Source organism: Aulonocara sp. 'chitande type north' Nkhata Bay, linkage group LG3 (assembly GCF_057382095.1).
Source record: "Aulonocara sp. 'chitande type north' Nkhata Bay isolate Kocher_YH1m ecotype deep benthic linkage group LG3, A_spYH_male_GT1.1, whole genome shotgun sequence".
NCBI lineage: Eukaryota > Metazoa > Chordata > Actinopteri > Cichliformes > Cichlidae > Aulonocara > Aulonocara sp. 'chitande type north' Nkhata Bay.
The window spans coordinates 29775386-29919564 of NC_141346.1; the positions used below are offsets into that span (position 1 = coordinate 29775386).

The 144179-nt window shown below is 38.8% G+C and overlaps 5 protein-coding genes and 1 pseudogene across 11 annotated transcripts; 3 read left to right on the forward strand and 3 right to left on the reverse strand.

Annotated features, from left to right (window-relative positions):
* Nucleotides 1-5677: 5677 nt before the first annotated feature.
* Nucleotides 5678-18645, reverse strand: LOC147335073 (type I phosphatidylinositol 4,5-bisphosphate 4-phosphatase-B-like). Its single transcript, XM_086275863.1, has 7 exons — nt 18351-18645; nt 14398-14579; nt 12868-12974; nt 10544-10655; nt 10315-10367; nt 10117-10207; nt 5678-8630 (listed from the first exon to the last, which is right to left on the reverse strand). The coding sequence occupies exons 1-7, from the start codon at nt 18415-18417 to the stop codon at nt 8487-8489; spliced, it is 756 nt and encodes a 251-aa protein (XP_086131989.1). The 5' UTR covers nt 18418-18645; the 3' UTR covers nt 5678-8486.
* A 2583-nt stretch (nt 18646-21228) lies between these two features.
* On the reverse strand, nt 21229-70014 carry LOC147335074 (uncharacterized). 5 transcript variants are annotated; one of them, XM_086275780.1, is made up of 35 exons: nt 69883-70014; nt 62650-64741; nt 57904-57965; nt 57170-57208; nt 56779-57045; nt 56039-56322; nt 55426-55640; nt 55009-55143; nt 52493-52591; nt 52270-52331; nt 49908-52180; nt 49349-49540; nt 49213-49247; nt 48686-48817; nt 48357-48485; nt 47571-47609; nt 47325-47450; nt 47093-47219; nt 46188-46358; nt 46060-46091; nt 45362-45526; nt 45090-45224; nt 39429-39467; nt 39195-39335; nt 37210-37298; nt 37072-37095; nt 36128-36653; nt 35961-36023; nt 29021-34738; nt 28807-28915; nt 27378-27476; nt 24059-24328; nt 22525-22626; nt 22317-22438; nt 21229-21994 (listed from the first exon to the last, which is right to left on the reverse strand). In XM_086275780.1, the coding sequence occupies exons 2-35, from the start codon at nt 64369-64371 to the stop codon at nt 21911-21913; spliced, it is 13827 nt and encodes a 4608-aa protein (XP_086131906.1). In that variant the 5' UTR covers nt 64372-64741; nt 69883-70014; the 3' UTR covers nt 21229-21910. The 5 variants fall into 5 exon arrangements, with proteins under 5 accessions (XP_086131906.1, XP_086131897.1, XP_086131915.1 ...); XM_086275771.1 differs by having other exon boundaries at nt 29021-34735; nt 47325-47453; XM_086275789.1 differs by having other exon boundaries at nt 28822-28915; nt 47325-47453.
* Nucleotides 70015-76649: 6635 nt separating this feature from the next.
* LOC147335075 (uncharacterized) lies at nt 76650-85020 on the forward strand. The gene is made up of 4 exons (XM_086275859.1): nt 76650-77043; nt 79659-79957; nt 80072-80240; nt 84412-85020. The coding sequence occupies exons 1-4, from the start codon at nt 76778-76780 to the stop codon at nt 84536-84538; spliced, it is 861 nt and encodes a 286-aa protein (XP_086131985.1). The 5' UTR covers nt 76650-76777; the 3' UTR covers nt 84539-85020.
* Nucleotides 85021-86238: 1218 nt separating this feature from the next.
* LOC147335076 (uncharacterized) lies at nt 86239-124526 on the reverse strand. 3 transcript variants are annotated; one of them, XM_086275847.1, is made up of 31 exons: nt 124447-124526; nt 110920-112828; nt 107685-107746; nt 106936-107199; nt 106628-106815; nt 106135-106334; nt 105757-105891; nt 104911-105009; nt 104751-104812; nt 103231-103891; nt 101659-101808; nt 100949-101077; nt 100269-100307; nt 99746-99871; nt 99535-99661; nt 98610-98780; nt 98498-98532; nt 95261-95416; nt 95030-95164; nt 94569-94607; nt 94331-94471; nt 93511-93599; nt 93374-93397; nt 92563-92695; nt 90272-92407; nt 90123-90183; nt 89359-89472; nt 88998-89276; nt 88553-88669; nt 88330-88451; nt 86239-88245 (listed from the first exon to the last, which is right to left on the reverse strand). In XM_086275847.1, the coding sequence occupies exons 2-31, from the start codon at nt 112435-112437 to the stop codon at nt 88171-88173; spliced, it is 7587 nt and encodes a 2528-aa protein (XP_086131973.1). In that variant the 5' UTR covers nt 112438-112828; nt 124447-124526; the 3' UTR covers nt 86239-88170. The 3 variants fall into 3 exon arrangements, with proteins under 3 accessions (XP_086131973.1, XP_086131972.1, XP_086131974.1); XM_086275846.1 differs by having other exon boundaries at nt 99746-99874; XM_086275848.1 differs by lacking the exon at nt 100269-100307 and having other exon boundaries at nt 99746-99874.
* A 7146-nt stretch (nt 124527-131672) lies between these two features.
* LOC147335077 (uncharacterized) lies at nt 131673-140789 on the forward strand. The gene is made up of 11 exons (XM_086287447.1): nt 131673-132060; nt 132150-132322; nt 132442-132582; nt 132945-133083; nt 134765-134945; nt 135455-135596; nt 136107-136250; nt 137525-137571; nt 137654-137686; nt 138993-139069; nt 140190-140789. Exons 1-11 carry the CDS (start codon nt 131947-131949, stop codon nt 140298-140300), a joined length of 1302 nt encoding a protein of 433 aa, XP_086143573.1. The 5' UTR covers nt 131673-131946; the 3' UTR covers nt 140301-140789.
* A 2160-nt stretch (nt 140790-142949) lies between these two features.
* Nucleotides 142950-144179, forward strand: part of LOC147335078 (uncharacterized) — a 2264-nt pseudogene continuing 1034 nt past the window's right edge.

The following is a 144179-nucleotide window of genomic DNA, read 5'->3' on the forward strand; positions in this document are numbered from 1 at the left end:
AGGCTCTCTCAGATAAATAAGAGATTATGTATCTGGGCTGGCTGGCGATGTCACCTTGAAAGAGATGAAGGCGGCAATCTGGGAGACAGACTGAAGCTCTGTTTAGACTGCCTAGGACTCATATAAATGGAAGAAGATGGATGGATGGATGGATGGATGGATGGATGACTCTATTCTTTAAAAGTCTAGATAAAACAGTACAGTACTTCAAGCTTGAATGTTTTATAGATCTTACATAAATGTAAAACTTATGGATTATGGGTGAATGAGTGAATACATGAATTAACAGATGAATGACCAAATGAGTGGGTTTGATTCATGGAAATAAAAGGCTGCAAACTGCAGTGAATGAGTGAATGGGTGAATAATGAATGAAACACTGAGAAAAGAGATGGCGATACAAATGAAAGGTAAAGACATTGTGATCTGACCATTAATGGATCCAGTTAAAAGTCAAACTGTCAAACAGCTGCTATGGTAACAATGAAGATACCATAGGTGGTTACAATTAACAACTTCTATCCAAACATCTTGAGTTGCCCACAGTTTCTTCACACCAAGCAAAGGAACATCTTCACCAAGTTGGCTATTCTGAGCCAGATTTTGGAGCAACATCAACGTCTTGTTCTAATATAGCAAACGAATCTGGAATCTTCCACTGCAGTTAATCTTAAGACTCACATAAACATCTCTCAGACATGCCTGTAGCAGCAAGTAGGACTAGCATATACAGCCTCAACATTTTGTTAGGCCACTTCACTGAATAACTACAGAGCTTTATTCTCTTTGCCCTCTTTACTTTGCAGTGATATCAGCTGGGTATTAGATGTTTACATTCATCTCCTCCTACCTGGATTTGATTGAAATGGGAATCGAAATCGAGGGAATTCATTGTTGTCATCAACTAAAGAACATATGTTTGGTGGTACCATGCATGTACACACATGAATAAAACTTTTAAATACTTGGATCTAGACAGATGGGACATCCACATATACATGCATAGCCCTGTCACATGCAGTTGTTGTCTTCCTTTAGCTGTAAGAGCTGTTTGGGCCAGGGTTAATACCAAAGGACTATTTCCAACTTGCTAATTGTTCCATATGCACACGTGACATACAAGAATATAGTCGCGACTGTGGATAAAAGTCTTCACCAACATTTAGCAGGATTTTAAGGTTGACTGTTTCTCAACATTCATCATTAGTACTGTTATTCTTTGTATTTGTACCCCCTGAAAAAAGTCACACAATAAAAAATGTTTTAAAAAGACAAAGGTAGTTTTTTTTAAATCTTGATTTTACATTATATTTGGTTAGAAATGTTATTTCTAACAAAAGAAATAACATTTCTTTTTTTTAGCAAAATGTTTTTTAACATTTATCCAGGTTGTGATTGTATGACTTTTTAAAACTTTTTTTGTTGCATATTCACATTTTCTCCACACATATGAAAGGTAAAGGCATTATTAATACAAAATGCACACATGCATTGCATTTGTCACTTGCAGACAGAAAAAGAAATGAAACACAAAGATTTTCCTCTCTCACCCGTGTGCAGGTTTGAAGGTGTTGCCGCTGTTTGAGATATACTTGGTTTTACCCAATGTCGAGTGACAGGTGTTGCCGCTGTTGATCTTTGATGGTTTGTTCTGTTTTGGAGAACCTTGGTCCTTCTTTTCCTCTAACATGGCTATAAACATCCATACACATTTATGCACACAAACAGAGGCACAAGCAGCTCACACTTCCTTACTTAATCCTGTGTGTAACCACATTCATACACACCTGCACAATTTTTATTTAAGATAGAAAGTTTTGAGTCCTTAAGACTTGATCCATCCAACAATCCCAACATTAAGAGAGAAAAAGGGGAATTTTTGTGAATTCCAGGTTTACAAATAAAAATGTAATGCTTTCTTAATAAATCCAGTGCTCGTATTTCTTTTGTGATGAAATCCTGAAGAAGCAGATCCACATTTACAAGTATTTTATGTTACCGGAGAACATCACCAGCCCAATCTGCTACATGATAAATACTTAAAAAAAAAAAAAAAATCCCCCAGAAAAAATAGCCAGTAAATCGTTGCAGCTTTCTATAAAGTATATTTTCCAGTTGTCCTTGATTTCAGATTTCCAGCTATCCCAGGGGTAGGGTGATCCAGGATTCAAGCATTTCAGATTTTTTGAGGCTTAAGCCATTAGTGGCCTCAGCGGTATTTGAGCCGCGAGAGACTGAAAGACAATCCGGGAAGAACGCGGCACTAAACTACACCCATCCCACTGAGGCAGCAGCTGGAGAGGGGGAGAAGGGATAGAGACTGAAGAGGAAGGAGTGAGATTCTTTGGAGAGACAGATGCAAGCAAAGTATAAGTTATGATATACATAGAAGATCAAAACGTCTCATCTGTTAACCCTGGCACAATTAATTTTTGAAGTGTTACTGAAGCATGTTTTTTTTCTTGATCTTTTTTGACTGCTACAGACACAAACATTGTACAGGAAGCCGCTTCAAAGTATTTAGTCAAGCTTCTGTAAAACTACAATATTACCCAATGAGATAAAGTGGGTTACAGTTATACAAACATTTAACTTAAACAGAACTGAGCATGTGCATACATCCAAATACAGACGTGTGCTGTTCTATGGCAGCCGCCCCCAACCTTTTTTGTGCCACGGACTGGTTTATGCCCGACAATATTTTCACGGACCGGCCTTTACATACAACAAAATAAAACTAGTACCGGTACCGAAAAAAAGAAGATTTATTCATAACATACGTGAAAAGACCCAGGAAAACAGAGTTAACGATAAAAACGATAACAAAATAACACTGAAAACCCTGAAAACCATACATTTCACACCTGAGCCTCAACTCTCGTGGCCCGGTACCAAACGACTCACGGACCGGTTCCGGTCCGAGGCCCGGGGGTTGGGGACTGCTGTTCTATGGTATGGTATTTCATAGTCTGGCTTCGATGATGGAGTTGAGTAGATAGCTGCAAAAAAAAGGGGGTGGGGGAAAAAATTTTTTGAGTCAATGTCTGTCCGACTTTGAAGAAAATCAATTCAAATCAATTTTAGCAGTAATGAGACTCACAGTGAAGATAACTACTTGTATATGCAAGTTAAGATGAATAATAACTGCTATAAATAGAAATAAATAGACTCACATATTACATTATTTATAGCTTGTCTATAAGTGTAGCTGGATCACTGTATAGTATTATTGTATTATACAAAGTTTTGGCATCATCAAATATACTAAGGACTTCTACGTTTATCACAGGCTGGGTTTTTGTTTAGTGTTTTTAGAAATAACACAAGCAAGAATCACCATATATCTGTATGTCTACAAATGGACTTCTTATCATGATCAGTACGCCATTATTTTATACCTCTCTGACCATCTAAGACCATCTCTGAATCGAGGAGGGGGCCTAAGGGTACATCTTTCGCCGTCTTACAATGCTGCGATTGCAGCCATTCCCCAACTCTCTGTGAATGGTACTCAAGGTACTCATGGCCATTGATCAGTGGGTTTTGGTCAGTGGTTGCTGATCAATAGTCATGAGAATCTGCATTATTAAGATTAAGGAACTGACCTCCCAGCCCATTGTTCCTTCAGTGGGCTGGTTTCAGTCATTATGCAAATGTACTGTTTATAAGATTTGGAGAAACCTGCAGTCAGCTGAGACTGAAGAAGTCACTTGGATGAGTGACGAAACGTTTCTCCCACTGAAAACACTACGTCCAGATGAACAGAATGAACCTTTGGGGTAACTATGATGTAGAATATCAGACAAACCAATGGCAACCAATATTTCCAGGCAATACATTTCTTTTTTAACACACACTCCAGGTAATGCTTTAAAGACAGCAGATTTAACTTAAAGATACTGCTCTTCTGACCTCTTGTGGCGTTCTGTGTTAAATACATAACATGGTCTTATTATTTGTATGCATTGAACAAGTTTTGTTTTTTAGCATACCTTTCATAAATATCCATTCATCTATCCGTCTGTTTAATGTAGGCTTTTAATTTAAGTTAATAGAAGCAATTGTTCGATTCATTCTCGAAGGTTGCTTATCAAACAATTTTCGAACTGGTTCTGCATAGAGAATAAAGTTCGAATGTGCATAAAGTTTTGTCAAAGTCCAAGAGTTTATTACTTCAATAAAACTAACCAATAAAACGAATACATTTATTACTGACATGAAACTGTTGCTGTGTTTCTAGACTACTGTCAGCTGATGCTTGACTTTTTTTGTTCTCTTATACTGATGAAAACTGGTGTATCAATATTAACAATCAGCTGAAGCATCAAATATTTTATTCTGGCCATTAATCTGCTCCTGTATAATTTAACTGTCTCATTATCCAATCACATAATGATATGACGATCTTCTTAAGTTCACGTCAAGCATCAGAACAGGGAAGAAAGGTGAATGAAGTTACTCTAAACACAAAGTGGTCTAAAATTGCTGAGGAACATCGCCAGATTGAGTCAATTGGAAGGCAAAAGAAACTCAAATAAGCACTAATTACAAGTAAAGTATGCAGAATAGCATCTCTTCAGGCAAAACTTAAAGCAGGTGGACTAGAGCAGCAGAAGACCACACCAGGTGTCGCTTCTGTGAGCCAGAACATGAAGAGCAGGAAACTGATGCTACTACAGTGGGTGGCTGTAGCTCAGGTGACAGAGCAGGTCAGCCACTAATCAGAAGGTTGGTGGTTTGATCCCAGGCTGCCTCCTGGCTGCATGCCAAATATCCTTGGGCAAGATACTAACCCCATGTTTGCCTACTGGTGGTGGTCAGAGGGCCCGGTGGCGCCAGTGTCCGGCAGCCTCGCCTCTGTCAGTGCGCCCCAGGGCAGCTGTGGCTATAATGTAGCTTGCCATCGCCAGTGTGTGAATGGGTGAATGACTGAATGTAGTGTGAAGCGCTTTGGGGTCCTTAGGGACTAGAAAAGCGCTATACAAATGCAGGCCATTTACTTCTATTCACAGGAGCTCAACAAACCTGGACACAGATAATAGTAGGGTCAGAATTTGGTACCAGTGAGCTTTGTTTAAACACCCCAGCCTCCTTGATGGCTAACCATGTCCATGCCTTCATGACCACAGTGTATCCATCTTCTGCTGGCTGGTTGGAACTCAAAGTGGTTTCTTGAGCATGACAGTGAGTTTATGGTACTCAAGTCTCCTCCGGTCACCAGATCTCAACCCAACAGAGCACCTTCGGGAGATTCCCATCGTGGATGTATGTCTGAGAAATCTGTAGCAATTGTGTGATGATGTCATGTCAACGTGGACCAAAGATTTTTGAGGAATGTTTCTAGCACCTTGTTGAATCTACGTCATCAAGAATTGAGGCAGTTCTGAAATTTGACTGAGTGGCCAGTATGACTACAAAACCACAAAATACATATACAGTGTAAACCAGGAATGGGCATGCAAATCAGATTCAACTGTAAATGCTGTGGTGTGGCATTCGGTTCATAAGCCATATGCCCCCATAAAAAGAAACTAACATAAACTATAAAAGTTTCACGGGTATTTAAGACATTACGATGCATCCTAAATACTCTGATAACTTTCTGTGACAAAGAGAGACACATATTATTAATAGCTGATATATGTAAATAAATAAGAGGCACATTGGAGTCAGAGGAAGTTGTTAAAAGTATTACTTAGTTTTGCATCCCCCCCCCCCACCCAAAAACAAAACAACTCCATCCACCAGGATAACATTGAAACAAAGATACAGGAGTTGCTCATCTGTACAATGTAGTGCAACATGTTTCACAGTCAGCAGGTACTTACATTAATCAGCCATGAGGGGGAAGAGACAGCTTTGACAATTCTGTACAGTCTAAAATAATCAACATCCACTGGATATATTTGCACTTCCACGGAGAAACGGACACTCTAACAGGTTCTACTAGAATGTCAGAGAAAGTAGTTTGATTCAAATAAAACAGATAAATAAATAAAATAACCTGCGTGTGGATCAAGTGTTTTAAACCTGTGATTCAAAGACAACTTTGAAGAATATGAACAGTACACACATATCAAAGCTCTGTCACTAAATTCAAACATGCCATCCTTTCATCAAACAAAAACTTTGAGTTTCTCTGACATGAATCATTACAAAATAAAGCTGGTGTTAAAACAAATACAGAAAAAAAATAAATCACATCAAATGCCCCAAACACCCTGTCTAAGATCTGATAAGAATGCTGATGTGCTACTACACAACATGACAAAAAAATAAAAGGAAACATGTGCTATTTAATCTCAGGTTAATGCCCCTCCATAATCATTTCCTCATGTGAAGCCTTTATTAGCTACAACTTAACTTCCCTCATCATATCAGTCTCCACTGGTTTGCTTGTTCCATAATTTCATTTGTATGCATTAAAAGCACTTTTTACATACAATTTTAACTCACACCATAATTTGTCCCTCAGCAAACACATTTAAAAGTTTAAATTTAATGATTAATCCACATGGTTCCTTCGGATGCCATCTGCCTTTATGTTGTAATTAAGGTCCTTTAAGTACTTCTCATAGTTTGGTCGTGGATTTGTTATTAAACATTGAAACATTATAAAAAACTGTTTGCTTTGAGACTTTCATTCATTGTGCATAATTCATCTTTAATTTGTTTAGGCCTCTGTCACATAGGCCTACAGACCAGTCTGTCACCCCCCCGGCAACCTCCTGTCCTGGAGGTGCTGGGTGAAATCAGTCGCAAACAGGCTGCTGGACCAAAAATCTCCTAGTGGCTACTAACAGATCACTGCAGTTTCCTCTAGTATACCCGGGAGAGATTGACTTCCGCAAAATCTCATAAACTACTTGACAAGCATTCGTGAACCATGCGAACGTATGACACCCCAAAAACAGAGACCTTTCCCCTTCAAAGTAAAAGCTTAGCACTGAAACAAATATGTTTCAAAACCCACAACTTCTATTTTGACAGTGCAAGGCCTCTTTCTGGAGTGTGTTGCACTTTTGCAAGTTCCACTAACACTAGTGGAGTAGATAACACAGCATAAATTTCACTAAGCAACCTCCAGCAACCACTTGCCAACTCCTTTTGGGCCAGTCATTGCCAGGTGGCTGCCAACTGGTGTGCCATCCTGTGTGACTGGGGCCTTAAACAGAATAATTTGCTGTTGATCGATGCCAGTCTCCTGTCAGTGCTTCAAATAAAGAAAAAAAAATAGCTTGGCTAGCTCTAGCTTAGCATAAAGAGAGGAAACACACGCAAACAGCTAGCTCGGCTATATGCAAGGCTACCAAAAAAATGATAGTAAACAAATAATCCTACACTTAATACCCTGCACAACATCAACTTTTAATTTAATCTTTTTCAGCATTTCATTTACATTTACACAAAGCTATGCTACGGTAAAGTAAGATATGCTCATTGTAAATTCTTGAAATTCTTATTTATCACACAGACATGAGCAATATCAGTCTTCTTGCCCAATTTTCAAAGTGCACAGTCTCACTTAAAATATCACACTAGTCCTTTAATAAGAGAAGCGTCTACTGGTTCTGCTCCATTTTGGATCAATTTAAAAGCAAATTTGGGAACGTAGGCTCCTCTGGTTGCTGGCAAAAAAAGTTAACTACTAAATTATTCTGCCTGATCTACCCAGTCTGATTACTACTATTCTTATAATTAAAACACCCCCTTCAGTCCACATTGTATTTTAGGTTTTTTTTTCTCTTGCATAGAGGATCTTTTTGGCTACCATCCACAAGCGTTTTAGGCAAATAGAATATTCTCTTTAACCAGATCGGTTATTTGGGGTTTCATTTACTTGAGACATTTTAGTCAGGAATAACAAAGTGAATACATTTTTGATTTCCATAATCATGCTTATGGTCTTGGCAAACAATGAAGGACCTCTTCAGTGGAAAACATGGTAATCTGCGCAAAAGTTCAGCCTCATGTTTGAATTAATGCCTAGATGTTCTAGAAGTCTTTTTTTTTTAACAGAGATCGTCATTGCTGTTGGCAGAGCAGTACAGGATTGGCAAAAGAAGGAACCTTTAAAACTTTACATTACTTTTATTTTTAAACTCCAAGATAAAGTATTGCCCTTGGTGGAGTACTGCACTCTAGGAGTGTCCTTATCTACTGTTGCTTAAAATGTACGGATCTCTCAAAAATCACAGTCACAATCACATGCAGCTCTGCAATTTAACTGAATTATGTGAATTTTGCCTCTGTATGTTTATATTTTCTAACCCAATTTTGTAGGAACTTGATGTTTTTAACATGTTAAAAAACCTTTTCTTCTTTAACCTTCCTTCTTTATATCTACTGTTCCCCCATCTTTTCTTCCCTCGTTGATGTCAGGACTTACTGTTTTCCTCACTTGAGATCTAACGCTTTACTTTCTTATTTTAAATGTCTCCTCCTCATACACCAGCCTCCTCACCTTCCTCACCCTCTTTCTCCCTCTATGTGACATTGGATAAGGGTTCGCTAATTTTTAGACACTTCCAGTAGATTGTTCTGGCCATGGTGAACAAAGTGAGCAGGAGCAGGAGCACCCATGACACGTAGATCCCTTTTGAGCTCTTGGCGGGCTTCCAGGTACCGACCTGAACACAGAAGTAAACAGAAGACGTTTTTAAAAAATTTTTCAATGATTTTGGTCATATAAAATTCTCAATTTATGTTTTATTTTGAAAGTGGCAACTTGTGATTCCAGTTAGCAATTGCACCTCACAAATAATTATTTACTGTAGTGAACATTCAATGAAGCCACAAAATCAGCAAAATAAAATACATATTAACCACACGCCACCACGACTATATATGTGGATTCAATCTAATCTACACCATGTTTAAATTGTCAGCTTTTCGAAGGGAATACTTAATGAAAGCTCATGCTGACTAAAGGACACATGAAGGGATAACATGCAACATCACTGCTGCTTTGCAACTTTGGGTATAAATTGAACACAATTATGAACAATTACAATGATATTATTGCTTATTGTGCTAGTGCTGCGCCTCTTTTCTCTTTTGTGACCTTTTGTATGATGTTTCGCTTTGTGTGACTTGAAAAATGTCATCCAAATTACCTAAAAATTGTTGAGAATTAAGGCTTTTCTGAAGCCATCTGAGCAGTGTGTGATCTACTTTAAGTTATTTCTCTTTGAAATGAATAACAATCATGTTTCTTTCTTAATGTAACTGCTGGTGGTGTAAATAAAGACAGAGTAAACAGTTTTTTTGTTGTCACTTATATAAAGGTGAACAAAAAGAGCATCTGTGAATCTGCCTTTTGTGCAAAAGTAGAGTTTACAATTAGGTTATATAAAATATTAAAGTACAGCAATAACAGTTAATTTATTAATTATTAACAGTAATAGTTACAATGAATAAAAGGTGATAACCAAAATTAAATGGTGAGAGGCAAATATCTAATCAGCCAATCACATGGCAGCAGAGCACTGCATTTAGGCATGTAGACATAGTTACGATAATCTGCTGAAATTTAAACTGAGAACCAGAATGAGGAAGAAAGGTGATGACAGTGACTTTGAATGTGTCATGGTTGTTGAAGAACTGCTGGTCTACTGGGATTTTCCCACATGGCCATCTCTGGTTTACAGAGAATGATGTGAAAAAGAGGAAATATCCAGTTTGCTTAAGGTCTGTGGAAGAAAACGCTTCTTTGTCAGAGGTCAGAGAATGGCCAGACTGTTTTGAGTAGTCAGGAAGGGAACAGAAACCCAGATAATCACTCGTTAAGTATATAAATGAGCACCTCTGAGCACACAACATGTTGAACCTTGAAGCAGATAGAAGTGTTTTTAACTGATAGCTTGTTAAATCTATGTTATGAAGAGTTAAGGCCGCTTTGAAGGCTAAAGAGTATTACATAATAAGTTTATGTTTACATAATAAAATGGCTATTGAGTTTATTTTCGCCTAAAATTTCCAGCAGTAGGACGTCTGCTGGTTAAACGATTTGGCTTTTGGCATCCTAATCATCATCTTTAAAAAAAGGATACAATTTGATCGACCAACAGTTTAAAAGTTAACATCACTCCAACATCTTCGCCCACAAATACACACCAAAAGTCCTGCTGTGGAGACGGCGAGGATTAAAAACAGCAGGAAGCATAGCAGGCTCCTCCTTCTGGGGTACCGCCAACCAATAGAAGAGCTGGAAATCAAACCGAGAGACAGTCAAAAAATAATAATTCAAATTATAAATGCAAAACACTTATTTACCTTCCTCACACACAGAAAGTGAACATCTGACATACTCACACTTTTCGGCAGTGGGGACATCGAGCTAAAGTGCGGGCTGAAAACTCTGTCCACTAAGAGAGAGGAAATGAAAAGGTCAGTGTGTGCATATATTACAGTTCTCTATCAGGGGGTAAAGCAGAAGAGTACATTGGCAAATAATTCTGTAGATGTCAGTAAATAAATGCATAAAGAAGTAAAACTGGCACTGTCAGCTGTAATATAAGCCATGTGAGTGTGTGACTTTTACCAGGAATGTGTTGGAGCAGTGTCCACAGATGACTCTGATGCCAACAGGCTGACGCCGCGGTTCAGGACTGTCCCCTCCAATGTGGACTGGACCTAGGTTGATGATGCGTTTACTGCCGGGGAACAGAAAACACTGATTTAACATAAACCCATGTGAACAGCCTTTACTGCTTATTTCAAAGTTTGTCCAAAAAGCACCTTTTTAGCTTTTTAAAAAAGGGTGTGAACCTAAAGTTGAAAAATTTAAAGCCAGCTCTGTGTACTATGAAGGTGTGTGACTTGGAAAAACTGTAACTGGAAGTGATTATAGTAAATAAACAAATGAGGAAATATACTAAAGTTACTGTACAAAAAGTCCCCAGCTGATTAAGAGTGTCAGGCGGGAATTTCACTTGGACTTAATCTGGAATGACCAATAAAAAAATTAAAAAAAAAACATAAAATCTCGGTGAGACAACCTAGAAAAGGAATGTAAAGTTCATTTCACATTATAGGTGACATAAAGCCCTCTGTATGTGATCTTAAGAGGGCTGGACTGAGGAAACTTGCATTTTATCCAGTGCAAAGAGGTGTAGCTACACATTTAATCACTTTTTCACCAGTACCTCTCAGGTTTTCGCAGGATAAAGAGATGTTTCTGTAGCAAAGAACAACTCTTTCAGCTTGAACTGTAATAAATAAATGTTTAGGGTTTTTTTTGTTTTCTAATTGTTCGGTAGTTCATTACTCAGACTGACCTATATTTTATTTACCTATATATATTTAGTTTTTGTTAATTCACAATAGTACCAGTTTTTAACTGCAGACCCACTGTCCAAATCAAAAATTTCATTATAGACAGAAATAGTGGGGAACAAACACAAAACCAAAAACCAAACAGGAACTTTTTTGTTATTTAAGCGATATTAATGAATAGTATGTATGGCCATGGGGGAGGTCTTTATGAGTAGGAAAAGCTGTAAAACTGTAAAACCCCAAATTTTATGTCCTCCTTCACTTTCTCCAGCAGAATTCTGGCCCCCCAGACCTTATGTTTGACATCCCTGGATCATGATTTGTTAGTTGGTTTAAAAATGAGACACCAAGAGCCAATTTTAAACTAAAACACTGAAAATCAAAATATGAAGAAGAGGTCCACCTTCATGACTTTCGGCTCAACACACCTAACTAACTCATTAATCTCTGTTTGTTCTCTCAGAGCTGACACCAAAAGCCTTTAGAGCAGCTTACACTGAAAAAGTACTGGATACAGACTTAATCAGCAGTAATGGAAGATGACAGCAGCAGGAAATATTCCAGTCTGACCGATGTCAGGTCGTCATTCTGCTAAACCTTAGTGGATGAAGACGCGAGACGAGGAAGACCAGGAGGCTCGTTCAGCCATGAGCCTGAGATTTCTGAACATTATGTTGCCGTCAGGGCAAAAATCAAGACTTCAAGATGGAAAGATTTACGGTTTACCTATGTGGAGTAAACTTGCTTCTCTTTTCGGAGTAGTTTCATACTTCAAGCCTGCTTATAGAACAAAATGACCACGTCTGCATCAGAGGTTAGTGAGGTTGATTTCTGTATAAACAGCTTATTAGAGCTACCTTTGGAAAAACCCAGACGCTATTATAATAGTCATCAAACCACATCTTTTACCAATTTTTATACTGAAGGGTCAAAACACGCCATTAAGTGTACTGGGGAGGTCATGTCCTGGTTTTTGTATGTGCTGTGAGTGTTACAGAAACAAATAAAATGCTGGGAATACTGAAGCTATAATTATCGTTCCTTATATTGAGATGATAAGTGTTATAAACTCACTGATTGATTTAAAAACTGCGGCTAAAAAGTAGCTGGAAATGCGCAGGAGAACTCAATGGTATTGAAAAGACCAATAATAACAGCTTTGGGCTGCACCTCATTTACAGGTAGGTGCACACCGGCTTACATCATAGGGCTTCAGAGAGGTTTTTGGTTATAATGTAGCCCAGCATAGATATCCACTTGAAGCATAAATCGCCAGTAATGCCAGGCTGTTTCCAGAACTGTTTTATAAAATCTGGTCTGTTCTATTCTTTTTTAAACATATTTAATTTTGTTTCAGGCTTTAATATAAAAACGTTTGTTAATAAAAGTGTCATATAACTAGAGTTTATAATTTTTGCTTTTATTATTATAACTTTTCAAAAGCTGAAATTTTGCAAAAAGGGGGTACCTTCAACAGTCTCTTAACACCACGTAATGGTTGCTTTTGTTGAACGGCTGGAAAAGGTGGTGTGATTACGTGTTAAAGCTGAGATGGATTAAAAACAGCCTCTGTTTCTTTTCCTGACTCACCAGTACGGTCTTGGACAGGCGATCTTCTGCGACGTCACTTTGCAGATCAGCAGACAGTTGCAAGGACAGCGGACATACTTCTTTCCAACAGGAGCATTCTTAATGGGCTGAAACCAGAGAGGTGAAGACACAGATAGAAGAATAAGAAACTTCAAACATTTGCTGTTGGCTTTTCCAAATGTGAGGTTCTTAAATTGTTTTACTTTTGATTTCATCAGACAAAAGGAGAAGTGAACGACAATCCAACACGCCGATATTTTGTGGTTTACCAATGCAACTTTCCAACAAATACTGACGCAAGTACAGATTTCTATTATGTTAAAAAGCTATTAACTATTTTTTGGTATACAAAGTCTGGTTTCAATTACTCTTGTCAAATGTTTTTCTGGATTAATAGATCATTTTCTTCATTTTTCAAGCAGATAACAGTCTGTCTTTTTTTTTTTTTTTGAATGAAAAGAGTCAGGCACATCTAAAAGTGTGCCACAAGTCAGAGTTTTAAGTCACAGAATATAAAAATTGGGAATGACTTGATCTTACAGGGTCACCATTTGCAAGACAACAACTAAATTCCTTTTGAGATTATTTCCCATCATGCTCCAGGTGGAAATTTACAAGAAGCAAAAACTGCCCTAAGCATCAAGACCAGAAACAAAGTGATGTAAGCAGTAAGCAAAGTAAAAGTTGGGCCTTACTGCTGAAATTTTACTTTGAATGTCAATGTCATCAGTTTCACTACCACTTAGCAAGTACTTATCTGCAGACAAGTTGGTGACATCAATGCAAATTAAGAGACACTATGGCAGTCTCCTAGTGACTGAGGCAATTACAAAGAAGCAAATTACAACCCATAGTCAGTTTATAGATGGGCCTCCAATAATGATGGAACAATTAACAGCCAGTCTTATTTAACATAAAAAAAAAGCTTCAAACTGTTCAGTTACTTAATATCAATAAGTCATTTTACACATATAAAACGATAAAGATGCTTAAAAACGAACAGGTAAAGTTGTTTTATCTGTGCAGCTTTTCTCCATTCACTTCCATCAAGTCCTTACTAATTCTAACTAATTAATTATAGTTATTATAATTACCAGTTATAACTACAATGAGTAAGATCTTCATTTTCCATTTGTTGTGTTTGACTCATTAATGTAGACCCACTTTGCTTTATTGAGTTTTAAATACTGTGTAGGTGGTGTTTAGCATTGAATGCTTCGCAATAAAAGCCCCATTAAGAAAGGGTTTACCGTTTTATTCTACTGCAATGCCAGATGACTTTTATTTTGAAATGTGTACAGAAGCACTGAGTTCTTGTAGCACCAGCAAAATACAGCAACTTAACAAGGCAGCAACATAGGATCTCAAATAAGGCTACAATAAAAATAAGAGTCCCTGCAGAGGAAAATGGACTTCTGTGTTAAATATACTTAACATTTATTATAATCTAAGCTTGTAGGAAATAAATGTTGTTTGTTTCTGTAGTTGAGGTACATCAAGACTATATAGTTCTCTGTATCTGCCTCTTACCGTAGCTTCATTGCAGATGTTGCACTTCACCACATGCTGGTGCGTCTTGCCCTCCACAGATATGGAGGTCTGACAAACCCGGCAGCTGATGACCGGAGCACTGCTGCTGTCTGGGCTGCCTTGTGGGGAGTACGGGGGTGGAGGCTCGCCTGGTGCCACTGAGCTGGGGAACGGAGCAAAACCTGATGAAGACGAAGAAGAGGTTTTATTAATACTGTATTTATTAACACTAATAAAACAACTTCTTTTGTTTATCATAAAAAATACAGAAAATATATAGCCTGAAGTACTGCTTCACCTACACATTACATCTACAGCTGCTCAGCCATGAGAACACATGCCATGAAGCTCCCAGCGCATAGTTTCTGTGCTGATATTAATGCACTGATGAGATTTGGAGCACTGCAGTTCATGAGTCAGCAGAGCCTTCTATGCACCTTAGCACTTGGTGACCCCGCCCTGTTTCTTTACATCGGTCTGACATTTTGAGGCTGAGCTGCCGTGGCTCCTAAACTCTTCCACTTTGGTATTATACTGCTAAGCCCTAATGAAAGCAAGAAATGTAATGAATTTGTTGCAGTAGTAGAGTCCTACTCTGTGAGCTCTTTAAAAGGACCCATTCCCAAACCAAATATTTGTAAAGGCAGACTGCTTGGTTCGGCGCTTTTAGAAACATGTGAGACAAAAACACTAGAATTCAAAGATTAAAATCTGTGGTCTGGTACTTTTGTCTATGTGGTGTATATATAAAATCTTTAACTATAACTTGATGAGACTGATCAGGAAACTAGTGGCTTAATAGATCAGTGTAACTGCTTCTCCCTTTTGTGTGGGGTATTTCTAAGAGCCATCTATTTTCTGATGGTAAATTTCTGCATTTTCACTCTTCAAATCTGTTGTATAATGGTACAGCACTGCAATTCAGTAAACACCGTTATCATTAACAAGTATTGGCTCACAATATCACCACTTTTGTGCTTGGTCAAGACAAACAGTAGGTGCACAAACAGAATTTAGATGTGTATCTGTTTGTTTATACTGACTCATGTGTGGGTCAGCAAATTGTATGTTTAATTATATTGATTAACATAATGTTATCTATGTGTGACACCGTTAAGGGTCAAAACTCCGTGAGTGTAATACAGGAAGCACAGAAAGCAAGTGACTGTCACAGTTACAAGGAAGCAACCAGAGAAGTGAGAGAGAGAAATTGGAGTCACAGCAGAGATAAGAGCAATGAAAAAAGACAAACAAGCCAGACATGTGATGTCTGACATGATCACACAGAAAAGTAGAACAATTTTAGCTTACAAGTTAAAAAAACAAAACAAAACCAAAAAACGTTTCATTTAAATCCCAGAAACTGAGATACTATTTCTGCAAGTTATTATATGGAGTTGCTTCTCGGCAATTAATCATAGTTATACTTCAATGACGATTTTTTTTCCTTCCGGTGACTATTAAAATCAACTAATTTCACATAAAAAAAATAAATTGCATTCTGCTTTGCAGTAGTTCTCTGGTTTTTGTCCTTCAGCACAATCATTTTCCTTAACTTCAAACCATAAAATTTCCTTGCCTTACAGGTTGTGACAGGCTTAGCTAAAGTATTTATATTAATTTCATTTAGTCAACTGACATATAAAGTTCACGATCGTGGCTCAAGAGTTGGGAGTTCGCCTTGTAATCGGAAGTCTTGGTCGTTGTGTCCTTGGGCAAGACACTTCACCCGTTGCCTACTGGTGGTGGTCAGAGGGCCCGGTGGCGCCAGTGTCCGGCAGCCTCGCCTCTATCAGTGCGCCCCAGGGTGGCTGTGGCTACAATGTAGCTGCCATCACCAGTGTGTGAACGTGTGTGTGAATGGGTGGAGGACAGGTTGTGTAAACCGCTTTAGGGTCCTTAGGGACTAAAAAAATGCTATACAAATACAGGCCATTTACCATTCACGGAAATCTACTTGATTGAAATAAAAAGGTTTAATAATGTATGTTTAATACTGTATAATGTAAATAAAATGTATATATATTTGCATTTATTTGTATATTTTGTAAACATTTATTTACAAAATACACACTGGAGTAATTTTGCAAAATAATTTTGATTTCTACATTATTTTGCAGTAATAAGAGTCCTTATTTGTTTTGAATCAGTTCCCTTTTACAAGCAGTGGATATGACATTTAGGAGTTTTATTATGTAAAAAAAACAAAAAAAACCAGATGTAGTTATGAAAAACAAATTAGGCCAAAGATACTTTGACACGGAGACTACAGGAGGTGGAGATTAAACCTGACAGATGACCTGCTCTACCTCCTGAACCACAGCCGCCCCTAAAGCTTGCAGTTTCCAAGAAATCTCCCATCTGCGTACTAACCAGGCCCCGACCCTGCTTAGCTTCCAAGTTCAGACGAGATCGGGCATGCACAGAACAGTCATCTTGTTCCTTGTTTATCATTTTACTGCTCAATAAGAATTCAGTAAATCTAAATTCTTGTTTATTTGTCACATTTTATTTTCTAAAGTTAGCAAAGCAAGGCAGCAAGGCAAGCCTGATCTTGTCATACACATAAAAAAAATAATATCCAGTTTCTTCACTCACATTGTGGATTACAACTTATTGGCATTTTGCTGGTAACGGATTAGTACTCCGTATTGGTATCGATACTGTATAGGAAATGAAAAGAAATGGTTGATTGTTATTGGTTTTCAGATTATCTCACACCAGAAATGGGAGCGTCGCCCAATCTGAAAAAAAGGTAATGTTTATACACCATTAGTTTTGAGGTATTTACAGGTGGGAAATAGTATCAGTCCATCCACCTGATACCAGACATCATGTGGTTTCTCTCCATTTCAGTCACTAAATTACTTTTGCATGTTCCTGAGAATACACAGCAATGCCAAAATACTGGTTCTACCAGGTTTCAGAGGTAGAGTGGTGCGAAGGAAGAAAAAAACCCAACATGCTCCCACATTTGTCATTCAGCAGACTGAAGATGCTGAAGCAAAACATGTTTAAAACATGTATAAAAATCCCTGTGGCAAAGCACAGACTGAAAACACATGAGCACGACACAGTCATTAATCGGAAGCAGGCTGTGGTGATCACTAGACCGACTTGCAGGTTTTTTCCCCTAACTGAGAAACAATTGTTTCATGACACAATGCCAGATAAATCAGTGAAACCGCTGAAGCGGAACAACTCAAAGGTTTGGGAAATTTGTGTGATTTTTAATATTTTCCTGGTACAAGAAAAAAAAGTACATAACCCACAACAATAGTGAAATAATGACACAACAAAAATGGTCTGGTCACATTGTTATTTGTAATCTCTAGTATTGGTCGAGAATTTTACAATTAAGATATCCCTAAAAGTCCAAAACGAAGTTTTTAAATTACTTTACTTTATGCCTGTTTCATCAGAACTCAATGTTCAATACCATGCACTAAAGAAAAGCAGCAAATCCTTACATGAGAACAATCAGAACCTGCTGATTTTTGCTGTTCAGGCTTGATAAATGACTAACCACAGAGCGTTGTTACAGTGATCTGACAGCCGGGAGCTCTGACCCCTTATCATAATGCAAATCACCAAATCAAACTCACCCACATGAAAAGCCTTTCAAACACCCGGTTTTTCATGCCTAACATCTGTTATAGACCGCTGACAGCTCAAAGGTGCTCATTAGCTTTGGTAAATCACCCTAAAATCGGTTTTCAATTAATTTTTGTGTGGGTTGAATCCCCTGTAGTTGTGTGATAATGTCTCTATTTACGGCTAACGTTAGCCTGAAAGCTAACACTTGTTTACAACACGACACCTTTAAAGGTAAAAACAAACTACAATACCACGCTGTTGAAGCCTATTAATGACTGCTCGTATTCTGAATGGTGATGTGAAAAGGACACAGAGGTTACTCTGAGGTTTCGGTAGATATCCGTGCGAGCTTGTACCGGGAGAGAAGCCGTTGGTCCCGTCGTGCTGATCGGGCAGCAGCGGTGACCGTTCCCCGTCTGCCATCGCTCCCTCCGGACCCAAGCCTTTCTTCCAACAACGCCCTGCGGGAAGTGTATCTGCGGCGTCTGGGAGACTCCTCGGACCTCCGGTAAAGATTTGTTTGGAGGAGTCGGTGTGAGGCTTTCAACTCCTGACCCTGCTAGAGGTTTGGGTTACTGACAGCCACATGACGCGGCGAAAACATTCACTAAACGCGGAAACGATACAACAAAAACATCTGTCACATGATTCAAGGAGTCAGGAAGTGACGGACAACGGGCTAGACCAATGAACGAGCCGTGTTTGAATGGGCGGGTCCTTCTGCTTTTGTTGACTAACAACAATTATAAACTGTAAGGCGATGATTGCATTACAATTACTGCTGGTATATGTGCACATAATAGAATAGGTTAGACTTTGTCATTATAAAAATGCAATGACATTTAGTCTGGCATCTCTCCTCTACCCTATCAGAAAACAACAAATAATAATAATAATAATAATAATAATAATAATAATAATAATAATAAAAAACAGCTAAGTTTGTGTCTCTTCTCACAGTTCAAAGACATGTATGGCAGGTTGGTTAAAGCTAACTCTCTATGACTACGGTTAGCATGGCAGCCTGTCCAGGGTGTATCCCACCTTTTAGAGCTGGCAGGTTCCAGCCCATAGTGGAAGAGGGACGGTTGGATTTATGAGATTATTTATTGTCAAAGGAGCTTGCAAAGAAAAGCGTCTGGACTTCTTTAAGTTGCTTGAAGACGTTTCACCTCTCATCCGAGAAGCTTCTTCAGTTCTAAGGTCAAATGGTGGAGAGTCCCAGATTTAAACCTAGTGGGAGTATCCCCCCACAGAGGGACAAAAGGACCCCCTGATGATCCTCTAATCGCCTGAGCCAAGGTGTGAAACTGTGCGTGGGTCCCAATCAGCCAGCGTTTCGGGTGTGTTCATTGTGAAACCTGGCCCCACCTTATCATGCGAATTCCTGAGGTCAGATGGCCCAGGATGTGAGTGGGCGTTAAGGCGTTTGGGAAGGGATCTCAAAACTGGATTATAGATGGCAGAGAGTTGGTGTCGTAAACCCCCGCCTCTGTTCAAAGATGGTCGCTCACAGTGGACATAGATGGCTTCTTTCACTCCTCTTTCAAACCATCTGTCCTCTCTGTCCAAAATGTGAACATTGGCATCCTCGAAGCACTCAAAACGTGCGGCTATCCTAAATGGGCGTTCTTAAAGTCAGCAAAGAGGCACAGAAAAGAAGACCAGACACCAGCGAGGGAGGATAAGAAGGACAGACGCAACAACATTGTCATCCCCTATGTAGCCGGTGTATCAGAGAAACTCAGGAGAGTTTTCTCCAAGCATGACATCCCAGTGCATTTCAGACCCAGCAACACGCTCAGACAGAAACTGGTTCACCCGAAAGACAAAACTCCAAGACACAAACTTAACAATGTGGTGTATGCTGTACAGTGCAGCGAGGAATGCTCAGACCTCTACATTGGAGAGACCAAACAGCCACTTCACAAGCGCATGGCACAACATAGAAGAGCCACCTCCACAGGACAAGACTCAGCAGTCCATCTGCATCTTAAGGATAAAGGTCACTCTTTCGAGGATGCCAATGTTCACATTTTGGACAGAGAGGACAGATGGTTTGAAAGAGGAGTGAAAGAAGCCATCTATGTCCACTGTAAACGACCATCTTTGAACAGAGGCGGGGGTTTACGACACCAACTCTCTGCCATCTATAATCCAGTTTTGAGATCCCTTCCCAGACGCCTTAACGCCCACTCACACCCTGGGCCATCTGACCTCAGGAATTCGCATGATAAGGTGGGGCCAGGTTTCACAATGAACTCACCCGAAACTCTGGCTGATTGGGACCCACGCCCAGTTTCATACCTTGGCTCAGGCGACTAGAGGATCATCAGGGGGTCCTTTTGTCCCTCTGTGGGGGGATACTCCCACTAGGTTTATATCTGGGACTCTCCACCATTTGACCTTAGAACTGAAGAAGCTTCTCGGATGAGAGGTGAAACGTCTTCAAGCAACTTAAAGAAGTCCAGACGCTTTTCTTTGCAAGCTCCTTTGACTACGATGACCTGGATGACTGAGAACCTTCACAGAGATTATTTATTGCATCTTCTGTAATGTGTGCAGTTCTAAAACAGTCAAATACAAGAGTCATGTGGTAAAAGCAATTAATATGTGAGCTTCTCCTTGTACAGCAGGAGCTTTAGACGCAGGGCAAGTTAGATGGTAAATGGGTCGACTGGTGCATACATAGCACCTTTTTTCTATACCCAAGCACCTCATCTAACACTCTCCACCTCAGGCTTCAGTATCTTGCCAAACTGGAGTAAGTGGGGAACCGGTCTACCAACCATACAGGTAGGCAACTCAATTTATCTACTGAGCTGCAGTCACCTCTGTGATCCAAGGGTCACCAGACTGAGCTAAGAGGCAGAAATCATAAATTTGGTCTTTATAAAAGAGTAAATAAAAAAGTGGATGTATACTCAAGAGATTACATCAGAGACTAGATTTTTTCTAGTAACTGATTGGGATGAAACAAGAGCTAAAAAGAAGACGTGAAGTGAAAATAAAATGGTTGCATTTGATTGTGTGTTTAATGATATTAAATTCAGATGTAATACAGTATTAATACAATTAAAAGTTAAGATAAATATTTATGGCTACACAAATCCTATATACTATTTTAATAACTACTACAGTATTTAAGAATTCATTCATGTATACAATATCTTTGTGAAAAACATTTAACAATATAAGGAGCAGAATCGAATAAATGACAGAAATGTCTAAAGCTGAAAAAACAGGAAGTGTTTTATTTTCCCCAAGGTTACACAGGAAATGTGTACAGATATTTCTGTAGTGACTTGCAGGGAGAAAATGTTGCATTTAAACATCACTGATGTGCATAAAGATTTACAGGGTTACCATAACATAGTTAACAGCTTTTACATACAGCAAACCAATCATAAAAAAAAAAAATATAGTTATACTCTCTCTCACTGAAAGAGGAAAAAAGTATATTAGCTTTGCATAAATCTACACAACATGCTTCTCTCTAACAGCAGCAAAGTACATGAAGCTGAAAACTGACATCCTTTCTGTTTCACATGACTTAAACAAGTGGAGCACACAACTGTAAACGTGCATCCGGTTAGCTAAAGAGTGAAATGTGGGTAATCCTATCTCCCTCTTAAAAATAACCAACATTTATTAAACAAAAGTTATGTTTTTGTTAGAATTACCTGAAACAAGCAGACTTCCTACCAACTTCTATACAACTAAAACCCTTCTGCAACCAGAGGAAAGAAAGCTCTTAGTTTTTTTTCTTATAAGAATATGTTCATGAGTGCTAATTACTCACATGAAAGTTTACATTTTAAACGTGTCCACGAACTTGAGTCACTCGCCACCAAATCTCAACGACACGTGGTTTTGTTTGCACCTCTCATAAAAAAGGGAAAGAACACAAAAAAATCTAGTTATATTCATCCTTAACAGAGCCTTGAGAATTTCTGAGCGACATTCTCGAAGGCCTCCGTCGAAGATTCTGTTGATGTTTCTGGAAATAAAAGAAAGGGGAAAAAGGTGAGACCACTTGTATGTTTTTGTGCAGTCACTCGATTACAAAGCCTCAATAAGAAAGACCTTTAATCACTCATCTGCCTGCTTTCCTTAGTGTTCAGGCTCCCACTCTTTCCTTTACATCACTTCCTCTCTCTCACGCAGTAACTCAATGCTAACATCCTGGCTTCTGTCCAATCGCGTCCTTGACCACCTTCTATGAGCCAATCAGCCGCCCCTCTGCCTACTTTAAGTATCTAAATAAATCACATTCAGTTCCTTCAGATGATCTTTCCTTATTGAATTGAGTTTGTGGGTACCTTCAGGTTCTCCTGGTGTTTCTGGCTTCTGCAGTGGAGGTCCTTAGCATTTTGCTCATCCAGGTAGAAAATGGAGCAGAGGTTACAGAAAAGCCCCATTTTTTGGACAACATGCTCATCACCTAAGAAGACCAGAAGCATACAAAATAACTTAAGAGAGAAAAGAAAGACTTGAAATTGACGTCATTATTTTATGTTTCGTTCTCACCAAGGGACGCGTCAGCATCCAAGTTGTCTGTGATGCGAGGAGACTGAGAACAAGATCGCTTTGCTTTGGGTTCAATAAGTGCTCTCCTTCGTTTACGGACAGCTAAAGAAAAGGAAAACAACTAATAAATGATAAATGATGACTGAAAACTAAACTGTACCTACTCCAATAACAAGTTTATATTTTTACTTCTCTAGTTACAGCTGCTCGAATGTCTTGAATTGTCGATCAATCAAAGTTTTATTCGTCACATGCAGGTTGCCCTGCAGTGAAATAGGACCCCCCCCCGACCTTACACATATAGCATAAACATTACATGGGGATACAGGTCGGAGATTGGTAGAATCAGAGAAAAAAAAACATTGAAATGTACACTACAGTGGGGAAAGTACAAGAGGAAAAAAAGAGACCCCTACTCATGCTGTGCTTCCATGGTAGGACAGCATGAGAACAGGAAACAAAAAAACTCCTCTGCACAAAGAGCACATAAATGTCCACAGCACAACATTATGAAGACATGACAAGCTACGTTGGAGAGCCGCGAGCCTCCCCATGATGGTATCAAACTTCTGTTCCGTGGTGTTGTCATTCTTTTGATTCTGAGACCCCACAACTGCAGTGAGCCGTTCTGCAATGTGATCCAACTTTCGCTCAAGGGTGTCAATATGAGCAGGCCCCTCTCTGATGTATCCCATCATACGCTCAGTGGTGTTAGTTTGAGCCTTCACGGCAGCTGTAAGCGTCTCCAAGGTGTTAACCATACTGCGTTCGGTGTGAGAGGTCGCGCCTCGACCCATCGCTTCAATTCCAGCGGTCAGCCTTGGGGGGGTTTGAACAGCTGGTTCCGCTCTCTTATTTCTCCGATAAGTCAGGGCCAAGCCAGCTCCGATCAGCAAGAACCCTGTTATCATGGTTCCGAATAGGTAGATATCTTCAGCGTCCTCGATAGACAGTCCCGCCAGGCACAAGATCCTCCAGGTCTGCCACCCGTCCATCGTGTATCCGGCAGGGAAAGTCCCTCCAGGGCACTCAGGCTCTCCCGAGCCCAGGCTTCTCGTTGAGAAAAGGGTGTCAATAGCATTCAGAGACCAGTTGATCAAATCCATAATTCTCTTTTAGGTTTTAGAGAATGACAGTGAGAGACTGTTCGAGGGAAAAGTAATGCACACAAGACAAGACAAGGACACAAGAGGCTAAGCAGGGAAGATAAGGGTGAGGAGGAGAGGAGAAAAAGTGCGACCGCCTTCACTGAGAGCCAAGAGAAGAAGAATATGTTGTAATATGTAATATGTAATATGATTAGTGACTTTTGATGGACAAACTTTAACTTCACAAGTTCCAGATTACAAATTGTGGCTGTCTTCTGACAGAGTGTGTTAGGAAAACCACAATATAGACACTGACTTGGATGCAGTTTTGCTCTATTGTAACAAATTCTAAGTGGAAAACAACCATCATCCACTTTAGTGAATCATATTGAAACATTTTGTTGGTTTAAAATCAGCACATTTTGAGGTAAAACAGCTTCTCGTACCTTTAACGTCACTACTGCTCGGTCCTTCCTGTGTCTGATTATCAAGACACTCAGGCTGTTGCTGTTGCCCAGCAGAGGCAGCATCAACATCGGGCTGGCTCTCTGGTTTCTCCTCTGTTTTTTGGCTGTCTGGTTTGTCGTCACTTGACAGTACAGATATGTTTTTGTCCAGTGACGAGGACTCGAGTGAAGCGGCAGACAGTGATTCTGTTTCTGCATCTTCTCTCTCGTGTGTTGCGACCCCTTTTTTCCCTCTAACAGATTTTCTCACTGCAGGAAAAGAAAAAGAAATACTTGAGATTTACAATTTAGTCCTCTGACCAGATTGTACAGTTTTGTGCACATTCTTAGTGGCAGCAGTCTTCAGGAACAGTTCTCCAGGCTTCTTGATGAACATTCAAAGCTCTTCTTCAGATCTGGACTGCCTTTAGATCAGGGGTGTCAAACATAAGGCTGAAGGCCCAGAATCTTTTTTTTTTTTTTTTTTAAATAAAACTGTGACTTGTATTATGTGTCTGTGGTCTGGGAGAGAGTCCTGTAACTGTCTCCCTGCAAAATACAGTATATAATGACCAATGTTGGGCAATTAATTATACAGTTACTTCTTCAAAAAAGTTACTGAGTTTTGCAAACAACAATGTTTTTTGCAGCTGTTTACCTAAAAATGCAGCCAATGCGGTTTTTTAAACAAACCTTTCAAACAATTTACAGAACAATCAGCTGTTCTGCATCTAATTTAATGCCACACAAATTATTTGTGCCACTCCAAAAAATAATTTCTGTCCACTATGAGATAAAGGAGAACAAGCCTGATACCTGCAGGCCTGGCAACAGGAGATGTATCACTCCTGTAACATCGCATTGTTCTGACACACACAACAAAACTTTTGACTACACTACACACTAACTACACAAGATTTGCGCTAAACGCTGCAAATCTCTCACATCTCAAAACACCGCCGTCACTCCTAAAACTTCCTCCCGTTTCTTAACAACTAAATGCCATGTTTTGATTGGTCGACATGGTACATTTTTTGACCAATGGGAAAGGGTGGGGTGTTTTGGTTTTGTTTTAGCTCACAGGCTTTCGAGCGTTTTCCTTATAAAACGCAGTTTTTACCGTTTCTTCCCGCAGTAAATCTAAACAACGGTAGTATTCAGGAAGAAAACCAAACATTGCAGATTTTTTTTATCATAACTCTGGTTTTACGTGGCCTATCAACACAATTTAAAAACTGTCCACACTTTTTCCGTCAATTGTTCCGTCTCTCCTGCTCACATCTCCAATGTTTGTACACGTTGTCATTAACGTGGCTTCACTCCACATCAGCCACGCCGCTTTGCTAGCTAAAACACCGGTGTCGGCACATATTTAATTTAATTTCAATTCAGGTTAGAATTTTTTTTGTGTGTGCGCAACGCAGATTTTCTCTGCGCAGAGACACGTGCGCAGCTTAGAGGGAACATTGCTTTTAACTGTATTTAAATAGGTTTCACAGAGTCTCCTGCTGATAAAGACTCCCTCACAGTCATTCATACTACACAAAAGTAATTAACTAAGAGATAAATAATTAAATGACAGAAAAGTCTTGTAAAAGCTAAGATATCCACCGTCACTCTGTAGGAGCTTCTGACTCTGAAGTAGACTTCCTGTTTCCCCCACTGTGTTCCTGTCAGTTATTTTCAGGTTTTACTCTTCCCTCTATAACTGACGTATCTAATCATATTTAACTAACACAGTGGGAAGAGGGTCAAGTTGACAGGTGGATAATTTAGATTTTTTTTTTTTTTTAAAGCCTGTCTTCCCTCGTTAGCTCCTCTCATAACCAGTATTATCCGTTCCTCCCTTAAAATTGGAATGGTCCCTTCATGTCAGAAAAAGGCTTCTGTTATTCCAACTCTCAAAAAGCCTGGTGCAGACCCCAAAAACTTTGATAGTCTTCGCCCTATATCAAATCTCCCCTTTATTTCAAAAATTCTTGAAAAAGTTGTCGCCTCCCAGCTTCACTTACATTTCAATGACCATAATCTCTATGAACAATTTCAATCTGGTTTCCACCCCAATCATAGCACAGAAACTGCTTTGTTAAGGTCAACCAATGACCTTCTGATGGCAGCTGATTCTGGTCTACTATCCATCCTCATTCTTCTTGATCTTAGTATGATACCATTTCTCACAATATCCCCCTGAACCGGTTAGCATCCATTGTCATTCGTCATACCCATTTGCTTGGTTTGCCTCATATCTTTCAGACCGCACTCAGTTATATCCAATTTAAATCCCACTCTTCAAGTCTCTATCCTGTTTCTGCTGGTGTGCCCCAGGGTTTAGTATTAGAGCCTCTTTTATTCATTATTTACATGCTCCCCTCCTGATCATATATTGCGAAAATATAATATAAATTACATATAAATATAAACAGAGCTTTCAGTCGCTCTGCTCCACGGCTCTGGAACTCTCTTCATCAAGCCATAAGAAATATAGACTCTCCTCCCGTATTTAAGTCACAGCTCAAAACACATCTGTTCAAACTGGCTTATTCGCTTTAGTAGTGATTTTATCTGTTGTCAAGTTCTGTTTTGCAATTTTAACTTATTTTATGTATTTTATGACTATTGCTCCTTTTAATTTTGTTCTTTTGTAAGGCGCCCTCAAATAAGATGCAGTATTATTATTATTAATACAAGGTCCAGTTTTTCCAAAGACTACAATAGAAATGTTATCCACGGTACATTTTCTGTGAATTACACATCTATCATGTAGTTTCATGGGTCCAGCCCACTTAACATCAAAGTGAGCTGTATGTGCCCCATGATGAAAAAGGAGTTTGACACCCACGCTTTAGATGATCCCACATTCCATTAAAGCTTGAGTTCTGGTGAAGCCAATCCGTGACTGATAGTGTTCCACCATGTGTTTTTCTACCCAGGTATGATTTTACTGCCGTGTGTCTGTAACCATTGTCATGCTGTCGTGAAGCTGTTTCCAATTTGTTGATTGACAGCACTACATGGCATTAGATTACAACTGGCTCATCACATGACTAAGGTTCCTTTTTTTGTCCTTGAATGATTCATAAGTCAGTGTTAAGTGGCTTAACAAACAAACAACAACAAAAACATTCCTCTGAAAATGCTCAGGTATAAAGACTGGACTGAAAATCAGTGAATAAAAGCAGCTGAAGTCAAAAGAAAAACTTTGAAAGACTAGGGAACATTTCCTCAAGATTATTTAACAAAGTAACAAAGTATGAAGAAATGAGAAGTGGCTCAATATTTCTGCACAATTATGTAAACCAGAAAGCTGTGCTTGTGTTACCAGGGATCTGTCTAGTCCTCTTCCTGGCTTGGCCACTTGTCCTGGTTCTAATGGCTTTCTTGTCCTTGTCTTCATCTCTTTTCAAGTTCACATTCTCCTCTAATATGAGATACAAAAACAAAGACTCACATTAATGCAAAACAGTTTGCCATTTTCTTTCTTAGTAAATTTAGGAGTAAACTTTACAAGATTCACACAACAGACTAGTACACAATGCTTTCCATTTAAAAAAAAAAAATCTATAGTGATAATAATCTGCCAATCAAAACACACCAAAATCAAACTGTCTTGGCTAACAAAGCATGTAACGGGTGATAGATTTGTCTTTAATAGTGTGTCTTACCTTTAATTTTAAATTTCTGTTAGGCTGTAAGCAGATGTCAGTTTATTTGCACCTTAAAATAATTAGTAATTTAGCTTTTATGGTTAGAGTTCCATTATACTGGAAACCTTTAGCTGTTAACACAATCCATTTCACCTGGTTTATGTCTTATCTGCTTTAAGATGTGCTGCTCCTTCTATCAATGAAGGCACCACTGTTTATGCCTGCTTATCATACCTACCATGTACAAACAGTCATGTGAAACGAAGTTTACACGAGACTTTGTGCTGTCCTTTGAAAAACTATGGTAAATGGCCTGTATTTGTATAGCACTTAGTCCCCAAGGACCCCAAAGCGCATTACACTACATTCAGTCATCCACTCATTCACAAACACTGGTGATGGCCAGCTACATTGTAGCCACAGCTGCCCTGGGGTGCACTGACAGAGGCAAGTCTGCAGAACACTGGCACCACCGGGCCCTCTGACAACCACCAGTAGGCAACAGGTGAAGTCTGTCGGAGCTGGGGCTCGAACCCGGCAACCTTACACAATCAAACTGCCAACTGCCACGATCACCCTATGTACAGTCCATGTTTCAATCGCTTCTATAACCAGCTTTAGCTAAACTGAAGGAATCATTTTCTTTGTGACTTCATCAGTCTCTCACATCGTTGTGGGAAAAATTTGGCCCACACCTCTGTTGCTTCAGTTTATTGAGGTTGGGGATACACATTTACGCACAGCATTCTTAAGGTCCCAAACCAGCATTCCAATCAGGTTGAGGTCTCGACAGGACTGGGCAATTTCAACACCTTGATTCTTTTCTTTGTCAGACATACAGAGGAGTTCATGGTTGACTCTGGGAATGCAATGTGCCCAAGGTTTATAAAAGAAACCCAAAGGTGTTTAAAGGACATTATTCCACAGGTTTGTATGGCTTCTTCAGATGTAACTTGACCATGCACCAGAGCAGCAAACTAAACTTTAGTAAAGGAGGTCACGCCTGCTGATGATTAATTAATCAACTGACTCTAATTAGAAACCTGTTGCCTGCTGCTAATTTATGACATTTTTTATGGAAGCAGTAAGAAGACTAACACAAACCTGCATTGTCATCACCTTTGCGTTTATTAGATCTTGAGATTTTCTGAGCCTCCTTTTTGACACCCTTCTCATTCTCATCATGCACTGCTTCATTCACATTTGACAAAGTCTAAAAAGAGAAAACCAAAATGTTTGGCATCAAGATTTATGTTATCAGAACAAAGATTTCTCGAAGAAAGAAAAATGTTTGCAACAGTTTAAATGCTAACATTACCTCTTGGTTTAAGGACTTCACTGACTGGCTATCTGGGTTGAGTTGGCAGACCTCATGTCCCTCCTCCTCTTCTTCACCAATCTCATCCAATGTGACAAACTCCTGCAGCTCATCCTCTGTAATCTCCCTATTCCACTCTTCTCCCTCCAAAAAACCTTTGTCTCCACCCTCATCTGCCCCCACCTCATCCAGAGTCACTAGCTCAGATGTGTCATCCAAAAAAGTTTTCTCAATATATTTCCTTGGTCTTTCCAACGTTGTGTTTTCTGAAGTTGCAGGTCGATTATTCCTATCATCATCTTCCACAGGGTGTATTTCATAGGTAGAGTCTTCCCTTAAGTCTTTTATCAAGGCATCACTCTTTGTTGTTGGTGTCTTCTCGGTCGGTGGCGTTGTCTCCTCATTTTCTGTATTTTTCTCAGGATCCTGTTTCTGGGAATGTACAGCCCATGTGGTTCTCCTTCTTGCTGTAGTCTTGTCTTTTGTTGGGACTTCTTTAGCCGTTCTTTCCTTTCTCCCACTGGTAGATTGTTCTGTAATGGCTGAATTGCTGTTGTCAGTCTCTACCGCTTCTGGCTTTTTAGATTGTTCTGTGTATGTCAGTTTGTCCTTTTTGTATCCTCTAGCAGACCTTCTACTATCAGACCTTTCTGCAGTAAAAGCATCTTGAATTGGTTCATCTTTATCAAAGTTTACTTTCCCATGAATGATCTTTTCAGTGTCCTTGAGAATATTTCTGTCTTTTTCTGTATTGCTTTTCTTTGTCTCATATTTTTTCTCCATCTTGTCCTCTTTTATTGGTAATTTCCCCTCCTCTTCACTTTTAGATGTTCTGGACCTTGATCCAGTCCTCCTTGTTGGTCTATCATCTCTTTTAGGTTCATTGGATTTATCTGTTCTTTTTTCCTTGTTGTCTGCCTCCAATTTGGTCTCTGTGGTTGCTGGCTCATCTTCCACAGAATCAATTACCTGGTAAGCTTCTTCCTCTTCTTCTGTGGCTTCTTTAGATACTTGGGTGCCGAGGGTTTCAAATTTTTGGTTATCATCTTCTATTTCAGTCAGATCATCAACTGAATCCAGTATCTCAAATGCTTCAGTAGCATCTGTTGAAGTTTTTTGGATGTCTTGACATTCAATGTACTGTTTTATTTCATTTCGGATTGTGGATTTTATATCGTCTAAAATCTGATAACCTTCCCCATGCAATGTGTGGCTTTGTTTAGGTCCTGAATACTTGGTTTTAGCACAGCCATCTTGATTTCCATCGTCATCCAGCTGTTCTTCTGTTTGATCATCAACTGAATCAATGACTTGGTAAGTTTCACCATCTTCCTCCTCCTCCTCAATACATTTTCCGACATAATCCCCTGCCGCAATGCCCTCTCCTGACACGTTGTGGTCAGACTTTGCTGTTGCACACTCTGTGTTTTTTTTCTCTGATTCATTAGAATATTGAATCTTTACAGATGCCTCAATATCTGATGTTGATGCCATCTCTGACAAATGGGTCTTGTGGCCTGAGGATACAGTGTGTGGTCTTCTGGCTGAGGATTCTGTCTTGTGTGGCTGTGCTCTGCGAAAAGGCGATGCATGAATTTCGACAGGCAGCGAAGAAGAGAATAAAGGGGTCTTAGTGGCCTGAGCAGATTGCATAGATGTGGTATTGAATTTGGTTGGTTCAGATGAGCCTTTTTGTTTTTTTGGTGAGTCAGTGGTCAAGCCTAAAGACAGGGTGCTTTTCTCTGAAGCTTCAGTGGGCTTGGATTCAGAAGATAAAGCAGCTGAGTTCTTAGACTGTTTCAAGGATCTTGTTGAGATCTTCTTGGCAGAAGATGAAACATCTGAGTTTTGTCTTTTTCTTTTCTTTCTGGAGATCTGCTCAGATGAGAAGGTGCCTTGGTTGTCATCCACATCCTCAACAATTTCATCAACAGTGACAAAACTCTCAAAATTCTGCTCATCAAAAAGCTGAGCGTCTGAAGAAATAGAATAATCATTATAACTATCAGTTGAATCCAGTATCTCAAAGGTTTGTTGTTCAGTACCCTCTTTTACAGTGTTGTCTCCCTCTTCAAGAGGCTGTTTTTTACCTTCTGCAATTAAGCCAGCATCTTTGGAGGCTTTGGATGATTCCTTCAAAAGCGTTATTTCATCTTTCCCCTTGATTCCATCTCCCCTGCTCTCTGCTTCATTTTTGTCACAAATGTCCACTACCAGAATCAAATCTTCAGACAGCTGCTTTACTGTAAAACTTTCATTTTTGGCCAAAGGATTGGACTCTTGAACTGTAGTTATTTGGTGTCTGATATCATTGTCTAGCACTTTGCGAGAAGCATCCAATTCAATTTCACTGCACTCTTTTAAACATGCGTCATCATCATTAACACTGTCCAAGACCTGAAAGCCTCCTTCATGTAATTCTTGGCCTTGCTCAGGTCCAGGTGTCTGACTTATCTCCGACTCAATAGTTTCCCCAGCAATGCCTTTTATTGAAACTTTGTGGTTTGAGATCGTTTTGACATTAGAAGACAACCTGCTTTTCAAAGTGGATTTCCTTGTCTTAGATGAGGAAGGTGACAAAGAAATCTTGAAGCCTTTCAAGGATTTTAATGAGGTTTGTTCGGCAGAGGATAACACATCTGTGCTTTGGTCCTCCCCCGAGTCATCGAAAATCTCATCAACAGTGACAAAATTCTCCAAGTTAAAATTTTGCTCATCAAAAAGGGTGGTATCTGAAAAGACTTGGTCATCGATGCGATCATTAGCCGAGTCCAGTGCCTCAAAGCCTTCTTCTTCAGTACTATCTGGTGAAGCTTCTTTGATGCTTTGATGTTTAACATTTGTCATTTGGCCAGAGTCTTTGCAGGTTTCTCCTGAAAGCATCTGTTGTTCTTTTTCTTTCCCCCACCTTCCATCGCCCCTGCTCCTTGAAGCTTGATTCTTACTTTTGTCCAGCACTTCGTTTCTCTCAGCCAAATCTTCAGCAACAGATTTATCAGAATTATCTACTTGAATCACATGCTCCTCGGACAGCTGCATCAATGTGGAACCTTCATCTTTAACTGTTTGAGTGGCCTCTTGGACTGTTGCTGTTCGGTCTTCAGTTACACCGTCTAGTGCTTTGAAAGGCACATCTATTTCCATTTCACCAAACTCCTCAGGACTTTCATCTTCAATACTGTCCAAGACCTTATAGCCACCTCCAAAGAATTTCTGGCCTTGCTCAAGAGCAGATGACTGGCTTGACTTTGACTCAACAATTTTCAAAGCAATGCCATTGGCTGAAAGTTTGTGGTCAGATGTTACCACTAAACTCTCTGTTGGTTTTGCTTGTTCTTCATTTGGCTGACAAGTCTCAACTCCACTTAGAGCTGCTTTTGATGCACAGGTCCTAAAACCTGAATACAAAACTTGCAATGCTCTGGCTGGAGATTTTGGGTTACTTGATGCTGCTTTTTCCACAGAGGAGGCAGGAGTTTCCATAGCCATACATAAACTGCTCCTCGCAGTGGCTTTCATTGACTTGGATAAGGAATGTGAGAAAGAAGAATAAGTTGCTGAGCTCTTGGAGTCTTTCAGGGATCTTGTAGAAGTCTGCTTTACAGGAGATGAAACATTTGAACCTTGCCTTTCACTTTTCATTCTAGAGTTCTGTTTAGATGAAGCCGTGCTTGGGTGGTCTAAGGCCATATCTTCCACATCATCAACAATTTCATCAACAATTTCATCAACAGTGACAAAGTCCTCCAAGTTGAAATTTGGCTCATCAAAAAGATTGGTGTTTGATGAAGCATGGTCATCAGTATGATCATCAGTTGAATCTAATATCTCAAAGGTTTCATGATCAGTACTATCTGATGAATTGTCTTTCATGTCTCTGTTGTCAGCATCTTTGGACGCTTTGCAGGATTCTTCTGAAAACATTTCTTCCTTTTCTTTTCTTCTTCTATCTTCTGTTTGGCCTCTCGGGTTTTGGTTGCTACTTGTAATTGACATTTCAATTTTATCAGCTGCATCTAGAACTGTAGATTTATCAGAATTTTCCATTATCTGAATCTTGTTTTCCTCAACCTCTCTTTTCTCTGCTGAGTCTTCATTTTCAACCAGACGATCATCCTCTTGATTGGTAGCTACTTGGTGTTTAGAAACCCCATGTAATAGTTGGACAGAAGCATCCAATCCAATTTCACTCCATTCCTTTGAACAGGTTTTGACTGCATCTGTATCGCTCTCCATGACTTGACTGTCCAACTTATGCAGTCTATGGCCTTTCTCAGGTCCAGGTGACTGCCTTGACTCTGACTCAACAGAACTTGTTTCTTTGTGCAGCTTATATGTGTCAACCGATGTCTCAGCTTCTGCTGCTGATGCCATCTTTAATGAATGCGCCCTGCAATCTGAGGATGAAGTATGCAGTGCTCTGGCTGGGGACTTTAACTTGCTTGGGTGTGTTTTCCTACAAGTTTCAAAAGACTGAGAAGATGAGGAGGTAGAGGTCTTAAAGACATTAGAAGACAAATTTCCTTTCACTGTGATGTGAGTTGGCACGGGTGAGGAAGAAGAGGAGGCAATGTGAGAGCTCTGCCTTTCTCTTTTCCTTTCAGAGTTCTGCTTATGAGAAGAGCGGCTTTGGTGGCTGAAGGCTGCTTCTCCCGTGTTGTCACCAATTTCATCAACAGTGACAAAGTCCTCTAAACTGAAATTTAGCTCATCAAAAATATGTGTTTCTGAAGAAACATGGTCATCAGTGTCATCATCAATTGAATCCAATATCTCAAAGGTTTCTTGTTTAGCACAATCTGCATCGCATGACATGTCTTTGTTGACTTGTTCTTCAACATTTAGGATTTGGCCCAAATTTTCGAGGGCTTTAAAAGACCTCTGCATTTCTCCTTGTGTTTGTATGGTTGTTCGAGCTCCCTTGATCCTTGGACTTTGGTTCGTTCTTGAATCTAACACATCCTTATCAGTGGCATCTTCTTGAGAGTCCTCTTTAACTACAGATGCTTGGTCCTCGGTAACACTATCTATCACCTGGTAAGAGTTTCCTTGCTCTTGTACACACCCAGATAAATTGGTTTCAGTGCCATCTTGGCTTCCGTCTTCATTCATCTGTTCATCCAATTGATCCTCAATCGAGTCCAGGATTTGGTAATCTTCAAAGTCCTCCTCCTCAGGATACTTGCCAGAATAATAATTTCTGCATTCTTCTTCCGTCCTCTCCTTCGACTCTTTGAGTATGCCATTGTTAAAATCAATTTCTAGATTCGGTTTTTGGCTTGTCAACTCTAACCCCTGACTATGTGCAGCTGAATGTATAGCTAATGATGTTTCTGTTCTATTTGTCTCTGTAGTAATGCCCTCTGCTAACACTTTACCCGACTTCCCTACTGCACTTTCTTTGGGTTTTGCTTCTTCGTCTCTATGAAGCTGATATGTCTCTACTGTCACATCTGCTGCTGCTGCTGTTGATGAAGAAGGCTTACAGCTAACGGATGGAGAATGCAAGGCTATCTCTGGAGACTCTGGATTTTCTGGCTGTGCTGTTTGGCAAGGGAAGGGAGGAGTTTCAATAGATTGTAGAGAAGAAGAGACAGAGGTCTGGCTGACACTAGGAGATGAGCTGCTCGTCGAGTCGTTCAAGGGCCTTGTTGAGATCTGTTTTGTAGTGGTCGACACAACCAGGCTTTGGTTTTCTATTTCCACTCCGCAGGTCTGCTTAACCAGTTAAAGAGATGAGTTATTTTCAATTACATAACTGAGCTATTTAAAAAAAAAAAAAAAAAAAAAAAAAAAAACTAATAAAAGGGACCACAGAAGACTGTCACTAATAAACTCTAAGATATATTATCATATCTAGGGATGGGTATGGTTTAGGTTTTATCCGATACCAGTACCAAACCGGTACTTTTGAAATGGTGCCAGTGCTTAAACGGTGCTCGAACCGGTGCTTAAAGAATGGAGAACACAAAATTGGTCCAAAAACCTCTCATGTTCAGCTGTTTTTTGTAAAAAGATAACAATGCCTTTTCAGCAGCTATAGGGGATTTATGGCATCACTCTTGGCTGGAAGCAGTGCTTAAACAATGGAAAAAACAAACTTTGTCCAAAAACCTCTCATGTTTAGCTGTTTTCCACTTTTTCTTTGGTCATTTTAGCCTTTTTGGCCAGGGTGAAGGGAGTATCTGCCATCAAACAAGAAGACAGCCGCATGTAGCTATGATGATGTTTGCTAGTTCACCTTACATGCATTAATGTAATAACGTGGTTAGCCTACTCAACGTAAATTACACACGAACTACATTAAGCTACTCACGCAGGGAAGAACTGCTGTGTCTGCCATCATCATCCGTCATCATTTCTGCTACACTGGCAGGGCTAGAGGGCAGGACTCTAATCTTCGGGTTTTTGGGGGATGTTGCTAACCCCGGGTCCGATAACAGGCACCACACCCGCAGTAGATGTGCACGGTCTCGCGGCAAGCTATCAAATACGGCGCATTTCTCGGCTTTTAACAAAATGCTATACGTCGCCATGTGTTTCATCAGATTTGAGGAGTTACCTCCGTTGCACAGTATCACCTTAAAGCACTTGTTGCAGGCTGCTGAGTTTACATCTTTTGCTGTGAAGTACAGCCAGACTTTGACCGCTTCGCTTTGGGCATTTTTAATCTTTAGCTCTGCTCTAAAAGAACGTATGTACCTGGGCCCACCTACTACGCTCGCAAAGGTAAAATGATTGGCTGGAATCCAAAGTGTATGACATCTCAGGAAAAGAAAAAAGCACCGCAATGTGCGCTGCTTTTCGGTCTGGTTACTACCGGTGCCATTACCGGTACCCATCCCTAATCATATCATAGTTTAGTGGGTTTGATTCTATATACACTGTATGTTTATGCATATATGCAGACCAAATTTGAAGGTAGAAGTAAGGAACTCACCTTTTCTTCCATTTTCTCTTTACCCAAGTCACTTCTAGAGGTTGTTTCTCTCTTGCTGGGGCTCTAAAAAGATAAAGATTGCTTACTACTTTACTTCACAAAAATATGGCAGGTCATAGTTAGAACATTTTTGGCACTTTGCAAATACACTTTTTGCCAGATATTACCATTTTATCCACAGTCTGTGTCTTGGTTCCCTGAATCAATATGGGCTCGTCAGCATTAATATAAGGAAGTTCTTTGATCATTTCCTTAGACTTTGTCAGACTTCTGACTTGAGGAGCAGGGGTAGAAGCAGCTGAAAAAGTTCTTCCATCAGCAGAGGTGACTGAAATTACTGGTGACCCTTCTTCCCCTACCCTCCCTTCTGCCTTCTCTACATCCTGACTCGCCTGAAGAGCAACGGTGGATGTTATAATCTCAGTTCCTGGTTTATCACTGGCTTCTTCCATTTCTTGGTCACTTGTTGCACTTTGTCCTGCTGTGAGAGACTTAGAAATGTTCGAACTAACTGATACTGCTGGTTGAGCAGAACCAGAGGTACTTGTTTGCTGAAGAGTTTGCTCCCCTTTATCAGAAAGAGAAGACTGTGCTCCACTTATCACAGTCGGGAACTTAACATCTGTGGTGTCCAGTTCAAGATTTACTTTAATCTCACTGGAGTCTTGCAGACGCTGTTTTAGGCTCTTCAAACTAAAATCAAAAGCAGAAAATCTTTGTTAGTTGTCCACAAAAAACAAGTTTGTTTTCACAAAAATGGTTACACATAACATATTACAAAACAGAGAAAGAAACAAATATCATTTCCAATTTTTTGTTCAGCAGTTATTAGCTTAAGACACATTTACATAAACTGCCTGTTTTGTTTCTCCACATCTTTTAGAGCCAGTTCATTATAAAAATTAGAGAAAAAACAAAAAACAACGCACCCCCCCCCCAAAAAAAACCCAACAGGAAACCATACTTTGGCAAAATAATATGAGCCTATTATTTTTTCGTCAAACCAAGAATCCGAAAACCCAAAATGTTTAGTATTAGAACTGTTTTAACTTCTACAGGAGAAGCTGCACCCAGATTCAGGAATTGTCATATTAGAAAGAGAAATACTCACGTTTCAATGCGACGAACTTTTTTCCTGTATAGAGGATAAAAAAGGAGACGGTCTAAGGGTCTATTTTCATAACAAATAAATACGTAATTTATTCTAATAATTTATTCATCTCTTCCCCTATTTTAGTGAAAGTCATACCAAATTACATTCGTAGATAAATGTTCATTTGAAGCAATCTTCTCCAACACCTCTGTTACAAGACTAGATTCTGCCATCTCAATGTAAATCTGAGAATAGAAATAGTCATAAGAAAAGCCCAAAGACAAAAAGGAAAACGTTTCTTAAAAAGTGATAATAGACATTAACAATTCTTATTTTTTTAAACTCGTTCATGCTTTAGTTTACCCAAGCAAAGGTGCAGTATGAACTACAATATGACTGAACATGAAACGCATACATAGATGGGAACATAGATGCAAAATTTATGCTATAGCGATCCTGACTGAAATACAGTGGGATGCAAAAGTTTGGACAACCTTGTTAATAGTCATTATTTTCCTGTATAAATCGTTGGTTGTTACAATAAAAAATGTCAGTTAAATATATCATATAGGAGACACACACAGTGATATTTAGGAAGTGAAATGAAGTTTATTGGATTTACAGAAAGTGTGCAATAATTGTTTAAACAAAATCAGGCAGGAGCATAAATTTGGGCACTGTTGTCATTTTATTGATTCCAAAACCTTTAGAACTAATCATTGGAACTCAAATTGGCTTGGTAAGCTCAGTGACCCCTGACCAAAATACACAGGTGAATCCAATAATAAGAAAGAGTATTTAAGGGGGTCAATTGTAAGTTTCCCTCTTTTAATTTTCTCTGATGAGTAGCAACATGGAGGTCTAAAAACAACTCTCAAATGACCTGAAGACAAAGATTGTTCACCATCATGGTTTAAGGGAAGGATACAAAAATGTCTCAGAGATTTAAGCTGTCTGTTTCCACTGTTAGGAACATATTGAGAAAATGGACGACCACAGGCTCAGTTCAAGTTAAGGCTCGAAGTGGCAGACCAAGAAAAATCTCAGATAGACAGAAGCGACGAACAGTGAGAACAGTCAGAGTCAACCCACAGACCAGCACCAAAGACCTACAACATCATCTTGCAGCAGATGGAGTCACTGTGCATCGTTCAACCATTCAGCACACTTTACACAAGGAGATGCTGTATGCGAGAGTGATGCAGAGGAAGTCTTTTCTCTGCCCACAGCACAAACAGAGCCGCTTGAGGTTTGCTAAAGCACATTTGGAATAAGGTGCTGTGGACTGATGAAAGTAAAATTTAGTTATTAGGGCATAACAAGGGGCGTTATGCATGGAGGAAAAAGAACACAGCATTCCAAGAAAAACACCTGCTACCTACAGTAAAATATGGTGGTGGCTCCATCATGCTGTGGGGCTGTGTGGCCAGTGCAGGGACTGGGAATCTTGTGAAAGTTGAGGGACACATGGATTCCACTCAGTATCAGCAGATTCTGGAGACCAATGTCCAGGAATCCGTGGCAAAGCTGAAGCTGCGCCAGGGCTGGATTTTTCAACAAGAAACACTACTCAAAACCCACAAAGGCATTCATGCAGAGGAACAAGTACAACGTTCTGGAACGGCCATCTCAGTCCCCAGACCTGAATATTACTGAAAATCTGTCTTGAGTTAAAGAGAGCTGTCCATGCTCAGAAGCCATCAAACCTGAATGAACTAGAGATGTTTTGTAAAGAGGAATGGTCCAAAATACCTTCAACCACACATTGGAACCTACAGGAAGCGTTTAGAGGCTGTAATTTCTGCAAAAGGCGGATCTACTAAATATTGATTTCATTTCTTATTTTGTGGTGCCCAAATTTATGCACCTGCCTGATTTAGTTTAAACAATTTTTGCACGCTTTCTGTAAATACAATAAACTTCATTTCACTTCTCAAATATCACTGTGTGTGTCTTCTATATGATATATTTAACTGACATTTTTTATTGTAACAATCAACGATTTATACAGGAAAATAATGACTATTAACAAGGTTGCCCAAACTTTTGCATCCCACTGTAAGTAAAACCGTTAATGCAGTCATGCAACTGAAAACACAGGGAGGAGGGGGGGGGGGGGGGGGTGTAGGTGTGTGTCGTACCCTGTTAGCAAGTGGCAAGAATCTGACAAAAGAACCACTGAATACCACCACTTGCATGACCATCATGATGAGGTCCACAGATGTCTCAGAGATCTCCACACAGATCAGCCGCTCCTCCAGAGGCTCTGAATCTGGAACATGCTGAAAAACAATGAAAAGCTGCTGTTAAGGAGCAGGAAATAGAAAAACTTTTTTTGGATGACTACAGATATAATTAAGTGATAGCTTACTTACAATATTGCTCCATTTCATCAGATTTCTGTACATGACCTCCTACAAAAAGATGTTAAAAGATATTGTCACACACATTGCTATTCTGTAAATTCAATTATCCAACTCATAAACTGTATGCAGTAAACAGCATACAGTTTTAGAAAATGTATAAATTATGTAACTATATCAAACATTTTGAAAAATTATCCAACCAAAATTGTAAAACACATCCCTATCCCAAAGGTATAATTAAATTTTATTTATATAGTGCCAAATCACAACAGCTGCCTCAAGGTGCTGTAAGGTACATTGCATTACATTTTAAGGTATTTTTTAAGTCATAAATCAAAACATAACATCAAACAGCTTCACAATAGTACCGCAATGTGGGTAAAATTCGGGGCAGAGCATAACGAGTAAATGCACCGGATGAAAGTCAAACTAATTTGCGTCAAACGCCAAATTGAACAAGTGGGTTTTAGGTGCGATTTAAACAATTGAATAGACTCAGACGTAAGGACATCAACTGGGAGATTGTTCCAGAGTCCCCTTTGGGTGGAGCAATGTTTGGCACAGTGTGTTTTGGGGTTTAAAAGCCACAGAAACACGGTATCAAGAAAAAAAAAAAGTGTCTCAACTGTTCCGATACTCCTGACACACACCAGATCAACTAAAGGTTTTCGCTTAGGCAGCGGTTGTCCTTCTCTCCTGGATTGGCTGGAGCTTCCGAGCTTTGACAAAAGTCCAGATAGGATAACCACATTTACTCAGGGCCTTCTTAATGTGATGTTCTTCTGCTTTCCTGGCTGCTTTGTCTGTGGGGATGGTGTTCGCTCTGTGTTGTAGCGTCCCAATGACACCTAATTAATCCTTGGTCCACCCCAAGGATCAGGTCCCCCGACACAAACAGAGTAACATAGTGTACGCTGTCAAGTGCCAGGAGGAGTGCCAGGATTTATAAATCGGGGAAACCATACAACCTCTGGCAAAGCGGATGACACCACACAGAAGAGCTACCTCTTCTGTGTGGTGTCATCTGCAGTTTATTTACACCTATAGGCCAGTGGACACTCTTTCAATGACGAGGATGTACACATCCTGGACAGGGAGGAACGCTGGTTTGAGCGCGGAGTCAAGGAGGCCATTTACGTGAAAAGGGAAAGACCATCTCTGAATCGAGGAGGGGGCCTAAGGGTACATCTTTCACCATCTTACAATGCTGTGATTGCAGCTACTCCCCAACTCTCTGTGAATGGTACTCATGGCCATTGATCAGTGGGCTTTGATCAGTGGTTGTTGATCAATGGTCATGAGAATTTGCATAATAATGATGAAGGAACCATTGTTCCTTCAGTGTATGGAACGCCAGGACTGCCATAATGAATTAATTAAATACACCATTAAATGATTAATTAAATGTGACAATAATTAATTAAAATTGGAATTAATTAAATAAATAGTTATGACACATGTAATTAATTAATTATTGACACATTTAATTCATTATTTATGTATTTCACATTTTAATTAATTATTGACACATTTAATTATTTAATGATATATTTATTTATTTCATTTTGGCAGTCCTGGCGCCTGGCTCTCATCTTGAAATCATTTTATCTGTCAGCCTCACCCATCAAACTTAGGGGGCGGGGTTAACGCTGCCCATGCAGCTTCTCTAACATTTGATTGGTTGCCGTGCAAAGTAAGTCAAAACAGGTCGATCCTAGATAATCGATTGCTTGTGTAGACTTGGGGCAGCCAGTTATCCCAGAATGCAGATCAAATCACAAGCAGCAATGGTGGTGGTGTAGTTTTAAAATACCCCGTTTTTCTGTCACCAGCTACACTTTTAACAGTGTTTTAGCCGCGAATGTCGCGACGTATGTCTGGTCAGGTTGTCAACATAGAACATGTTTGCAAAAGTGCTCAGATGTTTTCAGAGATTTCACTAGCTCTGCTAACAGTTAGCATGCAGAGTGCACCGAGGGGGTTACGTTAACCGGTTTGTTTACATATTCCACTCTCCGTGTTCCACATGTTGCATTCGCAGATTCTCATTTTCACCGAACGATCGTCTCTTTCCGCCTGGTCTTGTGTCTCTGTGCTTCTGTAACATAAAGAACGAGCTGACATTTTTCTCACGAAGCCTGCGACCAGCTCAACAGACCCTCAGTTTACCTGCATGCATCCTCCTCCTCATCTGTCAGCTGTTTAACACCTGCTGCTAATTCAAGAAACACGCCTACGTTACCTGGTGATAGTCACAGTTTAACTGGGCAGCCGGTGCTCGATATAACGCAATGTCAGCGCATTTTTCTGCACAAGATAAGTAAATATAGTGTTTTCCCCGAGCGCAGAGCTGCTGGAGTTTGTTTCCTTACAGAGCACTTTATAGGCGAACCAGCGTCATCAGCGGCTGATGTCCAATCACCGGCACACAGCTTTGAAACCTCAGCTGAGTTTTAGCTCTCAGTGGTTAAACGCTGGACTTCATTCACTCAGGTTCTGTCTGTCGGGTCACGTTTACTTCGCTGTTTTATTTACAACTGAGCAAATCGGTTTGGCTGAGGTTAAAGTTACGTTTCACAACTGCATAGTTTCACAGACGTTTAATGGTTCACTGGCACATGTGTTAGACTGAACTATTCGCTTTTCTTTATCTGGTGTGTTTTGGATTTAACAGTGAATTTTGAGATTAAACTGACTTTTAAAATGTTTTTATACAAAGAGGAAAGAGAAGGCGCATTTCCACCGAGAGGAGCAGGGTTTGCAACAGCATGTTCAACATGAAGTCTGCAACCTGGACAGAAATATTATATCATCTGTTTTTTAATAGTTATTCAACTGTATTCTAAGCACCAGCTGTCTGTTAGAATGTGATTTTTTCTCTCTCTCTGTTGGCAGACGTATAAAAATGCGCAGGAAAATCTGACGTGCATGGCGAACTTCACCGACGATATTTAGGGAGGAATAAACACACATCAAACATAAATGAACCATTTGCCTGTCTCCATAATTGAGAGCATTTTCTCTTCTTATGTCAACACTCTCTCTCTCTCTCTCTCTTTTTTTTTTTTTTTTTGCTGTTTCGGTCATGTTAGGTTTACCTGTCAAAGGCTTGTTACAAACTATGAAACACATCGTGCAGACTTCTGGATGTTAGAAGAAAACTAATACTGCTCATGAATGAGACTAAAGGCAGGAAGGTGTCCTTTAAAACTAAACATGTTAATAGGACCTCCCTATTTATATCATAGTTTATGATATAGCACGTGTATTTCAGTAATAGCCTGCTGATTTCAGTGTAGTGGTGAACAGTCACACAGCTCACGTAGGCGTTATCTGTGATTCTCCTTAACTATAATTTATCCAAGTTAACTTCAGTTAACCATTCAGACAGTTCTTTTGCAATGAAAAACATAAACACTCATGCTGCCGGTAGGTTTCCTCAGTGCCAGCTGTTAACATTATAGCTGCTTATGCAGTAACCATGGTAACGACGGACTGAGCGGCTGGATCGACGGAGGTCAGACAACAATTTTACATGTATGATCTTAAAACAGGACACAGCCACTATACGTGCTGGCCTCATGTCAAATGTGAAGGCAGACTGAGTCTATGTTTGACGTTTGCTTTATATCTAATCTTCCTTTTCAAACATTTAAACAGCAGCGAGTCTGCAGCTGAGGGAATACAAACTCAAATTGTCGGAACAGGTTTGCTCGTTTCTTGGATTCATTTGGTGATTTATTAAATCTATAACTGTTATTCTAATCTGCTGCTGAGTCTCTTACACTTTTCTTTATGCTGTATATTTTCACGTCTCTGGAATAGTTGGCAGTTAGATAGTCAGCTGGGAAACTTTGTGTTAACTCATGCAGCTGAGGATATCGTGGATATGCTGACCTCGCTGCGTGGTGTACAGGGCCGTTTACCCTCATGATTAATATTCACAATAAAAATATTAGCCGAACATCATGAAGTCTGTATGTGTTTCATAGTGTCGAACAACCTTTGTGCAGCTAAAGCCAGCAGTTACTACATGATGGAAACACCAACGTTATCTCTTTTACGCGTTTATACACAGGTCACGCTGATTACTGAACAAAAACCCAAAGATCAGATGTTAAACCGATTTATTTGCTCTCTCGCCTCCTTAAACATGTTTTTAATGTTAGTTATAATTCAGAATTGGCGACTGAAACACGTAGGACACATAAGAACATCAGGAAATAAAACACCGATAAATATAACCGCAGTAAAAGAAGTCAGCGGGGGTTACTACAGCTGTGTACCGGGGCCTGCGCTTTGTCGGTGGGATTGCTTGCGAGGCAAGAGGGTCTATCCCATGCTGTGCCGTGAGACTGGGCAGACATCTCCGAAATCATCGAAGCACTTTTGCAAAGAGGCTGTATCTTGACAAACCGACCAGACACATGAAGATTAAACCACTACATTCTCGGCTAAAAAAATATTAAAACGGTATTTGGTGACACACAAACAGGGTTTTTCAAAGTTCAGTTCTGTTAGCTTCTACATGCAGGTTGTTGTGTGCTAGAAACAATGGCCACCAGGCCAAAGCAATGGTTTTGACTCGATCAGCGTTAACCCCGCCCCCTGAGTTTGATGGGTGAGGCTGACAGATACAATTATTTCAAGATGAGAGCCAGGCGCCAGGACTGCCAAAATGAAATAAATAAATATATCATTAAATAATTAATTAAATGTGTCAATAATTAATTAAAATGTGAAATACATAATTAATTAAATGTGTCAATAATTAATTAAATGTGTCAATAATTAATTAAATGTGTCAATAATTAATTAAAATGTGAAATACATAAATAATTAATTAAATGTGTCAATAATTAATTAATTACATGTGTCATAACTATTTATTTAATTAATTAATTCCAATTTTAATTAATTATTGCCACATTTAATTAATTATTTAATGGTGTATTTAATTAATTCATTATGGCAGTCCTGGCGTTCCATATCAGTGGGCTGGTTTCAGTCATTATGCAAATGTACTGTTTATAAGATTGGGGAAACCTGCAGTCAGCTGAGACTGAAGAAGTCACTTGGATGAGTGACGAAACGTTTCTCCCACTGAAAACGCTACGTCCAGATGAACAGAATCAACTTTTGGAGATGGTTGTCAACTGGTTGCATTCAGGTTATAGTCCCATATAAAGGCAAAGTTATCAAGCATGTATGTTATTTTGTAGTTAAATTGAAATCCTGCAGGAACAAGATAAAAATTTATTTCAGATTCTAGCTGGACTCTAAAGTTAAGAAATTGAGGTGAATTTGTATGTTTATACTACGTAACAGTTAATCAGTGTATTATCATGAACAGACTGCATGTAATTGCTAACTTAAACCCATTAATTCACAAAATGATTCACTGACTCTGCCTTATAGTTTGTTTTTTTTGTCGCAGTCTTGATACGCCAAAGATGGTAACTGACTGCGCGTGGCCACAGCCCTGGTCCCCACCTTTGAATAAACTACATCAAAGGCAACAAGACTGCAAGTTCATTGTACAAAGTCGCAATGGTTTTGGTTGTGCCAGTCTCCAACTATCATCCAACCATCTTCCCTATGATTTGATCATAGTTCAGCAAAATAACAGACCGAATAACACATCAAAGTTTTGGACGGAGCTTTCCATACCTCAGTGGATCCAGGATGCATGTCCTGTAACACGAAGTGGATATTGAGTATCTGACCTCCGACAGAAATAGGATTTTTCCTGTGCAGCTGAACAAAACTGGTACAGGCATTCCAGTCACTGAAGTACACGAAGGCCTGTAGGTTAGGATAGAAAAAGCCTCAGATAAAAATAAAAGTTTTCAATAAAGCTTTGTTTGATTTAAAAAAACAAAAACAAATGAGGAATATTAAAATGTCTGTGCTTGTGTCAGTCTTCAGCATCTATTCCTCACCCTCCTCTGCAGTGATAAAACGATGATCTTGTAGTACAGAGTATGAAGATTATGAACAGGGAAATGGTGCCACACCAGCTTGGCGACATCCTCGTGTCGGTAGTTCCCTTCTGGCAAACCGGTCAGCATAATGTGGGGGAAAACAGAGCCTGGAGGACGGTTTTTCTATAGGACACAAAGTTAATTCAAAGAGGGGGGAAAAAAAGCAGAGGCAACACCTGCACATTGTGCTTCCTTTGATAAAGTCATTAACTATTTTATGCTATTTGATACTGAAAACAGTTCATGACATTTTACATAATTAAGCACAGATTTTCAGAATGTAATGAACATGGGATAAAAATGCAGATTTCATATATATTCATATCAAAATGAGGAGCATGGAGCTTAGAACTGGAGATCAGGGGTGATTGGACGATTGACTCAAAAGCATTACAACATTATTTCTTTAGCAATTAAGAAGAAAATGACAAAAGTTGGTTCAAAGAGAAGCATTTGCAGATTAAGATTCAGCCAGTTTCTCCAAACTTCCAAGGGTGGTTATGCAAACAATTTTCAAACCACTTTCTTAGCCAAATGTTATATCTAGTTGGTAAACAATATCTTATCACAAGTAATTAAAATTACAATTTTCTTGTTACTTGACCAGATTGGAGAATTTATATAAAAAAAAAAAATGTAAAAAAAAAAGTGCTTACCTGTTTTTTTGTCAGCTGGACCGTCACAAAATCTATAAGTCAAAAATAAACAGAGTCACATGTAAGAGCCACTTATTTCCTACATTTTGAATCTGGAGTTAAGTTCTAGTTTAATTTGTTTTTCTCACCTGGGATGACAAACCAAGGAGATGTGGTAGGGAACAAAAAGGGATACGTTTTCATTGTAACCCAAAATGGTGAAATGCTTCCCTGAGGAACGCCAAAATTTGCTGTTGGGATTGTTGCCCCTTCAGTGACAACCTTGCTGTCCGGCAAAGCTTTCGCTGCCAGTCTAGGTGCTGCACAAACAAAACGAAAAAAAAAAAAAAAGAGAGCTTTATTTTAATTTATTAAATGCTTTGATTTTGACATTTCCTATTTACCATCATATCATTCCAATTATTTTAAGATATTTAACATATAAAAAAAAAAAATAGTGACTAGCTGCTGAGGCAGTTTGTTTTTGTTTTCAATGTAGCAGGCAACAGAATTTTAAGTCAAGGTTAATTCTGTTGTATGAATGTATGGCACACGGTTGGTGTGGTCGTGATAATTTTGTGAGGCCACATAAAGGCTCAGATGAGCTTGCCAAAGTTCTACAAGTTGTCCCTCCATCGCTTGTGTCCAGATCACACGCTACACTGCCGTGCTGCTCTTTTCATCTTCATTTCTGTGTTTGCGTGTGCACAGTGTGAGAGGCTGCGTTGACACCCTCACGACGGCCGACAGGATTTCAAACAGGTTTGATTTTCTTATGACCAAAAGATTGATGCTTGGGAGCTGGTCGAGGTCGCTTCTCGTTACCCCATGTATACTACACAATGCACGACATACGATTAAGGTGAAAATCGGGCCGATCCCCAAAACTGTTGCACGACGGAAAAATCGACTCTAAATGGGCCAAAAATCACTCAGTGTATGCCCAGCATAAGGGTTACCAGTTACCCTTAAGGATATTTTTAGCTACCTATTATGTAACTCCCCATACATCTACATCTCATCTGCTTTATTTTATCCAAAAACAAAGACTTACGTCTTGCTGTGGATTCATTTCTTGGTATCTTAATCCTGTAGACATTATGGGCAAAGCCCTGTTTCAGGAGGCTGTACCAAACTCCGAGTCGATCAGCATCGTAAATGGACTCAAATTCAATAAACACCTAGAACAGACATGCATAAACATGAAAGATAAGAGAAGATAAGACAACAATGTCTTTTTTGTTTAAATCCTCGTAATCAAATGTATGAACAGGTGTGTTTTTAACCTTGTTGAGGAGAGGCAGGTAGTTTTTGACAGAACCGATTTTTTCCAAAGCTTCCCTGAGATCATTGGTCTCACTTGGTGAGATATTCTTGATGTAGATTACTGTTGATCCATCATCAGTTGTCTGCTGCTTTAAGAAGAGCCAGCAAACGTTCAAACAAATACAAAGAGTTTATTTTTGTTTGTTCATTTGATGTTATATTTACAAATCTATGTATAATTCAGGGGAGAAAAAAAAGTTACTTACATAATTCACCAGATTCATCAGGGTGCTATAAAACCCAAGCTGAAACATGAATGTAAGAGAACACAGCGTTAAAGGCACTACGCTCTACGGCAAGACATTTCTTACTCTCTTATTTAATTTTGGGTAGTATCATTTCAAACATTTATTGTATGTAAGGTGGTATTTATAAGGCACTTCAGTCTGGAGGGTTTTCTTTTTTCCTTGATACAAATTTAGCAATTTGTGGCGCAGCACAGCAAAAGGCAGCGAAAGATTAATTTATCTAGTTGCATCATCAATAAATCATAATAATTATTCAAAGAACAGACAGTTTGATATTTTCAAGTTAAAAACTTGTAGCAAGGAAATCAAGATAGATAAAAGCTTTTTGCTAATGTTAACCAAGAAGCTTTGAAGTTTGAGGCAACATAAAATATTTTTAAAAAAGAAAATTTTAAGGCCTTAGTATGGTATTTACATGCTCTATTACATTTAAATAATCTAAAAATTCAATTGATAAAAAACCTACTTTAAACAATATTTTAAAGTTATTTAGTTAATTACCATCCTCTCAGTGCCTTATTTACTAATCTACAGGGATTGATTGATTGATTGAATCTTTATTTTGAACATGTTGAAAAAGTATATATATATAAAAAAAAAATAGAATTAAAAGAGACAAATGAACAAAGCAAACAAAAGGAAAACGAGCAACCACAACTCCAAATCAACAAGATTGTGCACTAGAAGCATGGCAATTTTTTCCAAACATGCCACAATATACAGTATTTTTGTATTAGTACGTACCGGATTCATTGGAAAGGAGTGGATTAAAAAATCCAAACAAAGTGTGGACCCATTGAGAATAATACTCTTCTCTTTTGACGCTTGAAAAAGCTTTTTTGCCTTCATCAGACTTGGTGCAATGGCAAAAGCCTAGAAGGAAAAGTCACATTTGTTATTATTCCAATTATTCACTGTGCACTGTATACTGTACTTGTGTGTATTTGTGTACTGTGTTGGTGTACACAAATACAAGAAAATGTAGGCTGACCTCACATAAAGAAACCAAAGAGAGACCTAGAAATATACCTGTGAGATCACTGAGTAATGCAGATTTATAACTTGGTACCTACCATACGCATTTGAGGAATAACATAGATGTCATCTTCTAGATATCCAAATTCAAATAGGGTGAGCTGATTGGCAACGTCCGCCTCTGTGTAGCAGCTATTTTCATATTCTGGCAGGTTTGTGATCAACATCACCTTCATTTTAAACAGGAGGGGAAAAGGAGAAATTAGAAGTTAAGATTCAGGAAAGTGAACTTACCCAAACTATTAAGCAGAATGCAACACAGGAGACAAAAGCATGATGACTATCTTGTAAAAAGAAATGTGAAATGCCAAAAGCACCATTTCTGAAAAACAACAACAACAAAAAACACGTTTTGTTGTCACGTTTGTTGACTAAATTTCCAAATTATCTTTACCAAAGTGGAAAAACATTTGTAATTTTTAAAGACATACAGATAACACTATTACTTTTGCTAAACATTGATAAAGGATATTTTACTAGATTTTTATTATTCTTTTCGCTACAACTAAAACTGAGAGATAGGTTATTCACACCTTTAAGAAAAAGAAGAAGAAAAAAAACTTACCTTTGACGGCAATGTTTTATTATTTTTGAAACAATCTGCGAGGTAGAGTGAACATAAAAACAGTTAAATAAATGGGAGTTTTGATCCAAAAAAACCCCAAATAATGACCCACATACAGGCTTCTGTCATTACTTACTCAGGCGATTTCTATCCATGAGCTTTTCCATCTTCTCCCCAAAAGTCAGGTTGCTAAAACTTTGCTGTTGCTTGCCTGCTGTTGCAGCTGTTGGCTCAGTTTTGGAAGATGCAGCTACTGCAGTCGACACTGCTAAAACATTGCTGACAGTTTTTGACAGGTCCTTTTGACTTGTCACAGCAATCAAAAGATCTTAAAAAGGAGGAGAAGTTTTATTCAGATAGATTGCAGTATTTTGAAAAAGAATTTTAGAAGCAAACCTCATGAACATGTCCACAGGCAGACATAAACTAAAGAAATGGCAGCAAACTCAGTAGGAATGTGTTCATAGAAATGCATTGAGTCCTGTGAAAACTATTTTTCAACATGAGTGTATGTTTTTTCATTATCAGTAACAAAGACACAACCTGTATTTTGTGTCTCCAACAACACTGTCCTACATATTCCATGCAATACTAAAGTCACAACTAATAATGCTAATAATGGTGCCTAACTGTTACCTTACTTATTCCTAAAATATAGAGTTTCAGTTTCACAAGCTTAATGGTATCAAACATACCTTTTTGCTGTGCGACTGTGTTCACACTCTGAACCGTCTGCTTTGCCTCCAGGGCAGCTTCAGTTGAACTTCCTGACATTTGCAGGATTTTTTGTCCTAGTGCAGTTGTGGACTCTGGATCTGGCATCACACTCTGTCGGATCTGTGATGAGGATGGCATTTTTATAGTTGTCTGTGGTGTCTTTAGTGGTGTCTTTAATGGGGTCGAAGGTTTGGGTAGAGATGCATCTAGTATGGTGTCAGCTGTATCAATTGAAGGTTGATTCTCCTTGAATTTGGTTGCTAGGGCCTTTTTACATGCTCCAATCTCCAGTGATTCAGCACGTTTGGTATCTTTTGCATCTACATCAACACTGGTAGATTCTACTGGGTGCTTTGTTTCAGAAGCTGCGAGATTTCTTGTTTCAAGAACCTTGGTTGTGTTTTCAAGCACTGTTGCAGATTTTTGAATCTCCAAAGTTTCTGTGTTTTTGACAATGGTCTGTGTCGTATCAGTAGAGCTTTCAACTTCCATGGACTCTGTCTCTTTTGTTTTTCCAGATTCTAGTGATTCACTGTGTTTGGCCTCTTTTGTCTCAGCTCTGGTCTGCAGTCTCTGAGGGTGATCAATTGTTGGTGTGGTCTTGGTTGTACTGGCTGGTGTCTGACCCTCACTCGATTTGGCTAGTAAGGCCTTTTTCTCAGCAAAATGTTCGACTTCCATTGCCTCGTCCACATCATTTTTGGCAGATCCAGGATCTTGAACCTTTGTATCCTCAAAGCAATCCTCAGTGTGTTTGGGCTCTTTTGTCTCAACTTTCAACAATTTTGCCTGCTGCTGTGTTTCAGAAACTGATACATTTTTTGTCTCAGGAATCTTGGTTTTCTTTTCGTGAACTATTCCAGATTCTTGAACCTCTGAATTCTTGTAGGATTCCGTTTTTTTTATGGTAGTCTGTGTTCTATGAGGTGTATGAATCGGATATTTTGTTGGAGATACATCAAGTGTAATCTGAGTTGTGCTGGTTGGTGTCTGATCCTTATTGGATTCGGTTAGTTCAGTTGTTCTGTCAGTAAAATGTTCTGTGGGCTGTGTCACTTTTTTATTCCCAGAATCAAGTGGTTCAGTATGGCTGGCCTCTTTTGTCTCAGCTTTGGCTAATTCTGTCTGCTGCTTCATTTCAGAAGCAGATGCATTTCTTGCTCTGTCTTCCGGCATAACTGCAGATTCTTGAACATTTACATCACTTTTGGGAGTCTTGAAGGTCTCATCAGGCTTATTTTCTGAAGCTTTAGGTTTGGGTGGAACATTTGTGGCATGAACTGTGTCCAACATGCCTTTTTGCTCCTCTTGACCCTTTTCGATCCTTTCAGGTGTCTGCTTTGTATCCAAAGCAGCTTGAGCTGAGCTCCCTAAAGTCTGTAGTGGTGTTTGTCCTATTTCAGAGGACTCTGGTTCTCGTAAGCATTTGCTACCGGAAAAACTTTCAATTTCCATGGGCTCTACGACTTTTGTATTCACAGACTCTAATAGTTGAGTGTGTTTGACCTCTTTTTCCTTCTGATTAACTTTTTCATCAGCCTGGTTCTTTGTTTCAGAAGCTGTTGCATTTCTTGTTTCAAGTACCTTGGTTGTCTCCTCACTCACCACTGTTGGCTGCTGAAACTTCATTTCCATTTCTGGTGGCTTTAAAGTCTCTACACCAGGCTTATCTTCTGAAGTTTTAGATTGAACATTAGTGCCCTTTACAGTAATTTCTTCCACATTTAATGTTGTTGAAGTTCCTGTTGCAGCCAATTGTTGTAATTGACTTTGAGGTTTGTCGATAGTTGAGGCCGTTTGTGCTTGGGCAACTAAGACCTTTGCACGAGTGACAATTGCAGTTCCTTTAATTGGATTCACAGTCTTTTTTGACAATTGGACCACCTTGACTGTATCTTTAGATGCAACTACAGAGCTTTTACCATTGCTTTCAGATCTTTTGAGGGCAGGTCTTTGTTTTGAGACGGCATCACCCTGCTGCTTTCCTGAACTTTTGGAATCATTACAACCTTTAAGATTTGAAGCATCTTTCTTCTCTTGAACAACATTTACAGCTCCTTTTGCAGCTACTTTGCCTTGCTTTAAGGTTTTGGAAATCGGTTTTGTTGAGACACTTTTTGCTTTGGAAACCAAGACTTTTGCTTTAGTAACAAGTTTGCCTGTTGTATTTTTTTTGTCTCCAGATGACAAAGACAACGGCTTTTTAAAAGAATTTCCAGTTGAAGCAGATTTAGTTGACTTGACGATTTTTCTGTGAAGAAAAGATTTTAATAAGTGCAAATGACAGGAACAAAGAGAATCTCAATCGAGATGAAGGTCTGAATGTCAAGCATATCTTACTTCGGTGGAAGCTTCTGTTGTTTTTTGGAAAAGGTTGGAAGAGGCTTCTTTGTAACAGTATTCTGTAAACAGATTTAGTTTGAATAAACATGAAAAAGTATAATATATTAAATTACATAATAAAATTAGTAAAAGAAATACAGTATAATGATGCTACAGCAATACATTCCAAGTTTTGACAGTTTGACCATAATTAAAAAACAACTCAGAAAAGGTACAATACCTGTTCTCTGACAACAGTGACTGGTATTCCTTTTATGTCGATGCTCTTTAACTTTTTCAGTTTTTGAGCATCCTCTTCTTTCATGAAATTCACTTTTGCCTACATGTGCAAATAAACACACAAAGTGAAATCATTGTGATTATTTCAACCATCTAGACTATGTCCCCACTATATTCACAAACTAAAGGTCAGATTTACCATGTGGGGCAAATTAGCCAGAGACCACATTCACATTCAGTACCAAGACCAGCACAAAACAGTGGTTCAAAAACAAGCAGACATAACAGCAATCAACTAAACTAAACTTTAATTAGGTATAGGTTGTTTTTTTGTTTTGTTTTTTTAAATCTTCTCTTCTAAAACAGCACTTCAAATCATGTAATGGCATGTTTTTTTACACAAGCCTGAACTGTCAAATATTGCTCATAAAAAGAGATTTTTTGGGATGAAAAGCATGTTTTGCTGCTTGGATAATCCCCAACCAAACAGCAAAGCAATAACCAAAAACAGAACAAGGGCACTTCTATACATGTTTATGTAACTCAGAGTTATGTTAGGTTATTGTAAAACTTTCAGTCATGTAAAAGAGAAAGAGCAGGTTGATATGGGCTCAAATTATGGTCATAAATATTTTGTACTTGTAAATCAGGATTTGTATGTGTAAAAAGAATTTGTGTGTGCGTAAAAAAGATTTGTGTGTTAAAAGAATTTGCGTGTGTGTGCAAAAAAGATTTGTGTGTGGACTTAGCCAAAAAACTACGTGAGAAAGTCTGCACTCAAGTTTCAAGTTACAAGTACGGATTTTGACCCTATTTTTCTTCCTTTGATCTGATTGGCCAATGTCATGTCAATCACAAATTTAACTATCCAATCTGAGAACAGATGGGTTTGGCTGTCGAAGGGGTGCTTTTTTGAACTGCACGTCCTTGAAGGGTAATAGTTTGAAGCTAGAAGATCTCTATATAAATATCTGGTAGAAGCTAGGTCCCCTAACTTTCAGCAGCTGAAAGGATAAAGTTGTGGTATATCAGTGGTTAGAAATACCATTATTACTTTAGGATTAGTTTAACACAACGTCAGGGCTGACCCGGGACCATTGCTGTGAGTCACAGTGCGCAGCATAAAGGTCCTTTCACATCGGACGCAGCATGTGCTGCTAATGCTAACTGCTAACTAAAAGCCAGGGATCCAGAATTTGTTGCGCTGGCTGCTGGGCTCTGTGGGTTGTTGCAGCAGCTCTACCTGTACTAGATGCACCTGCTCCTTGTCGTTTCTATCTCTAATTTTTTTTCTTTTCAAGAGTTTTTTTTTTTGCTGGTTCTTCAAATGTTCAATAAAAACATGTATGCTCATTCATAACGAAGGACAGCTTTGTAATTATCCCCACTAGTGAAGACTGTCATTTTCACAACACTGCCCCCCCCCCCCCCCGCCGGAGGTTCGCAGCGCTGTTGAAAAGGTTCAGGAGATCCCTGTATTAAGCATGTAAACCTGTGACACAAAAATCACAAAACTCAGACCACCACAGACTGTTTTCCTGGTGATGAAGGAAAACCTGGGCTGGCATGTAAAAGGGCATTTATTCCGTTCAAGGACCTGCAGTTCAAAAAAGCACCCCTCAAACAGCCAAACCCATCTGTTCTCTGATTGGATAGTTAAATTTGTGATTGACATGACATTGGCCAATCAGATCAAAGGAAGAAAAATAGGGTCAAAATCCGTACTTGTAACTTGAGTGCAGACTTTCTCACGTAGTTTTTTGCCTAAGTCCATACACAAATCTTTGTTACACACACACACACACACACACACACACACACACACACACAAATCTTTGTTACACACACACACACACACACACACACACACACACAAATCTTTGTTACACACACACACACACACACACACACACACACACAAATCTTTGTTACACACACACACACACACACACACACACACACACAAATCTTTGTTACACACACACACACACAAATCTTTGTTACACACACAAATTCTTTTTACACATACAAATCCTGATTTACAAGTACACAATATTTATGACCACAATTTGAGCCCATACATTGAGGTCAAGGGCATATGTACCACCTTCATAAGGTCCAATTAAAGCATTTCAGTCAGGTTGAGGTCTGGACTTTTACTATTGCACGGTCTAACTGTGGGGTGAATTTACTAGAACGTCCACTCCTGAGAAGATTGCCTTTGAATATTTTCCACTTGTGAAGAATCTTTCTAACTTTAGAATGGTGGACTACAAATAGTGGTATAAATAGCCTAAAAATACAGATTGACTGATAATAATAACTGACTATCTAAGATCATTGCTTATGTCTTTCCTCCTTGGCATTGTGTTAACACACACCTAAATAGTCCATATGCTCACACTTCCTTAGAAACCTTAGAAATGACAAAGGGTGTACTTCCTTTTTCACATGACTCCATGTACCACATACCTTTATAGCAAAAACATATCAGCTGATTACTCCCACTATACATACCTCTAGCTTGGACCTGTACAGTACAATGGACTCTGTTTTTCCAAAATGTTCCACAGCAGCAACCACGTCTTCATGAGAAAAAGTTTCGACAATCCCATGTAATTTGACCATTGTTGAAGTAAAAGATTTACTAGCCTGTGCAAACAGACAAAAAAAAAAAAAATCAGTAACTAACTATAGACTTGACTGTGAATGATTGAAACTAGTTCCGTTTATAATTTGTTTGGTGTAGACAAACACATCCTTGTCTGTCGACGAGTCCTGTTAGTCATAAGGAAAACTTTTCTTTTAATTGTTTCTTTCTTTTCCCTTTATCACAGATCAAAACATTTTCTCAGTGCCTTAGACCCAAAAGTTGAGGATGAAAGAAGGAACTATATTACTTAGCACTCCTTAACTGTTGGCAAACACACCAACCTTAGGCTTTGAAGAGGTACTTGCTTCACTCTTATGAAGTCCAGGTTTACTTTCAGATGACTTGGTGGTCTTCGCCTTCTTTGAGGAGGAGGATGTAGAAGCAGAGGATGATAATGATAATGGTGACTTCATCTTGGCTAGCTCAGCCAGTATGACAGGAGCGATTGTTTCAGCTATGGCCTCCAGGTCAGACTTTTTTGACAAAGAGTGGAGACCTAGAAGGACAAAGATGGAAAAAGAGTCACACTTTGGTGGTTCATATGTCTAAACAGAGAAGGTTATCCTGTCAGTTGGAGTGTTTTATTAAAAAAAAACAGAGATAGGTGAAATTTCTGTAATTTCAGTAGTTATTTTATTTATTTTTTAAAGTTAAATGGTAAATGGCCTGTATTTGTATAGCGCTTTACTTAGTCGCTATGGATCACATAGACAGACAGACAGACAGACACACATACATACAGAACATTTTCACTATACTCCACAGCAGTATAGTGAAAATGCTGTGGAGTATGAATTTGATTATGTTTGACAATGAAAACATACATTTGGAAGTGGGAGAAATGTATTAATTATGAGTATATTTTAAGTTATATGTATGTGCACACTGCCAAACCTGTGGTTTCCAGCAGCTGTTTAGCAAGTCTTTTTGTACTGCTGTCCAACTTCTTTTGTTGAGGCCTCTTTTCTGATGATGAGCTCTTATGACTTCTGCTCAGTGGCAAACGCTTATCATCTTGTCTCCTTGTCAGCAATCGTCTTTCATCACTCCTCTTTTGTAGTAACTGTTTCCCATCTCTCCTTTTCGGTGAGGATCGTCTTTCACGGCTCCTTGAATGTGATTGATAATGCAAGGAGGCAAGATAGTCCTTCCGTGGGGAGAAGGAACGAGACCGGGACCTAGAAAGTAAGAATCAAACATTTTTTTCAAAAAGTGGTTCAGTATGACTGGCCTCTTTTGTCTCAGCTTTGGCTAATTCTGTCTGCTGCTTCATTTCAGAAGCAGACGCATTTCTTGCTCTGTCTTCCGGCATAACTGCAGATTCTTGAACATTTGTATCACTTTTGGGAGTCTTGAAGGTCTCATCAGGCTTATTTTCTGAAGCTTTAGGTTTGGGTGGAACATTTGTGGCATGAACTGTGTCCAACATGCCTTTTTGCTCCTCTTGACCCTTTTCGATCCTTTCAATAAGGACATTTTCAAAACTGCCAATGAAATACCTCAAAGAAAAATTTCTATTACAAATCCAGTAAGGATAAAAAGATCAAACCTAACACTGATGCCATGATACAATTCACTGGAATGGAAATCTTTTATTTATTTATTTTTTTATTTTTATTTTTTTTAAATCGGACCTGCGAGCACGTCTGGAGCTGTTTGGCGTTTGTGATCCACTACTGAGTTTCTCTCTTCTCTCCCCAGAGCTGTAGTGGTGGTGAGGGCTCTTTGAGCGAGAGCATAAATAGCTTCCATGTTTAGGCCTTCTGCCATCCAAACCAAGGCGGCGACGTGGGCTGTGTGAGCGAGAACGGGAATGACTCTCACGCCTGGTTTTCTGATGACGATGCTGGGAAGTTTTGCCAGAGGTGGAGGACGAGGACTTCTTTCCTGTATTTGAAGCACTAATAAGAGCAACAGAGGTTTAAAAAAAAGAAAAAGAAACTATAAATAACTGTAAAAAAACAAACAAACAAAACCCTGCAAAGCTGCTGTACTTTTAATTTCCCAAAAGACAAAGACTTTTACCTTTGGTACGTCAGTACTTTACCATCCCACTGTGGATATCTGTCAAAATAAATAAATAAATAAATAAATATATATATAAAAATATAAGGGAAATCAAAAATCTATTAAAACAGCAAATGTTTTAAAAATGTAGATTTCTGCAACTACTAATCAATCTTAAAAGCATGATTTCTCGAGGGATCAATTAACCCTGGCAGATCAACCCTATTAACAATGTTGCTTGAGAAAAGTAGCTCACCTTACAATTTTTAAAACTGATTTTGATTACCTCTTCAACAAGCTATAGAGCAGCAGTCCCCAACCCCCGGGCCACGAGAGTTGAGGCTCAGATGTGAAATGTATGATTTTCAGGGTTTTTAGCGTTATTTTGTTGTCGTTTTTATCGTTAACTCTGTTTTCCTGGGTCTTTTCAGGTGTGTTATGAATAAATCTTTTTTTTCGATACTGGTACTTGTTTTATTTTGTTGTATTTATCCGCGACACCTTAAAGGCCGGTCCGTGAAAAATATTGTCGGGCAAAAACCGGTCCGTGGCGCAAAAAAGGTTGGGGACCACTGCTATAGAGGATATACTACCCATCTAAACTACTAACTCCAAAGCATCAGGAACAATGCTACGAAAGACTTTATAACGTTACAACCACTCATTCTGTTCAGTAATCCACTGAAACGTTAGGCCAAAACGTGTTCAGACATCCCCAGTTAAAGAAAAAGTTAAAAGAAGAAAAGACTGACCGTTTCCGAAGAAGTTTGCAGTTGTCAAGGTGAAAGCTGGTATTCTGGTGAAGGAGCCATTCCTAGTAGTCAGAACAAACATTTTAGATGGGCCTCATTGTCATAGCAAAAGTATTATTAACCACAACCGCTCGGGTGACGTTTTTTCTAACCATCTGACAACCAATGTACTTAGCATTCACAGCAGCCTTTAGACTTCTTTCAAAGTTTGGACATCAGCTGACTGTTCATAAGCCATAGTGAAAAGCAATAAATGTACATACAAGTATGATAAATCTATAAAGACAAAATCCTTAAAGATTGAATAATTTAGCATATTTATAAACAACACCAAATAGGATGGCATGGAAGACCACAGTCATGGATTTAGTAACAAAACAAAAAAAATACAGAAATGTAAAAAGTCTTGCAGGACTCTTGATTCTGCAACATAGGTCTCTTCTGTCCTATGTGTGAATGTGTCAATAAAAATGAGTCCTGAGGTTTGATGTCATTTCAGCAGAGGTCAGGTCTGGATGGAGATGGAAAACAAAAAACAAAAACAACAACAAAAAAAACCCCACCTGTAATTGGTATTTGGGCAGTCAAAGAAGAAGACCCATCCCCCTTTTTCTAAAGGTCTCGCATTGGGGGTTTTCATTTTATAGCACAGTAGTATGCCAAAGTCTTGAACCCCTTGTTTATTTATACTAAAACAGGAAGTAACTACAAGGACTCACTGAAAGTCTGCAAGCAATATCCGGTTGTTCAGTGATGACGCGACGAATCCTACTTCCGAGTCTAAAGTAGTCTGCGTTTAATATGGCTTTTGTGTTGTTAACATGTTTAATGTTATGTATTTTCTTCTATTTAATCTCAAAAAGCTCCTAAAACAGTCAGTGATCCCTGTTGACCTCCCTCTGCTTTTATTACCAGTAATCATTTATTTAAGCTCAGTTTTTAAAACCTTAGGATGTAACTACAGCCCAGCCCATGCAGCAGTATATGAATGACTAACCTCGTATTGTGGATGGATTGTCTCAGTTGTTCTCCTGGCTGAAGTTTGGTCCTTTACAGCATCCTGCCATGCGATTACATTTGTTCCTGACCACCGAGAACACTCACGTTAACTTTTATCGAGTGGAAAAAAGTTAGCTTGTTTATATTATGCTAACATAGCTGTGTCGCTAGCGGTCACGTAGCACATCATTATATACCAGCTAGCCAAACTTCAGTAACCCTACAAACGTCACTGCTGTTTAGTTTTCTGTCTTCATTTATGCTGGAAGTGATAACAGAGCTGTACGTTTTAATTTGTTTCCAAAACCCCGCAGTCAGGACATGCTATATTGTATTTAGATAGAAGCTAGCGAGCTAACTTCCTGCTAACTTCTAACTCCGTTAAATGTCATAAATTCCGTTTTCATGGATGCCTGGATGTTAAACTAGAGCTGGGCGATATGAGATTTTTTCATATCACGATATGTTTTTTTCATTTCAGGCGATAACGATATCTATCACGATATAAGCCAAATAACTATATTTGTAAGATTTAAATGTGCCGTTGCTCACAAGTAAAATGTGAAATAATCAGCAGCTTGTTTTTATTTAAATATTTATTTCCCATAATAAGTTCAACAGGGTAGATGTACTTAAGGAACATGAGACTTTTTCAGATAAATAAAGGCAAATATTGCAAACTACACAAAAGGCAGCCGCTAAAGCGTTTAAGTTTCAAAATAGAACAAATGAAACAGACTAAATTGTCAATTCCACTTAGAAACAAAGTATTAATTCTAAAAATAAATCTTAGTTTGTTTTACAGAAGAACAGACAAAACTGACTAACTTTTGTCAATATCAAATAAACTGAGAACTAAAAGGAAATTCTCAATCTCTCCTTGTTGTATAGCTTAGCTTTTCAAACAGTTTTAACAGTTACTTTAGTCTGACAAAAGCCGAATGACGAATTAGCGCTTCCAGTCAGAGACTGAGGCTACGTCCACACGTACACGGGCATTTTTGAAAACGGAGATTTTCCGTTTTCGTTTTAAAAAATAATCCCGTCCACACATAAAAGCAGAAATGAAGGAAAACGCTGCTATGAACATGCCAAAGCAGCAGGTGGCGCTAGATTCCTAACCGTGCAGAAATGTTGGCCAATCAGAAGTCTAGAAGCCTCGGTGGGAAAAAGTAAACAAAGCTGGGGCATAGAAGCAGAACCGAGTCGTATGTGTGGACGGACAGTAACTGTGTGTATATGTAAGCATTTAAACACTGCAGAGAGTAGAATTAACAGTATTGTAGAAATTCATTTCACCGAAACAATAACGTGGCGCACAGTGTGACGCATGCACCAGTTTATTGTATTTCCAGACTTGCTTTCGGCACAATTTACAGTGCACGCTACTCTGTTTTTGTCAGACTTGAAATAGCCGAAATACCTTCACACTACGGAACTTCAATGGCTCTTCCGTTCGACAATCTCTCCGGCATTGGAACCATCATCTGTTTTCTCTTCGGTCACACTCGGTTGATTTTTCTAGTCGGCACACTCATTTCCTCCATTATGCGCTAGCTCCATTACCCGCTGGCTGCTTCCCAAACAAACACACGTGCGGCTTGGCACTTGTGCTGTACGTAACAAGTCACGCGACGTGACGCTGCGGCTGTGATTGGTTCGGCTCTGCGCTACTTAATTTGGATTGGCTGACCTTTTTTTTTTTTTTTTTTTTTTTTTTTAAAGAGGACAAGAGCGGCGAGGTCTATCGCGATAGCTTAATTTCTCTATCGAGTAAAAGTTATATCGCGATACATATCGTTATCGTTCTATCGCCCAGCTCTATGTTAAACTCAATTGTTACACCTGGTAGAGCAGAACGCTGATCATTTTATTAAAGATGAAAGACTTTAGACAGTTTTTCAACTCTTAGTAATGCCATAGTGATCGTTTGATATATGGACCTGCAGCGGAGTTTAGACCCAGACACGGCTAGTGACGTCAGACTGAACAATCGGATAGAAATAAACTTTATGAGGGCAAGACAAGAGTTTTTAATAACATCTGGATACCAATATTTGGAATGGTAAATTGTTAAATGGCCTGCATTTGTATAGCGCTTTACTTAGTCCCTAAGGACCCCAAAGCGCTTTACACTACATTCAGTCATCCACCCAGTCACACACACATTGACACACTGTTGATGGCAAGCTACATTGTAGCCACACCCACCCCGGGGCGCACTGACAGAGGAGAGGCTGCTGGACACTGGCGCCACCTGGCCCTCTGACCACCAGATGTTATTAAAAAAGGTTCTTGACAGCCACCCTTCCACTGAGACCATGATGAGGCTTCAGTGAACAGGAGATTGTTCAACTGAAGGGCCACATGCATGTTGCAGGTCTTTTTTTTTCCTCCTGTCTCTGAAGGACATGACTTTCAGGTACTGTTTATCTGCTTTAAATAGTTTTTCCAATACTGTCACTTCTCTTTTCTTGCACTTGTCCAGCTTCCTCAAAATATTTTAAGGACACATGCTAAGGTTTTGGCTAATGGCTCTTTTGGAATCATCTTTTTGGCGCAAAACCACTACACGTTCTGCAGTGGTCAGAAAGTGTTATCTTTGGCAATTTACATGTATTTAACTAAAAATGTATTTCTGCAACAAGCTGACAAAGTGCGTAAAATTACAATTTAAAAAGAATTAGTTGCCTAGTTATCGGTTTTGTGTAGACACACTAGTGGTTCAACCTGTGGGCTTGCTGGATTTTTTTTATTGGTTGAATCATTCATAGATCAGTGTTAACTGGTTTAACAAACAAACAAAAAACATTCCTCTGAAAATTGTTTGGTACAAGAACTGGAGTGAAATGAGTGAAAAAGCAGCCAATGTCCAAAGACAATCTTTGAAAGTCCTTCATAAAGCCTGGAGAACTATTGCTCAATACCATTTGCAATAACAATTGCATCTCTGGATCCTTGGAAAGGAAATGCAAGGGGCTCAAGACTTTTGCAGCATACTATAGAACATCTTAATTTTGCTTCACAATCTCAACCAATGACTGTCACTGCAAGATGACTGCTACTCTTCTTAAGACAGTAACTGTTCTTAAGTGGATGGCTGTAAACTAAATATGAATTAGGGGGAAAGTCATCTTTCTGATGCTCATGTTCCTCAGATTTGCAGACTCTTCATCTTCACTTATCGTTTTCTTTTTGTTGGGCAGAAACTTCCAATTTGCCATTATTGTTAAATTAAATTAGAAAAAGGGTAACTATGAATTACTTTCAGAGACTAACGCAGCTCGGATAATCCAATCTTAACTATTTTCCCCATAAATACAACATCTGGCAATCTCCCTTGTGCCCTAAGTGACATGTTTTGACATGTCAACATATATGAATAAAGATGTTGTTTGAGAACCATTATAAAATGTTCCAGTTTTTTCAAGAGGCAGCTCTAGTAAGCTATATGAGCAGACTGATGCACACCCAGTCATTTTCTTCTAGACTGAAATATGACAGAAATCATTTACTTCATAAGTCTTGTATTTGTCCAAGGTGGAAAGACTTAAATAACAGATCAGAAGAATATGCTACAGAAATTTACATTTAAAAAAGCAGTCGTAAAGTTTGGAAGCAAGGAGGTTGTTTCACAAATTAATGTTGGTTTTTTGGTTCTTTTTAAAATTAACCAAAATGATAGACAGAAATAAATACCCATAATGTTCTAAATGGAGACAGAAGAGAGTACGGTCTTCCACTCACCTTCATACCAGTACATTTTTGCAAACACAGAGAACAGGTATGTGGAAAGGTTTGTGGTGTGGCTGCAGCATAGTCTTGCATCATGGCCAACGCTGGCAGAACCTTTGATAGCTCCCTGTCTGCACGACACTGCGTGCTGGAAAGTGGCAGCGGCATATAAACGAAGTTCACTGGTTTAGGAATTATCTGAGGTGCTAGAGGAGTAGCTGGTTTTGCAGACTGGCATTGTCCCATTTGCACTGGTGGTTGTTTCTGGTCCTGCTGCTGCTCCGCCTGTTTCTTTAGCTCCTGCTGCATCTGCCTTTGGTGCATCTTCTGATTGTTTATGGGTTTAGCAACCTTTGGCACTTGTTGTTGACTTTTACTTTGATCCTTGGTGCAGCTGTTATCCTTCTTGCCGATGAGCACAAGCCCAGGTTGATCAGGATGCACACCACGTGCAATATGACTGAGAGGTGGTTGGATTTTTAATGCCAAATGGCAATCTGGCTCTGGTTCTTTCAAAGGAACTGGTTTGAATTTGAGAAGTCTTAAGTCTGTGTCTTTCTTTGGCAGAGAGAAAGAGCTGATGATTTCTTGAGATGCCTGGTGTGGCTGAGTCAGCAATCGTTGAGTTAGATTCCTGCTTGGAGGAGGCTCATAGCTCTGCATTGAACTATTAATGGAAACAGTACCCCGGTGGTCATGTGAAGAAACCAAGGTGCTGGTTTTCACCTCTGCCGTACCTTCTTGCAGTGGTTCTCTATTGCAATTGTCACCATCACAAGTGTCCATGAGCAACATACTGCCACTCTCACTACTGTTAGCTCTACTTTCACTGCTCTTTCCTATATCACTGCCAAACCCTCCAGCGTATTTGCTAGTATGTCCATAGTCAATCACTTTACTTGGTTTGATAATCTGTGCCAATTCGCCCTGTTGCATCCCTTCCCTTCTGAACCTGTCCATTACGGTCATGCTGGGGGTGGGTTGAGGTTCAGGACAGGCTTTTGAATGAACAATAGGTTTAACATTCTCAGCCTTCTTCATGCGGATTTGCCTTAAGATAAAAGGCAGATTGCCAGGGGTTATCTGGTCTTCAGGGTAGGAGATCAGATATTCCAAGTCATCTTTTTCAAGTCCAAAACGTAAAAGGATGTTAGAAGCTTCTTGTGAAGAGTACTTTGGGTAACTGGAATCAGTATTGAGCACAGGTTTCTCTTGCATTCGATAGTCAGAATCACCTAAGCCTGGAATGGACTGCATATCCTGTTCTCTTTCACCACTGCCTTGGAAGCTCAGTGAAGTAGATGAAAAAAATCTAGAAGAAACATTTTCAGTGACTTTCTTATAGGTTGACCAGTCCAAGGAGCAAGGCCCACTTTTAAAATCAGAGTGTCTTTGAGATGCTGAGCACATTGGACTGGAGGCAACCGTTGCAGTTGAAGAAATAAACTTGTCTTCTTGAGTGCTGGTAAAGCAAGGGGCCTGGTTAACAGGCTGCTGTCTCATCTCTGTCCTGGCTTGACCAAGATACATTTCTGTAGATCTCTTCATGCCTCCATCTAAAATAGAACTACTCTGTGGGGGGGTGTAGCTCACTGGAAAAGCACGCAGTGAAGGAATTGTTCCCAACGTAGTGTCAGAAGTTCCAGAGGATGCTCCAGAAGAGCTAAGCGCATTTCGACACTGCGCAGAACTTTCTATCCCAAAATTATAGGGGTTATGAAGGGGATGGGACATGGTTCAGAAAGTCAAGGATGGCCACAGCAGTCAATGGAATGGGTGTTTGAGTGTTTTGTTTTGGTTTTTTTACAAAGTAGGTATGCTGGAGGTCATTGTCAATGTGGAGCTCGTGCAAAATGCAAAGTGACCATTCAGTCAGGCAACCATAATCACGAAGTCTTGTGTGTAGAGAGATCCTTTAGAGAACTTCAAGTATGTGGTTTGATGGTGATCCTGGGTGCGGGAGAAGGGAAATCTTCAATAGCAATTACAAAACTGAGAAATTTTAAAAAAAAAAAAAGTTTTTGAACTGGTGTGGGCTTCAGCTTCCTGGATGGGTGAAATCCATCTGGAAGGTCTTGTCTGGATTTGTTCACTCTGTTGCTTCCTGCCAAATATAAATTTATCATTACAATATCAGGATCTTTACTACTAGAAATAAACAGGAAGCACAAACATCAAAGGTCAGATAAAAAGAGAAAACAAGGTCAGAAAACAGAAAAAAAAATGCAGGCAAACTCATTTACCACCAGCAGATTGACTACAAAAATTTAAAAACCAATTTGTACTTTAGAGAACATCATTATAAATCACTGAATAATTTGAACTGAGCTTTTTTGGGGCAGAATGACTGTGCAACGTACATTTTTAAGAGTAAAAAAAAATTATCTGTGCACAAAATTGAATTCATATAAGGTTTTCTTACATATACATTCAGAACACCTATGCTTTTGTAGTATCATTCTGTTTGCAAATTTTACCACTTTGTTTGAAATAATTTCTTCCCTGGCAAAAATCTGACTTTCAAGTATAGTCCACATAATTTGTTATCAGCTGAAGCTCAGGACTTTGAAAAGGCCATTCCAAAAGCTTAGTAGCTAGCCTGTTCCAAAACTAGCCCTATTGACATATCTGATTTTGTCGAAACTTTGCACAATGGTTTGGGGAGTTGCTAAAGAATTCTTCAGTAGTCTGTTTCTTTCATTATTATATCCACTCTAATTCGATGTACCAGCTTCACTGGCAGCAACAGCTCAATGCTTGTTCATAAAAAAAATCTCTCAAAGTCTTCTTTGTCCTTTTGGTAGGTTATCAACATTAACTGATTTTAAAAGTATTGATTTTGTTGCAGTGGTTTTTCTCTTCAGACGCAGCCTCTCGGTCAATGGTGATGTAAAACTTGCTCAGCAATGATCTTCTGTCAGCTCCCAATCCATGGCAGAGCTGTGCTTTGGTGGTTTTTGACTCTTCAAACCAACTTTTTATGGTGTCCTTCGGGTCTTTTTCAAATCTTAACAAAGTATGTACAGTTCCCAATGACTTATATAATTGAATCTATTCTATTCCATTCCATCTGATGATGCCAGAATCTGCAATGGTTTAGAAAGGGCTCAGACACATTTCTCACTTGTGTACTCCTATAATCCTCTTCAGATCTCCAGTGATGTCCTGGGAATCCCCCATTTTACTGTGTATTAGCTTCTACCAATGAGTGCTGTGAACCAAACCTTTCTGACACAATTATAACCTTGGCCTTGACAAGTTCAGAATTTTTCAAACTTTCACTGCTACTAAAATGTAAGCAGGTATACGGTCACATTTCAGAAAACCCCAAATATAGACAAAATATTTGGCACCAAATTCTTGACTGTTTTACTATGAAAGATATACGTTAGGGCTGCTCGATTATGGCAAAAATGATAATCACGATTATTTTCACTGAAATTGAGATCTCGATTATTTGACGATATTTATTTAACAATAACAATGTATTGAATAATGACTTTAAAGACTGTCAAAAAAATAATATAAAATAGTGTGCAAATACTGATAACAGTGCAAATGTTTGCAATATAAAAAATAAATGAAAAATGTAAACATCTATGTTTAGTGAACTTTGCAGTGTTGCTCTGTGGTGCAGCTACGACAATGTAGCAAAGTTTACACACTCTGTCTACTTGATCCACATCTGACTCCGTGAACCCATAACGTTTCCACACCACTGAAGTTTTTTTTACCTCTCTTTTCAACCAACAGCAGTCACTCTCCTCTCCAAATAACTTCTGCTTAGCTTTCAGAGCTTCCCTCGGGTCCGCTTAATCAGCGGTCCCCAATAACCGGGCCTCGGACCGGTACCGGTTCGTGAGTCGTTTGGTACCGGGCCGCGAGAGTTGAGGCTCAGGTGTGAAATGTATAGTTTTCAGGGTTTTTAACCGTTTTTCAGCGTTATTTTGTTATCGTTTTTAATCATTTACTCGGTTTTCCTTGGTCTTTTCACGTGTGTTATGAATAAATTTCCTTTTTTTCGGTACCGGTACTAGTTTTATTTTGTTGTATTTATCCGCTATACCTTAAAGGCCGGTCCATGAAAATATTGTCGGGCATAAACCGGTCCGTGGCGCAAAAAAGGTTGGAGACCGCTGCTCTTAATTGTTGTGACACGTGTTCGAAATGCAGAGAGGTGCGATCGGTTTGCCACACGGAGCAGCGCGAGAGTAAAGCACGAGGGAGGGGCTAATAATCGGCTCAGTCATTTTTAATGATCGTTGAAACCCTAGATCGTAATCGAGATTAAAATTCAATTAATTGAGCAGCCCTAATATACGTTATGCAGCCATTCAGCCCCAGAAAAAAATTACATTTCTCATAAATTACTGACAGCGTTATATTGATTTGACATTTATGTCCATGAATGTATGCACACTTATAATCTAAGTTGTGTATCAACATTCAGGTATTTAAATGCTGATGCCATTTAGAAAATTTGAAAACATTACCCAACCTTTGACTGTATTATCCAAAAAGATTGCAAAAGTATATCTTCAATAAAAATTATATCCAGACATTACTTCTCAAAGAAAAACAAACGATACACTCCTTGTTGATCTGGTAGGCAATGCAAGTGGTAATGCAAAAAAAATTAAAATAAAAACAAAAAAAATATTAAGGTTAGCAAGAAAAAAAAAAAAAAAACAAAAAAAAAAAAAAACATGCTTTTGGCTCATCTTCAGTCAGTCCACATATTTTCATCAGATGACATTGTCTTGCAGCCTGAGAAAGCCAAACCAATCTGGTATCTGACATGCAGTACGGACAGACCGTAAATCCAGCTTTACTTTGTGGTGTGGTAAAACATGTCCATGTCCAAACTCCTCTCCGTGAAGTTTTTGGTGCAGGAAAATGTCCCAGTATCCATTCGATGAGAGATGAGATTACCAACTTCATAAAAAATTATATATTTGAATGAGGATATTAAAAATGGTTAAAAATAAATAAAAATGAATGTGTGTGTCTGGGATAGAACAAAAATGCTTCCAGACAGCCTACAAGATAGAGGACTTGAACAATTTCACAAGACGTTTCAGGAGCAGTAAAAAACAACAACAACAAACAAACAAAAACAACAGCAATAATACTAGTAGTACAAAAGCTACAAAATAACATTACCAGATATTATCTAGCAAGTATTTAACATCTTAACATTTTGTGCTCGTATACTACACATCATGCACAACTTCTAAAATTAAATGATTCTTAGAAATGCAGGAAATACAACTCTAGACTAAAAGTGCCTCAAGTCAATAACTTGAAACTAGAGCACAGAGTGTGAAATACAGCCCACAGACTCGATCCAGCTTCCTGCTGCCAAAAATTAAAAAAATTAAACTGTGTCCAAACAAACTTTTTCATAGGACAAAATAACACCTTTACTCAAAATGTAAACTATAGAGACACAAAGCTGCATCTAAGTGACCTTTTCAAAAAGCCATATTTCCTAACAAGTTTTTGGTTTAATAATTAAACAAAATATTAACCCATTCCTACTCGTTGTGTCTTCTAAAATTCAGTTCTGCATAACTCAGCACTATGTACATCATGTTTCAATTCAGTTTTTCACAATGTAGCACTTTAGTCTGTTTTCCAAATCAAGAAGAAGTAAAACACAGTATCTGCAGCTGACCTAGAGGAGCTAAAGGCTGCTTGCAGCTGCTTTTCTCTCTGGATCGCTCAGTGGGGTTTTTTAGCAGTTCGCTTGAGCTCGGGTTTGGTGGCCCATGATGGTCCAGGTGTGCTGAGGCATACAAATCCACGTAACTACAGCCCAACTCAATAACAGACAGCATTGTCTCTCTAACTACACCACCTCTCCCTTCATTTATTTTTCATCTGAATTAAATTTTCATGATATTTATCCATTTTTGAAATTAAATTACATGTATTTGCTTTGAAAAACAACTCTCTATATGTAAATTATTGAATTTATGTGCAGGGACTACTCTGAGAAGTCTTTGCAATACATCTACGTTACAGATGAAAGAATATTACTGAGCCAAAAGTAAGTTGAATAAGACCTTTAGATTGCAGTTGTAAAATGAAAAGTCTGTTAACTTACATGCGGAACTTGCCTGTGTTATCAAACCCAGTAAGCGCTAATGGTTCTGCATTCATGACTCTTCTCAGTGCAGAATATCATTGCTAACATGTTAAATAGGAGTTAATTAAAGTTTCTTCAAGCTATACTCTTATTCCTCTACATCACACATTGGCCAAGGTGACTAATAAGAGAAAGGTTATCTGTTAAAATTATAAGTTAGAGTAATTACTCATTAATTGCTACTGCTCAATCGTTTCCACACACCTACATTTTCAAAATGTTTCAAAATGTGTGGTAAAAAGTGGGTGTACACAAGCTAATCTTCATTTAAATATCTGTATCTCTTTCTTTTAGCAGTGCACAGGGAAATAGGACCCTGTAACTTAGTAAAATAAGTGATCAGATTTCCTTAATGCACTATGAAATTTTTTTGCATTAAAGAAAAGTTGATTCTCCCTGTCAAATATCCTGTCAACTACAGTTCTCAGTAAAAAAAAAAAAAAAGAAAAGAAAGAAAAAAACCTTTATGATTATGATGATCATAATCATAAAGAAAAAATTGCCATCTGTACATCACTTGCTATTTTGGTTATCAAAACCTGACCAGGTGCTTTTTTAAACAATTAAACCTAACAAAGTGTTTTTTATTACTAAAACCTTGTCATGCTGTTAGGTTAGGTTTAGGGGAGGTCTGTGCCACCCCATTTTAAAAAGCCTGGGAATCCCCTGTTTGCAATTAGGCCTTTGCTTTGCCTGTACACAGGTATACACACTCATATACATATGTATATCTATACAAGTCTCTTCTTATGTTTTTTTTTTTAACAAAGAAAAGAAAAGTGTTTTAAACTGTATACCATCTAAGAGAACATGCACATGCGGCCCACATTTTGCAGCATTTATGATACAAACAGATCTTTTTCATATGGATGCTAAAAGTATTATCCCAAGCTCACACTCCTCTGCATGAAACATGGCAGCACGGCTATCCAACTGTTTCTCCAAACAGTAGCTGCTGCAATTTTTACAGGCTGCCTTTACTAGCTTAACTGAGGTTAGCTTCTAGCTAAGCCTGAAACGACTAACGGCGTACACACATCCACTGAGATTAAAAACATGTCGCTCTGTGTTTAGTAAGAGCTCCCGTTACATACCGTTCGTAATAAATGCGTAGCCAACAGCTTTGATTGCGTCTGTGTTGTCCTCCGCTTTCTTATCTTGGGTCCAAATAAAAACTGTCCCTGTTTAGTGTGACGTCTCGTGCAGGCGGAACGGACTTCCGCTTTATAAGACCTCCCTTCAAAATAAAAGCATAAACTTCAAATCTGGCTTTCTCCACACAAATCTATCGCTTAGAGCAGTGGTTCCCAAACTTTTTTTGCTGGGCCCCCTGTTGTATGTTCACCAGTATGATAATGATGAAGCAGTAATCTCAGTTAACGTGGTTTTATTAACCAGCACAGCAGCAGAGAACTTACATGCTTGGATTCAATAACGGAATGGCGCCTATACCACTCAAAACACACACACACCTACACGGAGGTACGGCAAGCGGATTAGGACAAAATACCAAACTAACAGCAGGTTATCTACATCCCCCTTCTTTAGTACATCCCCAACCGGACATAAAGTTTAATGCATACTGAATAATAATAATCACAGCATAAAAGGTGACATACGCTGACCTGATTCAGCCGGAATTTGCACTTTAATGGGTTTAGTCGCAGGTTTACTTCACTGGCACGATCAAGGACTTTTCTCAGGTTGTCGTCATGTTCTTTCATGGTTCTTCCGCCGATGACTATATCATCAACAATGATGGCACATGGATACCCAGCGAATATCTGCTCCATGGCTCTCTGAAACACCTCGCTGGCAGCGTTAAGACCAAAAGGCATTCTGAGGAACCTGAAACGACCAAAACAAGTGCTGAAGGTGGTTAGCATGGATGATTTTTGATCCAATGACACCTGCCAAAAAGAGTTCTTAGCATCCAAAACAGAGAACACAGTAGCGTTTGACATTATTGCAGCCACTTCTTCTACTGTGCGCATGGGATGGTGTGGTCTTTTCAGAGCAGTGTTTAAATCTCGAGGATTTATGCATATCCTGATTTCATCTTTGCCCTTCTTGTTGGTGGCTACCATGGAAGACACCCAGTCCGTCGGCTCTGAGACGGGAGTAATGACGCCTAATTTCTCCATCCTGACCAGCTCTGCCTTGACCCTGTCTTTCATGGCCAAAGGGATGCGATGTGCTGGGCGAACAACTGGTTTCACATCTGGGTTCAGTGTCATGCGATAGGTGACTGGCAACCTCCCAAGCTCATCAGAAAATAAGTCGCTGTATTCTGTGATAAGCTGTTGTGACAGGTCATCTGCAGACATGCTCAATTGGTGGACGTCATTGCTGAATGATACAAGTCCCATTTCTCTGCATGCACATAGTCCAAGTATTGGCTGAACATCTTCATTAATAACAAAGAATGATAGCACATGTGGCTGCCCATGCAGAAAACACTGCAGCTTAATTACACCTGAGGTTTGAATCTTGCTGCCTCCAAATGCTACTAGGTTAACGGACTTGGGGTGTGCTTTCATTTGTTTATCTGCTCTTATAATGTTAACCGTTTTCTTGGGAAGCACATTACATTTAGCACCTGTGTCCACCTTCATTTCAACAGGAATCCCATTAATCTGCACGGTGACAAAAACTTCCTCTTTGTGTTCCACATCCACATCAGTCGCATGGATTGCATATTGCAGATTTACACCATCAACGTAGAATGTGTCGTCTCCGCTGTCATCAGCTTGGTCTGGTTCCACATGATGAACTGACTTTCTGTGTCTTGCTACGTTTTGGGTAGGCCGAACAGCTCTGCACCGTTTCTTAAAGTGATTCCACTTTTTGCATGCATGACACTGCTGCCCAAAAGCTGGACATTTGCTCTTTTTTGCAGCATGAGCGCCCCCACAGTTAGTACAGTTAGTGACATGCTGTGTTTCAGACCTGTCTCCTTGTATTTTCTTGTTATCTCCTCTGTGCTTTCTCGTAAATGTGGGCTGGAGCACATCAACATTTGATGCAGATTGTTGAGGAAAAGCAAGTGTTTTATTATGCTCTTCAGTCATTTCATGAATCTGGCAGACAGATATGGCTTTTGCTAGTGTTAAATCACTATCACGCAGTAGCACTTTCCTTAAATTGTCATTGTTGATGCCACAAACTAGTCTGTCTCTTATTAGTTCTTCACTCAGATCACCAAATCTGCAGCTTTTTGCTTTAATCCGTAAATCACTTACATAGGATTCAACAGTCTCGCCAGTCCTCTGATTCCGCGTGTTGAACTTGTGTCTTTCCATCGTGACATTGGTTTGAGGGCTGCACGTTTCTCTGAATTTCCTTTTGAGGCACTCAGGATCCTCCTTCGATTCTGCAGGAATGAGGACTCGTCCTCCCTCGCCGGGCTATCCCACTTCTGACACCATGTTGTATGTTCACCAGTATGATAATGATGAAGCAGTAATCTCAGTTAACGTGGTTTTATTAACCAGCACAGCAGCAGAGAACTTACATGCTTGGATTCAATAACGGAATGGCGCCTATACCACTCAAAACACACACACACCTACATGGAGGTACGGCAAGCGGATTAGGACAAAATACCAAACTAACAGCAGGTTATCTACACCCCCCTTTGTTTTACAAGAAAAATGTTCGCCTCCCCCCCTTCCTAGCGCGTGCACGCGCCCACGCCCAAACACATCCTCCAACCACACACAGCCATATTTTGCTCCATTGCGGTTTATTTCACACCTCAAACATTTAGTAAACAATTAAGCAAATAGGAGTAATCTGCAATAAATTACAGGGAGTAATAAAATAAACTACTAACTCTTTTACACTACGTCCGCACCTACACGGGTATTTTTGAAAACGCAACTGTTTCGTCCACACGTGAACGGCGTTCGAATCACCGAAAACTGAGATCTTTTAAAACTTTTTTTTGTGTTTACGTGTGGACGAGGAATAGACTATGGCTGTATCCCAATTCAGGGTCTGCAGCCTTAAAGGCCGCATTTTAAGACCGATTACGTCACAGCGACGCAACGAAGGCTGTCCCAATTTGAAGGCTGCTCGAAATGCGGCCCTCAAATGCGTCCTTCATTTCCCTGAATTTCAAGGACGTGGCGGTGTCACTACCCGATCCGTACCGGAAACCCGATCGGTACAGCGACAGGTGTAGGCTGTCTCCCAATTCAGGGTCTGCAGCCTTAAAGTACGCAGCCTCAACGATCCTCAAGGGCCGCGTACTCAAAGACCGCTAAGGCCGGAAGTGCAAGGCTTGTGAAATGGGACGGTCTAGCCTCCGTTGCGCTGATACTGTTGTTTGTCAATAAAGTAAAAAAAAAAAAGGCTGCGTTGCGCTGCCCAGGTTGCCTAGCAACCATGATACTAACCACTGGAAACGTGTCATACAGCTTTGTTTGACAGAAATGAAGGAGAAAATCTTTTGTTCATTTGTTTGTTTGTTTCTACATGAGCTTTGATCATTCTCTGTAAGATTAAGCTCAGCTATTGAACGGCGTATATTTTAAAGTAAAGGCTTTGAAACAGAGGTGTGGACTCGAGTCACATGACTTGGACTCGAGTCAGACTCGAGTCATTAATTTTATGACTTTAGACTTGACTTGAAAAAATGTTCTAAGACTTGTGACTTGACTTGGACTTTTACACCAATGACCTGGGACTTGAATTGGACTTGAACCGGTTTACTTGAAAAGACTTGATATTTCACCCCAAATATAAAATTTAACATGCATATTATATAGAGATTGAAAATGTGACGTCATTCAGGGGTAAAACCGCAAAGGATTCTGGGAACTTGTGGCAAGAGGTACTAGCGAACGCAGGCTTTCAATTGAAATCAGTCACACAGCGATAAAAAGAAACACAAAAATGTCAAGAAGCCGTTGTATTATTAACTGCAATAGCCGGTCGCATGACAGCCACGGGAAGCCGACGGGTAAAGAGATCGTTTTTATTGGATTACGTCGTTGAAGAGAAATTGTTCGAGCCATGTTTCCGAAGTAACAAAGTGGCGACGGATGGCCTGGATTGCAGCCATCCAAAGACCAAATATAACGTCCCAGAACACTCCAGCTCACAGGTTAGTCTGCTCCAAGCATTCCCACAAAGGTCAGTCTTCTGTTGTAGTTAATACGTCATTTTCATAACATAATTGGTGATATAGGTTACAAGCAAGTCTGGCGCTGAACAGAAATGGTCGCGCTATGCTCCTTTATTTATTGTGCATAAATAGTGAATTGTCCTGACACAATATTGCGTTTCGCTTCTGTTATTATGGTACATTGACAAAAACATATACTTTTATTCACAGGATAAAACAGTTGTTTTGTATCACTAATTGTCCAGTGCGATTACAACATACAGTACTATTGTCACTGCTACATTTCTGTAACGCGTACCAGAAATTATTTCCACTACTAATTAATTACCCTTGAGCTCAAAGGTCCTATTAATAAACGGTTAACGAATGTGTATTTATGACGACGATTTGTGAGACTGGTAAACTTATGATAGGTACGATGGTCTTTCGTTCTACACGGTGCATTTCAAGGTCCTGTACCCATCCGTCGGTAAACTGTACCTGGGCTTGTTGCAGTGACCTGAAGTTACTAAACTTCATGAGTGTATGCACTCACTCCAAGAACCGTATGATTATAAATATGAGCGTGGTGAAAGTTGGGCAGCACGCTAACGTCTTTTGTCCACTCTGTGTGCTCATAAGGGTCTGACCCTTTCACTGGTTTGATTTTTTTCCTCGTATCTTTTCTTTGACTTTTCATCAAGTCTGTCTTTGTACGGACCAGCATGGTTCTCCTTCGTTTTGTACATACCTATTTGGGGGCGAAGAAAAAGCAAGAATTTATTGGAACCGAAGAATGAATGTTTTGCGGTGCTGCAAATGCTTGCATTTGATGCGGTACTTGGATTGTTTTGCCACGAGTTCCCAGCATGCAATGCGCGAAAGTCACGTGGTCTGTCAATCTCTATACCCTTCAGTCTTTTCACGTATCCCAGCCTGGTCTCCCACCTTGTCTAGGTCATGACCTCTTTGAAGGAGTTGTGTCATATGATCTAGCACTGTACCTGAAGAACATTATAAAAAATGGTTCACATACTCCCTTTTAACTCATTCACTGCCATTGACGTCTATAGCCGTCAATTGCAGTGAATGAGTCAATGGGTTTAACTCATTCACTGCCAATGGCTGGCAGTGAATGAGTTAAACAGACGCATTAAACAGTTTAAATATAAAGGATCCGAAGCACTTACAAAGCCATGTACTGTCAAACCTGACGGATCCAAATTATCAGGGCAAGCCGTTCAAAACTGGAACCTTTTGAGATTGCTGCCAGTTTTGATTGGTGACAAAGTACAAAACCATGAGGATGAAGTATGGCAGTTAGCTCTCCAGTTGAAAGACATTGTGGATCTTATTTGTGCTCAGAGCATTTCCTTGTCCCAGATAGCATTCGCTGACATTTTGATCCAAGAATATTTGGAGATGAGAGAGATGTTGTTTCCTGGAATTCAACTAAAACCCAAGCACCACTATTTGCGCCATTATTCAGCACTGTTGTTGAAATTTGGTCCATTGATGAGGTTATGGACGCTTAGGTTTGAATGTAAACACAGTTACTTCAAAAGATGTGCCAGACACTTGAAAAGCTTCAAAAATATTTGTCAAACTTTGTCAACACGTCATCAGATGTATCAGGCTTATCTTTTAGCAGGGCAAGAATGCCGTGAACTGCTGCAAGTCAAGGAGAGCTGTGCGTTTTATCCCAACCTCTACAGTGACACTATTCAGCATGCGGTCAGGGAGTTAGCTTTTTCAGAAAGCAATACCACAGTTACCACAGACATTCAGTACAAGGGCACTGCATATAAAAAGGGACAGTTTCTTGTGTACAGAAATGACGAGTGTACGGAGTTTGGTGAACTTCTACTCATCTTGATTCAAAATGACACATCTGTGTATGTTCTAATGGATATCCACAAAGGCATCTTCCTCTCAGAATACCATCTGTATTCTGTGACAAAGGACAGTCTTGGGTTACAGTGTATCAACATTAATGACCTGCCTGATTTCTATCCTTTGGTATCATACATTCTTCAAGAATACAGAGTCATTCCACTAAAGCATAGTATTGTGGCAAAATAATGTCCAACTAATAGCTCACTTCTCACTGTAAATAGTTTAACATTAATATAAGTGTTACCTGATCCATACCCTGCTCCATCAAGTGTATGAACTGTATGTGATTTTCTATTTTGTTTGGAGGTGGCATTTCTTCTTCAGTGCAAGTATGAGTGACTCAGAGCGAACCTTCCTAGATGTCGCCATCACGGAAGTCCTACCAGAACTTCAAGCTGTGAACAAACTCAAAAGCAGAGATGGTCATGAACAGACATACAGTGTGAATCATAATTGTATTTGTTTTGTAATTTAAAGACCAAACTCCAGAGAACAGCTCGCTATCATCTGTGGAAGCCTCATCAACCCAGTCGCTGTCATTGCTCTCACTTTCACCCCAAAGTCTATCGTCGACCTCCTCCAGCAGCCCAGGATGTGACACACAATGGGATGACAACTTTGAAATTCCATGGAGTAAACTTCCTGCAGAAGTGATGCATTTTCTTGAGAGGAGGAAAAGGCCTCGCCCAAAACTGAGGAGGCAAATGGTCCGGATTGTTGTGACTGAGATGATGGAAAAATGCCCACATGTAGTTAGAAAACATTCAATTGACGTTGCAAAAAAAATGGTGGCAAAATATCCCAATTCTCTGCAAGATTTAATAGAGGGTGATATTGTTGGTGCAGGCTACCTTTCACTTGTCAAACAGTTGCAGAACAGAATTGAAAATGTAAGGCGCACTTCAACACCCAAAATAAGAAAAAGAAAACATCAGACTGACTCAGACCACACAGACGAGATCCCTTTAGAAGAAAGAGCAGCCATGCAGGATACATACGGGTGCATTAAATGGAATGTAGAATTTCTGCCTCTTGAAGAAACTCCAGAGAGCCAACAGCAAAAGATGGAAAAACTCAAGGTGATGTTCCAGCAAGCTGATGCCAATCCAGAAGAGGTTAAAAGTCTAATGAAGTCCACTTACTACACACAACGTCAACATGTCAATCAGGGGAAAAGTATCAAATGCCTTAGGGAGGAGTGGCCGTTTTGGTTTGATGAACTTGGCATGTCTGTCCACTTCAAGGAACTTACCCGGTTGTTCAGTCTGACGTCACTAGCCGTGTCTGGGTCTAAACTCCGCTGCAGGTCCATATATCAAACGATCACTGTGGCATTACTGAGAGTTGAAAAACTGTCTAAAGTCTTTCATCTTTAATAAAATGATCAGCGTTCTGCTCTACCAGGTGTAACAATTGAGTTTAACATCCAGGCATCCATGAAAACGGAATTTATGACATTTAACGGAGTTAGAAGTTAGCAGGGAGATAGCTCGCTAGCTTCTATCTAAATACAATATAGCATGTCCTGACTGCGGGGTTTTGGAAACAAATTAAAACGTACAGCTTTCTTATCACTTCCAGCATAAATGAAGACAGAAAACTAAACAGCAGTGACGTTTAGGGTTGCCAACCGTCCCTTAAAATACGGAATCGTCCCGTAACAAAAGTACACGTCCCGTATTGAGCTAATAAGGGACGCACTTTGTCCCGTAATACAGTGAGAATCAAAAGTAGTCTATAACTTTTAATGGAATTAACGCTTTGTTTGAAAACATAATTCCCAGCCCCTCTCCTGCTTTGTGACCAATGAGCTGACAGCACACTTATGACAATTCGAGTATGACAATTCAGATTACCGCTCATCTCATTGGTCAGGAAAGGTCGCTTACGGAGAAAATACCGGAAGACAACAGATGACCACAACAAGAAGCAGGGCCAACAGGGAAACAAACGCCGACACTGCGGTGCAAGTCTCGGACGACAGTACACCTAAAGCTGGACAGACACTGTGCGATTTTTACAGTCACGTTATTCAGCTCCTGCTCAAACTGCACGATTGACTCGCAGGGGTTAGAAGTTGGTAGGTCACGATGCAGGTCTCACACTATACCGCCCGATGCTCTGATGCGACCTGAGTCACACTGTGCCTCCATAACATGAAGGTTATAACAGAAAATCTGTCGCTCGCTCTCTCTCCGTCTTACACTCACACAGACACACCACCACCATCAACTTTGCTAAATTGCTAATGAAAAACATTGATCAGGCAGCTGTGACTGAGCAGCAATGTAAATCCAACTATTTTCACGGTTGTTGTGGTCGTGATAATTTTGTGATGCCACATCGAAAAGGCTCGGATGAGCTTTCCAAAGTTCTACAAGTTGTGCCTCCATCGCTTGTGTCCAGATCACACGCTGCACAGCCGTGCTGCTCCATCTTTTACACCAACGTTTACGTGTTTGCGCGCGAGCAGTGTGAGCGGCTGTGGTGAGACCCTCACGAGCGATTGATGATCGGGAGCTGGTCGTGAGGTGTTAATCACTTCTCGTTACCCCACGTATACTACACGATGCACGATGAAGGCCAAAATCGGTCCGATCACTCAAAAATCGGCTCAAAATGGGCCTAAAACCGCACAGTGTGAGCCCAGCATTAGAGCAGCAATGTTTGTTTGCTCAGAGAAAGGGAAAAATGGGAAAAGGAAAACACCTGGCTGGAAAAAGTTAATATGGGCATGTGCAGTGAATATCAGCGCTATGTGGCCAGAAGTGTGATAATATAACTTATTTTGTGTAATAAACAACTGCAAGGATAGATGATTACAACAAATAGATGACTAATACATAAAAGTAATACATAGATGAATAATGATGATGAGTTATGATGCGTAATCATGGGAACAAGTGGGTTTACAAACAGGAGCAGCTGATTAGCATTAGAAAAGCTGAAATAATACCTCAACTGAAGCCAATTGTACTAAATGCACTAAATGTGCACTGTTACAAGAATGTTTTTCTTTCTATTGTTTTCTATTATTTTAAGTTAAGCAGGACAGAGTTCTTTTAAAGAAAGATTTACTTATATTCTCAAAAGTTAAGCATGACAGGCTTCTGTTTAAGAAAGAGACCTGTTTTACTGTGTTAATGTTGTCATTTTGAGCTAAAAATAAATGGCTAAATGATCATTTGTTTCACATGTGTTCATATCACAAAGAATACACATCTACTTAAATCAAATTCAAGTCAAAGGGTTAAAAAAATAATTTCACACACAAAAAAAGAGCTAGAAAATTCACCACACTGGGAAGGGTGAAGACAACTGGGTCGCCCGGCCCTGGCCTTATTTATTTTTCAGGGAGTTGGCAACCCTAGTGACGTTTGTAGGGTTACTGAAGTTGGGCTAGCTGGTATATAATGATGTGCTACGTGACCGCTAGCGACATAGCTATGTTAGCATAATATAAACAAGCTAACTTTTTTTTCCACTCGATAAAAGTTAACATGAGTTTTCTCGGTGGTCAGAAACAAATGTAATCGCATGGCAGGATGCTGTAAAAGGACCAAACTTCAGCCAGGAGAACAACTGAGATAATCCATCTACAATACGAGGTTAGTCATTCATATACTGCTGCATGGGCTGGGCTGTAGTTACATCCTAAGGTTTTAAAAACTGAGCTTAAATAAATGATTAGCGGTAATAAAAGCCGAGGGAGGTCAACGGTGATCACTGACTGTTTTAGGAGCTTTTGAGATCAAATAGAAGAAAATACATAACATTAAACATGTTAACAACACAAAAGCCATATTAAACGCAGACTACTTTAGACCCGGAAGTAGGATTCGTCGCGTCATCACTGAACAACCGGACTGGGATTGACCTCAAAGAGACATTCACACGAAATTTGGCTTATGGACTACTTATGGACTACTTGACCACAGTTGCTGTCAGCAAAAGCAAGGTGTTGCTTCAGACTTATGCAAGGCTTCAGAGGATGCGGGGACCGCAGAGTGGCTGCTCAGATGATGTGAAAGAGATGGTCCTGCTTCTGCTCAGCTACTTTGAAGAGAAGGAGGAGTCCATGCTTCTCTGTGTTGAAGATACATGTCTGGCAGATGAGGTACAACTGGAGCAAGTGCCTCTGACACCCACTATTATCGTGTGTGGTAAGTCTGTTTCATAGCTCTTTCTCTCTCTCTCTTTTTTTAAGTGCACTTTTTATAGATTGTCATGTGACTGCCGTGTTTATTGATATAACCTGTTAAATAATTTGTTGACAGGACAGTCCTGCTATTCCTCAAGAAGATACACGCTGAGTATTGATCGGAACCTCGTCAGCACAAACATATCCTCCTTCATTTCTGCACTGTGCCTTATGTTCGGGAGCTACTACAATTTCAACATCCATTATCCATCTGAGCTGGCTTCCACTTTAGAGTTTCTTCAGAGGTGAACAAATATGGCTTTGTTATTTCTCATAACTGAGACTCTGGGATCTGGAGTCTGGCTTTGATGTGGTTCGAGTCCAGGTCTGGCTCTGAGTCTCGGTCGGCTTTGGAGCCGGTTTCAGTTGTTTTTTTCAGTTTTTTGTTGTTGGTTTTTTTTTGTTTGTTTGGTTTTTTTAAATACATTAACAGTCTGAATCCGGGTCCAAGCCTGGCCGAGACTCAGGGCTAGACCAAGCGTCAGCTGACGTCTGACTACCTATAACCTTTGCTTTGGATTTTAAAAATGCTAAAGTGTGACATATCACTGCAGAAGACACTCGTGAAGGGTGCCAATACTTTTGACCATGCATTGTTCACTTCCCCACAGCATTTTGGTTATACTTTGTCTTGAACGTGGTGTGGAGCAGGGAAATTATAGCATTTTGATGTAACTCAGTTACCATTAATTGTAGAAACACATGACTGATAATTGTTCCGTTTTAAGTTTATTTTTATGATATAGATTGGAACATGAGTGGGGAAAACTGAGCATTTTTAAGTTTTGTATAGTATCTTGACACATGAAATGTATCAAGATAAAGGGGGTTTAGGGTTTAATAATTTAATTGTTTAATAATTTAGGATCATTTTAGGACCTTTTGGGTTTTTGATCATTTGGATATGGTAAAACTGAAACTGTTATTTTTAAGTTAAGGTTAAAGGATTAAAGTGAACTTGTCACGGTTTGCGGGGCAAGCCGTGTGGAGTTGTAGAAAAGGACCCAAAAGGCGGCAGCTCTGGTGCAGGTGAATATTTATTTACAACGGTGGGCACAAAACAGCACTGGTGGAAAAACAAGAAACCGGAAACCTAAACTGGGTAAGCTAATAACACAAACCAGAAACGAGGATGCAGGGAGGTCCGGGGAAATACACAAGAGACGCAGGGAGACCGAGGGGAAACAACACAGATGAACCAGCAACTACCATAACAGAAGACACAACTTAAATACACCCAGAGAGCACGGGGAGAACACAGACATAACAGGCTGGGGGAAACATGGAATAAACACAAAGAGAGACGAGAGCTCATAAATACACAGAGGGGCACAAGGGGGTAAGAGTCACAAAGGGAAAAAACACTTAGGGAACACCACAACAGGACACCTCAGAAAACCTGGCCTAAATAAGGAGCGAAAATACAAGGAACCAAGAATACTGGGCCAACATGGCCCAGGACCATGACAGAACTGAATCCTGTTTAGAAGATACAATGTCGGTTTTTCAAAGCTGTGAATAATTCTTAGAGGGAAAATTAGTGAGGGTTGAAGGAGTAGAACAGCTTTGATTTCTTTTTGATTTCTAGAAGTAGTGGTTATAATGTAGGCTTACACATACAGATATTACATAGGAGGTATTTTTAGGATAAAGGGGAGAGCTTATAAATATATCTATAAAATATCTGTTTATGCTTTGATTAAGTCGAGGACTACTGGCTGTCTGCGTACAGATTGTCTTCCCACCCATGGTCCAGAAGGTCTTGGTCCAACAATGATTTTAATGAACACACGTGTGGGAAGACACTCTGTACGCAGACAGCCAGTAGTCCTCGACTTAATCAAAGCATAAACAGATATTTTATAGCATCAGGGTTTGATTTACTGACGCCCCTTCATGCGTCACAGATACATTTTATACATAGATCAGATCAACACCACAATGGCTTTTCACCCAGAAAATCATCTTCTATTTTCATGGCTGGTACTTTCCGTTCTTGTCTTAAAGTGAATTGTTCCTCTTTCTTGCCGAGACAACAAGGACGGTTCCTCTTTTACGAGACACTTTTGCAGTTACAACCAGACATGACTAATCTCTCCTCTAAATAAATTTAACTCATGTGTGTGTGTCACGACCTCACATGCTCTTTCTCAATTCACCTGTTGCACTTCTGACCTTTCACCAGACCAGAGGCTCACTGAGACTATGTGTACAGTGGGGCAAAAAAGTATTTAGTCAGCCACCGATTGTGCAAGTTCCCCCACCTAAAATGATGACAGAGGTCAGTAATTTGCACCAGAGGTACACTTCAACTGTGAGAGACAGAATGTGAAAAAAAAATCCATGAATCCACATGGTAGGATTTGTAAAGAATTTATTTGTAAATTAGGGTGGAAAATAAGTATTTGGTCACCTCAAACAAGGAAAATCTCTGGCTCTCACAGACCTGTAACGTCTTCTGTAAGAAGCTTTTCTGTCCCCCACTCGTTACCTGTATGAATGGCACCTGTTTGAACTCATCATCTGTATAAAAGACACCTGTCCACAGCCTCAAACAGTCAGACTCCAAACTCCGCCATGGCCAAGACCAAAGAGCTTTCGAAGGACACCAGGAAAAGTATTGTAGACCTGCACCAGACTGGGAAGAGTGAATCTACAATAGGCAAGCAGCTTGGTGTGAAAAACCAACTGTGGGAGCAATCATCAGAAAATGGAAGACATACAAGACCACTGATAATCTCCCTCGATCTGGGGCTCCACGCAAGATCTCATCCCGTGGGGTCAAAATGATCATGAGAACGGTGAGCAAAGATCCCAGAACCACACGGGGGGACCTGGTGAATGACCTGCAGAGAGCTGGGACCAAAGTAACAAAGGTCACCATCAGTAACACACTACAACGGCAGGGAATCAAATCCCGCAGTGCCAGACGTGTTCCGCTGCTGAAGCCAGTGCATGTCCAGGCCCGTCTGAAGTTTGCCAGAGAGCACATGGATGATACAGCAGAGGATTGGGAGAATGTCATGTGGTCAGATGAAACCAAAGTAGAACTTTTTGGTATAAACTCAACTCGTCGTGTTTGGAGGAAGAAGAATACTGAGTTGCATCCCAAGAACACCATACCTACTGTGAAGCATGGGGGTGGAAACATCATGCTATGGGGCTGTTTTTCTGCCAAGGGGACAGGACGACTGATCCGTGTTAAGGACAGAATGAATGGGGCCATGTATCGTGAGATTTTGAGCCAAAACCTCCTTCCATCAGTGAGAACTTTGAAGATGAAACGAGGCTGGGTCTTCCAACATGACAATGATCCAAAACACACCGCCCGGGCAACAAAGGAGTGGCTCCGTAAGAAGCATTTGAAAGTCCTGGAGTGGCCTAGCCAGTCTCCAGACCTCAACCCCATAGAAAATCTGTGGCGGAGTTGAAAGTCCGTGTTGCTCGGCGACAGCCCCAAAACATCACTGCTCTCGAGAAGATCTGCATGGAGGAATGGGCCAAAATACCAGCTACAGTGTGTGCAAACCTGGTAAAGACCTATAGTAAACGTTTGACCTCTGTTATTGCCAACAAAGGTTATGTTACAAAGTATTGAGTTGCATTTTTGTTATTGACCAAATACTTATTTTCCACCCTGATTTACGAATAAATTCTTTACAAATCCTACCATGTGGATTCATGGATTTTTTTTTCACATTCTGTCTCTCACAGTTGAAGTGTACCTCTGGTGCAAATTACTGACCTCTGTCATCATTTTAAGTGGGGGAACTTGCACAATCGGTGGCTGACTAAATACTTTTTTGCCCCACTGTATGTCTTCTACTAAATAAATGTTTTAATCAAAAACCCCTACTAAAAGCTTAATATGAAATGACCTGATATATAAGTGTTTTGTAAGCATGTACTGCAATTCCTTCTATGTTCTAGTTTTCCCTCAGCATGGATCATCTAGACACTCTCACTAGATGAAGCTTAAGACCATTAATGAACCTGAACATCAACTCAAATAAGCACAGATATGCATTGTGTATAAAATAGTCATAACTGCTTAAGGCCTTCTTAAAGCTATCTGTTACATTGTTAAAGCCTCGTCTTAGCCTGCTGCTCAAAATAACTTCCACTTCTGCAAAACTCTCCAAGCCTGTTTCCTGTCCTGTTACTTTTAGCCTTTCTGAAAGACACACTGTTCAACCCCTGAATGCAATATAAACTCCAGATTATATTATTAATGCAATGGTAATGATGACAATTATTTAACAATAGCAGTAAAATAATTTCCCTGCTCCACACTGGTCATGGCCATGACTGTGTGTATATATGTATATACTTAATTTTTACTTACTTTGTACATGTATTTTAACTGATCAATTATAAAAATGCTTAATAAACTTTTATATGATTTTTATTCTACAGGTGTTTCTTCTCCATAAACCCAGAAAAAGGAACCAAAGTAGAGAATAAAAACTCAAAGCGTCGTCTCAGTGTGAACCCTCGAGTCCTCACCCTGATTCAGGATCTCGCCGACCACGAGTGGCGCTAAGCCTAAATCTTGACTCTCTGTGGACTGTTAGTTTTACTTTGTTAATTTTGTTCCACAATGTGTACTGGAACCTTTTACTGGTCGAATGCATGAAGCCAATTCATGAAGATGTTCTTGCTTTGAAGGAATGTTCTTTATAAAAAAAAAACAAAAAAAAACATGCTGCTACTGCAGTGTTTCTAGACCACATGTGTAGGTGTGTTTCACCACGTGGTTTTCCTGATGTGTTTTCTGACCAGGGCCATGGTTGTGGTGACAGCAGGGTGCGTGTTGCGTTGCACGGTGATTATGATCATTTTTGGCACAATATGTGTTTTTTGTTTTAAAGTCTTAACAGGTTATTTAACTTTTTCTGGTGGAGGGTCTAACAAATGCTTGTTTCATGAACATGGTTCTTGCTTTGCAGGAATGTTCCACAGCTTTTATAGCCTATATTTTGATTGAATTGTGTAGTTGCTGTGTGCCTTGCATATTGTGTTAGTTGGAAAAAATGCATCCAATTGCTGTCATTTGGCTAATCTGGCTGCAAAATAAATTTCCCAAAAGTGATATTTTCCACTCTTGTGTTTTCTCAAGATGTATTTTTGCATGTTTGGGTGTAGGCGTAGCAGTAACAAATTTGCTGGTTTATGGTTAAAATTTTACATTAAAACATAAAATATACAGCATAGTAATGGATTTTATGTATAATATACAGAGCAGCTCCATTTAATATGCACAGTTTCACCGTTGTTCTACCATTTTAAATTAGTTTTTTGTTCCATATTTCCCTGTTAATTTTACAATTTATGGATCCACAATAAGCATTTATTACTTGTAAAAGATACAGGAAATAGTCTATTTATATATAACATCAACGTGTGAAATTAACTTCTTTTTTCTGTAGATTTAACAGTTTTAATGTGAGTTTCATTCACTGTAAATCAATTTACATATTGCATCTGTAACGCGATATACTGTGCTGCTGTATTTTTTTAGGAAGTCCCTGGTAACCCCAGCTGCCAGCGTTTTCCTGTAAAAACAGCACTTTTTTTTTTTTACAGTGTACTTATCGCTATTATATACTCTGTATTTATATATGTGTATATATGGTATATTTCTATTCTTGCATCCTTTTGCAGCTTCTGTTGGAGCTGTGCTACTGGAAACAGAATTTCCCAGAGGAACCCACCTGAGGGATTAATAAAGTTTTATCGGATTTTTCTAATTTAATCTCTTTCTTTATGAAACACCTCGAAGTAAACGTAGTTCCTTGTTTGCAGATAAGGAGCATGAGCATTTCCATTTAGTGATTAACTAACATACACACATGAATCCAAGAATGTGGCAGTTACTGTCCAGGTTACTTACACACACACACACACACACACACACACACACACACACACACGAGAATTAGGCCCTAAACAGTCAAAGAAAGTCAGATTAACAAGCTGTTTTCTTTCCTGGCATTTGGAATATTTTTCTTTTAGTCTCAAAATACTTAAGTAAATAATTAAATAAAATAAATACGCCAATAAATAACTACACCTGCACATTTTCCACTGACCATAATCATGCTACCTTTTTTTATCCTCTTGATAGTCACAAATCTGTCACTTATTGAGTCAAGCATGAGCAAATAAGGTGAAGTTACTTTTGTCATATGAGGTCATTCTGAAGAGCTTACTCTGTGCTGCAATAACCCGATGGATACATGGAAAAAAATAACATTTTATTGTGCAAGTGCATTTTCATTCTGTTACATTTGAAACACCTGAGTAAATGTCATAACAAAAAAAAAAATTACATTCCAACTTTTTCTAAAGACACACTTAACATAAATATTTATTTATTATTTCTGTTACTCCAATAGAAATAATAATTTCTGTAAGTTTTCCATTAGGTATTTAGCCCATTTATGCAAATAAATGCTATACTTTTTTTCTACACACTACACTACAATCAGTCTAAAAAGTTGCAGTCTACAAGGCAGATGGATGAAGGCGTGGCTCACATCGCAACCCGTATCATAACACAAAATGTGAATCCTCACGTGGAATTGAAATGCATTTGTTTACTCACCACTTCCTCAGTGGGAGACCGCAGCCTGGTGGCTTAATGATATTAAAAGCTGTAAAGTATCTCCAACATGGCTCCCTCTTCCAGCACAAATATGACAGAATTATACTCGAAAAGTGGAAAACTTGAGATTACCCAGCCAGTCTGCTCAGAAATCATCTAACAGTGAACTCTGACAGAACATCCTCCCACACACAGACACACTCTCTCTTCCCACATGCTCACTCACTCACACTCACACGTGTGGGGTGTTGACCTTGAACTAAATCTTGCATGCCTAACATAAGCGGAGAACACTGCACTGACATGAGTGACATGTTAATTATTGTTTCTTATTGTTATATGTTAATTATTGTGTAACCCAAATAATTTTTCTTTTTCGCAAACACTTTTGAACAAGTTAAGAGACATTACAAAGTTAACAAACATGGACCCCAAGATTAATTTACTGTAAGAAGCAATCTTAACAGCAAAAATTACAATACTGGCAAGATGTATTTTTTCTTAAATCACATTATGACATATCATTAATGTCATCTGAAGGAAAAAAATATTGACCTCACGTCACCACGTTCTCAAGTCATCACATTCACAAAGTTGTGTGTCCATGTCGGCAATAGCCCATCAACCTTTTACGGCAGATTACTATTGCTATTAATGTTACAAACATAAATAATTTTCATATTTCGTAACATATGCTTGAGCCTTTGCTCAAACTGTAATCCAAATGATTATTTAAAAGATAACAGTGTCTGTAATTAATACTAATTATTATTACTGGTATAGTCATACAATGAAAGCAATCAGAATTATTTTTGACCAAATATAAATAACTGGCATAGAAACAGAACCAGCCACCCTAGGCATGTAATCTCTCTAGCGTGTCCTCGGTCAACCCTGAGGCCTCCTCACATCTGAAAACATCTTTATTAAATGCGCTCATATTTACACTGTACGTATAGCATTGTAAATAAATCCAAAATAACTTTTGAACACTCATTCGTCCATTGGTCTCTCATCAGCATGTGCAGCATAATAATCAGATTTTGCTGAGCCAGAGTGGAAAAAAATATCTCTTATTATTTTCTTAAGTAGGCCTATTTTCATTTAGAATACATGGTTCCTGGCCATAAACACACACACATGCAACCATATTTTTATGACAATATGGTTTTAAACATAGGCAAGGTTATTTACCATAGACACAATTATCTACTGTTAAATTCAAAATGGCTTAAAGAAGTTTAAGGCCTGTGTTATTTCCAGGTTTTCCCGAGACTAGGAACAGAAATATTTTTTTTGGCATTCACTGATTGTAAACTCTAAATCCTTCATGGTCAAACTGTCGACACTGTTATACACTGAGGCGCCTAAAGAAGAACATCTGAAGTAAACAGTCAGAACTGCAGCGCCGTGCCAACAAATCAAAGATGTCACTCCGCAATTTACCTACTTGACAGCTTTGGCTTCTTATCATTTTGCCCTTTATTTCTCAAAGTAAACAAAAATCTAGCTGTCAAAGGAGATAGCGGCCATATTTAAGCATGGGCTAAACAACTACTCATTAACAATTAGACCGAAGAGGAGTCTTGAGACTTTCTTGTTGATGTTCTTGAAGCTGTTTGTCCAACTGTCTGGTGATGTTTCTGAAAAGAAAAAAAAAAAAGGTTATAAAAGGGAAGCAAAACATCTTTTTATCCATTCAGTTTTGTGTATGTGTTTTTGCATACCTGCAGGTTATTGTAATGTCTCTGGCTTCTACAGTGTAGGTCTTTGGCAGTGCTCTCAGCTACATAGAAAACTGAGCACAGGCTACATAAATACCCCGTTTTAGGGACAACATGCTCTTGACCTGATAAGGAACAGAAAAAGGAACAGAACGTTACAAAAAAATAACTGAGTAAATCTCTGGAACTAAACAGATTTTATTTATTATTTGTGTTTGTTTCTCACCAAGTGGGATGCTGGGGTTAAAAGGCGGCAGGTCCAAGTTATCAGTGACACAAGGAGACTGAGAGCGAGATCGCTTTGCTTCAGGTTTGACAAGATCACTTCTTTGTTTCCCAAAAGCTGAAGAAGAAAAAAAAAAAAAAAAAAAAAACTGTCAACAAATCCTTTAAACCTGTCAACAAATTATTTTGCAGCTATTGCAGAAACTAATTCAAAGGTATTAATTAAAAAAAATTGCTTTGTACTGTAACACTGAAGTATTAACTTTTTTTTCCAAACAAAAATGACAAATTTCAGTTGTTCCAAATCTTCTGATAATGACAGAAAAAAATACTGGCAACCAGGAAAGCTGCAACTTTATAATTTTATCGACTTCAAAATTGATTTTTAGAACGATGCATTTAAAATCAGCTCGGTGTGAATTGTGAGCGAAAACAGTTCCTTGAACCTTTACGGGCGGTCCTTCTCTGTCCTTGCTTCTCCTCTCCTAGTCTCTGGCTATCAGCATAGTCAGAGCTGGACTGCTTCCCAGCAGATGTGGTTTCCATACTGGATTGTCTATCTGCTTCCTCCAATTTCCAAATCTCTGTTTGGCCTTCACTTGACAATCCAGACACCACTTGGTCCGGGGATGATAAAAGTGATAAGGAATCAAGTGAAGAGGGAGGCAGTGATTCTGTTCTCTCATCTTTTGTGCTTTCTTGCTTCAATCTAGTAGATTTTCTCACTACAGGAGAAAACAATAAATTCCTTTAGTTTCATGTTGGTCTGACATGACTATGTAACAGATGTAGTTGTTTGTGTGTTACCATGTGTCTGTCTTGTTCTCTTCTTGGCTTGACCGCTTGTCCTGGTTGTTACCACTTTTTCTTTTTCAGCAATCTCCCACAGTTTATCAACCGTTACAAAGCTCCCATTCTCCTCTAATGCATGAAATCAAATAAAGACTCAAATTAAACTTGAAACCTTTTATTTTCATAACAGAAAACACTGTCCTATAGGTGTGCCACAGAGTACTACTCTGGGACTACTATTTTATTTCTGTAAACAAATTATTGTTAATTTTCAGTGAAAATAATGTTTAACTTTATGCTGAAACTGTTATGTATAGTGAAAGAAAGTTTCTGACTTACATTAACTCTAAAAACAGAAATGTTTCGTAGCTCCCAAAACGTTCTCTGAATTTCAATTGCAAGTTACTTTTATTATAATCTCATTTTTCTTCATTTACTTCCATTAGTTTCACATTGCAGATGGCAATAAGAAAAATAATAAGAATAAGCAATACTTTATTTATTCCATATCTGGTAAATTCTTTAAACTGACTTAAAATGCAAAAGTAAAGTAAGATCTTCAAGAAGATCTAGTCTTCCTTTTGGGCTAATTGCCTATGACTTTCCATTAATAAATATGTCAACAATAACCCAGTGTTTAGATAATTAACAGTTATTCAAAGTATCTATCTGGAAGTTTTTGAAATTTCCCTGCAAAAGCAGTCTGGATTTAAATACAGAATATAGCAGACCTGTGCCATCATCCTGTTTGCAGTAAGCAGATCTTGAACTTTTCTCACCTTCATATTTAGTTGCTTTCTCCTCCCCGTCATCACCTGCTTCATCTATAGTCACAAAAGCCTACAACAAGACATGCAAAATATTTTGCATTAAAGTTTAAATTATCACTACAAATAAAAAAGAGCACATGTTTAAAGAGCAACTTTACCTCTGGGTTTGAGGACTCCACTGATTGATTATCTTGGCAGTCTGACACAGACGGCAGAGTGTCTTTTTCATCATCTATAGTTGACTCTTCTGTACTCTGGTCTCTGGTAAGCTGATCATCGGCTATCTCATCCTCAACAGAGTCAAGAATTTGATATGTGTCCTCTTCAACAGCTACTTTATCAGACGGATCATCTTTCAGTGGATTTCCTTTTATAGTTACTTTCTTTAGTCTTCCCCTTTTTGCTTTTTCTGTGAGCATAACAGAATCATCCGAGTCCAATATTTTATAAATATCGTCCTCCTCATGTAGGTCTCTTATGAAGTGACTTCTTCTTGTTGGCGTGCTCTCTTTTACAGGTCCTTTCTCTTTTGTCTTTGGAGTTTCCTCCTTGTTTGGCGCCAGTGAATCTCTGGCAGGTGTAGATCTGCTTCTTGTTTGTATCTTGTCTTTTTTCAAGACTTCTTTGGTTGTTCTTGTCATGATGGTTAGTGGGCCACTAGAAGCCTTGTTCTCAGTGGAGTATAAAATCTCATACTTAGCATCCTCTTTTCCATCACGTTTGTTAAAAGGCTCTGTTAATGTCTTTTTATCATTGTTTCTTCTGACAGACCTTCTTCTACCAGAACTTTCTATAGAAGAGTCATCCTGAATCGATTTATCTTCAACAGAATCTACTATCTCATAGACCATCTCCTCAGCTGCTTTATTGACCTTCTTGACGGTGCTGTCATTTCTCTCAGTCTGGGTCTGTTTCTTTGATGATTTGCCCTTCTCTTCACCCTTAGATGTTCTGTTTTCTGGTCCACTCCTCCTTGGGGATCTATAAACTCTTTTAGCTTCATCATTTTTCTTTGTTCGTTTTACATTCTTGTCAGCTTCTAACTCTGTGTCTGTGGTCACTGGCTCATCTTCCACAGAATCAATTACCTGGAATGAATCATCCTGTTCTTCTATGGCTTCTGTTTTTGATTTAGATACTTGGTCTCTGAGAGTTTCCAGTTTCTGGTTGTCTTCTTGTATTTCAATCTGAGCCTCAATTGAATCCAAAAGCTCAAAGCCTTCTTGTTTAGTGTCATCCACTGAGGAGCCTCTGTTGTCCTGCTTTTCTAAAGTTATTTGCTCAGGATCTTTGGAAACTTTAAAAGATTCTTCTAAAATCAATTCCTCTTTTTCCCCGCTTCCATCTCCACTGGTCCTTGGAGTTTGGTTCCCACTTGAATCCAACACTTCATTTTTATCAGCTGAATCTTTATCAGAATTGTCATCTCCTGTCATTTCCTCAGACAGCTTATTTACTGTGGAACCTTCATCTTTGACCAGATGACTGTCCCCTTCAACTGTAGTTTTTTGGTCTTCTGTAACAATTTCTAACATATGGAGAGAAGCATCTGTTTCCATTTTACTGGAGCCCTCTGTGCAGACCTCATAGTTTCTCTCAAGCAGTCCATGTACTTCCACAAGTCCAACTGAGTCAGTTTCCGTGTCGTTATCTTTGTTCCTGTCTTCAATTATCTGCTTATCACTTTTCTCATTGAGTGAATCAAGGATTTGGTAATTTTCATCATCCCCCTCATCCTCTTGATGTTTGACATTATCCTTTTTCCTGTCTTCTCTTTTGTTTTTCTTCAACTCTTTTGTGTCATCCTTAAAATCGGTTAGATCAGTCTCTACTGTTGCTTCAACAGCTACTGTTGATGCCATCTTTGATGTACAGGTTTTATAATTTAAGGATGAGGAATTTAGCGTTTCTTCTGGAGATTTGAACTTAGGATATGTTTTCCGATCAGGGGAGGCAGGAAGTGGAATCGACAGTGAAGAATGGGTCTTTCTGACCCTAGAAGAAAAGGTGCTTTTCTCAGTGGTTTCAGTCGGCTCAGATAAAGAGGAAAATGAAGAGGCAGAGCTCTTAGAGTCTTTTGAGGACCTTGTTAAGGTCTGTTTTAAGGTAGATGACGCATCTGAGCTTCGCCCTTCTCGTTCCTCTCTGGAGATCTTTTTAGCTAAAGAAGAACGTTTGCGGTTGACATCTTCTTCTGCTATGTCTTCACCAATTTCATCAATAACAACAAAGTCCTCCATGTTGAAATTTTCATCATGTTGCTCTGAAGATACAATTTCATCTACAAAATCATCCTGTCAATGAAAAGAGAGCAAAGAACAAACTCTGAAGCACTAAAATGGTTGGCTTAATAATCACTGCTGAAATACTTTGTGTAACTTCAACATCCTACATCTTATATTGAAATGCAGTTTTAAAAATAAGAAACTTTGCAAATGTTTGCACTAACTTTATCCTCGCTCTGTGTACTGCTTCCTTGAATAGTTCTTGTGAAATTGTGAAATTCAACAAAGTGAGTGTCCAGGTCAGGGTTGGGTGTGTTCTCACTGAAGTCTTGTAGACACTCTTTGAGGCTCTTCAAACTGAAATTAAAATGAAATTTAAAAAAAAAGAAAATTATAGTAAAAGCTGTTTAGTTCTCAAAGAATGACTGACTATAAGATGAATTAGTGAAGCAAGAAATGCAACATCCAAGTTCTCAGCTAGTATTCCTGAACAAATAAGAGGTGCGACTTTTTTTTCTCTTTTCATTACTGATTAAATGAATCAGTTAACCTCTCCAAAAGTTGATTCTGTTGATCTGGACATAGCGTTTTCAGAGGTAGTAAAGGTTTCGTCACCCAATCTTATAACACTTTTATACCACTCAGATGAACAGAATCAACTTTTGAAGATTGACATACCTGGATGATTGAGCAGGCATCAAGAAATCATTTAACCTACTTCCAACTGTGCCAAATTATATGAAAAACAAATTTTACTAGACTTTTCTGGTGTAATGTTGTGTTGTAATGCAGTGTAGTTTTTAAAAACATTTGTCCAACCAACAAATAACTAATGGTATTTAGTTATCCACCCACAGTGGCTCAAATGTTCACTGAATACTTGATGATTCATCCTCACGTGCCTCTAACTAAATTTGAGTTGTTTTTTTGAGATGAACCAGTAATCATACTGAATACAATTTATTACTACTGCTGAGATGTTTCGGCTCCCTAAACAAAAAGACTTAAAGAGTAATTACAGGAAACAATACTCACGATTCAATGCGTCCAACTTTGCTCCTGTATAGGAGAAAAAAAGGAATGGGTTAACTCAAGAATAAGTAAAGACAAGCCCAATCTTATAGACTCTTTGAAATACCGTATTTGTATTTATCTTGCCATAACAAACATACCAAATCTTGTTCATAGCTATGTAGTCTCTTGAGAAGATATTCTCCAACACTTTTGTTACACCACTGGATTCAGCCATTTCAATGTATATCTGAGGTAGAAGAAGAGAAAGAACCAAAGGAGGAAAAATTAAAACAAGAATAAAATATATGTCTCTAGCCAAATAGGAAGGTATTACAAACACAGGTTTGCTAAAGTAGGTAGGAACATAACATTTGGCAGACAGTCCCGTATTTTTTAATTCTTTAAGAATTAAAATGGATGAATGAAATTTAAGAGCAGCAAAATTATTTTGCTCATCATGTTTTTTGTTGACACATTGTTCTTCCTCTTGCAGCATTAAAAATCAGAACTTTCAACAATCTTTCATTTTGTGCATGCTGTCACAGCATTATTACGTTGAGAAGAACTGCTAGTCTCTTATGCAGAAAAAACTGACAATTTCCTAAAGGTGCATTTGCAGAGGTGTTCAGTACCACAAAACCCTTTGCACAAATTTTTCCAAACCAAATGGATTCAAATTGGTCTCAATAAGATGCTAATAATCCTTAAGCTTACATACTTTTGCCTATCAAAAATGTGTAACAATTAATTAAAATATGATGAGGTTCTAGGTCACATTTATGCACCCTTATAATGTAGTTCACATCACAGGTTTCACCAGCTTTACTGATTTACCTTTTTGAAAATTACATTTAGGACTTTCTGAATATTTTACAGCTGGTTTGAACAAAACACAGCAGAAAAAGATCTGCAGACACTGTCAATCGCTGTGCTCTACACTAAAATGTAAAATAAATGCTACTGTTTGAACTATCGTACCCTGTTGGCAAGCGGCAGGAATCTGACAAAAGAAGCAAAGGATGCCACCACATCCATGACCATTGTGACAAGGGACATCAGCATTTCAGTGGTCTCCACACACAGCAGTCGCTCCTCCAGAGAGTCTGAATCTGGAACGTGCTGAAAAACAACCAAGAGTTGTTGTGAAGGATGTGGGAAAAACAAAAAACTGCAGCTTTACATCAAAACAGATTTATTCAGGTGACGAGAGACTTACAGCATTGCTCCATTGCATCATGGTTCTGTACATTGTCTCCTGAGAAAAAATTAAATGACAAATGTTAAAATTTTAAAGAAAAATGTTATTGCGTATTGTTTTTAAATTCATAAATATACAACCAAACTTGTGATCAGAGTAATTTCTAAAGGGTGAAGAATAAATGTAAGATTTTGTTTCATAATTAAACCTTATTTAATGCCGATTCGTGCATTATGCATTTATTGACAATTACTGACACTTATCGACGGATTATTAAAGTTCAGTCTCTGACAAAAAAACAAAAACAAAAACTTTAATAAAAAAATAAAACAAAAAAATAAATATCTTGGTATTAAAATGTGACAAAGTATCATTTCAGTAGGATCAATTATAGTATCCAAAATTCCAAAATGTGGGTTTGCTTGGGAAAAGCAAGATGGTATCGTGTTGATCAGTTAAGCTTTCTCCAGTTTCCATACCTGACTGGTCCCAGGATGCATGTCCTGTAACACAAAATGGATGTCGAGCACCCGGCCTCCAACAGAAATTGGATTTTTAATGTGATCTTGGACAAAATCACAGCACGCATTCCAGTCACTGAAAAACACAAAAGCCTGGAGGCAATTCAAGAAGGAAAGATTAAAGACCATGACAAAGTTCTATAAATATGAAATATCTGTTTGTATCAGTCTGCAGCTGCTACTCCTTACCCTCCTCTGCAGAGGCATTACTATCAAGTTGTAGAACAGTACAGTATCCAGGAAATAATGCTGCACCAGCATGGTGACGTCCTCGTACTTGTAGTTTTCTTCTGGCAAACCAGTCAACATGATTGTGGAGAACCTGGAACCTTGAGGCTGAGCTTTCTACAAGACACAAGATTCAAAATCAAAAGAATCTTGAGGGTTAAAGGAAAATAAGAACTGTAACACCTGTACAATATACTGCCTTTGATGAACGGGTTACATTTCCACCAAGTGTGTGTTTGCACATCAGATATAATTTTGCTAACTTCCTATGCACAGTGGTTGCCAATGGTTAGTTTGGAATATTAAAAGTTACTCGCTCCAAGTTTGGGTCAACTTTAACAATTCAAGACAGTAATTTGCCATGTGAGATAGCGTGCAGGTTCTGTAATATGAGAGCCATAGCCAGCATTAACTAATATAAGCCCTGGTCTCCAGGGGAAAAAAAGTGTATTATCCATATGAGCATTGAAAGGTGTTGGCTGTTGCCACCTTGTCACAAAATAGTACTGTGTCTAAAAAGTCTGTTATTGCTTTAAACGTGAAAAAGATTTTTTTGAGATTGTTTGTAGTTTATACTAATGATGGCAACTTTTCTGCAAACACTCGCCTTTGACTAACCAAGTGGTAATGATGCTTTAAAAAGTATCATGTAAACTTTAAACAGAGACCATTCCTTTCAAAGTAAAAGTCCTGCCTTGCAACTGCAACCAACATGTTTCATAGTTTCATTATGACTACTAGTAAGGGTCAAGTGTTTGTATATACTCCACATATACTACAGGCAACTGTGGCAATTCATTACCAACAAAAGAAATCACAAGGAAGTATTTTTTATGTGGCACTTGTGAAATTGAACAAATTATTTTACCGCTACAATATAATCTACAGCATTAGCATTGCCTTAACAATATAACAGATAGCTTTAAGAGGGCCTTCAGATGTTTAAACATACAGGCAACATATTAACCTTTATTCCAGGTGCAGTTATAACTATTTGTGCAAAGTGAGTTAGAGCTATGGAAGGATTGCCTACAAGCTTACAAAACATACATGACTCAAGTTATTCATTATTATCTTTTATTCATTTATATCTTTTTTTAATTAAGCTTTGAGTAGTAGCATTTGATTAAAGCATTTATTCAATATATTCCGTATATAGATTCAGTTAGATTGTTATACATATGAGAGTGGCTTCTGTCTGGTAAAAGGTTGTGAGCTTTAGTTGGTGAGGTGAGAGGTGAGACAGAGTGCAATTGAGGTCGACACACACACACACACACACACACACACACACACACACACACACACACAGTAGGTAGAATCATATTTAGGTAAGAGTTCAGATATATTTCGCTTGTAACCGCATTTTGTGCCTGCATAAGTGACACTTTGTTGCAGGACGTGCGTCTGATGTTCCAGATATAAGCAAGAGCAAGATGAGCTACAGGAAACACCTGGCGTGGAGACGGAGACAATGTTCTTTTCAAACTGTGTCAAAAGTCATTGACAGAACGTTTGTGGTTTTAACTTATGCATGTGTTGTATCTGCTTAACGCAAGAGGGGGCGTAATAATTAGGGCTGGGTATCGTCACTGATTTCTAGAATCGATTCAATTCCGATTCACAAGGTCCCGAATCGATTCGATCCACGATTCGATTTAATTCGATTGATTCAATTCAATTCAATTTGAATCTGGGAAATTTTGACAGTCAGAAATATTATAATTCAGATCAGTACATTTACATATTTTTGTATCAAGAAAAAGGAAGCTGACACACGCAAGACTTTATCAAAGGTGTGAGCATCACAGCAGATGCCTTTGTGTCAAAGTACCTGAGGATAAAACACAGAAAAACATGAAGGTGATTTTCCTGGCCTGGGATTTTATAAAAATTTTCTGCAGTACATCAAAAACGAAAGAAAACCATTAATCAACACATGAACATTGCCTCTGGAGTTACAGCGGTTTTATTAGAGACACGGCTAAGCGTTTTGCATAATTTAAAAAAGTTTAAATTTGTTCAGTATTGTACGGCAGAAATTAGGTTTTCTTTTCGGAAGTATATATATTAAAAAAAAAAAAAAACGTCGGCCGACAGCGCTGTAAACAACGGTAGACTTGTGCGTAACAAGCAAGCGAATAATGCAGAAAATAGATTTTTAGACGGGAAACTGTTCTTGAAGTACAGAGAGAGAGGGAGAGAGAGCTGTGCATCGTGATCAAAGCAAAACAGTAAAAGTAAGAGTGAATACATGACGATGTTTATGTGAAGCGTAGTTTGGATCTTCTTTTGCTGCTGGTTCAGTCAATATTGTTTGGAGAGACATCAAACTAACAGCTTTAGAATCGGCGCATAAAGGGCGTGAACACAAAGCGCCGACCCGCCGACAGATCAGAATCAGCGAGCTGTCGGCTTTCAGCCCCGACCGTGAGAAAGGCGACATCTAACTGATTCTGAACCGCGGGTTGTGCTGTGTGTTTAAGTCTATGTGCAGAAGCCCTGTACCTGCTCTCATTTATTGTCTTAGCTGTTTGGTGGTTGTTGAAATTTTGTGAGATTTCACCAGATTCTGGCATTTCGGGCAAAATAAATTTATATTAAAAAATCGATTCAGGATTTTAATGAATCGATTTTACGTTATCCAAGCCAGAATCGATTTTAATCGATAAATCGAATATAAAAACCCATCCCTAGTAATAATACCCTGATGCTATAAAACAACTGCTTGTGTATTGTTAGGAGGAGATCGACGCTGATTGTGTAAGTGTTCATCTCCCCACGTGTGTGTTCATTAAAATCATCGTTTGACCTAACCCTCCTGGACCAGTGTTGTTTTGTATCCCTCCTCAATATTTGAATCCATAACACACTGTATACTTTCCTGTGACTGATTCTACTTAGCAACTGTCTGCAACCTCCAGGAACATTGACCAACCAGTGAGGCAATACACATATTTCCTAGGGACCGATGGATACCAAGGGTTCCCTATCAGTCTTAAAGCCTGTGTGACTGAGGCCTTAGACAGGACAAGCTTCATTAACATCAGGAAGTCAGGAAAGATCAAATTTTTTATGTTGTGTTAATCCATTTAAAAAAAAAAATCAAAAAGAAAAACAAGAGTTTGAGACTTGTTAAAATGTGCACATTTAATATAAAATTAAATCAAAATTGATGATATGAGAAGACAAGCTTACCTCAATGTCATTTAGTCCATTGACAGTCAAAAAATCTAGTAATGAAAAATGAATATAGTCACAGTCACTTATACACTGGATATAAATTATGTGTTTCAACCGTTTCTCTCACCTGGGATGATGAACCAAGGGGAGACGGTAGGGAACACAAAGGGATAAGTGGTCATCGTGACCCAAAATGGTGAAGTGCTGCCCTGTGGAACACCAAAATTTGCTGTTGGGACAACTGCCCCTTCAGTAACATTCTTGGTGTCTGGCAATGCTTTGGATGCCAGTCTGGGTGCTGCACAAGCAAAAATAAAGTGACTGTAAAATTATCTGAAGAATTGCAAAAACATTGGTTCACAATAGCTGTGTTTTAGTTTCCTTTGTGACAATTATGCTGCGATTATTACCATCACTTTATGGCTTTAGTTTGTTGTTGCTGCTGCTAATCAAATGGTTTCTTTTCCCTTAATGCTCATTATATGTAACTTCAAATTCAACTGGCAAGATACCAAAGACCAAACTCCCTCTGTTGCATCTAGAGGGAGATCCAGAGTCAATTTAGGCGACCGCACAAAAAAAAAAAGAAAAAGAAAAAGAAAAAAAAAAAAGAAAAGATAAAATGCCTTTAAGTATATTATATATTAAATATCTCAGAGTTCTGAAGTTAAAGTTATATTTCTGAATTTGAAAAGAAGTCTTGATTAACCCAATTGTTGTTTTTTTCAGCAGCCCTAATTCTCTTTTGAACTTATCAATGTGTGCACATTTATCATTGCTTTTTACTTTCAATTAGGCTTGGGTTAAAATATAACAAATTAATAATTATGAGCATTACGAATGAAAATACTTGCCCAAATGAATCACAAACACAAAATAACTGATAAAAATTTGTAAAACATTATTTTTAACAGTAAGCTAAATTTTTGCTAAACTTTATTTAACCACATGTTACCTATGTTTATTGTACTGTGCTACCTAAATTTGTTACAACTTTTGCAAAGTGCAACTTATGTGTATTTTTCTTATTGTCATAAAAAACAAATACTTACGTTGTGATGTGCTTTCAATTCGTGGTATTTTCAACCTGTACACCGTGTGGCAAAAGCCCCGTCTGAGGAGGCTGTACCAAACTCCGAGTCGATCAGCATCATAAATTGAATTAAATTCGACAAACACCTGGATAACACATAAAAATATTGGAGATAAGATGCACAGAATTCGCCTAAACATGAATGTCTAGGTAAGTGTGTGTGTGTATACCTTGTTGAGCAAAGGCAGATAGTTTTTCACAGAATCAATCTTTTTCAAAGCTTTTCTGAGATCCTTGGCTTCCCTTTGTGAGATGTTCTTGATGTAGATTATTGCTGATCCATCATCAGTCATCTCCTGCTTCGAGAAAAGGTACATTTTCAAACTAACCAGAGACACACATACATCAGTACTACTTCTCTCCAACTAAACACGACTGCTGATGGTTTCCAAAGGTTTTAGCACAAATAAAATATTTTTACGTTCCCATGATATCGTGATAGAAAGATCAAAAGTATTTCATACATTTCAAAAACTTTTAATGACAAATAAATCAAATGCATGCAAATGCATGTAAACATGTATTTATTTATTTATTTGAAAATTAAACAAATTGTATGAAAAACAAAATTTCTGCCACTTCTAAAACTTTTATCCATGGTTTTATAGATTTAATGTGATAAATTGTAAACCACCAGCAGTAATTTTAATTCACATTTAAAAAAAGAGAGTAATTTAATACTATATTACTTACATAAGGCAATTTTTTCATGATAGATTTATAAAATCCAAACTGAAAGAAACAAAGGTAGATGGTGGCAATGGTAAATATCCAGCTAATGTAAAAAAACGAACAAACTTCAGATTCAGTGCATTGAAAATACAATTTTTTTTATTTATTTTGTTTTATTTCACAATTTTAAATTGTGAAATAAAACATATTACTGACATTACTTTCTATACTACTTTCTGATTGTAATATATTAATTGAAATCTATATGGCCTAAACAATGTTTTGTTTTGTTTTTTTTTTATAAATGAGATGGCTGAGCTATTATCCTACGTTATCAAAGCATGACAAAAAATCTTATTCTTAGGTTGATTAGGTGTCTTCTCCTGTTTTTACATTTATATCTTTTTTTAAACCAGATTTTCGGACTCTCAACTTTGCTCAGGCACTACATGAACCCAGACTGAAAAGGTCACACCTAGTTCTACTGATAGACACCATACATTTGTTAATGAAATTTGATTCTGCTCAATGCTTTGAAAAACAGATATAAAATTACTTTCAGTCTAACTTCCTTTAAATAAGAACCATAGAACCAAACCATGGGATGAAGGTCACGGATAATTTATATAAATGCTTTGTTTTAAAATTACATTTTTTAAATGTTGCAATAATAATCAGCAGTATTTTACACTTCTGCTTACTGGATTCATTGGAAGGGCGTAGCTCAAGGGCTTCAAATGAAGTGCAGACTTATTGAGAACAAAGCTGATCTTCTTTGTGGCTCTGATGATGTTTTGCATGTCTTGCACAGTAGGCATGAGCACAAAGGCCTAAAAAGAAAATTTAGAAAACACATTAATTAGTATTCTAATCAGCTACAAGCTCTGATAAAGGAACAAGGAGAGATACAGCCAAAACAAGTGAAAGTAAAAAAGAAAGTTTCCCAAGTCCTATGAAAAACTAAGTAAACCCTTGGTGCTTTTATAGGAATTAAGAGTACAAGTAGCACTCAGGTGCTGCTAAACAAAAGTGTTCGATTAAATCATATCACTAATTGGAAGCATTTCTATAAAGTAAAAGTTTATAAAGATTTTACAGGTAGAAGTAAAGAAAAGAAAAGACGGTATTGCAATGACAGCGCCAATGCCCAGACCTTAATCGGATCTAAATGCTGTGGAGGGACTCTAAGAGAGCTGTGCATAAATGAAATTTCTATGAACAGTATTAAGGTTGTAAATAAGAGTGTGCCAAAATTCTTCCAAAACAATGTGAGAGACTGATAGTCATAGAGAAAGTAACTACTTCAGGTTATTTCTGCTAAATCATAGGGTTTACTTCATATATGAAAGGATTCCTGTGAAAACTTGTCGAATGTCTGTATATGCAGAGCATTAATAAACCTGGTGCCTACCATGCGCATCTGAGGACTAACGTAGATGTTTTCGTCCAAATATTGAAATCCGAATGGGATGAGTAGATTGGCAACCTCCTCTTCTGTGTAGCAGTCAGCATATTCATCATATTTTGGCAGGTAGGTGATTAACAACACTTTATTTGTAAACTGGAAAAAAAGTGATGGTTTGGGTGATTTTAGATTTTTAGATTTAAAAAAGTTGGCATATTAATTTTTTTTTACATTAGTACAAAAATACATAAATCCAGGTCTGTTTAAAAAAAATAATCACTCCCATTTGTAAAAGCTTTACATTACTTGTACACTCTTCATTGTTTACTGTGTTATGTTCTTATGTTGTTTTCCATCTCCGTATTGAGTAAGTAATGAAGGGATATTGTGACGTAATTATATAGACCATAAAGTTGGGGTAGGTGTAATGAGAGTAATGTGTTTGCAGTAATGAGTAGAGGATGGAAACGCTTTTAGGTTTCACGACAGAGGTAACCAGTGCTACAAAAACCATCTGCAAAGATATAATAGTGTCTCAAAGGTCAAAGGAGTGTTACTCCTGGGACCAACTTGGAATTTACCTGCGTAATGTAAGCTACATTGGTACATAAGGTAGATTGTACTGGACAAGACTGTCTATGTCAGTCTGTGAATCTAAATCTATCCCTCTAGAAGACAATGAACCTTTCATAATGCGATTGTTAAGAGGACTATAAAATATTTAAGCATAATACGAATTAAATGACACCTGTTTTCATTTAATTGGAACACAGGTGGATAAATTGACTAAAAAAAAAGCTCAGTATTAACGTTATCTATAGTGCAACTGGCATTAATTACAGTGCTTAAGGATTGATGGTGCTGAAACATCCAGTGGCGTCAGCCTTATTGATGTATGACAATGTAGGGGTAATACATTAGACTCTAGACTTCAGCTTTTGATATTAGCAGATTGCCAGATTTTGGATAGAAAACGCCGAATTGGGTGATTGTTTGCTTTCCAATTTCTTAGGTTTTATTACTACTCTGTTAGTAGTTAGCAAATGTTTGCAAACAAGCTGCTATCTGTCATTCAAACTGCACCAATCTGCTACCTATAGGGAAATTGTAAAGAGGTTTTGAGTCAGCACACTCATTGCAGCTGATTTCACCAGGGACCACTCACAAAGTAGTAGTGGAATAAATTTCCCTTGTGAGCATGTTTTATTTATTTATTTATACTATCTGTGCTCAGTGGTTATATCATATCCAATATAGCGGACAACTCTTAGGCTGTCCAAATGATCTCATTTGAGAAACCTGATAACTCTTCTTTCAGAAGCCCATAATACCATGATAAGTCCCATAATAATAGCCCATAATAAGTTGTAAGGTCTTTAAAAACCTGTTGATAACCTGTATATTACTACACTTCACACTATTTAGGGTATTTTCTTTGAGTGTCATCTAAGAATGACGAGAGTGAATGTGATTGAACCAATGTATTAAAGAACGAGATGCAACTCCTAACATATTTGTAAAATGGGAGCACATGTTTGAAACTTAGTGATGAATGTAAGTGCTTTAGAGAAAACTTACATTTGGTCTTAGTGCTTTCCTAAAACCTGAACAAGCTGAAGTGAACTTTGTGTACATTTCATCCAGCTTCTCCCCAACAGTCAGGGAGGTAACAGTGGAGTCTCCTGTATTTCCAGACTTCAGTGGTTCTGTGTCTGTTGCCTCAACATTGGCTTTGGTGAAATCCTCCTGCTGCATCATCTCATTGGATGTTAAACTTGTTGTTGCACCAACCTTGTCTTTGTCGTCAGATACCACTGCAGATTCTTGGGCTGCCGTAATCGAGCCCGTTTCTGCTTCAGAAGCCACCACTGAGCACCAGCTTAGCTGAGAGATGGTTTCTGTGACTTTGTTTGGTTCAGTAACGTTCGTGTTTGTAAATGTTTCCACCTGGCCTGACTCAGTAGGTGCAACCACAGATTCAATAGCACTGGTTTCACATTCACTGGACTCAACTGTTTTTTCAGAGCCACCATTGTGAGGCAGAACTGAACTTCTGAATGGAAGTTTTGAAGCTGCTTCTTTTGCCTCAACCAACTCCACTCGTCTTATTGCAGGCACATTACTGTTTTTTGCTGTTTTCATTTTTTTTGAAGAAAATGAGACCAACAGAGAGGTAATCCTTCCTGTGGAAGTGGATTCAGTGGTTTGAGGTGCAATAATACCAAACTTGGAAGATTCACTGTGAAGGAAACATGTAAATGGAAAAAAAATGAGACAAAAATAGAGAAATACAAGGAAATGTTTTGAATGATATGGTCAACTCTGTCAGACAGTCCTTCCTTTGTAAGGCTTTATATCCAAACATATGATTTGCGATCAAACATTTCTGGGAATCAGCAAATAAAATAAAGTATACCTGATTTAAATTTGTTTGTTAGGTGTGTATGGACTGCTGATTTCAGATTACTAAGTGGAAGTCCCATTCAGTCCACTTGCTTTTGTGTCTGCTTCACTACTCCGGTGTTTTAAAAAGTAACAATTAAAACCTAAATTTAACTTTGGGGAAGTGTATGAAGTTGCAAGGAGCCACATCTAAAAGTCAGAGTTAACAGTAAAGAAATCCCCAACTATTGGATGGCCCCCCAATGAAAAAAACACAACAGTGGGACGGAAGAACTTCCTTTTAACAAGAAGAAACCTTCAACAGATCCAGGCTCAGTGAAGGGCAGCCATCTGGTGCTGTTAGGGCTGAGGTATGATTTGTAATTTTTAAAGACTGATAACTTTTTGATGGCACCTTCTTATACCTGCAGAGTTTATGCTAAACAAACTGTGATCTAAGTTAATAATACTGATTCCTTCCTGTGATTAAAATAAACTTTAAGCACTTTTGGACTAAATATTGATTGTAATAAGGTACAAGTTAAAAAGGAGGTACAGCAACTACAGCAAATTCTAATTATATTGAATCAAACAAATTAATTTTTTCCCCTCTCACAGAGGACACAAAATGCCACTGGTATAGATGAATATTTATAATTATTGGGGGGGGGGGGGGGGGGGGGGGGGGGGGGAAGTACATGTGAGGCATGTCTTACTGCTGAGGGCGCTTCTTTTGCTCTGTTGTACAAGTTAGAAGAGGTCTCTTAGAAACAGCATCCTTTTAAAAAAAAAAGAAGATTTATTTTGGATTACTCTGATTACTGATTGTGCATACTCTCAAATTAAAGACAAATAAAGATAGAAGAGGTTAAATACCTTTCCTTTCACAACAGCGACTTGCACTCCTTTCACACTGAGTTTCTTCATTTTTCTCAATTTTTCAGCATCTTCCTCCTTCTCAAAACACGCGACTGCCTATATATAAACATCCAAGATGATTGCTTACTACAATTATGAACATCAGCTCACAACGTATTCACTAACAAATTCCTAAATTTAAAAGGTCTTTGGAAATCTGCTTTCTTTAGTTAGAATTAGGCATTGTTACGTTTATTCACTTTCTTTCTTAAGTCTCAAGCCTTTAAAAGCCACATCCAGTGAGTTACTGAACTGCTGTTTTAGCCCTGCAACAGTAACTTGCACATGTTGATCCAGAGCAGGAAACGATATTCCAACACAGAAAATTTAACCCTTTATTGATTACCTGTAGAAGTAACTTTACGTTGAATATCAATAACGTTTTGTTTGACACATTCTGAAACAGATTCAACAACTTCAAGATGGCTCTTAAATTCTGATTGGGATTTATACATGCAAGTCATTAACCAGCTTCATTAAGAATACTGACTGCTCAGCACGACACTCTAGACCAAACAGCAGTTCCTTGTTAATGACGTCAGTGCAAAGATGTTTAGGATAAAGATTTTATGCCAAGTAGCAAAACAAAAGCAAAGTAGAAGGGCACTCCATCATCTCCAATATCAGTATAAAAGCAAATTTATCATTTAGTGGGTTTCTTCCTCTTTCCATGCTCCGCCACTTCCCACGTAATTAAACTTTGATACCTATCACATACTTTGTTATTGCTAATGTGGAAAGATGAAATGATACACTTTTACAGCAAAAAGACATACACACTCTTTTTACTCTAACTGTGCATACCTGCAGTTTGGCCCTCAACAATAGAACTGACTTGGTTTTTCCAAAAAACCCCACAGCAGCAACCACATCATTGTATGAAATTGAATCATAAACCCCTTCCAGCCTCACCATGGTTGGAGGTAAAGGTTTATCACACTATGAAAACAAAACAAAACAGAAAAAAGACAAAGTTACACCAAATATAGATGTGATCATGACAGGATGAATCCAGCTGTTTTTTAAATATATTATTTGTTGTAGATGAACACATCGGTGTCCAGCCTTTACAAAATCAGCAGCAACTCCTGACACATTGTTACTGATCAAGGCATTGAGCAGTGACTCACATAAACAAAATTACCATATGTTAACTGCCTGTAACCAAACAAACACACCAACCTTAGGTTTTGCAGAGAAAATTGCCCATCTCTTCTGGAAGATGGGTTTAGCTTCGGGGGTCTTGGAAGTCAATTCCCTTCTTGCTGGACGGCAGGATGACAATGAAGGGGCAGCAGTTGATAATGGCTCATCCAGTAAGACAGGAGCCAAATTTTTCACCACCATCTCCAAGTCAGGCTGTTCGGGCAAAGACTGAACATCTGCAGGGACAACGATGGCAGAAAAAACAGCCTTTCACTGTACACTACCAATATGATTAAATACAGAGCTACAAAAGCACTTTATTGAAAACAACACAAGTTATTTATTGTTATTAAGTCAATTTTAAAGAAAACACAAAAAAAAAAATATCTGGTTGAGGCTGGTTTCCTCTATCTTTTACAGTATAAACTAGTAATATATTTGTGTTTAGCAAGTGTAAATTAACCACAGAATAACCAACTTGTGCACTTGGTTAACTTATAAAATACAAAATGTTTGCAATTTATCAGACCTGGAGTGTCCTGTAGCTTCATTGTACTTTTCAATTTCTTTGGTTGAGGGGATGACCTCTCCATTGATGGCTGTCTTTTAAGGCCTCTGCTAAGTTTCTCATCTCTTCTTCTCGGGTCAGACCATTGCTCATGGCTCCTCAGGTCTGACTGATGACGGTAGGAGTTGGGGTTTTTATAACGTGGTGAGCTGGAAGGACAAATCAAATTCAAAATTTCTAAAAATGACAAAACGGCTGAAAGCGATATTAGCAATATTTCTGACATGTAAAAATGCTGATATTAATGTTTGTCTCCAACTAGTGAGTACCTGTGAGTATGTCTGGAGCTGTGTGGGGATCGTGATCCACTCTTGATTTTCTCTCTTCTACCCTCAGAGCTGTGGTGGTGTTTGTGAGGGCTACGTGAATGAGAAGAATAGCTACTAGGGCTAGCCCTTCTTCCATTTGAGCCATGCCTTTGGCGTGGGCTGTGTGAGCGAGAGCGAGAACTCTCATGTCTGGTTTTCTGATGACAATGCTGGGAAGTTTCAGCAGATGTGGAGGGCATGGGATTGTTTTCTGTGCCTACATCACTAAAGGATATTAATAAAGAAATGAACGGGTAAACAAATAAAAAGGAAATGCTGCAAAGCTTCTGTGATTGGTTTTTGCCTGATGACAAATATTGTTACCTTGACAATGGTACAACACTACCATCCCACTCTGGGTACCAGTGGGATGAAAATAAAATTTAGAAAAGCTATTTCAAACAGCAACGATTAAAAACCAAAAGCAACTACAGGAGGTATCCTAAAGAATGGTTTCTGAAAGAACTGATTAACCCTTAAAGATTATCAACAATGTTTTTGGGTGGCTCATATTCTGTCAAATAAACTGCTTTAGAGGACCTAAGGTATGGAACATATAGCACACCCTAGAAGTAGTAAAATAAAATTACATCAGGAGGTTTCTGTCGAGTCTACCCCACAAGGTCTGGAAAAACTGTGATTCTCACTAATCAATCAAAAAAAAGGACAAAGATCTTTGAAATTTGTAGTTAAAAGGAAGACAGACTGACTGTATCTGGAGGAGTTTGCAGTTTTCAGTATGAATGCTGGTATTCTGGTGTAAGATCCAATCCTAAGACACAGAAAACAAGAAGAAATGTAGTGTTATCAGTTTTAATGCCGCCAGCCTTCAGTTCAGTTACCATCTTAAAACACAAATAAACACAACTGTGGCCTCAAGTCCCTTACGGCTCAGTCATACTAAAATGCAGTAGTAAAAATAGCAGGGGAGAAAAAAACCCCCACTGCTGGCCATCCAGTGATTGCACCGATTTTAATTTTGTTTTTTTGGTCCAAGTAGTTGGTTTCCCCCATAGGTTGAGTGTGCAATATCCTAAACCTCTGTGTGGCCATCTTTAGTCACAATGTAATTACACAGGTTGCCCAATGGAAGGTAACCAGTTTACAAACAACTACAGTCTATTATGGATTGACTGACCCATGATCGCAAATTGCCTGTGACTCATTTCTTTGCAATAAGGTTGGGAAACTGTTCTAGTTATAGTCCTACATAAAAGCTGTTGCCTATATGACTTGGAGTTAGGGCTGGGCTATATCACACTGTTCACGGTAATACCGGTGTAATGTTGGGCAAAGATAAGAAGATGAAATATCGCGATAGAAAAGGGGTGTCAAACTCAAATACAGTGTGGGCCAAAATTCAACACTGGAACAAAGTCGCGGGCTAACGTTAATATTTATTGAAATATATTTATTCCTCTAGATATAAGAATGAATCTTTTCTTATGGACTCAAACACGTTTTGCTGAAAAACTGAATATGGAACAAGCAAAGCTTAATACTAAACAATATATATATTAGCTGTATAATACCAGTAGGCCAGCTCTAATAGTAATTTGGTATGGCTTCGTGGGCCAAATGTAATTAGGCTGCGGGCCAGAGTTTGACACCTATGCGATAGAATATGGGTAAAACGCGCATGTGCAATGCCTTTGTTTACATACGCACATGGCGGCGATGCAGAATGAAAAGAGCGAAAGCGTGCCGGCGACGGAGAATGAGGGCGAAAGCGGATCGTTGAATGAAACAGATGAACCAGAATAGGTTTGTAAAAATGCTGCAACTTCAGTGGTGTGGAACTGGTTTGGCTTTCAACCATTAGATACACAACAAAGCACTATTTTTGGTAGAGCATGCTAGCGGGCCGTCGTTATTACCGTGTTTATTGGGAAATACAGCACACTTAAAATCAATCCTTTGATTTTTCTGAAAATCGACAGTGCCCCTTATAATCCTGTGTGCCTTATGTATGAATTCTGGTTGTGTTTACTGACCTCGAAACAATTTTATGTACACGGTGCTCGAAAATCTGTCAGATGTTTCAGTATGACTTTGCTAAGCTACGAAGCCGCACCGCTTGATGGATTGTCGGAGCATTACGGCTATCGTAGGCAGGAGCCTCGCGGAGTGATACGTACTGTGCTTCAACATAATATTACAGTATTGTGTGTGTATAACTTTTTAAGTTTTGTGGATATTATACATGGTTATGCTGAGGATATGTCGGCCAATTTCCACTGGAAATGCCTTTTGGTTAAACTGTCAGCAAGGAATTTGCATTTGCACTGTAATTTTTTTTAATATAACTTTAATGCACTTAAAAAAGCTGCTTGTGTAAGTGAAAATACATTGATGTTTTCTCTTTTTTTTGCACTAATAAAGTTGTGGGGTTGTAAAGTATTTTGTCTAGTGTCAATTATATCGTCAGTTATATCGTTATCGCAAATTTTCAAATGTATATCGTGATAAATATTTTTGGTCATATCGCCCTGCTCTACTTGGAGTTACATTGCCACCCTGCAGCAACTAAATCTGTTTGTGGAGGAAACTTCTGTTTCAGAATTATGAGGTTCTGGCTGAACTCTTAATGTAAATTCAGGTTTATGTACATTTCAGTTTATATAGACAGCAACAGATAAGCATTTTTCTATCATTTATCTCAGTTGATTGGCATATTACTACAATGAGATGGCATATAATTGCTAATTCGACCCCATTCACACACAAACTGGTAGCAGAAAAGTTCTGTCTTATTGCCACTTTGTTATAGTATTGATACAGCAACGTTTTGAAGACAGCAACTGGCTTAGTAATCCCCATCTTCGAAGCAACTATGTCAAAGGTAATGTAAATTCATTGTACATGGCCCAAGTAATTTGAGTCGTACCGCAGTCTCCTAACACTGTTTTGCCTAGTGTGACTGCAGCATTAGACAGTCAAATTTTGTTCATCACTATGATGCCCTGCGACATTATGCAACACTAACTTGGACGTATATCCAGGTTGTCAAGGAAACAGCACTAAGCAATAAACCTCAAAAAGCATGTCACACATTTGTATAGACAAAGACTTTGATTACATTTTGAAAAATATGATAGATGATAATCATAGAAGTAACTACAGTTCAGTCCATAAGTTTTTGGACAACTGCTAAATTTTTGTCATTTTGCCTCAGTATGCCACTAGATTTGATGTGGCTGAATTCCAATTCATTTTCAGACTTAATTAATTTATCTCAAACTTTTTCAGAAGCTCAAAAGTAACTTTACAAATGCACATAGTCTTAAAAGATAATGACTTCCTAAAGTTCTGAACCCATACGAACTCCCAAATACTGTTTCCTTCTTTGAGATGCTCTGCCTTTACTGCAGGCACCTTCAATGGCTAATTGTTTGTGTGTCTCTCTCTTTTTTCAATACCCATTTTCTTTGCCTTGAGAAATTCTTGAGTTATTTCATTATCCATTTGCACTGTGAAAACACTATCTTTGCAGTTCTGCATCATTTGGCTAAAAATTGAGCGGGGAGTACAGCACTGTACAATTAATTCATCTGCTACCTCAATCAGCAGTCACTGAGACTATTCTCCTCATTCTACCAGTAGCCACACAATTCCTCTACAATGTTTGTCAAATGTGACACTTTGGATCATGAACTGTTCCTTTCCTTATATTGTTACAAAATTTCATATTGTTTTTGTTAATGGGTACACAGCTTACAGCTTGTGGTGCACACCTTACTGGAATACTTTTGTCAATATTACTGATTCAGTGAAACAATGTTTAAAATCAACTGAAAGTACCATTTATAGATTTTTTTTTTCAACAAACAGCCATCAGTTCTTCCAAATGAAAAGAAAATGAAATTGAAACTCAATCAAAATAACGTAATCTTAAAAAACTTGTCCTCCTAAACAAGGGCAAACAGAGTATACTCTTCCACCCACCTTCATATGAGCACATTGTTGTAAACACAGAGAACAGGTATGTGGAAAGATTTTTGGTGTGGCTGCAGCATAGTCTTGCTTCATGGCCCTTGTTGGGAGAGACTTTGAAAGCTCCCTGTTTGCCAAGCACTGCTTATTGGAAGATGGAATAGTTATGGTACTTCGGGGGGAAGAAAGTAGAGAAACTGGTTTTGCAGCAGCATTCATGATCTGTTTACTCTGCTTTCTTAGCTGTTGTTGTGTCCACTTATGCTGCTTCTTGTTCATCGGTTCAGCAACCTTAGAGTCTTGTTCTTGAGTTGTACTCTCTTCCTTGGTGTGAATGTAATCATTATCGGGATGCACAACACAGACCACACTGAGAGGTGGCTGAGTTTTTAAGGCTGACTGCTGATAAGTCTCTGGTTCTTTAAAGAGAACTAGCCTGGAGACCTCAGACATCTTAGGAAATCTTGAGTCTGTGTCCTTCTTCGGTGGAGAAAAAGAGCTGATGATTTCTTGAGAAGACCGGCTTGGTTGGATCTGTTGAGCTGCATTACTGCCTTGAGAAGTCACACAGACTTGGACTGAGCTCAGACTGGAAACAGTATCCTGCAGGTCAAATGGTGAAACCATCGTACTGGTTTTCCCTTCTATCATACTTTTTTGGAGTGGTTCTCTATTGTGGCTGCTACTCTCATAACAGTCCATCAACAACATACTTCTACTCCCACCATTGCTAGCTCTCTTGTCACTGCTCTTCCCAATCTCATCTACAGTATATTTGGCAGTGTGTCCAGAGTCAATCACTTTACTTGGTTGAACAGTAGGTGACATTTCATCCTGCCACATCTCTTCTCCTCTTTTTGTATTTAACCTGTCCCTTCTACTCATACTGGTGGTTGGCTGAAGATCTGGATTTGGTTCTGATTGAACTGCATTTGTACCCCTTTGATTGCGTATTTGTTGTAAGATAAAAGGCAGGTTACTAGGGGTGATCTGGTCTTCGGGGTAAGAAATCAGATATTCCAAGTCTTCTTTTTCAAGTCCAAACTGCAAAAGGATGTTAGCAGCTTCTTCTGATGTGTACTGAGGGTACCTGGACTCTGCCACAGCCACAGGTTTGTCAGGCAGTTGAGAGTCATAATCACCTAAACCTGGAATGGATTGGATATGACATTCTCCTTCACTCAGAGCAGCAAATCTACTGTCATGACTGCTTTTATTGCTATAAGAAGCCGGTGATGCATGGAATTTAGAAGAAGAATCCTCAATTTCACTTTTGTAGTTTGGCAACCAGTCCATGCCGCTATCAACATCAGAGAGTCTTTGAGAGAGCGAAGACATCGGATTGCTTGTTTCAGTGATTGATGAATGAAACTCATCTCTAGGCGTGCTAGTAAAATGACTGTCCTGAGAGTCAGCCAGAGTCATAGACCTGTTAGGGTCCCCACTTGCATGTACATCCGATAGTCCATACTGCCCCTGGTTGGAACTTTGGTTCCCAGAGGCATGGGTGTTATCCATGGGATGGGACATGATCTTATCACCCTCCAGAAGGTTATGTAGGGCTGGGGTAGTCAGGAAGGAGGATGCTGCAGTTAGACATGGAGATGGCGTGCTGAATATTGTTGGTAAGGTGGTAGGTCAACAGGCAACTACAAGAGTGCCATTTATCTATATCAGTGCAAGGTGGACGTTCAAAAGAGTCAACTCCAAGGTAACTTCTCCTCAATCACTAGTGAGATCCCTGGAAGCTCTCAATGTTGTGGCCTTTGTAGAGGCCCTGGAGCAGAAGAAGAGATACTATCCCTCAAAAATAACAAAAAGTTGAAAAATTAAAAATGGAGTTATTGAACTGGTGTGGGCGTCAATTTCTTGGATCGATGGAATTCATCATCTGCATGGTCTTGTCCTGATTTGCTCAGTCCTGCAAGATAGAAATGATGTCACTGATATCATGTCAAGGTCTTTTCTGGGGAAAAAAAAAAAAAAGAAAGACAGACAAAAAGCAAAGCAGGCAAAAGCATAAAATGATAGGTGAAGAGAAGAAAGAAGATCATATGACATAGAGAATAGGGCTGCTCGATTATGGCAAAAATGATAATCACGATTATTTTCACTGAAATTGAGATCTCGATTATTTGACGATATTTATTTAACCCTTTAAGACCTACTATAGAACCAAGTCCGCCAGAGCTTATATTATTTTTTTACATGTTGTAGTGCCATTTGTGGGAGCATTTCAAGTTGCTATACAACTGTTATAGCCCATATTTTAATAATATGTATGCATTAAGTCCATAGTAACTACATTAATTGCAAAAAAGTGCAATAAACTACAAAAAAATTGAAAATCGTTTTTGTTTTGTTACATATATTTCTACTCGGAGAAATTTAAGAGGTTTATCCCTCAAAACTTTAAATACAAAAAAGTTGCAAAAAATAGTTTCCCACCACAGGAAATTTATTTTGAGTGTCTTCATAGTTTTATTTTGGAGATACACCAATTTTTATATACACTGCAGGAAAAACGAAAAAAAAAAACAATCCTATGATGCAAATTTGCAAAGAAAACAGCAGGTGCATCAAAATAAACTATTTCCAGCAGTGCAATTCGAGTTCTAAGCATCCCAGAAACTATTCAGAAAAGTCAAACATGACCAGTATAGGCTTTTAAGGCCTACGAGTAAAAAACTACATTTCCGCGAAAATGACGTCACTTCCGGTTTCGAGCAGGAAATGGCGGACATGTGATAGTTCGCGCTGACGTCTGTTTCACTGTGGGAAGTGTTACGAACAGCTGATCGGATCGGCAAAGCGTGTTTCTGGAATATTATGTTTTTGTTCCTGCAAGAGCTTTTTATGCAATTTTTGCAAAGCTATATGTGGAAGGAAACCGTGACCGAGGACAAGCTGATGGCATCAGATGTAAGTACAACTCCGGTTTCATATGCAAAACAAATTATTGCGCTAGCTTACACGGTTCCGGTTCTACAGGGATTTAAAAATAGTTACACAACACGGAGCGTGCTGCTCTGACCGGCTTTAAAGGGTTAACAATGACTTTAAAAAATAATATAAAATAGTGTGCAACACCACTGAAGTTTTTTTTTTAACCTCCCTTTTCAACCAACGGCAGTCACTCTCCTCTCCAAATAACTTCTGCTTAGCTTTCCGAGCTTCCCTCGGGTGCTCTTAATCAGCGGTCTCCAACCTTTTTTGTGCCATGGACCAGTTTATGCCCGACAATATTTTCACGGACCGGCCTTTAAGGTGTCGCGGATAAATGAGGGAGGGGCTAATAATCGGCTCAGTCATTTTTAATGATCGTTGAAAGCCCAGATCGTAATCGTGATTAAAATTCGATTAATTGAGCAGCCCTAATAGAGAATACATTTATTTAGTCTTTCTTTCAATGAGACCCACCTAAGTATGTCTGACAAAGTATTTCAATTTCTATCTGTAAGAAAGAACAATGCCAATTATGATCAATTTACTAGTGGACAAACCCCTCTCTTATTCTAAAAGCTTCAACCAGCTAGCCTTGGCCTCTACCATCTCATGCTTCTCTGGCAGCTGGTTGTGGAAATCCTCAATATTGTGCAGTTGCTTTCACAGGGAAGATCTCATCTTACGACTAGACAGACTCCAACTTGACCTTTTGGACTGCAGCTAAAGAGGTATTCCCTTTCTGGGGAGATCTTGTGTTAAGTTTGAATTGCACTCAAATCAGCAGATGCAAGACCGGTTTACTTTTCTGAAGCAGAACAAGGATCAGCTGTGATCCAAAACCAAGCAGCTAATTTTACTGTTCTATTCTCAATTTGTCACAAGAAAAATTGGAAATTGCATACAGATATTTATTGAATAAAATATAAACATACATGAAAATACAGAATAAGGCAAACACAGGGTTTATTTAATTGACAATATTGAGTATGACCACAGGCTGAAATGGAGTCGCAAACCACGAGAGAACCTCCGCTGTGTTTTACAGATAGCTGTAAATGACGACTGTTATACCTCTCTCCTGATCTCCTGTGGATACATTGATGACGGGCTGAACAAAAAAAATTTCAAGTTTGGATTCACCACTCCATAAGACTCACTGCAACTGACTTCCAGTCCAGTTCTTGTGTAATCTGGCATACCTCAGCCTTTCCTCCGCATTTCCCTTTCTTAAGAATGGCATCCTGACAGTCACCCTTCCCCTGAGACCATTTCTGATGAGGCTTTAGTAAGCAGTAGATAGATCAGCTGAAGTTCCAGATGTATCTCTTAGGTCCTGTGTCAGATGGGTTTTCCTAGTTTTTAGTTTGTAGGTTTCCTACTTTCCTAAATTTTTAAGGACACACTGTATGTATAAGTGTTCAGCTAAAAGCTCTTTGGGAATTACCTTATTGGTGCAAAAACACAGTTTTATATCTGGAAACAGTTTTATCTTTAGCTTTGTTAGTTTTTTCCAGATTGTAAAGAAATTATATAAGAAAATATATTTTTGTGAAAAAGTTCCTATTTTAAAATGGGTCTTTTAACCTGTCTGTTATGAGTGAATTTTTTTCATGCGTGAATAATTCATAGATCAGTCTTAAGCAGTGTTGGTCAAGTTAATTGAAAAAAGTAATCAGTAACTAATTACTGATTACTTCCCCCAAAGAGTAATCCCGTTACTTTACTGATTACTTATTAGTAATTAGTTACTTAGTTACTTTGTAAAAAACACGATTTACAACCTGAATAGGTGATAAAGCGATACATAATCCATCATACAAAATGTAATCAAATGGAAACGTCTGTTTTTAAAACTTGTTTTATTAGTTTTAGTCTTTTAACTTTATGCATCAAGCAAAAAATTAAATTATATGCAACATTCTCTGACTGGAAGAAATTTGTTTAACATTTAAACCTATTTTCTGCACATTCCAGCACATAAAATAAAATAGTTTTTTGTGTTTACACTCACTCTTTCAAATAGATGCAAGTAAAACACAGCAGAAAATAAATAAAATCAAAGACTAGCTGTCCTGTTGCTCTATTTTCACCTGTAAAGCAGGAGTGGGGTAGGCGGAGGTTTACCCTGGTGCAGGTGTGCCGCGGTCAGTTGAAGAATCCGCGAGTTTCTCTGTGAATTTCCCATTACGTCATTGCGCACTCGGTGCTTGCTCGGAAGTTCAGGGGTTTTTTTCACTGTAAAAAGATTTTTTCTCCCACACACACCAGACGCTAATGTTTTTGTCACTTTTTATGGAATCAAACTCAAAGTAAGGTCAGTACTGCCACGCTTTAAACGCTGCACGCTCATACTCTCTCCCGCACTCGATATATTATCCATTGTTGATCTGCACACAGCTGTTGTCACGAACGTCGCACTCGCTTACGTCACTGTCATGACACATTCTCGCAAAAAAAATCACGGTTAATAATCCCTTACTTTACTCGTTACTTGAAAAAAGTAATCAGATTACAGTAACGCGTTACAGTAATGCCTTACTGCCCATCTCTGGTCTTAAGTGACTTAGCAAATGTTTAAAACACCTCTGAAAATGGTCAGGTACAAAGACTGGACTGAAAATGAGTGTGAAAGAAGCCAATGTCCAAAGCAGAACTTTGAAAGACCTTCAGAAAGTGTGGAAAACTATTGCTTAAGAGCACTTAAAAATGTTAATACAGTCTGGCTCCTTGGAAGCAAAACATAATGAAATGTGGCAAGATGAATAAAAGACATCCCATTTCACATGCCAAGAAAGGAAGTAATTTAAAAAATAAATACATTTTCCACTTGCTGCTACAAGTTTCTGAACAACCGTGACATTTTTTTCTATGTTGCCTAATCAGGATTATGCAACCCTAAATATTAATTCATTTCCTACACCAAGTGCACACATCAACATTACAACCTGACTTCTGAGATATAACAGGATCATCTCCCACAACGAGACACTCTTTAATTCCTTTAGTAGTTTCATTTCATGGGAAATAAAAATGGCTGCCAAGAAAAAGGTTTTCTGAACACGCCACCTGAACAGACCAGAGGCGCTTACACTGTTGTGGAAGTTTCTATTTAATAAAGCCTGCAGACAAATGGTGAGCAGTAGCTAATATTCTTTCATCAGAAAAGAACAAAAACCCAAGCTTGGTCAGAGAAGCCAACATTGCTGGGGCAGTTGATTGGCAGAGTCTCTGCTTGAGCCCAGAATGGCCCTGAGTTTAAATACTTCCTACAGAAACAAAAGGCAGTACGCAGCTGTTTTCACACCTTTGGTCTTCACACTCCCTTGCTATCTCTTACAGTGGTTGAAGAGACAAAAGGCTCCGCTACCTTTAGAATTGTCTGCTTTTCCTCCAACTTCCTGAGATACAATCACCCGGCTTTTCAATGGCATGAATGTGTTAGACGTTGAGATCTTTGGAGAGTGTGAATAATACATACATAAAATGCGGTGGTGCATTTTCCACAGTGACAAGCCAAAATGCCTGCTGCGGAAAAGGCTTTTAGTGAAACATACCACACTGTATTTACAGTTGAATATTGGGGTGGGGGGGGTGGGGGTTGGGGTTATAATAGGGCTGGGTGATATATCAAGTTTTTAAAAAATATCGATAAATTTTTTATATGAGATATAAGGTGTGACAATATCCTTTATATCGATATAGTCTATGTTACGTTATAATTATACTTGTGGAGCCGCAAGTTTGCCTCTCTTTCGTCCACTTTTGTCTTTACGCAACGTTACTCGGCCTCGCCCCTCCTTCACTGAACACAGCTCCCCCCCCTCCCCCATCACTTCACCTGCAGGAAGCGACAAGATGGACACGGCAAATCTCCGTTAACGAGTTATTGCACATTGCCCCGTGCGTGGGGCTGGACGTCGTCAACGTGTTAGCTAGCTAACCACGCTAACGAGCTAACCACGCTAACGCCATGCAGCCCAGAGGCGCTGCACAGCCTAAAATCCTTGCATTTTCTCAAAAGTCGACAGCGCGCCTTATGTATGAATTCTGTTTGTGCTTGATGGCCGCGAACCGATTTTATGTGGAACACGGCGCTCAGCAATCTGTCAAAAAATGTTTTAGTACGACTTTAGTAAGCTACGGAGCTGCACCGCTGATGGATTGTCAGAGCATTACGGCTACCGAGGAGCCTTCGCGGAGTGATACGTACTGTGCTTCAACGTAATATTACCCTACTGTGTATAAGGACTATAAATGGCACCTGTTAAGAGACGTGGTTACGAAGAGGATTTCAAACTCAATGCTGTCAGTCACACAGTAGAAGTTGGGAACAGAGCAGCTGTGAAATCTGTTTCTTTGTTATTATGCTCAGCATCTGTTAGTTTACATTTTGACTGCACAATTGTGAGCTTTTTGTTATGCACAAAAAACACATTGTTTTCTTTTATTTATGGAGCATTATTATTTAATAAATGCTCATAATTTATTTTTGAGTAAATCTTATGTACATCTATGCTCTATGTTAATAAAAGTGCCTGTGTGACATCTGGGACACAGCTTTGACTAAGAACTCTCTTTTTGTTCTTACTTTATGGCTTAAAAAAAAAAAATATCGAGATATATATCTTATATCACCGTCCAGGTAAAAAATATCGAGATATGAATTTTGGGTCATATCGCCCAGCCCTAGTTTATAATATGGCGGTTAATGGGGGTAAGAATACAAAATAGAAAACAGGCCTGGAATGGGAAAAAAGAATTGGGGTGCAAGGCAGGAGGGCAATCAACCCCCACCCCAAGGGCAGGGCAGGACACAACACTTACTGAGGGTGAGGGGCAGACAAAGGGCAAACGCACACTATCTTAAAAGGAGATGGGGGACAGGGTGTCAGCACCCCTGGCCACTGTACCAGTGTTTTTCCTATGTGTGTTTTACTGTAGGGGGAGGAGATCAGAGGTTATGACTTGTGTGGAATTCTTTAGATCAGCCTTTAGAATAGGACTGCAGTGTGCTGATCTCCAGATGCATCTATAAGAGTAATGGGAAATAAAAGTATTGTGTGAAACTTGGAAACATCTCTGCGTGATCTGTGATTGTCCTGCTAAACCTCAGTGCTGCGTTCGATACTGTCGACCATAATATTCTATTAGAGCGATTAGAACGTGCTGCAGGTATTACAGATTCTATTTCTCTCTCAATATCAGACTTGATTTAAACTTCGCTGATCAACTGGGCGTTTATAAAATATGCTGTGGCAAATAAATTAGCAGAAAAATAAATGGCCGAAGCCCCAAGATTATCTTAAAAACACTATTACTTAAAAACAAAGTATTGATGTTATTCCTAATTTATTTTCAACTCTTCTCATTTGAGCTCAGAGTGCATTAAGCTTTGACTGGTGAATTGAAATGATGTTAGCAAAACCTTATCTTTCTGTCTGTGTAATAGAGCAAATAGAGGCTAGAAGGGTTTTGCTTTGGTTCTATCTTACATAATGTCTCTCAGACAAAACATAATGAGTGAGCAAGAAAGAACCCAAAGCATTGTTACCTGAGCTTTTCAGTCACTCCACCAGATTTAAGAAAAAGATATAACTCACAAACATACAAAGACAGAAGTGTTAGTCTGTCAGGTGTGAAACACCTTCAAACTGCTGCTGCTTTGCTGTTGGCTTCCCCCATGTAATAGAAATTTGTTGTTCTGACGTGCCCTGATATCCTGCACTGTATGCTGAAAGCAGGGAGTGCATCAGATTCCTCTTTCAGTTTTGTTTCACGGTCAGCACACCGTGCAGCTGCACCTAGTTCTAAAACAGCTGGGCGAAGACAGCACAGTGAGAAGTTAACAGTCTGCTACATCCTTTGCATCCCTTTAAAAGAGGTTTTCTTTGCCTGATCTGACCCCTTAAGTCAGATTGCAACCACACTCTCCTGCTACCTGCTGCTATCACACATGCAAACATGCAACCAAAGCAAACAAAACAACTCATACATTAATAGGCTGGTTCTCAGGAGGATATGTGGGGCAAACCATTAATATTTGTACATTTACAGTCAGATGACATACCAACACAGTGTTGCTCCATCACACTCACAGAGAAAAACAGGAGGGAAGATTAGGAAGAGAGACTAGTGACATAACAGAAATACAGCTTTCTTTAATTTTTTTTATTTTATTTTGAAAAACAACATGTTTTGCTGTCATTTCTGCTCAATGGGATTAAACTGATGCAGTTCAAATAAACTGAGTTTCAGATCCCACTGATTCTTCTGAGACAGTATGTTGAGCTTAATCAAACAGAGCCTGAATCTATTTATTCTATTTATTGTTTTTTGGTAGAGTGGTTTTATTCTGGCCTTGCAAGAGAGTGGCAAATTGTCGAGGGTGAACGCTACCACTCGCCCTATGGTAGCTCTGACACTGATACTAATTTTGATGTTTACCACTGTGAGAATCCCCTCTTTTTTAACATGTTTCTCCAAAACCTGTATATGCCTTTAATGACAATGGTGCCTTTCCAGATGTGCAAGCTGCCAATTCCATGGGCACTAATGCACCTCCATACTGTCAGGCTTTTGAACTGAGTGCTGATAACAAGGCAGATGGTCCTTGTCTTCTTTATTCAGAAGGACAAATTATCTATTTCAGATTTGACTCATCTGACAGCAGAACATTTTTTCCACTTTGCCTCACAGCCCATTACAAGTGGGATGACATGTTTACACATGGCTCCTTCTTTTAATGAGCATGCTTTAACCTGCATTTGAGGACTGTATGCTGTGAAGCACATATGTGTTAATGAGATTTGAAAACCATTGTATGTGTTGTTTTTAAACATTTTGTTGTTTAAATTTTTGCAGAAATCAAGGTTGTGAAAGACAGTGATAAACTGTGAAACAGCAGAAACCTTATCAGGCATTCTGGGAAAATGCCTATCAACCTAATGACAATATGTGACAGAAATGCTTACTGATTATCAATGATGCACTTACTCAAGGCCAAATTTGCCCAAAAGTTTGAACTGCCAGGAAACTCAATAGTAGACAAACCAAGCAAAAACACCCAGGCAGAAAATGACGACTGCAAAAGAAGTCCCTAACTCATGTGTCCCCTCCCAGGCCAAATTATAGAAAGACAAATCCTTTGAAAAATTGCAAGACATAAAAAGTGGGTAAAAGTCACAGTGAAAAGTGCAATGCTCGACTCTTTTCCATTGCACATCTGGATAATCCTATCGAGCAGTAAATGTAAAATATTAGGTTATTTCTGAATTATAGATTGAGGTCAATACAGCCTGTTGTCAGATGATCATAGTGTAAATCCAGCTTCCTGCTTGCTTAAAGACAGCACTTACTAAAGGCAGGGTGCCATCGTTTTTTAAAATCAGTTACATACTTAGATGTGCTCATAGATGTTTAGTGTGCTCAATATGCAAGATTTTGAATTACAACATATTCTAGCAGTCTTTACATAGCCCATCATCAGTCATCAGCTACAGACTACAAACTAACTAATTTTGTTAGTGTTCAACGTAAACATCCAAGGTAGGAGGTAATGGTTAGCAATGTTTTATAATTAGCAGTAATTAATATTGATGAAATGTTTTTTATTTGAATTTAGAAGCAGAACATTGGAGGTTATCCAAGTCTTTAAGACTTCCCTGCAGTTCAACTAATTACTGTGTGTCATCTAACTCTATGGATGGCAAAAGCTTGGGATCATCTACATGGAAATGAAAAAGTATAATATGCTGTAGAATGATATAGTTTCCTGGGGCAGGATTGTATGTTAAACAGCTAAAATAAACCATTAACGTTATAAGTTGAGAGGTTAAAACTGTCAGTCAATCACCACTACAACTGGCAAAAAAAAACTGTCCAAATAAGATCTAAAACACCAAACTCAACCATTATTACAAATTATGAGGACTTAAAACAAGAAACACTAAGTATAACATATAAATAAAGAATGATATTAAATGTACATGAGGGACAGCGTGTAAAATGTTAGCTTGAGTATACAAATCAGATGCTTAAAATGTTTATTCCAGTAGAATACTTTTGCAGCAAGACAAATCTTGCATAGACATCACACACATGGGCAGAAACGAAAAATTCAGTAAAGCCCACGCTGTTTTAAAATGACTGACACAATCTCCAAAACAACCTCATATCTAACGCACTTCCAGTATTGGAGACTCCACTCATAAGACAATGCAAATGCTCATAAATAGTAAATACTGGGCTAAGATTTTCTTCATGTAGTGATGCAAGTCCTTATCCATTTTAGGGTGTGGTGGTGCTGGAGCATATTCCAGCTGGGTCAGAAGTACACCCTGTATTTGCAGCATAATGACTTGTGTTTCATCACTGGTCTATGCAATAAGAAACTGGTACATCTGAAAACATTTTCAGTTGCTTACTGTCTGGCAAACTTTTGACTCTAGGTTGATCTGACACTAGGGTTGCCAACCGTCCCTTAAAATACGGAATCGTCCCGTATTTAGAAACAAAAGTACACGTCCCGTATTGAGCTAATAAGGGACGCACTTTGTCCCGTAATACAGTGAGAATCAAAAGTAGTCTATAAATGTTAATGGCATTAACGCTTTGTTTGAAAACATAATTCCCAGCCCCTCTCCTGCTTTGTGACCAATGAGCTGACAGCACACTTATGACAATTCGAGTATGACAATTCAGATTACCGCTCATCTCATTGGTCGAGGAAAGGTCGCTTACGGAGAAAATACCGGAAGACAACAGATGACCACAACAAGAAGCATGGCCAACAGGGAAACAAACGCCGACACTGCGGTGCAAGTCTCGGACGACAGTACACCTAAAGCTGGGCAGACACTGTGCGATTTTTACAGTCACGTTATTCAGCTCCTGCTCAAACTGCACGATTGACTCGCAGGGGTTAGAAGTTGGTAGGTCACGATGCAGGTCTCACACTATACCGCCCGATGCTCTGATGCGACCTGAGTGCTCACACTGTGCGTCCATAACATGAAGGTTATAACAGAAAATCTGTCGCTCGCTCTCTCTGTCTCTCACTCACACAGACACACCACCACCATCAACTTTGCTAAATTGCTAATGAAAAACATGATCAGGCAGCTGTGATTGAGCAGCAGTGTAAATTCAACTATTTTCACGGTTGTTGTGGTCGTGATAATTTTGTGATGCCACATCGAAAAGGCTCGGATGAGCTTTCCAAAGTTCTACAAGTTGTGCCTCCATCGCTTGTGTCCAGATCACACGCTGCACAGCCGTGCTGCTCCGTCTTTTTCACGGCGTTTACGTGTTTGCGCGCGAGCAGTGTGAGCGGCTCACGAGCGATTGATGATCGGGAGCTGGTCGTGAGGTGTTAATCACTTCTCGTTACCCCACGTATACTACACGATGAAGGCCAAAATCGGTCCGATCACTCAAAAATCGGCTCAAAATGGGCCTAAAACCGCACAGTGTGAGCCCAGCGTTAGAGCAGCAATGTTTGTTCCCCTCAGAGAAAGGGAAGAATGGGAAAAGGAAAACACCTGGCTGGAAAACGTTAATATGGGCATGTGCAGTGAATATCAGCGCTATGTGGCCAGAAGTGTGATAATATAATTTATTTTGTGTAATAAACGACTGCAAGGATAGATGATTACAACAAATAGATGACTAATACATAGATGAATAATGATGATGAGTTATGATGCGTAATCATGGGAACAAGCGGGTTTTCAAACGGGAGCAGCTGATTAGCATTAGAAAAGCTGAAATAATACCTCAGCTGAAGCCAATTGTACTAAATGCACTAAATGTGCACTGTTACAAGAATATTTTTCTTTCTATTGTTTTCTATTATTTTAAGTTAAGCAGGACAGAGTTCTTTTAAAGAAAGATTTACTTATATTCTCAAAAGTTAAGCATGACAGGCTTCTGTTTAAGAAAGAGACCTGTTTTACTGTGTTAATGTTGTCATTTTGAGCTAAAAATAAATGGCTAAATGATCATTTGTTTCACATGTGTTCATATCACAAAGAATACACATCTACTTAAATCAAATTCAAGTCAAAGGGTTAAAAAAAATAATTTCACACACAAAAAAAGAGCTAGAAAATTCACCACACTGGGAAGGGTGAAGACAACTGGGTCGCCCGGCCCTGGCCACGAGGTGTCCCTTATTTATTTTTCAGGGAGTTGGCAACCCTATCTGACACGTAAAGTTCAGTATTATTTAGCAACATGTTTCAGTTCACCACTAGGGTGCTTGACCCTAGTGGTGAATAGTGGCCCTCCGGAGAAGACCTAAAAACTTCTTAAAAACTCCAACAGGGGTGATACCTTATTTTTAACCTAATCATAGTTTAATATTAACGTTTCATTTGACTTTATTGATCTTTATCATGTTTAAAAAGGACCGCAAACGCCAAACTCCTGAGCCAAGTTATCAGTGGCACTGTGATAAAGTTAGCCTTACGTTTAACAACAAAACAGACGCGGAACACATTTTTCATAGTGAGTCTAAAGGCTGTAACAGACCAACAAACACCGACGGTGAGTAAAAGAATGAAACTCGGGTTGTTTATGGCATTTGTTTCCTACCTTTCGTTATGGCTTTGCTTTCCTGTTGCTTTGATGAGCGGAAACTTCCTCTGCTGTCTGTTCCGGTTTGAAAGACGAGCCTTCAAAATAAAAGCACGACCTCTGAAAGACGACGTTTCTATGACACCCCCCCCCGCCCTCCACACACACACACACACACACACACACACACACACACACACACACACACACACTGTAGACAGTAAAGATTAAAAATAGACATCGAAGAAAAGCCGAATAAAAAAAGAATGTTGAAAAGAGAGAACTAACCAAAACAATAATATTAGCACAATATGAGCTAATGAAAGAAATGAAATAAAAAGACAGGACCAAGGTGGCTGTGCAACGGGAAATCCAAATATTTTGTTAGGAATTGTATAGTTTTTGGTGAAACCGCGTGCCTACTGATCATGTCAACGATGAACTGCGATAAACAAAGCCACCTCCTGCACCTATTACTTTTCACTTGTCCAAACCAGGGTCATGAGCGGGGACTACGTCCATGAACCTTTTCTCTGATCGTTCTCTTTTCCTCCTGCCTGGCAGCGCCATTCTCAACATTTTCTTTTCATCATATCCACTATTTCTCCTCCGCACATGTCCAAAGCTTTGGATGCTTGACCTAAGGTATTTAAATTCACGTACAAAGCAGAAGTACCCATTTTTAATAATAATAATATCTAAAGTGATTTAATAATATGGCATAATTTATTGTTGGATTAATATTACGAAATCTGTAATAAATTATTAAAACAAATTAAAATAAATTGCATGGTAAATATACTAAATTAGAAGTAGCCAAAGCAACAATTACTTAATCATCTTGATTATCTAATGAAAACCTTTACACCAGGGGGCAGCCTTGTACCAGTGTTGAGACTTTTGCAACTGTTCTTTTAGCAAGTCTTTTTTTCCAGCCCCGCCCCAATCCTTCCTTACAGGTGCTTGTGTATTCACACTCTTTTGATGTGTCTACATGTTTTACAGTTATTTAAATCACAAATATTTAAAATAAGTACAATTTAAGTATGTGTATTATTTTTATTTGTGTAAATATTCCCTATAATATAAAATGTAGCTTGCTTGTAATTCTTGAAATTAATAGGCTCAGATAAGTATAATATGTTTGTCTGTCTGTCTAAAGGACACAGAGGGAGTTTGGTTGTGTTCCAACCTAAGCTACCATAAATGTTTTTACATACTCCCCAAAACTTTGACTAGACTAGACTAAAACTTTGTTTGATTGTGTTGCTAAAATAATTTTTTAAATAGCTCAAACAAAGAAAGTCCTTCTGTTCCCCAATGGCTACACCCTAAAAAATGCTGGGTTAAAATAACCCAATTTGTAACCCAGTGCTGGGTCAAATATGACTGAGCCAACGCTGGGTTGTTTAAACTTAACAGGGTTGGGTTATTGGTTTGACCCAGCACACTAGGTTAGGAAAACTATCCAAAAAATTGGGTTATATTGACCAGTGTTTACAGTTGAGGTTAATAAAAAATTGGATCGAAACTCAGAACCCATCTCATACTTTCTTTGTTCTATATACAGTGATTTCTAAACAGTTTGTCAAACAGAGCAACCTCACCCTCATTTCAGATAATAATTGTAACAGATGATATCAAGCATTTTAAGTAAAAATAACTTTCTTCATCACAAGATAGCTGGTGTTATCTGTCAAAAGACCTTTAATGAGTAGGTAAAGTTCTAGAATAAACAGAATAAACAAATAAATTGCACTGCAATTGCATATCAAAAATAACTCCATGATTTTCAAACTCTTAGAATTCACTTTTTACTTACCACATTTTATTTCATAGTAGTGGAGAAGTCCAGTAATGTCTGATCTTGTCACAGTCTAGTTGAAAATGGCAGTTTGTGAAGAATAATGTGGCTTCTTCTGAGGCTTATCTTCAATCCAAACAATCGGGTAAAAGTTTGACCCAATATTTGATCAAAGCTGCCCAACCTATGACCCAACTGAATTAGTCAAGCTGTGGAGTGAATTGAAGAACCTGGCACATTACCAACCCAACTTCTGAGTGATGACTTTTGAACCAATATTTGGTCACAATAACCCAACTTACAGTGGCTTGCAAAAGTATTTGGCCCCCTTGAACTTTTCCACATTTTGTCACATTACAGCCACAAACATGAATCAATTTTATTGGAATTCTACGTGAAAGACCAACACAAAGTGGTGCACACGTGAGAAGTGGAACCAAAATCATACATGATTCCAAATATGTTTACTTAGCCTGGCAGGGTGAAGGACACTGTCTCAGCTGAACTCTGGACACACGCACACAATCATACACTGATACACACTCATACCCTCTCGCTTTCCAAACGCCTTCGATGCTTGTTCCCTCCTGGTGCAGATGGTCAACTGGACCAGCGCAGACATGCTGCAGGACCCGATGCGCTGTCCACACCGGCTCTCTCTTACCCTTACCCGCCCCTGTTGCTTGTCTTGTGTTTCTATGGTGTATTGATAGTCATGTGCTTTTACGCTGGGGTGGTTTTTTTTCTGTTCTCAAACTGTTCTCCCGTTAGGAGCTCAGTCTGAGTGGAGTTTTTTTTTCTCCTCCTCTCACCTCATGTTATGTATTTCGTTGTTTTTTCCTATCAGCCTACCTCTCTGACATGTCTTCCCAATGTGATGTTTGTGTAACGGTCAGAAGGTTCCTTTGTAAGTGTGCATGCGCCATTAGCGTGCTGCCTGCTGTAACCCATAATTTTCTTCGGGATTAATAAAGTATTCTCATTCTGATTCAGCAGGGACAGGGAAGCTGGTCAGAGTTGATGGGAAGATGCATGGAGCCAAGTGCAATCTGTCATGGTCCTGGGTCATTGACCCAGCGTTTTGTGTTTCATTTTGGTTTCATCTTGTGTTTGGTGTTTATTCTGAATTTGTATTAGTTCTTTGGGTTTGGTTGTCGTGTTTATTATCCCTACCTGTGTCTTCCCTCTGTGCTCCGTTCAGGTCCCTGCATTTGGTGTTGTTAAACAGTCTGTGTGTTTCCGGATTTACTTTGTAGGTCTGCTTCTTGTTATGTCCATTAGTGTCAGCTGTGTCCACCCCTGTGTGTCATCTCCTCATTACCTGATGTGTATTTATAGTGTATGTTGGCCTGTGCTCCTCGTCGTGTCGTCTGTGTTCATCCTCTATGTTTCTCAGTGAATCCTCCGTGTAACTCCGTCTTTATCTGTGTCTCTCCGCGTCTCTCTGCCCAGCATTTCATCAGCTGCCATCTCTATACATCTCCCACCGTTCTTATGTTTTCAGGCTTGTTTGTTAGTTTTTCCCAGTTTAGGTTTATGTTCAGTTCTGCCCTCACCTTTGTTATTTTCACTGTAAATAAATCGCCACTCGCATCTCCACTGCCATCTGCATCTTGGATCCTCATTCACTCCACCACACGACTGCGACCCCAGCCGTGACACAATCTTGGAAGAAAACCTCTTGGAGTCTGCAAAAGACTTGAGACTGGGGCGGAGGTTCACCTTCCAGCAGGACAACAACCCTAAACATAAAGTCAGGGCAACAATTGAATGGTTTAAAACAAAACATATCCATGTGTTAGAATGACCCAGTCAAAGTCCAGATCTAAATCCAATCGAGAATCTGTGGCAAGATCTGAAAACTGCTGTTCACAAACGCTGTCCATCTAATCTGACTGAGCTGGAGCTGTTTTGCAAAGAAGAATGGTCAAGGATTTCAGTCTCTAGATGTGCAAAGCTGGTAGAGACAGACCCTAAAATGACTGGCAGCTGTAATTGCAGCAAAAGGTGGTTCTACAAAGTATTGACTCAGGGGCAATGTTCCCTCTAATTTGTCATGTGTCTGAGCGAACACACAAACTCCCTGAGCGGTCCCTTGGACCACTGTGAGCAACAGCAGACATGTACACTGTGGTCACGCCAGCATTGAATCCATCCAAGTTACATGGTTTATTAAAATAATCAAATTACAGCATTTACATTTATGTTAGACTACTTTTAATTAACTGCTTTAGCCCACTTACAATGAAAATTAAAAAAAAATATTGTTCATGACCTGTGTAGTATGTTAGCTCTGTTGGAAGCAAAAATAACTTGAACTCCAATTTTGAAAACACAACTTTTTTTTTTTCTATAAAGCTCTGACTTGTATTATGAGTCTGTGGTCTGGGAGAGAGTCCTGTAACTCTCTGTCTGCAAAATAGAGTATATAATGACCAATGTTGGGCAATTAATTATATAGTTACTTCTTCAAAAAGTAACTGAGTTATGAAAACAACAAAGTTTTTTGCAGCTGTTTACCTCAAAATGCAGCCAAGGCGTTTTTTAAATAAACATTTCAAACTATTTACAGAACAATCAGCTGTTCTGCATCACATCTGATGCCAAACAAATTATTTGTGCCACTCCAAAAAATCATTTCCGTCCACTATGAGATAAAGGAGAACAACAGCCTGATACCTGCAGGCCTGACAACAGGAGGTGTATCACTCCTGTAACACCTGTAACACTCAGCAGTCGCCTCATTGTTCTGACACACACAAAACTATTGACTACACTACACACTAACTACACAAGATTTGCGCTAAACGTTGCAAATCTCTCACATCTCAAAACACTGCCATCACTCCTAAAACTTCCCGCTTCCTAAGCAACTCTAAATGCCATGTTGCCATATCATTTTTTGATTGGTTGACATGGTACATTTTTCCGCCATTAGGAAAGGGTGGGGTTTTTTTGTTTTTGTTTTTGCTCACAGGCTCAGAGTGCTTTCGAGCGCTTTCCTTATAAAACGCAGTTTTTACCGTTGCGTCCCGCAGTAAACATAAACAACGATAGTATTCAGGAAGAAAACCAAACATTGCGCATATATATATATATATATATATATATATATATATATATATATATATATATATATATATATATATATATATTTGATCATAACTCTTGTTTTACGTGGCATAATTACGCACACCCCACTTTTCAGTTATTTATTTGTAAAAAATGTTTGGAATCATGTATGATTTTTGTTCCACTTCTCATGTGTACAGCACTTTGTGTTGGTCTTTCACGTGGAATTCCAATAAAATTGATTCATGTTTGTGGCTGTAATGTGAAAAAATGTGGAAAAGTTCAAGGGGGTCAAATACTTTTGAAAGCCACTCGATGTAATAGAAATTTCCATACATAAAATGAACAGCGTCTTTTTTTCATGATTATAAAATAGATTTCTTGTAGCTACTTTTTCCTTGTCTTGTGTCATATCATAACTGCGTGACATGTTTATTAAATATCTTTGGGCTAAAAAACAAAAGAAAAGAAAACTAGGGCAAACAAAACAAAGTCATGTATATAGAGACAATCATAGAGTAGCGATGACAGATGGACTGCATGTATTGTCTAAGTTGGGTGTGTGCATGTGTGACGTCAAATGTACATATGCGGGAAGAACAAAAGGGGCTTTTGGTTTTCAGACAAAAATATTTAATCATATGAGGTTAAAGTTATTCTGTTCTTTTCTTCTGTTCTAAATGCTGTGGATATGAAATTCCTTTGGTAGTTCACATGGTGCAACAGCAGCCATCACACAAACCCCAATGAAAGGGAATAGATTGAATTTATGCTTCCTGTATTGTGCTTAACCTTCCTGCCTTCTTGGGACCTTTTTGTGCCACTGCTATGTGTTAAATGGCTGCCATTTCCACTGTGTTCAGTGGAATATAACCAAACTTGCCACAGGATAGTTTTTACCTGTCAATGTTAATATTCCAGTGTGAATTCCTTAAATCAGCCTAAAATGGCTGAGCAGCAGAAATCCCCACACCCATCACCCTGGGGACCATTTTCTGCCCATTGACTTCCATTATAAACGCTATTTTTCAACCCCAAATTATCATCATATGATTTTATTTTTTCTTCTTTTCTTGGATGTCAATGAAGACTCAGGGCCTTGAAGTTTTAATTTTTAAATTGCAAAAAAAATGCAAAAAAAATAATGGCAGGTCAAAATGTATGTTGGTGCCAATCTTTGGTCCATCTAAAGGCCTACTTATAATGACAATCACATATTACTTCAACTGGTTTTTTGTGGAAATATTTAGTTTCGTTTTTTGGTTTTTGGGGCTTATAACACAGGGCGCTCATGTAATAACACTGGGATTTGAAGGGTTAAAACAACGAAAATATAATTAAAACTTTACATGAATATTTCAGGGAGAAGTAGTTTTACAAGGTTGGCTAATTTAAAGTGGAATAAAATATGGATATATGGTCTTTTTATGGCGTGGCTGAGAATGGTCCCTAGGGTGATGGGTGTGAGTTTTTTAAAGGATGGCAGGAGGGTTAAGCAAACTTTTATTACTTTTGGTGGGCTTCAGGTATGCTATGTGTACAATTTAAATTTAAATGCAACTTTTTCACCATTCATTACACAGACACTCTGAGTTTTCGTTATCGTCTGGATTCTCAATTTTTTATTTGTTTCATGGTTGTCAAGCAATCAAGACTATCCCTTGAACATCGGGTGTTCTGGAAATAAGTAAAAAGCAGTTAATTTGGGAAAACAAAGCAATTTCTTAAGAAGTAAAATAATTTTGCTGAGCTGTTTTAATAAAGTAGAGAAAAAGTGGATTTCTGCATCACCAATGGTGATGTAAATAAAACAAAAAGCAGCTCAAAAGCAGTAATGCTGAATATAAAGAAGAGAAAAAATAGTTGTTCAAAGCAACCATTTTCACATGGGGGACAGAAATGTCAGTTTCATGACTTATAAATTTTAAATTTACATACAAAACATTGGCACGGCTTCCCATGTCTCCAAGTAAATGGACTTTGGTTAGAGACCTGAAATACTGTCGTGGTGAACACAAAAAACTTACATGTGTTGAGTTTCCCTCTGTGTGTGTGTACAACACTGTAGTTTTTAATACTGAGAGCAGTGTGTCAGGATTTTTAAGATGAATCATTATCAATTTCAAACTCAAACTCAAATATCTTATTTTAATGCTTTTACTTTACAATATAAAACAACTTGAGGTGACTTGTTGTTTACAACTTATTGTAAATCGGGGCCCATATAAATAAAACTTTATTGAACTGATTTGTTTATCAAAGTTTTTGTAATTACAAAAGGAAAACGTTTTCCTCTCGTTGGGCATTCTGAAGTAAAAGGTCATTACTGACAAACATTGCTCTTGCATAAGATGGAGGGGACATTTCAAGTAGGGCATACTGTAATAACCAGAAAACTCACACTGACACCTCTAACCAACCACTGCTGAAAGAGTTTACAAAAATAAAATATTAAAATAAAATAAAAATAAAAAACGAAGACCAAAGATAATGTCTGAAGTTCCTGGCAACCGGATTAGCCCTGCCTTCACAGTACATTATTGTCAGACAGACAACCATGAAACTTTTCTCGTACTACAACATGCCCCAGCCTACTTTTGCCTAATGACTTTCTTTTGTGCAGAGACTTTATCACATTCATCATGTCGCTCTCTGCACTGGTGCTGCTGCTGCTGCTCGTCTGTGTCCAGGCTAATTTTTATGGTATAGTGGTGAACTACTACCCAAGTGGCAATAATTCAACAGGAGCTTCCACTGTAAGTACACTTTCTTAAAAAATCAAGTAAATTTACTTTGTGAGTTTTAAAATTATTTAGGTAAACATGTCTTCACTGTAAATCTGCAGGGCATTCTTTATTACAAGTTGGGCTACAGCCTCTGCTTGTACAGTGTGCCCTACTACATCAACGGTCAGCCACTTGTGCTACAAAAGGTCGATGAGCCGATAAGTGGAGAGTGGTGCCAAACTGAAGGAGTCATCTCTCAGTATTTTTCCAGCAACTCTATGTTTTCAATTCCGTGAGTGCAGCCATACATAATTACATATGCATAAATATAGTCTTTGTTGTTGATTTGTCACTGAGGGGGAATGAAATTTAATACCACAACTTCTAAGAAGTCATTCATTTCTATTGCAGGGCCTCTGGCATAGACTGGATCTTTGGCATCAAAAATGGCATTGTATCATTTAAAATTCAGGCTCTGGTGGAACTGAGGATCCGCTCTGACATTGGCAAAGCCAACACATCACCACAGACCACTATCATACCAGCTATCAGGTCAGCCCTGTTTGTGGCTCCATTTCTTTTTTAGTAATTATACAAACATACATACATTCATACAATTTTATGTGTCACTTCTGGTAAATTCATTGCCTTTCAGACACGGAAAGTTTCTGTGTAGAGATGGATAAGGATAGAGAAGTCTTAAAGGGAAAAATTAACCTTTGGTCCTCCTTCATTAATGCAATTTTGAAGCTCTTGAACCATAAAACCTGAATAGTGTCCAGGCTGTGGGTGTACTGAGTAGTTTTCAAACATGAACATATAAAAATGGTGTCAGATATTTCACAGAAATGAATGAATGAATTTGATTATTTTATATTTTTTATTCATTTATTTCTATTTTAACTTTCTTTCAGAGTTCCATCAAACTGTCCAAGAAATTTGAGCCTGTTGATGTTTGATCCTGATGGAGACATAGTGAAATGCAGAAATGGAGATGCATCACTCTCAGAGTGTAGTCCCTGCACACCACCGTCTGTCCTCAGCCTTTCACCAGTAAGTAACAGCTATTACTCTTTTTGTCACACGGGACATGTTGGCATAAACATGAATCCTCGTGTACCAATCTATACTAAATCTGATTGTAATGAATTTTTTAAACTATTTTGTAATAAGGTCGCTGCCATCAGGTCTAATATTTCTCCATCATCCTCTCAGTATCACATTTGCACTTTGCTTACTTCTGATGCCTGGTCCTCTTTTGCTCCTGTTACCTTAGAGGACATTAGTGCTCTGCTTGGTCATATGAAACTGACTTTAAACCACACTGACGCACTTCCTCCATCAGTTTTTTTTAGTGTGTTTGACTCTATTGGCACCTGTATTCAGGAAATAATTCATTCTTCTCTTTATACCTGCTCAGTTCCCAACTTTTTTTAAGCAAGCTATTGTTAAACCAGTATTAAAGTTTAGGTCCATCTCTTCCAGACAGTTACAGGCCAATATCATATTATTTGTGTCAAAGAAAAATCGGTTGCAGAACAACTTAACAACCTTTTGGAGAAAACAATGTTCTAGACATTTTTCCAGTCTGGTTTCCGCAAATTGTACTCCACTGAAACGCTTCTTACTTGAAGTGTCTAGTGACATTTTAATGGCAGCAGACACTGGAGAGTACACCGTTCTGGTTATATTGGATCTAACCTCTGCTTTTGATACTGTTGATCACAGTGTCATGATAAATAGGCTTAAGGATTTGTTCGGGATTACTGGTGTTGTTTTAAAATGCTTTATGCCGTATCTATCTGATCTTTTACTGTCTTTATGAATCAAGTGTTGTCCGAAACATCAGCTTTGCCTTCTGTGGTACCTCAAGGATCTGTTTTAGGTCCGATCCTCTTTTTGCTTTATATATTCCCTCTAGGCAAAATTATCAGATGTTACAATAATATTTCTTATCATCTCTATGCAGATGACATTCAGTTATACACTTCTTTCAAAGCTTCTGACTTATATAAATTGGCTTGTTTAAATAATTGTCAGGAATCAAACAATGGTTAAACAACAATTTCCTCCAGTTAAATACAGATAAAATAGAAACTTTGATTGTTGCTCCTGATCTTATGATTTCAGAAATTAAGCAGGATATCAGTTTTTTAGGCTCTTCCGTTCAATCAAGTTTCGGGCAAGTCTTGGACACCCAAATCAAGAGACTTGGGTCTCATATTTGGTTGTTCAATGTCTCTTGAGAAAAACTTCAAACAAACTAATTTGAAACTGTTTTTATCATCTAAGAAACATTTCTAAACTCAGCCTACTGGTGTTAAAGGCAGAACTTGAGATGATTATTCATGCTTTTATTTCTTCTTGATTGGATTATTGTAATGGTCTTTTTACTTGTTTCAACAAATCAGCTTTGGTTCGCCTTTAGACTATACAGAATGCTGCGGCAAGACTTTTAATTGGCACAAACAAGAGGTCACACATTATTCAATTTTTTGCTTCTCTTCTTTGGCTACCAGTAAATGTAAAAAAAATAGTTGTAACTTTGTGAAAAGTTCTAAATAATTAATTTTTACTTACTTACTTGCAATGATGCTTGATCATAGCATCATTTCATATCATATCTGGCAAAGTTGGTATAAAAAACAAATCAAAACCCCTGCTTTTTGTTAATTTAGATAAGTGTAAACTCTATGTGAGGTGTCTTCATGGCCCAATTTTTGTCTTCTTGCAGTCCTCTTGTACTCTGTCATTCAGCCCCACAAACAGCAGTGATGAAGGTCCGTATGCGGTACAGCTGATGATAGAGGACTTTCCCAGACAGAACATAATGTTGACTCAAACCAACGGGACACAAACAATAATAACAACCAACGATGCTATCAGCAAAATGCCAGTTCAGTTTGTCGTGAGAGGTACAAATAATTTCTCCTGGCTCCTGCTTAATGGCCCTGTTATTTTGGCCTTTTTTTCTTTTCACCCTGAAGCTAACATTACTTTATCCTTACTGCAGAAAATCCAGAATTTTTTAAGATTTAAAAAGCTTGTCTTTATGGCTGCTTATGAACTTGGAAAAAGCTTTCTCTTGGCTACCTGTAGATGAGAAAAACAATCCTGGTGGACCAGTTAGAGCAGGGATAGGGAACGGTAGTCCTCGAGAGCTGGTGTCCTGCAGGTTTTAGATCTCACCCTGGGTCACCACACCTGAATCAAATGATTAGTTCATTACCAGGCCTCTGGAGAACTTCAACACATGTTGAGGAGCTAATTTAGCCATCTAAATCAGCTATGCTGGATCAAGGACACATCTAAAACCTGCAGGACACCGGCACTTGAGGCCTGGAGTTCCCTACCCCTGAGTTAGAGTTTCTATCCTTAAAAAATGTCTTTATTATTGTCATCACTGCTTTGTGTGTTGCTTCAGTGGATCCTGCAGTGCCTTCGTGCACAGAGGGACTCTTTCTACCCATGTTCCTGCCTCCAACCCCAGCCCACAGAACCCAGCTCTACACCTACGTCAATCAAACTCTGGCTATCAGCATCAAGGCACAGACACTTAACTCCACGTAAGTAGATCTCTAAATATAGAATTAAAGGCTTTATTTGTTAAATTACCAATGATTAACACATCCTGCAGCACTGACAGTTTCTAAAATTAAGATGTAGCTTTAATGCACAAATCAAACCTGTTTTTCATTTAATCAGATCATGAATCTTATCTTCTGAGTTGTGTAACTTTAACACTTCTAACTGCGCTTCTACAGACAGGTTTGACAAGCCAGCAACCCAACCGGTTTTATACTGATGTTAGGATGTACTAGCACTAGGTTAAGCTAAGACAATTAAAGAGAAACAAGAATAAAATAAATAGCTTTTTAGCCAAAATTGCTTGATTTTTACAGTAAATAAAATCTAAAATAATTATTTCAAAAATTATATAAAAGTCTGATATCCGGTCAAAATTTCACTCTAATAGTTGAAGCATTTACAGCATGTCACAGGTAAACACTTTTTTCTTATTGTAGATCATAAACTTTTTAAAAACTCACTTTTTTCTTGTTTTTTTTTTTTTAAAGGATCTCTGAGCTGCTGTTCAGCGCACCGCACACAGTAACAGAAAGTCAAACAGGCCCAGGACAGTTCACACTGACGTGGACGCCATCTAACTCAGTAGCTGGACAAAGCCACCCCATTTGTTTTGTTGTCCAAGCTGTTTTAGGGTCAGTATCCTGTTTCATGAATACGATCCTACACAAAAGTATATTGAAACTTTCATTAAAACAAAGTGAAATGGAGCACATGTAATTTGCACATACATTTGAGTCTACTTCTGTTCCAATGAAACTATTTAACTTTGAGGACTGACTGGCTTAGTTCATTGCCTGCACTTTTTAATTTTGCTTTTATATTCACTCCGTCCAACCTTCATTCCTGTAAATCTTTCAGACGCAGGCATTTTAATTATCGTATCAAAACAAATGGAAGGCAGACTTAGAAAAGAAACCAAAATTCATTGAAGACAGTAGACATGGGTGTGTCAAATACCTTTGAGGAATTACTCCATAACAACAGAGACATACCTGAATGTGTGTGACAAGATCAACTTGATAGTTGAAAGAAGAGCAGAAACAGATAAAAACGGCAATGTTTTATAAAACAAGAACTGCCTCAGTAAGTAAAACAATGAGAAGAAAGAGAAAGAAGAGCAACACAGTGAGTCCAAACACAGTATACGGTCCAGCTGCAAACAAAGCTTTTTACTGTATTTGTGATAAGAACAGGAAGACTGGCCAAGTCAGTTTCCACATTTAAACCTGTAAATACTAAATGCAACATAGGTTAATGTGCCAACTTATAACTATAACTAACTGCAACTAACTATAATTTAATGCTAAAAACCTAAGTTTTTTCAATCTGTCCAAATTAATAAGATACCAAGTCCACAGCAACATACAAGTCTCTCCTTGTAAAGGCATACACATGTTATCTTTCCTTTCATAGCTGATTCATTATTTGGTGCACACCATTTTGTTAGTGTCTGATAAGAAAAATACTTAAAGCTTTTGTCCTTTTGAGTATAAAATCATGACTGTTGAGTGTTGAAGGGTACTGAGCCCACATTTTACCTGCTGAAATCCTGCCTCACTGGAAGAGCATTTCTAACAAAGATAGTAACGTTTAATGGTTTGGAGACTTGATGTTGGGACTGCATTAAATAATTGTGCAACAAATAAGTTTGATTTTATTTTTTATACTTGCAGAGTTACATGTAAACTTACTGATGCTAATTTTTTTTTTAAAGCTATTCATAAGGCACTGCTTTTCATGTTCTTTGACTTCAATCCAAATCCATCAAACTGTACCAAACTGAAAAACATTTTTATTTAGATATGTAACTGTAAGATAAACTCTCTAAACATTAAAAAAATCTATATTAAAAATAATGTAAAATGCATTTTGATAAAGAATCTCTTGTACTGATTTATTTTCACAGGGCAGCCAAGTACCACTCTGAGCTTCGATGTGTCATTGCGACCGTTGGTGAGCAGTGTTTTAACGTCCAATACCAACAGCTACACAACTGATACAGTTCATGAGTAACCTCTGTTTCAACTTTTTACAGCATTGCCAACTACATCACCCAATACACCAGCGTGTGAGTATGAAGGCCTGGACTAAATCAAAGTTAGCCTGACTTATCAGATTTAGAGAATAAATAGAAAATAGTAGAAGAACAGAAACTAGTACTTGCATTAAAAATGAATCATACCAAATGGAGAGTCCAAAATGAATTGTGCTGGATCATCTTAATTTCATTTTCATCTTTATCACAAAACCTCCACTAGAGGGTGGAGTGGTATGTTAAAATCTAGGGCTGGCCAGCTTAGTTAACAGTGTTGGTCAAGTTACCTGAAAATAGTAGTTAGTCACTAATTACTGATTACTTCTCCAAGAAAGTAATCCCATACTTTACTGATTCCTTATTTTCAAAAGTAAGTTACTTTATTAATTAGTTACTTTTAAAAAACATGATACACAACCTGAAAATGTAATAAAGCAATAGACATTTCAGCCCAATTCTATTTTTTCTGCATATAGAAAATCTGTTTTGTCTGTTTTTAAAACTTGTTTTATTACTTAAATTTTTTTTTAACTTTACACACATTGCATCAAGCAAAAATTAAGGAAGAAATTTGTTTAACATTTAAACCTATTTCCTGCATATTTCAGCATATAAAATAAAATATTTTTTTGTGTTTACACTCTTTCAAATAGATGCAAGTAAAACACAGCAAAAAATAAATAAAATCAAAGCGGCACTAAGTCCTGTCGCTCTTAAATAACCTTTTTAACAGGAGTGGAGCAGGTGGAGATTTGCCCAGTGCCACAGCGGTCATGTCAATAGGGGGATCCGGGGGTTTCTCTGTGAATTCTACATTCTAGTGGCAGCGAACTAGGTGGTTGCTCAGATTTAAAGTTTAATTTTTTGCTTTAAAAGAAGCTTTTCTTCCCATGCGGGCTAATGTTTTTGTCACTTTTCACAGAATCAAACTCAAAGTAATGTCAGTATTTCCAAGCTTTAAACGCTGCATGGTCGTACTCTGTCCCGCACTCCATATTAACCATTGTTGACCTACACGCGTCTGTTCCTGACATGGACGTCACACGCTCGTGCATCATTGTCATTAGACACTCTCACAAACAAAATCACAGTTTAGTAACGCAGTAATGCAGTGTGTTTAAACAAGTAAACAGTGAATGTAACAGTAATTTAATTGCTTTTTTGAAATAGTAATCACTTACTTTACATTATTTTCAGGTAATGAGTAATCAGATTACAGTAAAGCATTATTTTTAACGCACTGGCGACCATCTCTGTTAATTAACAAACTACATAAAAAAATAACAACCCAAACGTTCTTGTTGGTTTAGAGACTAACATGGTGTCTTTGTGTTTCTAGATGTTGCAGCTCTGAAAATGAAGTTGTCTTCTACAGTGGACTTGTCTCAAATCAATAGGGATCTCTTCTTAAATCAGGTTAGAATTTTTCTTATCCAGAGTTAAACTGACCCCTGTCCAAACTGACCTCCTGCAACACTAACGTTTTGGACATGTGGTGTATACTTGTATACAGTGAATAACAAATGTATTAGAACACATGTCATGAAAACCAGAAAACAAAAGTAGCTTAAAAGTCTGCAAAAGAAAACTTGCTTAAAATTCATATTGGTATTCATTAAGAAAATAACAATTTGTATTCACATTTTCAACTAAGTAAAGTAAAAGTAAAAATTTTATTTATATAGCACCTTTCAAGATAAAATCACAAAGTGCTTTACAGAGACAGAAAACAGACATTAAAATCTAAAACAAAACAAAATCAACCAAAAGCGAGTTTAAACAGATAGGTTTTTAACTGCTTTTTAAAAGACATGACTGAGTCCACAGATCTCAAACTCAAAGGGAGTGAGTTCCAGAGTCTGGGAGCCACTGATACAAACGCTCTGTCACCTTTTGTTTTTAACCTTGTATGCGGGACAACCAGCAACCCCTGGTCACAAGACCTCAGGGACCTGCTGGGGTGATAAGAAAGAAGAAGATCACTTAAGTAAGTTGGAGCTACACCGTGCAGGGCCCTATAAGTCATGATTATGATCTTATATTGGACCCTGAACTTGACAGGGAGCCAATGCAGCTGAATCAGCAGGGGAGTGGCATGGGAGTATTTGTGATGCTTTGTCAGAAGCCTAGCAGCAGCATTCTGAACACCCTGCAGTTGTCCCAGGGAGGCATTGCTTAAGCAAGTAAACAAGGAATTACAATAGTCTAAGCGAGATGAAACAAAAGCATCAATAATCATTTCCAATTCGGAACGTGACACAATGGGACTCAGCTTAGCGATATCATTCACGAATTTCAGCTGGCGCACTGGACTTCTCTGAGAAATCTCTGAGCATAATTATGCTGTGTGGCAAGAAATGTATTTTGAGTCATTTAAAAGTGACTCATGTTATGACATATTTCAACAAATATACATTTTCCTCAACATAAAAATATTAAAACTGTTTTGCAGATGACATCTCAGATCCACTTTTCAAAGAAAAACCACACTTGAGAGAGCGGCGATGTTTTCTCACTGCTCCTTCTTTCTCCCCAGATTAAACAGAAACTGCAGTCATACGGACTGCCAGATGACATCAGTCTGCGCCTCATAAGCAGTGTGCCACAGATTGGCGTAACTGCAGCGTCCTCTAATTCTACAACATGAACCTGAAGTCCTGCATCTTCAGTCTTTCTGTACCAATTGGAAACATCTGTGTGGAAAGATAATACAAAATCTTACTTATCACACATAATTTTGCATTCAACCTGTCTGTCATAAAAATTGGTGATAAAACATTATTTGAAGTAGTGTTAAATTTTTAAAGGAATCATTCAAGATTTGTAATGTGTGTAATATAGTTCTAGATAATTCTATTTCTTATACTCTCAGTGTATATATACATGCTTTTTTGGCGTCAGAAAGCGGTTCTTCCACATCTTAGCAATCAGTAGTTAGAAAAAAAATCTAACAAACAAAACAGTACGATTTTTGAAAACTATTTTTTTTCTACAAAATAAGTCAAACATTTTTCTTGTTCTCTAATACGTACAGTGGCTTGCAAAAGTATTCGGCCCCCTTGAACTTTTCCACATTTTGTCACATTACAGCCACAAACATGAATCAATTTTTTTGGAATTCTACGTGAAAGACCAACACAAAGTGGTGCACACGTGAGAAGTGGAACCAAAATCATACATGATTCAGAACATTTTTTTACAAATAAATAACTGAAAGTGGGGTGTGCGCATATATATCTATATATATATCTATATCTATATCTATATCTATATATATATATATATATATATATATATATATATATATATATATATATATATATATATATATATATATGAATACCACTTTGAGCGCAAATTGGATCAAATCTTGGGAAGTGCACTGCGGTCGTGAGTTCTCAGAACCTGCTCTTTGAGCAGTTTGGATAACATCATAGAAAGCTCACGGCTCTCCAACGGGAGATTGAGAGACCAGTGTTGGACTGTTAGAACAGCTTTGAAATTCATATGAGTTGTTCGCACTAAAGTAAAAACCATCATCACTTCATGCGGAGACCCCTTCGGCGCCAGCTGCGGCCTCAAGGCTGGAGCTGAACAAAAACCCCTGATAACGACTGTGTTTAGACTGTTCCCCCCATTCCATGCAAGGCCACCTGGGTTGGCTGGAAGACTGTTTACTTAGCCTGGCAGGGCGAAGGACACTGTCTCAGCTGAACTCTGGACACACACACACACACATACACTGATATGCACACACTGATCCCCCCTCGTCTTCGATGCTTGTGCCCTACCGGCGAAGATGGCAGTCAACTGGACCAGCGCAGGACCGGATCCGCTGTCTACACCGGCTCTCTCTTACCCTTACCCGCCCCTGTTGCTTGTCTTGTGTTTCTATGGTGTATTGATAGTCATGTGCTTTTTGTGCTGAGGTGTTTTTTCTGTTATCAAACTGTTCTCCCACTAGGAGCTCAGTCTGAGTGGAGTTTTTTTTCTCCTCCTCTCACCTCATGTTATGTATTTTCGTTGTTTTTTTTCCTATCAGCCTACCTTTCTGACATGTCTCCCCAATGTGATGTTTGTGTAAAGTTGGTCAGAAGGTCCCTTTGTAAGTGTGCATGAGCCATTAGCGTGCTGCCTCCTGTAAATCTAATTTCCTTCGGGATTAATAAAGTATTCTGATTCTGATTAAGTCAACAATAACTACATAAATTGCAAAAAAAAAACATGCAATAAACAAGAAAAAAAATTAATTCGTTTTTGTTTTTTTTAAACATATTTCTAATTAGAGAAATTCAAGAGGTTTATCCCTCAGAACTGTAAATACAAAAAAGTTGCACAAAATAGTTTCCAACAACAGGAAATTTATCCTGAGTGTCTTCATAGTGTTATTTTTAAGATACGCCATTTTTTTATATACTGCAGGAAAAACGAAAATAAATATTATAATGCAAATTTGCAAAAAGAAAAAAAAAACCAGCATGTGCATCAAGTATTTCCAGCAGTGCAATGCAGAAACTATTTAGAAAAGCATGAAGTCAAACATGACTTTTAAAAACACCAGTGTAGGCTTAGTGTCACAGGCTGGGTCTCCGACCCAGCACTCTGAGTTTTCTTTGTATTTTTTGATATGTTATTAGTTTGTGTTATTTCCTATTTTGCCTTTAGTTTAGGCAGTTATTGGTTATTGTTCCTGGGTTTTCTATGTTTTGGGGTTTGGTATTTATTCATCACGTGTTGGGTCTGTTGTGTTGTCATGTTTAGTTGTTAGTATTTCCTGTTTTATTTTGACAATGTCATGTGTTCTTTGTTCATTGTATTTAGCTTTCTCTCCTGGTCCTGTCATTAGGTTTATGTCTGTCAGCTGTTCCCCCATGTGTCCCCACTTCCCCTGATCACCTCATGTCTGTATTTAAGCCTTTTGTTTTCTTCATGCCATTGTCGGTTCGTCTGTTTATCTCACCAGGGTCACAGTTTCAGTCATGGTCTTAGCCTGTTTACCTCACCTCAGTCATAGTTCTAGTTTTCATCTGTTATGTATTATTAGTCTTAGTCATGGTCTTTGTTTATTATTTTTCCACCACAGTCATAGTTTAGGTTTTGGTCTCAGTACCATTTAGTATTTTGTTTCTTAGCGTTTTGCCTGTTTGTTTTTGGTCTCTTGGTTCATTTCCCTGCCGTCATCGCATTAAAGGTTCACCTTTCTGTTAATCATTACAATTCCTCGTCATCATCTGCTTTTGGGTCCTGTTTCCACACACATCGGCGCACCCCGCCGTGACAGAACGAACCGACCAGTATGGACCCAGCGGATGCTGCTCTCACCGAGTGTCTGGAGGAGACTGCTCGGATCCAAGTGATCCTCGACCGCATCTTTACAGCGCCCGATTTAAAGAGCAAGCAGGTAATGGTTAACGTTGCTGAAGCTATTATGGAGAGGGATCCCCGCCTTCTCCAGCTCCCGGACTCACCTGCCATAGTTGCTGCCTTTACCAGGATAAAGGAGATGCTGCAGGCCCAGGCACTGTCGAGTCAGGAAATGGCTTCCAGCACCCACCAGTCACAACAACCCCACAATCAGTCATCTCCATTGCTGCCTCCGGAACCTGAGTGTGTTCGTGTCGGTTCGCTGAGATTCGCCACAGCGTCACCACCTCTCAGCTCACCAGTTTCCACGCCCTCATCACAGTCTCGCCATACTCCTGCCACGGTCCAGCGCGAGGAAGCGCTGGACACCGTTGATTTAGATCACGACGAGCGTCAGTCGATATACTGCGCTCTATTGGAGGAGGAGCTCCGGTGGAAGCCGTGGCTCATTCCGGAGCACGAGCACTCTTTCCGGGGAACTCGACTGGCTCTCGGGGGACCTCGGAGTTACCAGGGACTTCCACCTATTTCACCGCCGTCTTCCACTCCTAAGAAAAAGCGGCGTGCGCGCCGCCGACGCTCCATTACACAAACACAAGTGAGTGACTATATCTTGGCACCTCATGTTTTTTCTCCGGAGGTTATGGAAACTGACACTACTTTTCCGGTTAATGAGCCCGGCTATACAGAGACTGTTTGCCCTGGAAAAGCTAGCCATCAGGCTCAGCTAAGCTGCTGTGGGACTGCTATCCAGGCCGGTTTGGAGACGGAGGTACAGCTGGTGCAGCCAATTTCAGTGTCAGTCGGAGGGCCCGGGGAGCCCGTCCAGCCTCATGTTTCGTCTGCTGGAGGTTCAGGAGAACCCAGCCAGCCTCATGTTTCGTCTGCTGGAGGTTCAGGAAAACCCAGCCAGCTTCATGTTTCGTCTGCTGGAGGTTCAGGAGAACCCAGCCAGCCTCATGTTTCGTCTGCTGGAGGTTCAGGAGAACCCAGCCAGCCTCATGTTTCGTCTGCTGGAGGTTCAGGAGAACCCAGCCAGCCTCATGTTTCGTCTGCTGGAGGTTCAGGAGAACCCAGCCAGCCTCATGCTTCGTTTGCTGGAGGTTCAGAAGAATCCAGCCAGCTTCGTGCTCCGTCTGCTGGAGTTTCAGAAGAATCCAGC

What these genes read in the sequence shown, in the direction of transcription:
- LOC147335074 (XM_086275756.1), bottom strand. Translation starts at nt 64,371, where the DNA reads ATGTCCCATCCCCTTCATAACCCCTATAATTTTGGGATAGAAAGTTCT. An exon ending in CACAGACTGTGGATAAAATG is followed by an intron (nt 36,024 to 36,127) that starts GTAATATCTGGC and finishes TTATCTTTTTAG; the next exon opens with AGCCCCAGCAAGAGAGAAAC. An exon ending in AACACCAGGAGAACCTGAAG is followed by an intron (nt 21,995 to 22,316) that starts GTACCCACAAAC and finishes TTTTATTTCCAG; the next exon opens with AAACATCAACAGAATCTTCG.
- LOC147335077 (XM_086287447.1), top strand. Translation starts at nt 131,947, where the DNA reads ATGTCGCTCTCTGCACTGGTGCTGCTGCTGCTGCTCGTCTGTGTCCAG. An exon ending in AACTCTATGTTTTCAATTCC is followed by an intron (nt 132,323 to 132,441) that starts GTGAGTGCAGCC and finishes TTTCTATTGCAG; the next exon opens with GGCCTCTGGCATAGACTGGA. An exon ending in GGGATCTCTTCTTAAATCAG is followed by an intron (nt 139,070 to 140,189) that starts GTTAGAATTTTT and finishes CTTTCTCCCCAG; the next exon opens with ATTAAACAGAAACTGCAGTC.
- LOC147335076 (XM_086275846.1), bottom strand. Translation starts at nt 112,437, where the DNA reads ATGTCCCATCCCATGGATAACACCCATGCCTCTGGGAACCAAAGTTCC. An exon ending in AGCTCCAGACATACTCACAG is followed by an intron (nt 106,816 to 106,935) that starts GTACTCACTAGT and finishes TTGTCCTTCCAG; the next exon opens with CTCACCACGTTATAAAAACC. An exon ending in TAATGCCTCTGCAGAGGAGG is followed by an intron (nt 95,165 to 95,260) that starts GTAAGGAGTAGC and finishes AATTGCCTCCAG; the next exon opens with GCTTTTGTGTTTTTCAGTGA.
- LOC147335075 (XM_086275859.1), top strand. Translation starts at nt 76,778, where the DNA reads ATGCAGGATACATACGGGTGCATTAAATGGAATGTAGAATTTCTGCCT. An exon ending in TCTGTCCACTTCAAGGAACT is followed by an intron (nt 77,044 to 79,658) that starts TACCCGGTTGTT and finishes ACTGAACAACCG; the next exon opens with GACTGGGATTGACCTCAAAG. An exon ending in ACCCACTATTATCGTGTGTG is followed by an intron (nt 79,958 to 80,071) that starts GTAAGTCTGTTT and finishes ATTTGTTGACAG; the next exon opens with GACAGTCCTGCTATTCCTCA.
- LOC147335073 (XM_086275863.1), bottom strand. Translation starts at nt 18,417, where the DNA reads ATGGCAGACGGGGAACGGTCACCGCTGCTGCCCGATCAGCACGACGGG. An exon ending in GCCTGTCCAAGACCGTACTG is followed by an intron (nt 10,656 to 12,867) that starts GTGAGTCAGGAA and finishes GTTCCCCGGCAG; the next exon opens with TAAACGCATCATCAACCTAG. An exon ending in ACTGCTCCAACACATTCCTG is followed by an intron (nt 10,368 to 10,543) that starts GTAAAAGTCACA and finishes CCTCTCTCTTAG; the next exon opens with TGGACAGAGTTTTCAGCCCG.